Source organism: Vigna umbellata, chromosome 8 (assembly GCF_029865625.1).
Source record: "Vigna umbellata cultivar VRB3 chromosome 8, Vumbellata_1.0, whole genome shotgun sequence".
In the NCBI taxonomy this organism is placed as follows: Eukaryota; Viridiplantae; Streptophyta; class Magnoliopsida; order Fabales; family Fabaceae; genus Vigna; species Vigna umbellata.
The window spans coordinates 44,085,452-44,210,726 of NC_142172.1; the positions used below are offsets into that span (position 1 = coordinate 44,085,452).

General features: G+C 30.3%; 10 protein-coding genes, 1 long non-coding RNA gene and 1 pseudogene across 18 annotated transcripts in view; 6 read left to right on the forward strand and 6 right to left on the reverse strand.

Moving 5' to 3' along the window:
• Window positions 1-2,640, forward strand: part of LOC124846692 (thermospermine synthase ACL5-like) — a 3,632-nt gene extending 992 nt beyond the window's left edge. Inside the window, exons 3-11 of the mRNA XM_047324010.2 lie at window positions 684-750; window positions 852-946; window positions 1,036-1,138; window positions 1,237-1,325; window positions 1,423-1,579; window positions 1,674-1,749; window positions 1,858-1,916; window positions 2,137-2,273; window positions 2,375-2,640. Coding sequence (XP_047179966.1) covers window positions 684-750; window positions 852-946; window positions 1,036-1,138; window positions 1,237-1,325; window positions 1,423-1,579; window positions 1,674-1,749; window positions 1,858-1,916; window positions 2,137-2,273; window positions 2,375-2,447 — 856 coding nt within the window. The 3' untranslated portion in view covers window positions 2,448-2,640. The remainder of the gene's footprint in view (window positions 1-683; window positions 751-851; window positions 947-1,035; window positions 1,139-1,236; window positions 1,326-1,422; window positions 1,580-1,673; window positions 1,750-1,857; window positions 1,917-2,136; window positions 2,274-2,374) is intronic.
• A 17,524-nt stretch (window positions 2,641-20,164) lies between these two features.
• On the forward strand, window positions 20,165-22,165 carry LOC124847338 (Haloacid dehalogenase-like hydrolase (HAD) superfamily protein). Its single transcript, XM_047324806.2, has 7 exons — window positions 20,165-20,322; window positions 20,410-20,573; window positions 20,670-20,707; window positions 20,816-20,903; window positions 20,986-21,195; window positions 21,617-21,682; window positions 21,777-22,165. Exons 1-7 carry the CDS (start codon window positions 20,277-20,279, stop codon window positions 21,948-21,950), a joined length of 786 nt encoding a protein of 261 aa, XP_047180762.1. The 5' UTR covers window positions 20,165-20,276; the 3' UTR covers window positions 21,951-22,165.
• A 5,276-nt stretch (window positions 22,166-27,441) lies between these two features.
• On the reverse strand, window positions 27,442-28,227 carry LOC124847348 (photosystem I reaction center subunit II, chloroplastic-like). The gene has a single exon (XM_047324820.2). The coding sequence runs from the start codon at window positions 28,171-28,173 to the stop codon at window positions 27,547-27,549; it is 627 nt and encodes a 208-aa protein (XP_047180776.1). The 5' UTR covers window positions 28,174-28,227; the 3' UTR covers window positions 27,442-27,546.
• Window positions 28,228-30,967: 2,740 nt separating this feature from the next.
• LOC124847332 (linoleate 9S-lipoxygenase 5-like) lies at window positions 30,968-35,435 on the reverse strand. The gene is made up of 8 exons (XM_047324799.2): window positions 34,956-35,435; window positions 33,823-34,063; window positions 33,302-33,643; window positions 33,128-33,213; window positions 32,776-32,883; window positions 32,377-32,681; window positions 32,020-32,283; window positions 30,968-31,865 (listed from the first exon to the last, which is right to left on the reverse strand). The coding sequence occupies exons 1-8, from the start codon at window positions 35,409-35,411 to the stop codon at window positions 31,097-31,099; spliced, it is 2,571 nt and encodes an 856-aa protein (XP_047180755.2). The 5' UTR covers window positions 35,412-35,435; the 3' UTR covers window positions 30,968-31,096.
• A 7,955-nt stretch (window positions 35,436-43,390) lies between these two features.
• On the reverse strand, window positions 43,391-46,393 carry LOC124847334 (allene oxide synthase 3-like). 2 transcript variants are annotated; one of them, XM_088097003.1, is made up of 2 exons: window positions 45,622-46,393; window positions 43,391-44,497 (listed from the first exon to the last, which is right to left on the reverse strand). In XM_088097003.1, the coding sequence occupies exons 1-2, from the start codon at window positions 46,210-46,212 to the stop codon at window positions 43,640-43,642; spliced, it is 1,449 nt and encodes a 482-aa protein (XP_087953129.1). In that variant the 5' UTR covers window positions 46,213-46,393; the 3' UTR covers window positions 43,391-43,639. The 2 variants fall into 2 exon arrangements, with proteins under 2 accessions (XP_087953129.1, XP_087953130.1); XM_088097004.1 differs by having other exon boundaries at window positions 43,391-44,488; window positions 45,622-46,391.
• A 1,968-nt stretch (window positions 46,394-48,361) lies between these two features.
• Window positions 48,362-54,853, reverse strand: LOC124847333 (linoleate 9S-lipoxygenase 5-like). 3 transcript variants are annotated; one of them, XM_047324801.2, is made up of 10 exons: window positions 54,614-54,853; window positions 54,201-54,422; window positions 53,671-53,966; window positions 51,422-51,659; window positions 50,834-51,172; window positions 50,660-50,745; window positions 50,400-50,507; window positions 50,003-50,307; window positions 49,667-49,930; window positions 48,362-49,356 (listed from the first exon to the last, which is right to left on the reverse strand). In XM_047324801.2, the coding sequence occupies exons 2-10, from the start codon at window positions 54,361-54,363 to the stop codon at window positions 48,588-48,590; spliced, it is 2,568 nt and encodes an 855-aa protein (XP_047180757.1). In that variant the 5' UTR covers window positions 54,364-54,422; window positions 54,614-54,853; the 3' UTR covers window positions 48,362-48,587. The 3 variants fall into 3 exon arrangements, with proteins under 3 accessions (XP_047180757.1, XP_047180758.1, XP_047180756.1); XM_047324802.2 differs by having other exon boundaries at window positions 54,201-54,404; window positions 54,602-54,853; XM_047324800.2 differs by having other exon boundaries at window positions 54,602-54,852.
• Window positions 54,854-71,234: 16,381 nt separating this feature from the next.
• LOC148194788 (uncharacterized) lies at window positions 71,235-72,397 on the forward strand. The gene is made up of 2 exons (XR_015781548.1): window positions 71,235-71,520; window positions 71,737-72,397. It is a non-coding gene; the product is annotated as an uncharacterized LOC148194788 (long non-coding RNA).
• Window positions 72,398-75,472: 3,075 nt separating this feature from the next.
• On the reverse strand, window positions 75,473-82,128 carry TIC (time for coffee). 2 transcript variants are annotated; one of them, XM_047324796.2, is made up of 12 exons: window positions 81,668-82,128; window positions 81,131-81,547; window positions 80,892-81,031; window positions 80,530-80,797; window positions 80,059-80,446; window positions 79,873-79,933; window positions 79,713-79,784; window positions 79,359-79,638; window positions 79,175-79,241; window positions 79,010-79,079; window positions 78,557-78,922; window positions 75,473-78,457 (listed from the first exon to the last, which is right to left on the reverse strand). In XM_047324796.2, exons 1-12 carry the CDS (start codon window positions 81,759-81,761, stop codon window positions 76,127-76,129), a joined length of 4,554 nt encoding a protein of 1,517 aa, XP_047180752.1. In that variant the 5' UTR covers window positions 81,762-82,128; the 3' UTR covers window positions 75,473-76,126. The 2 variants fall into 2 exon arrangements, with proteins under 2 accessions (XP_047180752.1, XP_047180754.1); XM_047324798.2 differs by having other exon boundaries at window positions 79,010-79,076; window positions 81,668-82,126.
• An 11,739-nt stretch (window positions 82,129-93,867) lies between these two features.
• On the forward strand, window positions 93,868-95,815 carry LOC124847344 (sugar transport protein 13-like). Its single transcript, XM_047324816.2, has 5 exons — window positions 93,868-94,003; window positions 94,122-94,444; window positions 94,541-94,665; window positions 94,759-95,050; window positions 95,186-95,815. The coding sequence occupies exons 1-5, from the start codon at window positions 93,868-93,870 to the stop codon at window positions 95,813-95,815; spliced, it is 1,506 nt and encodes a 501-aa protein (XP_047180772.1).
• A 5,699-nt stretch (window positions 95,816-101,514) lies between these two features.
• LOC124847339 (sugar transport protein 13-like) lies at window positions 101,515-108,275 on the forward strand. 2 transcript variants are annotated; one of them, XM_088096711.1, is made up of 6 exons: window positions 101,515-101,641; window positions 101,788-102,113; window positions 103,903-104,027; window positions 105,067-105,358; window positions 105,746-106,421; window positions 108,161-108,275. In XM_088096711.1, exons 1-5 carry the CDS (start codon window positions 101,515-101,517, stop codon window positions 106,409-106,411), a joined length of 1,536 nt encoding a protein of 511 aa, XP_087952837.1. In that variant the 3' UTR covers window positions 106,412-106,421; window positions 108,161-108,275. The 2 variants fall into 2 exon arrangements, with proteins under 2 accessions (XP_087952837.1, XP_047180764.2); XM_047324808.2 differs by lacking the exon at window positions 108,161-108,275 and having other exon boundaries at window positions 105,746-106,753.
• LOC124847340 (chemocyanin-like) lies at window positions 107,637-109,573 on the forward strand (annotated as a pseudogene). Its single transcript, XR_015781614.1, has 2 exons — window positions 107,637-108,275; window positions 109,092-109,573. The product of XR_015781614.1 is annotated as a chemocyanin-like (transcript).
• Window positions 109,574-111,618: 2,045 nt separating this feature from the next.
• LOC124847335 (long chain acyl-CoA synthetase 6, peroxisomal-like) lies at window positions 111,619-119,976 on the reverse strand. Of its 2 annotated transcripts, none has more exons than XM_047324804.2 (23): window positions 119,713-119,976; window positions 118,588-118,648; window positions 118,418-118,495; window positions 118,207-118,278; window positions 118,036-118,117; window positions 117,841-117,946; window positions 117,677-117,753; window positions 117,304-117,348; window positions 117,136-117,222; window positions 116,805-116,894; window positions 116,586-116,665; window positions 116,395-116,488; window positions 115,846-115,934; window positions 115,663-115,751; window positions 115,151-115,280; window positions 114,915-115,033; window positions 114,084-114,207; window positions 113,912-113,998; window positions 113,426-113,529; window positions 113,238-113,323; window positions 112,289-112,375; window positions 112,104-112,190; window positions 111,619-112,017 (listed from the first exon to the last, which is right to left on the reverse strand). In XM_047324804.2, exons 1-23 carry the CDS (start codon window positions 119,831-119,833, stop codon window positions 111,922-111,924), a joined length of 2,091 nt encoding a protein of 696 aa, XP_047180760.2. In that variant the 5' UTR covers window positions 119,834-119,976; the 3' UTR covers window positions 111,619-111,921. The 2 variants fall into 2 exon arrangements, with proteins under 2 accessions (XP_047180760.2, XP_087952566.1); XM_088096440.1 differs by lacking the exon at window positions 119,713-119,976 and adding an exon at window positions 119,447-119,527.
• Between the last annotated feature and the right edge of the window lie 5,299 nt (window positions 119,977-125,275).

Genomic DNA, 125,275 nt, shown 5'->3' on the forward strand with positions numbered 1-125,275 from the left:
AAAATAGCTTCTTATAATACATTAATTACTATTTTGCTTAAGCGTTCAATATGGGAGTTTTGGCTCCACGGGATCGTGCATATTGAAGTTCTGCATATACTTCTTGGAACAATTAAAACAAAATACTGTCTCGTCCGTTTTATGCTTTTCATTTTGAAGTCTCTATTTTCTCACAGAAATAGTTTTGACTGCTCTTTTGGCCTTTTTCATGTTCATTTTAGTTTAGTTATTTCTTTTTGCTAATGATGATTTAAGAAGATTCATAAAAAGCAATAAAGCCACAAAACAAGAACGTAAAAGAAGGAAGAGCTTTTTTATTCGGGTTTGATTTGAGTGAGACAAAAATACAGTACAAGTTGTCTGCTACTAATGTCTGGAGTTTTCTTGGCTGTGCATATCAGACATTTTTATGATTCCAGCTTCTCATGCTAGGAAAAAAGTAAAGGGATTCTAAAAGTCATAAGCTCTTTTTGCCCGTGGCCATGAAAAAGGCAGACAACGCACAAATGAAAATAAGTTAACTTTTTCATAGTTCGGCACTAATGTTACACATCAGAGTTTCGTTTTGTTATGTGGCTGCATTTTTTTCTGTCTTTATTTTTTACAGAGAAAAAACTTCGTAAAATAGTTTGACGTGTCATTCATGTGTTATAATTATTGGTTTATCTTTGGTGCGATTGCAGTATATTGCACACAGGAGCTAGCCAGTACCAAGACATTGCTTTGTTGGACACGAAACCCTTTGGAAAGGTTCACAAGCTTATACAACATAAAGTTTACCTTTATTGATCAAGAACCTAAGTTAAACTAGCCTCTTATTATATGTGCCACTTTCTTGTGCCCTTTTGCAGGCTTTGGTAATTGATGGAAAACTTCAGAGTGCAGAGACAGATGAATTTATCTACCATGAATGTCTTGTTCATCCCGCTCTGCTTCACAATCCTAAGTACCTTTTTTGCACTCTAACAATTTAATATATGCAGAGATAGACACGATTTTTATTTATTTCTTTACTTTTTGTATCCCATGGTTTAGCCCAAAGAATGTTTTTATTATGGGAGGAGGAGAAGGTTCTACTGCAAGAGAATTGCTGAGGCACAAGACCATAGACAAAGTTGTAATGTGTGACATAGATGAGGTAAAATCTCTTTGGTATAAAGCCAGCTCTTCATTGTATATTTATATATCATGGAGCTAATTATTCACTGGTTAAAACTGATGTGCTTGCTGGAGCAGGAGGTGGTAAATTTCTGCAAATCGTACTTAGTTGTGAACAAGGAAGCATTCCGCGATCAAAGACTTGAGGTCGTCATCAATGATGCCAGGTTTGATAATCTAATAGTGAACTGTGATTGCTGTGTCTTTGTTAAATATATACTTATATTTTCCTCTAAGTCGAAGCTATTGTGTATCATGTTACAGAGCTGAGCTAGAAACGAGAAATGAGAGCTATGATGTGATAATTGGCGACTTGGCAGACCCAATTGATGGAGGTCCTTGTTATAAACTCTACACTAAATCCTTTTACGAGTTAATTGTCAAGCCTAGACTGAAGCAAGGTGGCATATTTGTGACACAGGTACACATGAGACACTATATATGTGTCAATACCTATAAACAAAAGAAACATAGTTCATTAACCTTTTGTGTGTTAAATTTTTGTACTTGTTCAGGCAGGACCTGCTGGAATATTTAGTCACACAGAAGTGTTCTCATGTATCTACAACACCTTGAGGAAAGTGTTCAAGTGTAAGTGACAAGAATAGATTTATTTTTCTAAACATATTTTCCCAGTTTTATATAATGCTCTTTTCGCATCAGTTGCATGAAATTAAGCTTATTTCCTTTTATCTGCAGATGTTGTGCCTTATTCAGCTCACATTCCATCCTATGCTGATATTTGGGGATGGGTCATGGTAAATATTGCTTATAATTCATTTCAAGTTGTTTTTAGCTCTTTGTTATCTATGTTAAGAGATGTAAAAAGAAAAGGTTCACAGTATAAGGTTGTTCAACTATTGGATAGAACATCATAAGAAATGTAACTTAAGACAGATTTCGAATACAACAGTTTAGAAACTTAAGGTGCCATGGCATGGACATTATTGCTAAGATCTTGTGTTTGGAATGTAACAGGCTTCAGATTCTCCATTAGACCTGAATGCAGAAGAGCTAGACCTGAGAATGAGACAAAGGATTAAGGGGGAAAACAGATATCTTGATGGGAAAACATTCACATCTGCCTCAACTTTGAGCAAAACTGTTCGCAAGTCGTAAGTGGAAAATTTAGTTCAATAGTTGCATTCCATTCTCTTGCAATTCCAATTGTTTCCCTGTGAAGTGTTCTTGACACACAAGTTGACACTATTGACAGGCTGGACAATGAAACTCATGTATACACAGAGGAAAATGCTAGGTTCATATATGGCCATGGCAAGCAAGCATAAGGAAGCTGGAGAAGTAACATCAAATAGTGACGCTAAAAGAGACAACAGAACGCAAGTGAAAAAGGCTTTGAAGACTTTATTTCATGTTATGCATTTTCCTTTGTTTTTATTTTTATTACTTTTGGTGTGTAGTTCACCTGAAAAGGCTTACATGATATATGGAATGGGCTACAAACGGGTCCTATTTTGTGCTTCTTTATGAGTTTGCCTATATATTCTCAATCTGATCACTTAGTCAAGTGCTTAAACCAAAAACATCATCACCTTTCTACCTCTGTTTGTTTAATACTATTATCATCTTATAATGTTAATCATATATATTCTCTTTAGCCACTTTTTATTTTTACTTTTTCTATTAAGTTTATCTAGCCATTGCCTTTTATATTTCAGATAAGCTATATTCATATTCTTAAAATTTATCAAAATTCGCTTTATATTTACTTTGACTTGTATGTTTTTTACACTAAAATTCAATAAAAATCAATCTCTCCACGTTGTATTAAAGAAAATGATGATCGTTTGAGATGAAACTACCAAATGTTGTCAAATATTTGTAAAGAAAAAAAAAATACTAACAATGAAGATATTCTATTTATTCAACCTGTTATGTTATACCATATAATTATTGTTATTTATTTTTGAAGTTACAATTTGACAAATAAAACATTACAAATTGAATTAGAACAGACACCTGGTGTTTAATAAAAGCTACGAAAATTGAATATTCAGCCTCTTTTAGTACTCATTTAGCTAATTGTTTATAGTAGTAGCTTCTATTGTGCAACCAGTAACTTAAAAAAAAAAGTAATTTATTTTTGAAAGGAAAGGCTGAAGTGAAGTAAAAAATGATGATGGAATTAACATTAAAAACAGGTTGCTTGTTCTGTTTCCCAGTTATAAGGCAGCCTGAAGCATGTATGATTGCAAAAGTGTGGCTTTGGCATAAGGTTATTCCTTTTCATAATAATTTCTCTGTTAGGTTTTTTTATTCCAGTAATAAAGTAGATATTCGATTTTACATGCATGTCTACCAAACAGCTGATATATAATAAATTATTGCCATAATTTAGATACACCTTTCTTTATTTCTTTCTTGATCCATGAAGCTATATCAGCCTTTCCCAATGTAGTCCACTTGGGCTTATTTCAGTATGGCATTTTGTAGAGAGTTGCTCTTTCTACCATCATCAACCGCTCCCTCCACTATCTCATACTTAATCTGTTATTTTATAGAATGGATACCAACATCCGTTTCACCTTCAACGAATGTTGACATCCGTTTACAATTTCATATTTTAGTTTATTATTTTTATTTAAAAAAAAAAACTTCAACGGATGTACCACATCCGTTTAATAGATTTTTAAAAAGTATTTTATTTATTATTTAAATAATAATATATAAATTAAATTAATAATTATTATTTTATTAAATAAAATAAAATTAATTTATAAATAATTAAGTAATAATTTTAAAAAAATTAAATAATATTTATATATTAATTTAAAATATAATAAATTAAAAAACTAAAAATTAAAAAACAAAAAAAAGAAACTCAACGAATGTGACACTGTTGAAGAATTCTTTTCTTCAACGGATATTGACATCTGTTGAAAAAAAGAGGTGGAGTATAGAATGTTTTAAAATATAAAGGATAGTTTTAGAATTTAAAAAAAATGTGGTGGTGTAGGGAGTAATCCTCCATTTTGTATCCTAATAAAAAGGTTAATTTTGTAGGGGTTTCACCTTAAACCTCCAATCCCTTCGGCTGCACCTCCAAAATTTTATATAATTCCCAAATTACCCCTGTTTAAAACTATTTAATATTTGAAAAAATGAAAAAAGAAATAGTCAAAAATTCCTTTGAAGACAGTGTACAAGTGCAAACGTCTAAACACACATGTTTCTTTAAATAAATTAAAATAAGTTATATAATTTATTTTATAACAAAATTAAAAATTAATAAAATAAATTAAACATTTAAAATTAAATTATAAAATCAAAAAATAATCTAATAAAATTAAAAATAAAAACACCAAAAAAATAATAAATTTAATAATATTTTGATGTGAATTTTAAATAAATTTATATTTTTAATAAATTTAAAATATTCATACAAATTATCTATTTAAACATTAAAAATAATATAATTAAATATTTTTAATTAATCTTTTAGATTGAAAATAAACAAACTTTTAAATTTTAAAATAATATAATAAAATATTTTTAAAAAAAACTATGCAAAACAGAAATTTAATATGCGAGAAATTTAAAAAACATGTAATGTAATGTAACGAATCGTTAAATAATACAATATAACAAAACAGTAAATAATATGTAAAAAAATATTTTACAAGCAAGGAACGGCTTTGGAAAAAAACAAATAACATCGAAATCCGAAATTTCTCTGTATTTCCATATTTGATATATACATTTTCATACTTTTACTTTATTTTTTTCATGAATTTTGTTTATTAAATTTAATAAAATCATACAAAATTATATTTTAATATTATAAATTAATTAAGGGGAATTTCTTGAAGATAATCTTTATACGAAAATTAAAATACTTTATGATAAAATATTTTGTTTGAAATTTTTTAAAAAAATATTGAAAACTTATGCATTTATGAGAGAAATTTAATATTTAGAATTAGAGTATTTTATTTTTAAAAAAATATAATTTAAATTTTTTCATAATTTTTCTTTTTCTAAAATTTAGATATCTTTTGTTTGTATTATCTATTGGGTTAGGACTTGAGATGGTTTTAATCATCGAATTAATTAAGAATGGGTGATATAGTTTTGATATTACCTTTTTTTATTGAATTGGTGTTATAATCTTGATATTACTTTTTTTTATTGACGTGGGTAGTCTTTTTCATTTCGAAGCTAAAATTAATTAAAATTTAATTTTAGTCTCATTGTTAAGGTTTTTCTTTATATATAGATTAATATTATTTCTCGAATTAGTTGATAATTTTTTACTAATCCTACTTAATATTCCTTTATTATTATTGTTTAAGATTATTTTCAGCTAATGCTAACTAAAGTTGTTTTTACATTAACGTAGATAAACATAAAAATCATAATATTTATACTATTTGGAATTTTTTTTAATCATTATTGATAAAGTTATTTTTTAATTGATGTTAACTATGATTATTTATAAATGACAATTAGATAATTTTTTTTATTGAAATCCAAGTTTTTTTTAATTTACATTAGTATGAATTATTTCAAATAACAATTTTTAAATTACTTATCTTTTAATTCGAGTCTTTAGTGTTTCTTCATTAATATTTATCAAGATTTTTTCAACTAATATAATCTAAACAATTTTTGGATGAATATTAATTAATCACCTTATTTTATTTGAAGTTTGTTGTAATTATTGTTTTCTTCAATTTCTCGGAGAATAATAATTATATTAGTCTATTTTAAGTCTCGAACGGTTATTTTGTTAATAATGCCTGAACTTTTCTATCAAAAGTAGAAGAATTATTGAGTTGTAATTTATATTCAAATAAAAAATTAAAATTCAATAAACTTAAATGATTTAATCCAAAAAAAAACTAAAAAATAATAAATATTTTGTATTAAAAACAATTAATTAAATATCCAATTTAAATTTTATTTTTCTAAATTTTCAAAGTTTATTTCGAAACATAATTTTAAGATTCACAGAAAGTAGTTTATGTGGTGTATTTATTACAACAAAATTATTTTTGCCAAAAGAAATGGGAAAAGTTAGTGGGTATACAAAGTTAACATTATAGATGTGAGAACAAGAAGTCCTGCTTGCAGAAAAATTAAACAAGGTTATAATTTGACTATGGTGTGACTATTATTTTTTTCTACTAAAACAAAATATTTCTTTCTTGTTTCTATTTGAATTTTGGAGCAAATGTATAGATAAAGAAGGAGCAGAACTTGAGTAATCATGAAAAGACTTGCTATAACAAATAAACCGACAATACCCTGTCTTGTACTGTGACTTATTTGCTTTGATGTATATAAAATATTATATTTTAAAATAAATATAATTGTATAATAATATTTTATAAAATTATTAGTATAACATATAGCTTTACAAAAACTGATATGTTTTTCTGTTTTCATCTATGCATGTTTAAAAAAATATCAAAATATATTTTAGAAATTCTACACAGTAAGAATCTTAAATTCAATTCATATTTAAACTAGTGTGTAAACCCGTGAAAAATGTACTCGATTTTTTAAAATTATAATATATTTATTCTGTTATTTTTATTTTATAAAAATATAATTATAAATTAATATAAGTATTTAAATAAAAATAATTGACTGTTTTAATAATTAGATGGTTTTCAAGTTTTTATATATTTTCTTAATAAAATATATTCTATACAAACAACATTTTATAATTGAATTAATCAAAATAAAAAATGCTAAATTGTATAATATAATATTAAAAATTAAACGACACAATGTCAAATTTAAAATTAAAATTATGAAATAAGTATCTAGCTGTATATTTTTATGGAATTGGATTTATTATAAAAAATGTGAAGTTAAAATGTAGTCTATGAAATACTTTAATGTAAGAATAGATAATTAGGCTATTACATCTAACTTACATAATTTTAGACATTACTCGTCACGTTCCTTAGCATGATTGCGGCTGTGTTCACTTTAAAAGATTGATTTGGAGGATTTGAGAATAAATTAATTGTTATTTGTTTGACTGGATTTGGAGATGAATGAAAGTGAATTTGAAAATAAAATTTCTAAAAATTAGTATAAGATTTGACCGATGTGACAGATAAAAATTTGTTTAATAGGTAGAAATTGAAGATTACCAAAATACCCTTAATAATAAAAATAATATAAAATTGTAATTATTAATATTATATATAATTATAAAAATTATTATAAGAAGAGAAAAAATAAAAATTAATTTTTAGTATGAAAAAATTATATTATTATTATTACTATTATATTATTATTATTATTCTATTATTATTATATTATTATATTATTATTATATTATTATATTATTATATTATTATATTATTATATTATTATATTATTATATTATTATATTATTATTATATTATTATTATTATTATTATTATTATTATTATTATTATTATTATTATTATTATTATTATTATTATTATTATTATTATTATTATTATTATTAGTTGTATATTAGAGATAAAAAAGGAAAGTGATATTTTCTCCAACAAATCTTCTCTCATTAGAGGGAGATGATATTAAGCTCATCCCCAAATTCATTCTTTCATTTCCTTTTAAATATGTGCAAGTGAACATGAAAAATCTTGCAAATCCAACTCTCCACGTCTCTTTAAATAATAAATCTGTGCAAGTGAACACAATATAAGTAAGGTGATGGAATTATATGACAATAGAATTCAACTTTATGAGTTAGCACTAAATAAATTATTTTATTAGCAATCATTTTGTAGCAATTCGAAAAATCGCTAAAAATATTTTCATTTTTATTATTTTTTTTTACTGTCACAAATTTTTCTATATTATTGTAAATTTAATTATTATATTTCAAATTTTATTTTTATCTCTTATATTAAATATTTTTCGTCCTCTTCTTTGTATTTTTTCGTGCTCAGTTCAATGCTCCTTATTCTTCTTTCCTCTAATTGAACATTGAAGGTGGACATTTCTTCACTGGAAGGAAGAAGAACATGATGCACCAATTGGGAATCCTAGATTCGAGCTCATTTTTGTGGTTATAACTGAGGTAACCACAAAAATTGAGTTTAAAAAGAGATTTTACTTTTAATGTAAAATTATTCACCTCAATTAATTCCAAAAGCATATAAGTTGTTAAGTCTAATGTTAGTATTTTATTTTAAATTTCTACTCTTTTAAGTTCAATCACACAGTCTCTTCTTAAGTTGATTTTCTTTTATTTAAGCTCGTTTTAAAACAACAAATTTATAGATCATTGTATATATATATATATATATTTGTTATCAATTCAACTCATTTTTAACTAATATGGTAGTTTGAACAAAGTCAGAAAAGTTCCGTCGTTGAGTTTTAACATCAATTGGTGGTCCTTCTATTTAAAGACACGACTTGTTTCATAACACGCTATTATAATATAATATGTAAGAAATGATAATGAAGAAAAACATGTCGCAATAGCTTATATTACATATATATGTAAGAAATGATAATGAAGAAAAACATGTCGCAATAGCTTATATTACATATATATGTAAGAAAAACATGCTGCAAAATATAAGGTTAAAACAACTTACAATATACCATTATTTCGTGATAATTAACTTCAACAATGAAAAATATAATATAACACAATGAGTTTACAACTAATATGTAATAGGGAAAGACAAAATAATTTATTGAGAGAAATAGTCATTGCACAGTCGCAGTGACATTAACGAGTGTGTTCTGGAACATGTATTCGTATTTAAATTTATTAACTTGAAATATGCATTTTATTACGTAGATAAAAAATAAAAGAGCAAGCAGAATGACATGAACTTTGTATACACTTTTGTGCTAGAATTATGGATGTATAGCCTCACAATTGCAGGGTCCATGATTTGACTCTCTCTGCAGGGAGAAAATAATTTAAGTCTCCTGCAATTGAAGTCTCTACAGGAATCTTATACTTATCTGGAATGCAATAGAATTCAGAATCATAAAAATTCAGCCAAGTTTTTGTTTAACCAAAAAATAAATTTGTAAAAAGAATTAAAAATCTTACGATATGCTCCAATAATGTTATGGCAACACTTTTTTTTTTCTGCAGATAATCTGCATGATGATCACATATGACAAATGTTGCAGAGTCAGATTTATCCATAACTTTGATTTCTATCCAATATCTTTAACACACAAGAACCAGTTGTCAGAAAAATATCTCTTGGGATAAAAAATAGCATACTTGTTGGATTTACACGCTGTGAAAACCTCTCTTCCTCTTCAATTGACGAACTTGAAAAGAAGACGGCCAAGCAGCGAAGACGGCCAAGCAGCGAAAGATTGAGGAGACGAAAGACGAGGCTCGGGAACATGGTACTTAAATTCAAAACCTTATGTTTGAAATTGCAAATGAAATTGTAAGATTAATTTAATGGTAACAGTTGAAAATTCAACTCTTCTCAAAAATAAATTTGAAATATTTTAAAAGGATAAAAGATGTTGTAAATTTAACTCTTTTTACTAACAAACAACTAACCTTAACGATAAAAAAAATTAATAAATAATATCTTTTTATTTGTAAATATGTGTTTTCTTCACTTATATTCTACTTTCTATAGTTTTTGTTGCAATATTAAATGGGGCTATTGAATTTTGAATTCATTAAATTTTGATAGCAAAAAATTCTCCACAAGCATCTTTCAATAATTACAAAGACCTTTAAAACAAGGAATGTCAATGTCATTGGTATGATAACTAAGAAAGAAAGAAAATTAGTGAAAGATTGTTTCGGTTGTTTTTTTCTATTAGGTTTTACAAATTACAGCTCTTAATGATAAAAAGAAATGTCATACAATATATTCATCCGTTTAGTTGTTTTAAATTTGATCATGTTGCGCCCTCCCTTTCCTTCTTCCCATAACCATTGAAAATGGTCCTCCGAACATAGAAAAAGAGCCTTTTCAGTAGTTAGATACTGGCACAAAAACTAGGCTTAAACTTTGTAGCACGAAACCCATGTGTTTATGAAACAAGCGTAAAAATATTCAAACCCATAATTTATTATGTTTCTTCCTTGTAAACGCGTAGCCCCGTTTTCATGAGTAAAACAAACAAAATTGACGAAGCATATTTCTACCATGTGTGCATTTCCGGCACCACTAGTTTACAACCAACGGACCAAGAATTCGAATCATTTAATGATATTTTCTTAGCGTCCTCTGTCTTCTCATAGTGGTTGAGTCATCAATGACAAGCACGTTTGCATAAGAAAGAACGATGTTGTTTTATTAATTCATTTCTTTGCTGTTTCGGACAAAACACGTCCTATCCTTACGTTATCAAACCCGATTATTTTTTTGGTGCTGATCAAACTCGATTATCAAATACCAAAAGAAAAATATATTTTCGCTGTCATGTTTCCTTATATTATTGCCCATCATGTTCTTTGCTACATAATTGAATACAAACTTTCGTCATCACCTAGTGCCCTTGTTAATCTAATCTGTTTTTTTGGCATTTATTCTTTCTAAATAAAATTTCATATTTTTAATTATGAAAACTTGTAAAAACATTATAAGTTCGGATAAACTTTTTCTAAATAACTTTACTTTTTTTAAAATCAGATTAATAATTAATCCAGGGCAAATAGTCTTTCACTGATAAAAAGACTAAATATATTTTTTTTTATCTCAATCTTATTAGTTTTCTAATTAATTTAATTTGCTCGTTGAAGTTAAGTGACTTTGCTATTTGAGATGGATTAAGCATGTTTAATTGTACGATACAATCTTAATCTTGATTATTGCTCAAATCAAGACGAATCTGATCAAGTTGAAACTGTCTGTGAGTAGTATGAAAATGACTGACTTTCAGAAAACCACAAAACATTTTCTTAAGCACTGTTACGCGAAAACTATATTGTGCAATTTCTAGAAATTAACTATTTTTTCTAAATAGCCAATACAATATGTATACGTAATTTCTTGGTATATATTTGTACCAAATAAGTATGATATATAACTGTTATAAAAAAATAAAATAATAAGTGAAGTGAGGGGCGAATTCTTACACGTGTGATACAAATGACCAAAGTTTATGTCAGTGGCTGTCAAATGATTTTTGTCACACGTGGTTAGTTTAACAAACGACACGAATCCCAAACAACAATAAAGAATTAAGTTCAAAGCTGCGTGTACAACAAGGCCACTTAGAGAAGATAACCCTTTTTTTTAATACGTGAGAGTTAAATACAGATTAGAAAAAGTAACAATAACTCAGACCCTCTTTAAAAAAGTAATATTCATAAGATCAATAAATAATTAAGAAAAGAATCATATTGAGAAATTTAGAAAAAAAAACGAGAGCTTAAAATCCGGTCAAACATTTATTATTTGCCATTTATTTCCAATTATAGAATTAATAATAAGTACAGTAAGTTATTTATAATTCAAAAAACTATTATTAATTTTTTATAATAAAATAATAATAAATAACAATAACATTGTTTAAATTTATTACTCATACTGGAATGGCGTTCATCAAAATATAATTTTATTTGTTTTTGAGTTTGAATTTGTTGAAATTTCTTCGTCGATTAAAGATTTGATTAATTTAAAATATATAAGTGGGTGTAAATAATATTATTATAACATATTTTTACATTCATTTGACAGGATAAAATAGTTATAAAAATGTAAATTTTTATATTTTTTTGAGAAAAAGAAAATAAAAAATAAGTAAGAATAGTGTTAAATGAATGTAAAAGTCTTAAGTGTGTCAAAAATCCTTTTTCCAAATATCCCGGTTTTGTGAGATTGATTTACACTTAAAATCTATTTCTTAACATGGTATCAGAGTTAGACTAGAGTCTATCCTATCGAGTTTATTATTATTCATATAAACTAAAATCTATGTTTAGATAGTTTTCACATAAAAATTAAATTATTATTTATTTTTAATAAGTTAAAAGTTGATAATTAATATTAAATTAAATATTTTTTAAAAAAATATAAGCTTTAAATTTGAATTTTTTTTACAAAATAAGTATATTAAAAAGATTACATGAACAAACTTATATTTACTTTAATTATATACGAATTGAGAATTTGATTTCTTAAAATTGAATTTTTAACATGAAATAATCTCCATATTTTTCTTAAATTAAAAATTATATAAAATCTAATAATATAAAGAATTTGATTTTTGAGTAACAAAATTATAATTTATGAAAAATAGATAGATTTTAAAATTAAAGTAGACATAAATTTATTTAAATAATTTTTTAAGTTGGTATATTTTTAGGAAGAAAAATGTCATAATTCATCCCAACGGCCTTAATTGAGTTTAATGTCTCTATCTAATTGATGATTTGTATTGTTAAATTTTGGATGATATAACCGAAGGAGTTACGATGTGCCCGTGAGATTTACAACTTTCGACATGTGAAAAGTGAGAACGATAAATGAAGGGTGAGATTAGAGGCGAAGGAAAGTGGCAGGTGTTGAGGTGTTAATTTATCAAACATGAAACATGCATGGACATGAGTAGTACTTTATGTAGTCCAAATGGTACAACAGCACGATAATCGAGTATTTGTTCTTACCCAAAAACCTTATCCGCTTCAACAATTAAATCTCTGTTTTAAAGCCTTATTTATCGATGTTAGTGGAACAGAGAATGTATTCTACAAACAACACTCTTCATATCCACATGTCATTATTAAATTCTCTTCAAGGTTCATACAGCTTACAACCACGTGGATCCAGTGTGTAATTCCAGCACTGATGGGAACATATGTATCTTATCTTAAACAAAGGATTAGAATCTTGCTTAGCTAGCAAATATATCATCTTTGCTTTGGCTATTAGATAGGGTTTTCCCTGATCAACCTAATAATGCATTTAATAAATTCTAACCTTGCAAAGACGCGTGTATGAAATTTCTTAAAAAAATCTAAAAGTAACTAATTTTTATATTTTACTGTACTATGAATATACTGAAGAAGGACTGGCTATAATAGAAATAAGAAAAAAAAAAATAAGTTTACACTCTGAGAATAAATAAGAAGTAATGAAGTAAAGGAAATGAGTCAGGACTGTATAATGAATGTTTGTGTTGGACTTTTATCACCTAATTTATCTTTTGTTAATTATTATCTATTATTTATTATCTTTTTTTAACTAAATTGTAAAATATATTAAAAAAATATTTTAACACATTATATTATTTATATTATTAACCGATGTTTTTATTAATTATTTTTATAAGATAAAAATTAATTAAGTATAAATGTTAGCACCTACGTGTATAGTAATTTTAAATTTGATATGCAAACATCAAGTTTTCTTTTTTATTTCTAATTCTCTATAATTTGTATCTCTATAATATATATATATATATACATATATATATATATACATATATATATATACATATATATGTATACATATATATATATATATACATATATATATATATATATATATATATATATATATATATACTTTAATCTAAATAGTTTCACATTTTGAAATAAATTACGTATTAATATAAAAAATTAAAATATAAAAGATAACTCAAATAAACAACTAAAATGTTTCGTGATGGCACAATTGAAAAATTCTAAAAAAATGTATTTCTTACCAAATTATTAAAAAAATATAGTATAAAAAAATAATAATATATAGTTTCCTAACACTCAATAATAGGTCTAACATTAGCGGGTTTGACAAACTTTTTCCAGTAAAGATGACTCTGCACACAACATGCATTTCTTCAATAGGGACTCCTTAGTCTCTCGTAAAAGCTTGTGAATAAATGTCGTCAATGACAAAAAATGCAAACAAAATGAACAATCCAAACTCATGCGATAAAACATTATGGTGAAAATGTTTGTTGTACCGGTAGAGGATAACATGTTTGCTTGATTAAATATTAAAAAGGGCTTAATTCCTGACTTGGTTCTTGTTATTTTTGTAAGAAAGTTTTGAATTGGTCATTTATTTTAAAAAAGTTTTAATTACGTTCTAATTTTTGAAAAAATGTTTCAATTGTGTTCTTTGAAAAAAAAATTACTAATGGTGTTCAATGTCATAATATTTTTAGACTTTTCTTTTCTTGTCAAAAAATTTGTTTCCACATGAAAGGTCTCTGGTTTGAAATGTGACACTGTTCATGTTTAGGGTAGTATTATGTTGTCCTTAATTTGAAACCTAACCATATTAATGACATGTAGCAGGACAATATCATGTGTTAGTGTCACTATTAAGTGTCATTATCTTGATTTCAATTTAGTTCATATATATGTCTTTTTGATTTAATTTAGTCTTAAATTTTTTCAATAAGAAGTAATATTCTTCCTGTCCAAATTAAAACTAAATTTATTATTTATAAAATTATTACATTTTTTATTAAAATAACGTTTTAACACATTACATTATTATGTATCACTAAAGGATGTTTTTGTTAACCCTTTTTATAAGATTAAAATTAATTAAATATAAATGTAATCACGTATTTTTAAATTTGATATGTGAACATCAACAACTTTTTTTTATTTCTAATTCTCTATAATTGTATAAATTTTGTCCAAGTCTGTGATGAACTTATGGTATAGTTGATAGTTGATAGTTTAATTTTTATTATGTTATAAATTATGACAAATAATCTTTCAAACAAATGTTTTATGTGATAAACAAATTATTAAAATATATATATATATATATATATATATATATATATATATATATAACCTATCAAAATAATTAATAAACTAAAATTATTGTACAAAGGTTAAAATAAATTGAATTTTTTGAAATTGTATTATTTAACAAAATTTCAAATGAATGAATTTGTAAAATAAACAATATTTGAGTGATTACACCTAAGTTAAGTTGTACTCAATCGTACATGAAATTATATATATAATTAATGGACAAGACAACTATGTTGTAACATTTATGAGTCACACCGCTTAAGAAAAAGATATAAAAGTGAAGTTTTAAAATTAAGGAAACACTGGTAAGTAATGAAAAAAAATTATAAAAATTAGTGAATGATGCAATAAGTTTGATAAATTAAAAAAAAGTTAATTGATAAAAATGGATTATTATTATTTCATCTTTAATCATAAAAATAATTAAAATAAAATGTAACGAGTATAAATTATATTAAAAATAACATGTTAGTAATTATTTAAAATGAAAAAAAAAGTTAAATTAATGAAATTATGTTAAAATAAAAAATAAGATCGGTAGAAATTAAGTTGAAAATAATGTAAATAAAATTAAGTAAGAATTTTTATATTATTATTTATTATTAATAATAATAAGAGCACCACCTCCATAACAACAGCTTTGCCACGACACCACAACTGCCCCCATAAACTCACTTGCAATTTTTTTTCTCTTCTCTTTACTTTTTTCGTTCTCATTCTAATCTAAAGACAATGTAGTTGTTCACAAGCTCGACCAAAAATTTATGCATACAGAGAGAAATTGGTACTCTGGACATACGAATAATAACTATAACAGAATATTTTATAGACGTATAAATTTGGGGAATAAGTTTTTTTAGCTATTTCTATTTTGTCGCATACCAAACAGCGTTATCACCATTTCTGATTGTAAATACTAAAGAAAAAGATAAAGTCTGGATATTAAACATATCAAATTATAATGTAGATGAACATAGACTAATTTTGATCAAGAGTTCAAATATCCATACATGTTTTTTTCTCTTTTTAATATGCAGATATGAGGTGTAACACATAGACGTGACATGATGGGTAAGACAATGCCAATTTCTCAGTTTGTCCCTATTTCTATATCTGACGCGGCGCATTGGAATGACCTATTATTCCTAACTTAGATGGTTAACCACAACTCAATTATAAGAGTTCAATTTTTACATTTACTAGTTTTGGAACTTATATTTATATTTATAATCTAAAGCATGAAAAAGAACACACTATGAACTAAAACATGGAAAATAAATAAACATCTTAATCCTGTCCCTCCAAAATTACTATTTTTCTTATGCGTGCAACACATGGGCAAAGTATAATTTAATAATGAATTAATTTAAAAAGTAAAGATCATCCAAAATACCCTCAACCTAAATGTAATGTTACAAACTAGTAAGACATCAACAATACATAATTAAAATTTTAAAATACGAACTAAATTTTAAAATCAAATAGTTGGTCTTAAGATAGTTCACGGTGCATACGACTTCCAACTTCTATCTGAATTTTTCATAGTGTTGCAATTAAAATTCTTGATATCCCGAATTTGGGTTTCGTCACAAACGCGACAAATTATACTCTCAAGTCCTACACAAAAATCTAGTGCACATAGTAAAATATTGATTTTTTTAATGAAAACTTATGTAACAATATAGCTAAAATGAAATTACAAGATAAATTAAAAGTTCCAATCAATGCGCTTATATTCTACAAATATATGCTCACAATATCATATGGAGCACTTTTATATATTTATGGAGAAATGTGAATAGAATCAACTAAAACAATCTAATGTGAAAGTTGTTTAAAAAATGGTAATATGAAAGATACACCCTAACGTTTTTAAGGGTTTCACATATTCTTGATTAAATATTATTTTGCAGGGATTGTGTTTTTCATTAATGAAAATTCAGTATAGGTCTTTGAACAGGTTTCCTAGATTTTTTTTTTTCCCTCTTACACAGGTCTACTTTTTTATTCAATTTTTCTTTACAGATTATTAAAATCTAATAAAGTGTGTAGAAAAATATACATAGAAATAAATACAAATTACATATTAAAGTTGGTGATCAGAGAGATATCGTCTAAATTTTGCAACATGATCTCTAAAGAAAGAAGAAAAAAATAATATATTTATAAGTATGAGGAATATCGTTTTTATGAGAAGACGTTACATCCATAGTGTTATTGGGAGTATTTTATTGAATAACTTTTTGAAAAGTAGGAAATAAATTATTAAATTTGCATATCTGAGTTGTAACACAAAGCTGTGACATGATTGGTAAGATAATGCGAAGTTCCCATCTCGTCACGATTTCTGTATTCCATGCATGTCGTTTTGGAGTGAATTATGATTCCATAACTCTGTTGTTCGTTTGTGGGTGAAATAGGGAATGGAACAAGAAGTACGATAAAATAATATTAACTTTTTATCATTAATGTGAGAGGGAAAAGAGTATAATAATTTTACACTAAAAATGTTACAATTAAGGAAAAGCATACTGTGTTATATTTATTTTTGCTTTACTTTTTCAAATATAAATCATTTTTATAATATGCAAGAAAAAGAAAAAGAAGAGACTAATATAATAAAATGTTACCTCTTCAATTAAGTCCGTAGAGATTTTCTTTTATAATTTTTTTACACCTTTTCATTGGGTATCTTGATCAATATAATACACGATTTGAATATTATATTTAAACAATTTTTTCACCTCGGTATCACAATCCAACCTTGCATATTATATTACAATAATTGTTTCATGGCTCCCAAACAAAAATATGTTTACTGTAAAATATAATAAACGGTTTTCTCAAGGTATATTCGGCCGAATTTAGACATTATTTTAGCCATTTCCAAATAGATTTATTCTAAAAAATCTATATGACAAATTGGGTTAACTAAAAAATAATCACCGAACTTAATTTAAGTTTTTTTAAGTCTATATAATTTGTGGATTATATGGACTTGTACTGAATCGATTTTAAGATTTATGAAGTGATCTATTTTTAAAATAATAAAAATATTACTTATTAAAACATGTGTTGTGATCCATATATTATATAATTTAATTTAAAAATAACAGACTTTGTTTATTAATATAAAATTTTGTCTTTTTAAGTTTCGAATTTAACATTTTTTAAGTAAATCAAGATAGATAGTTGGTATGGTGATTCAATCTAGATTTAGCTTCACCTAAAAATTATATTCCATTAAAAATAGAACTGAACTGAAAACTTTAAAACCGAGAGAACCCCGTTTTAAAACAATTCGTCAAACGAACATTTTATGTGAGACAACTATAATAATAATAATAATATCCGTTTTATATGAGATGGGTTATGTTAAGATATTGTAAATTGAATATTGTTGAAATTTGATTATTTTTTTAATTTGTGTGCATAAATCAAGGTGATTTAGTTCTGACAAAGAAATATAGTTTGAATAAAAATTAAGGAATATCCTCTATTTAATTTTCGTTCATGAAAGACAATATCATTCAAGCTAAAGATAAAGAAATGCTGTTTCTCTAGTTTTCGTTCAAGCAAGAATATGCATTAGAACTGCATTATTATGATTTGTAAATTTTTTGAGGAAAAATTATATTTATATATAAAGACAGAAATTATATGAATTTTATTTAATAAAGATCTCACGTAGTATAAAGAAAAATTGCACAAATTAAGAATATTATTATATATATATATACGCAAATATGTTGATATCAAATTGCTATAAATTTTTGTGTTATTCTTACATGATATTATGTTGCCTTTTATGGATGTTGTTGACAATTATAAACATTGTTAGCCTTTTATGGGTGTTATGGGGAGTCTCCGCATAAAAATGTTTATGTACATTTCTTAATATTTTTGTACATCTCTAAATTCTTATCGGTATTGCCTTAAGAATTATAATATTAAGTCTCCCGTTTATACACTTCTTAAGGAAAAAATATTATGCACACCTCTTAATTTTTATATTCATTCAACACTTAATTAAAAAAAATAGTTTTTTTTCACCTTGTTAGTTGATTCATTCTAAATCATTTTTTATATTTTAAAATAAAAATATTTTTTATTGGTATTAGATAAATTTTAAATAGATAATAGAGTGTATTATTATCACTCTTCAAAAAAATTAGTTACGAGTTATTACTGTAGCTGGTGTTATTATTACTTTAAAAATTATCTCATTTAATTAAAGTGCATAAATAAAAAAATTAAATTCTAAAGTTACCACTTGGATGAGCGTTGAAAAAGAAAATCTATTACTGAAAATAGAAAGAAGATGTGAAAGTGGGTTGGATTTGTAGAATTAATATATTTTGATTGAATTGTTGGAATTACCTTGTATTAGCTTAATGCAAAATTAATATATTAAAAAACATATAAAAATATTAACACTACTCAGAATCTCTTACCTACACACATATATAAACATATGAATAAGCAATAAAGATGTTAAATAAAATTATAACGTTTTTGACAAAATTAATAATGTCCTCCCTTTGAGAAGTTCTTCTGAATTTTCTTAATCACTAAATTTGTATTTTTTAAACTACTCCCTATCATTAACTTTGTTAAAAATATCAAGTCCAATTAAAAGATAAATACTAACCTTAGAATTTTAATTTAAAAGTAAGCTCAAAATCTAATTAAAAAGTCCTGACTGAAAGTTCAAGTTACTTCATCACCAACATTAACTTTTGTTGCAGAATTAACGGAATTTATCTTTTAGTCTTGTAAAAAAAATAACTTGAAGTGTGTGCTGAAGTTTAAGTTTATGTATGTTTTGATATTTGAAGTCTTGTATATCTATAAAAAATAGAATAAAATTTATTCGAAACAAATATATATTGAACTTGATTAACACGAAATTAATGTGAACAAAGAATCCTTTAATTGTAGAATGAATAAAAAAAGTAAAGAGCATAAACTGATATTTTGGAGCAGCAAGAACTTTGTCTCATCAGTGATAGGAATAAGTTGAGAAAATGAAATAAACTAAAAATATATATAAAGATTATAAATAGACAGGTTGATGGTGTGTGAACGAAGCAGGGTTGTTAGTATTATAATAGTCCTGGCATTATTAATGAAGTGTATGATACTGGGTTGGATTGGGCAGCACCGCGCAGGGGTATTATCGTCCATGGAAAGATTTAGTTAGCAATATGCGCTTATCGTGTGGACCCCGCGTCTACTCGGCTTGCAAATTCGAAACGGTGACGCAGCGATCCTACCATCACCAATGTCTATCCAACCCACATGCTCCACCTCATGTCCTCTCTATAAATTCCTCTTCCCTCCCTGCGTTCCAAGCTCGCTTCCTTCTCTTCATTTCCCATACCGTTTTACTTCTCATTCTTCTTCTACTTCTTCAACTATGGGTATCACCTCCATCGCCTCTCCTTTCGACGCCATCCTCTTTGGTGAGTACAGGCCAACGCATGCTTCCTCTGTTTCTTCTTTCTTCCAAATCACTCTTTCTTAGTTCTTAATTCTTAATAATTAAACAGATTTGGACGACACCTTGTACCCCTCCTCCACCGGAATTGATCCCTGCGTCAAGAGAAACATCGAACTCTTTCTCATAGAGAAATGCGGATTCTCAGAATCCAAAGCGCTCACTCTCCGAGTTGAACTATTCAAAACCTACGGAAGCACCCTCGCCGGTTTGCGAGTCAGTATAACAAAATTTCCATCAATGTCCCTTCCATAACTCACAATAAGTCATAATTATACTCATTACAACAATCTCTCTTTCCTTACTTTACAGGCTCTTGGTTATGATATCACCGCAGATGAATACCACAGGTGAGAATAAAACACAGATAAAAACTACACCGAACAGAATTTTCTTTATTAACACTAAATAAACGTTGGTCTAGAACTAAACTTTTCGTTCTCTTGACATTCAACCAGTTTCGTGCACGGAAGGCTACCTTACGACTCCATCAAGCCTGACGCTCAGTTACGGAACCTCCTCTGCACTATCAAACAAAGAAAAATTGTATGTTACTACTTCTCGGTGGAATTTTTCTTTCCTCTTTTTTTATTACTATTTTATTCTGATTTTCTTATCTTCGTTTAAGGTTTTCACCAATTCGGATAGGATTCACGCGATGAGGGCTTTGGATAGGCTTGGGATCAAGGACTGTTTCGAGCAAATTATTTGCTTCGAGACTATTAACCCGAATCTCCCCAACGCAACCCGACCCGACGAATTTCCCGTCCTCCTCAAACCATCGCCGGACGCCTTCAAGATCGCGCTCCACGCTGCCAACGTGGATCCTCGTCGTACGGTAAGGGCGCCGCGAACTGCCTTTACTGTAAAATCACGTTAAAATACTAATTCAAGAAGCAACAGTAATCAACGGTCCCAGAAACCAAAACCAAGGAGTTCTAAAATAGTTAGTTGATAGCAGGGTTATTTTAGGCATGCGATAAAGTCTTGAATTAGTTATGAGGAAAATCACTTTCTAAATATTGATCGAAATAAATTGAAAATACATAAAAGAAAGGGTGTTTCCACACACAATACAAGGGGACAAAAGTCAAGAAACGAAACGGGTCGTCACTTCTTGTTTCGCGATGTCGTTTTTTGACAGTGAAAAGTTAATGAGATTATTATTTAAGGAAAAGTCAGAATGGGTGAGTTTTATTTTTTATTAGAAATTATTGAGATGAATGAGGAATAATGGTTTGTTAAAATATATATTGCAGCTGTTTCTGGATGACAGCGTTCGGAACATTGCCGCGGGAAAAGAAATGGGTCTGCATACAGTTCTGGTAATTTCGCAGACGACGTCGTATAGCATCTGTATAAGTGCATCATGTTAAATGTTGATAAGTAAGTGGTGGTGTGTTTGGAATGTTTGTATAGGTTGGGAAGACAGTGAAAAGCAAGGAAGCGGACTATGCAGTGGAGTTTGTGAATAACGTGGCGCAAGCGATACCGGAGATATGGGCAAACAAAATGGACGGTGAAGATGAAGCGATGGCACGTACGAAAAGCGAGTTGGAGTCTGCGTTGGCCATTGCCGTGGTTGGAGCTTGAAAACTGACCCTTTGTTTGGATATGGGATAAGGCTTGACGTTGTACATTTCCAACCAACCCAACTATCCAAACAATTAAAATAATAGTAAAATAACAAGGAAGACAATAACAATAAGTTACATGGCCCCCTTGGCAATTATTTGCGTCATGTTAATCGTGTGAATATTGTAACATATTGTCTACGCGTCCTCTCATCAATAAAATCAATTTCTCTCTCTCTTTCTCTCCTACTTTTCATTATCTTTCTTCACCGTGTACCAGAATATTCCAGAACCGTTTCACGTCGTCTGAACAACCATGCCTTCCAAAATGTTTCTTTTCATACTGGAGAACAAATCCCAAACTTACCGTATCAACCGTAACTTTTGCAAAAGCTCGTTGGCTATTTCGCCAAATGCAAGAAACATGTTACATCACTTCACTCAATTAATTAATCGAGAGTTTTGCATTGGACGTGACAACATTGTTGAAATAATTATCTAACTATGCCTATTAGATTAATGTTTTCTTAACACATTTTTTAATACATTTCTTCTCCTAGTTAGTAGAATTTTATGCCTTTTAGTTAATCAATTATATATTAATTTATCCAGTACTAAAAAAATATGTGTTTGGAACACGTCAGAGAGAACAACATTAACGCTTTAAATAAGCGTAAGTCCTTTTCAAGCTTCACAAATTGTCTTTCTAAATTCATTTTTATAAATAAAGGCTCGCCTTTAATACTTTCACCATTTTGTTGGCAATGTACAGTTTTTTGTCTTTACATCCACAGTTTTGAACTTATCCAACATTAGGCAACACAAATTATGCAAAACCATAAACAATTATAACATAGCTTTATTAAATAATTGAAGACAATTATTTCTTCTACATGTAGTGATGTTTAGCTGATGTTATACGTAACTGTAATCTACATTTGTTTGAACGAATTTTTCAATTATGATTTTTAGGAAATGGATGAAATATACCAATAGAAGTCAATGGTCATTTATGGACAATTATCAGGTTATATTAGTTTACATTTTATAAATATACGGTATTAATTATTGATTATTGGGTTTTGATTCCCTAGAATGTACTGATAAATAATCAATGGACTTGACTGTTCCAAACTCTATAAATAATACAACTAATGACCAGGTACAATCATCCTTTTCTATCCTAATAAAATATAGACCTCTCTATGAAACATATCCATTGGAGTGGATCGCGTTTTCGGAGAGGATTGAAGATCAAAAGAGAGCACAGCAAGGAAGGACGACCGAACCTTGGACCAATTAAATCGAAACATTTTGGCGCCCATCGTGGGGCCGAGCGACATCCCCATGAAGTCATGAAGAACCAGATGCGCGCTCGGTCTCGACATCGCTACTTCGGATCAACACCTCAGAATTCGTAATCATTTCTAAAGGCATGTCTTTTGTTTTGAAAACTTTTAGGAAGGTTCATACTTCAACTTGGTCACGTTCTACCAACTCTTAATTTTAAATTATAAATTATAAAATATTATGCACAGGATCTGTTCAGAAATGTGTTCAACCTTGTCACCGACTCTTAGTTTTAAATTATAAATTATAAAATATTATGTGTAGGAAGGTTCAGACCTCAACTTGATCAGGTTTTACCAACTCTTAATTTTAAATTATAAAATATTATGCATAATATGGTTCAGAAATGGGTTCAGGTTCTACCGACTCTTAGATTTAAATTATAAATTATAAAATATTATGTGCAGGAAGGTTTAGACCTCAACTTGGTTAGGTTCTACCAACTCTTAATTTTAAATTATAAAATATTATGCACAGGATGGTTCAGAGCTGCGTTCAACCTTGTCAGGTTCTACCGACTCTTAGTTTTAAATTATAAATTATAAAATATCATGTGCAAAAAGGTTCAGACCTACCTTCAACCGTGTCAGGTTATAATGGCCGCTCGAGGGGAAGTCAGAAAAATGACTTCCTCTCTCAACGCAGGAAATCAGAAAAATGACTCATGCCTCAAGACCGAAAGTCAGAAAAATGACTCATGCCTCAACGCAGGAAGTCAGAAAAATGACTCTTGCTTCAAGACTGCTCTGGGGAAGTCAGAAAAATGACTCATGCCTCAACGCAGGAAGTCAGAAAAATGACTCATGCCTCAACCCAGGAAGTCAGAAAAATGACTCATGCCTCAACCCAGGAAGTCAGAAAAATGACTCATGCCTCAACGCAGGAAGTCAGAAAAATGACTCTTGCTTCAAGACCGCTCGGGGGAAGCCAGAAAAATGACTTCAGAAATCCCCGTTCAACACAGGAAGTTAGAAAAATAACTCCTGCCTCAAGCCGTTCGGGTGAAGTCCGAAAAAGGGCTTCAGAAATCCCCGCTCAACGCAGGAAGTTCGAAAAAGAACTTTTATCAGTCAACTACTCAACAAGTTCAGCTTTGTCAGGTTCCAATGCCTTTTCATTATAAAAATAAATTATAAAATATTGAAGCGTTTACTTTATTTTATTTAAAAGCATTTTCTGTTCAGTGTAGGGAACATATCCAAAGAGAACTCTTAGCATTTTCTGTTTAGTGAGCGACCTCTTTTAAAGCTCATAATAATCCATACGCACCTCTTTCGAATAAAAGAGCTTGCTTGGGCTTGGGGTACTATATGAAATATACCGATCGGAGTTAATGGTCATTCATGGGCAATTATCAGGTATTAATAGGTCAGATTACCTTACACTTTACAAATATACGATATTAAATTATTAGGTTTGATTCCCTAAAATGTACTGATAACTAATCAATGGACTTGACTGCCATAAGTTCTATAAATAATACAATTGATGTCACATACAATCATACTTTTCTATCCTAATAAAATATAGATCTCTTTATGAAACATATCTGACTTGAACATAGGAGTGTCTTCTGCAGGTCAACAACCCATTGGAGTGGATCGCGTTCTCGGAGAGGATTTAAGATCAAAAGAGAGCAGAGAAAGGAAGGACGACCGAACTTCAAATCAATTCAACCGAAACCGGAAACAAAAATATAAAATAATAAAACTAATCTCTTAGTAAAGTAAAATTAGTTTAACACAATAAAAAAGAAAATTTAGACAATTTATGAGAGAATCTCTGCTCATTCCCGTATATATAAATTAATTCTAACTTACAGAGATTTTTTTTTTCTAAAAATTATTTCCAATTTTGTTTTCGTTTGTAAATTCTAAGCCTTTTCTGGTTGAATAGTGATTAAAGCAGGAGAACACAAATTTAACGCAAGAGAAGTGATGGAATAATTTCATTAAGTCTATAATTGAGCTTATAATAAGTAATTAAGCGGTCTAAGGATAATGAGTAGTAACTAACACGAGTCCTACTCATCACGAAGTAACCATGATGACCTTCAGACCATTTACATATATATTCGCAAAGCTATCATGTTAATAAGATTACTAAAAAAATACGGATCTAAATTTTAAATACAAGTAAATTGAGTATATCGACGAAAGAGAGCGATGGTAACCTGTGGCTGATGACAATATTTTCTAAATCACCGGTAAACGCTTGATACAATTAGAGAATAACTCTAAAATATGAAAGCATTTATTTATTTATTTCACGTGTCTTGGTGGTAATTATTTATCCCATAAATCTCATAATGAAATGAATATCTTTCTTTAGCTAAGACTTGAAATCCAAATTGAAAGTTTCAACACACTATGATTTATTTTAATCAATAGTAACCGTGCAACTATTAATAATGATAATAGTTTATCACAGGCTTTATCTTGCTAAGTGAGTTCATTTCAAACTGTTTAGGATGGATTTTGATTTTGGGCTTTTACATTGCATCCTAAAATTTTTCGGGTGCAGTATCTCAAATTTTTAAAATGACCATTTTACTTTTTGGAAAAGTCGTTTCCAGATTACATATTTTAAAAAGTATTTAGAATTTTTGAAACAAAATTTATGGAACAAGTTTTTCACAATGTCATTTTTGGAACGTATGAAATGTATTTTGCAATAAGATTTTCAGAATGCATATAATGTCTTTTGGAATGAATTTTCTGCAACATTCCCACATAAAATATATGTCGAAAAGAACTATTTGGAATATATAAAATATGGTTCAAAAAGAAAATTTCAAACTATATTAAATATGTTTGGAAAAGAGCTTTTCATAATGAGTTTTTTTTTTTTTCATTTTTTCTCTTCTTCTCGTTCTCCCACTCTTGATTCTATGCAGCAGTGGTGATGATGGCAGCAGCGATGCCGACGAGGTAGTGGCATTGGTGGTGTGGTACAGTGCTGAAAAGCGTTTGAATATTTTTCTCTAATTATAGAGCTGCAATTAGTCATTGTTGGAGGTACAGGAAGCTAAGACCTTGATTATGTCCCTAACAAAATAATGGGTCACAAAGAACAATACATATTGGCCCAGTTTTAGATTAAGATAGGTTAGGACAACCTTCGAGTTACTAACCGAACCTCTGACGGATACATATTATTTAATTTCATGAGTGACTTATTTCTAAAGTTTATTTTTATCAGCAAAGATTTATTTTTAAAGTTTAACTTTAATCCTTTGTCGATGTAAAAAATTAACTTTCGACAATAAAATTTATGATAAATATAATTTTTAAGATAATTGTTATGAAACTCAATGAATTTATCATATTGCATATATTAGTGTTGTGACTTTTTTTACGGAAATATTAATCTTATGGTTAAATAACGATATGTTTTTCATTGTCATAGTTAGTGTATAGGTTTTGTTACGTTAGAATAAAAAACAAATCTATCAATAATGTAGAACTTTTTCACACCACAATTATGTTTCTTCGAACTCAAACTTTCTGCAGAGTGAGTCCTGAACATTTGGACTGTCGGGTAGTTATCTTGCTGCCATTTTAAACGGTTAAGTTTTTGTGGAGATGCTTATAAACAAATTTCGTCTCATAGCCTAAATAATGTGATATTTTAAAATGAACCAAAAGCATCATAATTATAATTTTGTATTTCTTTTATTATATACAATTGAACTGTATAGACCAGTGTTATATGAAGCAGTCAAAGTTTAGATCGCATCAAATTTAGATTCAAATAAATGACTCAAGATCAGGACAGCAGTAAACTCTTGCTGCAACTGAAAATTGTAGAGCTACCTATTGGCCAATTATTGAAAAAAAAAATGGTATTTGTCGTTATGTTAGTCATTGACTCATGGTGTCGTGTAGAGTTGCCACCGTTTATAATGAGAAACACACAGAAAAAACAGGTTGTGCTGTACATGTAAGCCTCGTTGAACGTTGAAAGCGATATAGTTGGAAGATCGAGATAAAATGTAAAATCCAATTCACTCATGACTGATGAATTATTATTGATCACAGAATTCTCAAATCAGATATGTCCGGTGTTATTACTTTGTCATAGGTTTGATCAAGTTGAAGCAAATCAATATTCCAAAAGATGTTGACGACAGTAATGATAAAACAATACTAAAGAGAGAATACGAGAAAAATAGCTATAAAATTAAGGCACATGAGTTTAGCATCTGTGGCATAAATTTGACAATATAAGTACAGAGCATATAGGAGGAATGAAGGAGGTGGTGCTTACAAATCATACGGTTGCTTGCCGGTGAACTTGACCTCGATGGGATTAACATTCTTACCAATAGACCTGAAGTTTTGGCCAACCCCTTGGCGTCCCGGGTTGACCTTCTCAGGGTAGACACCATCCTTGGGGTGCAAGTACTGAACTTCTCCGTTGGGGAAGACCCTGTAGAACTGGTAATTGATCTTGTACTTTGACCTCAGTCTAGTTCCAAGAGCCAAACACTGTTCCTTCCTGGCCAACTTCAATAGGTTGGGACCCTCCCTCATGATGGCAGCACCCCCAGTGGGCATTTCAAAGATCTGTTCTTTGGGGGACGTCCATGTGATCACATAGAACTCCTCCACCTGGGCCTTCCTCAAAAGCCCACCAGTGCTGCCTCCGAAGATCGGGGAAGGCGTGTTTGGGTCCAGTTCCGGTGGGGTGAACCCAACGGGTGCCTCTTTTGTTACGGCCTCTGCGGTTTCATCGGCCGCTGCAGCTCTGATTGTCTTGGAGAACTTGAGGGGCTTCGCAGAGGAGAAGGAGAAGGTGGGGGATTGCTTCCATGGCACGGAGACACGGTCGGTGGGTTTGAGAGCAGAGAAGGAAGGGCTGAAGAGGGAGGCTTGGGTTGCCATGGCCATGCTGAGAAGGGTTGGGTTGTTGTTGTGTTGTGAGAGATCAGTGAAAAACAAAAGAAAAGAGATGAAAGAAGTATAGGATGGAGAAGATTTTGGATGGGTTGTGTGGATTTGGATATGGATAAGTGGATATGGTTTCCACCAATTACAATCAAAGATTTTGATTCATCCTCTTACCCACACCTCACACCTCTTATTCCCCGTTGCACGAAAATAAATAAATATATTTTACATTAAAATATATATCTTTATTTGCATATACAGCCAATAAAATAAATATTCAGGTTAAAATAAATTTTCATTGATAGTTGCTAATTACTAATTCAGTTTTTTGTTTTATATTACTTTCTCACTTCAAAACTACTTTGTTATTTAAAGTGACAGTCACATTATCAAGGTGTATTGATCGAACAAATATTATGTTTTATGTATATACAAAGATGTTATCTTAATTAAACAAGAATACGTACATAATTCGAAACAAATCTATCTAATAATATGAATAAATATCAAATGATCATTAAATATATAAATAATAAATGCAAGACAAAAAATTAAGGATAGATATCTTAATTTTAACATATAAGTTATAAATACTTAAGACTACTCCAATATAAAAAAATTATTTAAAATTTGTTTTTAATATAAAAATATTTTTTAAATATTTTAAACAGTATACAATTTAAACTTGATCTTGTAGGCAACACTAGTACAAAAACACCGTATAAGGTTGTTGTTTTTCGGCCTTTCACATCGAATTCGAGGTCGTCGTCATATTGGGAGACGTTAGATTGACGTCGAAAATAGAACAATTCGACGTAAAGCAAATTAAAGTCGAATTTTGTCAATATTCGACGTTAATAATTTTTTTTGTTTTTTTAATTAATTGTGATACTTTTTTATAACTCTACGAGACCTTAAAAGTATAAAAAGAATAAATTCCAGTTTTTTGTATTTTATAAAGCATTAACTATGATCGTGTAGTATCAATAACAAATAACAACAACAAACAAGCACAAAAAAACAAACAAGTTCAACAAATAAGTTTTTCAAAACGAAAACGAAAATTAACCTTCAAAATGTAGGTAATAAAGTGTTGTCACCCGTTAGAGAAAAAGCAAAATGCGCATATGAAGGACAAGAACACGAAAATATATATGATAATTGTCAAATTTCGTTTGGGAAAAGCTTGATCATAGAAGAGGATATCACGCACTAACAGGGAATGAATTTTCAATCTCCAGCTCAAATTTTTATTGAATTCGCTAACCTTTTAGCGTCTAACGCTGGGTCATTTAACGTTTTATATCATTTTGACGTCTGATTTTAAGAAATTCGACATAACAAATTTGATGTCGAATTACCATACTAGTGCAAGGAGAGCAACTGAAATATTTTAGAATATTGGGTATAAACTTTGATCTTCTAGCTTTTTAATTGAAGCATATTTGTTTCAAAATTTTAAAGCTAATGGTGGGAGTTTATCAAAGAAACTGAGATGGAACGTGATCCAATGGATCTTTCTCTGCCAAAACATTTATTCTTGAACGTGAACCACCTCGAATTAATTTTTATAGAACCAGTTATTAAAAAATTAAATATAAATCTAAATAAAAATGAAAACTCATAAAATCATTAACCTATCTTCAATATACTTATGATTTGCAGTTATATTTGACTTCGATCTGCAAGTGAAAATGCAACTCTGTTCATATTCATAACGATGTAGATTTATTTAACCGTACTTTTCTTAGTTAATATTATGTGAAACCAAATTCGATTCATGGGTTGGTAATTCAACCCAACTCATTTATTAGTGAGCTAGAAAATTCGAACCCAGTCCGACCCACCACGAGTTGATGGGTACACGGTCGCTTACTTAATTACAATTTTTTTAAAATAAAAAAATTACAAACTTTCTGTAATTTAAATCTAAACAAATTTTACTTCCAAGAGTGTTTAATTAATTTTGAAAATAAAGAATTTAAATAATTTTTTCAAACAAAAAATAAATAAATATATTTTCATAAAATTAAAATTAAATTTTAATAAAATAAAAATAGGTAAGTGGGTTGGTGGGTCAACCCGACCTATTACAGGTTCAACCTACATGAGTCGGATTTAAATGAGTCAGATTGAAATCTAACCCGCTTAAAATATACAATTTTTTCAAACTTAATCCGGTTCAAACCCGTGATGAGCCGGATTGATCCACAGGTTATGACCATTTTGACAGCTCTAGATATAATAGGTGTTTCTCAATGAAGAGGGAATATAAATTACAAGTAATTAAAGAAGGGAGGAAAAAAAAAGGATTTGAAGTACTCAGAAAAGACAAACAGTTCTCAAATAAAAGAGTATATACAAAAATTAAATGAAAAGAATAAACATCAACTTTCGAGATTTATATATGAAAAATAAAAGGATAAAATTATGATGGTTGGGTAGTCTCACTGACCCAGGCTTTCAAATGAAAGACCAAGCAAATAACAATCACGTGAACAACGTAGGTTATGAGATGAGTTTCAAGCTAAAAACGAAATTAAAATTAAGCTATGAAAATGATTTATTAAAACGGAAAACAAAAGTTATATTAGTTGACACACTGATGAAATTGAACAATTTGCACTACAGTGAATATACTTGGCCCAATTTCATGTGTGGAAGTCCACGTCTATCACTTGTTTGTTTAAATGCCATAAAAAGTATCGTTTATAGTTACCTGAAACCAACTTACAAACCAAACAAGTAGCTCGCTCAAGAGCCTCTTGAAATACTTTAAAAACACAACACAATCATAAATAGTTGCATATGTAATAACAACCGATGCATGGAAAAGTAATCACATAAATTGTTTATTTAATACCCAAACTCTCTGGTTAGTCATAGTGACGTGAGAGGATATATATAAGCTAGAAAAGGAGTTTCAGATGGATATGCTGTTGGGGATTCCCTTGCCAGTAAGCCCACCCTCCTTTGAATGATCCGAAGTGTTGGGATAGAGAAGTGTATAGGGCACCTTCACTGGTCCATTTCGATTTTTCAATCTTTCGTCCTTGTTTCTTTTGGTAATATTACTCTCAATTTCCATTAGTTTCTCTGAGAATCTATCAAATGCTTTCAACGGTTCAACATCCAAAGTCCATTCGGTGTTCTCACTCTGTCCAAGATAAACCTCTTCCGTTGAGTGCCTTGACAAAATTTCAATCAGTGACACGCCAAGGAGTGTTTGGAACTGGGCAGTGATTGTTTTTAGGAATGCCAAGTCAGGGTTTGACTTAAGTTCTTCAAACTCTGGGGTACCTAACTCGGGCATGAACCTACGACTCACTGTTGGACGATTAGGAAGGTACCCAGCATAAGGATATTGTCCAAAATTCACAGCTGCATGGAAAGCAGAAGCTAGCCAAATGATAATGGTGCATGATTGAATGAGTTCCTCTCTAGTTTTCATCTCTCCCCACCATGGTCTGTCTTTTAAATCACCATGACCCTCGTTGCGTATTTCTTTCCACCAATTCTGAAGTTCATCATCTTCCTCAACCATTTCACTCGACGTGTAATAGAAGTTACAATATTCAGTCACCCAAGTTTCAATTGCTTCCCAAATTTCTAACCCATCCACAGCATATGGATAGTCCTCTATCACAAGCTTAAGTCCATGAGGATAACTAGAATCTTGAACTGCCATTCCCCTGATATTCATTCAATCCAAATACAATCGTAGGATGTTATGTTATTATGTAGAGATTGCTAACAACACAAATTCATTAGAAATAACTAATTGTGTGGTGTCATTTCTTACTTAATAAAACCTCACTCTCAAGTCGTTTTTTTGACTGAACTCACCTCTTAAGCAAATCAGCAGGTAGTGCCTGGTCGGGAAAAACCCAACTTTTGTATGTAAAAGCTGACATTTCCATGGAAAATTTGCCGGGGAAAACTGTTTTCTCTAACACCCCTCCAGCACTGATGAGCAAGTGTCGAGCTAAGGCATTTATATGCATTGTGTCCTTGAAGTGTGGCTTCAAGAGCTTGTATATGGGATGAAGAATGCTCAACTGTCTATGTGTGGCTATTACGAATGGTTCAATTACTGCGTGGGAGTGCAACCTACGCAAGAGTCATAATTTTCTTGTCATATATTTAAGATAAGAAATATCATGAAACACTTGAAGTGCTAGATTAGTTTTCTGGAAACCATACCAGTGGCTGACCAATTGATGATATCCTGAATCATTCACAGCTACATAAGCTTTAGCTAGCTGCCAAACTGAAGCTGCTGATCCTTCTTTAGCTGGAACGAAAACTTTGCTTACAGCACCATGTTGTTCACCTTGTGGATGAGGTAAGCTTAGTTCTATAGCTAGTGGCTTTAGTGTACCGTCATCTTGTAGAAACAAGAGTGTTCTACTGGCATAAGTCTTTGTGTTGGTAGAGTTTATTCGACTTATGTATGGCATCAACGCATCATGATGATCTAATATAAATAACTTCTTTTCTTGAATTGCCTGCAATATGAAGATACTTGGTTAGTGACATATAGATTAAATATAACATAATTCATTACGTGTTTCTATGGAAAAGGAGAGTAGTGATTAGTACATCATTTATTGTGAGCCCATCTAAACTATTTTCTATGTCTGTTGCCCTGATGGAGCTAGTTTGGTCACCATAAGCATTGGGGTCTAACTTGCTGACAGGAGGAAAATCCTGCATATTGCATTTAGATTTAACCCGTCAGAACAGAAACATCAAGTTCAAAACAGATGAGATTTCGTAATTTATTTTTTTCTTCTTGTTTTCTTTCAAGAATTGGAGTTTCCCATTAATGATCTAAACTTCTCAAGAATTTATCATTGAAGTAAAATTTTAGTTGCTATAGAAAGTCAACACTTAATCACTTTGTTGTCTATGTATAGTCTAATTATAAATTGGCGTTGTTTTTTTGCTGTACTTGGAGACGTTGGATGATGACAGGGTTAACCCCAGCAAGCATTTCTCTTGCAAATTCCTCGTCTGTCCTCCAAGCCCTTTTACTCTCTGCAATTATACCAATATTAATGTAACTAGAATAATTATTTATGGGATGATCCAAGCTAAAAGAAATAACGGGAAAGCATTAAAACACCTTTGATCACGTCAGGCAACGGAAATTTAAGGAATCTCTCACCATCATTCCTAATAAGTTCTCTCACCAACTCATAGGGAACAAGTTCTCTTAGTTTTTTTACCAGAGAATCACTTGGCAACTTAATACATCCCTTATAAATTCTAAGAACATCTTCAAAGGTGTCAAACTCATTAAAAGTTTTGTCACACAAAGATGTAATCTCTGGAAGCACAACTTGACTAACAGACTTTACTGCGTAAGCCAAAAAATCTGAAAACTTGACGTGCCCAAACTGCTCATCTCTTGGAACATAAATCTTTTTTACACATAGAAGAGGCAATCTTGACTCAGTCTTGGGGTCTGCAATCATGACAGAACCAGAATACTCGTTATCATGAATAATACACCACCAATCCGTTTCTCACACATGTTTATATATCGGATACTTTACTTCTAAACAAATACAAAAAAAAAATTATGACCATTTTATCTTTATAAATGTACGTCATTTTGTTATTATTATGACTTCTGTGGGAAACCTGTTTTGGTGTGTGGCCGACCAGTTCTTCCTCTTCGGGGATACGGTAACTGTGAGCCTCCACCAAGTACAGGGCGTGCGCTGTTAGGACCATTATCGGGAGATCCCAAATCATTATAGAATGCATAGTCGTAAACTCTATCCCACTCTTTAAGCCTTCCAAACCCTTTTCCGCGAAGAACTATTAGTTCTTGTTCCCTGAATCTGCGCAGTGGCTCCGGTGTTTCACATGGAAGATAAGCCTAAACCACAAAGCCAACTCAGTTCAGATTAAAATAAAATAAAATTACAATTATAAATTGAAATAACTACTATTTTATTACGTAATATTATATGTCAATTACACATAATAAAAATTATAAAAAAAATTCATTCTACCCATAATTTAAATTAAAAAAATTAAAATTTAGAAAAGCATATAAAACATTTAATAAGGGTTTAATTATTTTTAAAAAAATCTTAAATTATAATTTTATAACAAATTTTCTTTAGAAACACAAATTTTATTTATATGATAATATATCTGTAGTTGTATATAGTTTTGTATCATTTTACATTTATCAACTAATTTATCCGTTAGTTTATCAAATGTTTCTGCTTCGTTTAACTAGATGATCAAGTTATAATTTATAAGTTAGATATGAATTAACTTATAAACTAATAACTAATTTTAAAGCATATTTGAGGAAGAAACTTAAAAAAAAATACGTAAATTGTTTAAATTATGATCGTTTTTTATGTGACACAATTTACTTCTAATAATTATTTCTCATAAATGGAAAGCTTTAATGTGTTATCGAAAACTATTTACTTTTTTCTGTACTTCATTTTTAAGTGTGATTGAAATTTGTTCTGACAAACTAAGAAATATAATACAAAAAACATATTTTAATAAAATATTTATAATTTTTATTTAATATTGCAATAAATACATATGTTGTACTAAGATAATTACAAGGTCATAAGTGAAAGATAAGACAACAAAATAATCATTAATATTATTTAATATAAGAAGAAAAATAACACAGATTCTTAGAAGGAAGTGGCTTTAAGTTGTTTTATTGTATAAGTTTTTTAGTATAAACATATGACAGTCGAAGAAAAAGTGGTATTAAGTATAAAAAATAAAGTTACCTTGTTGGCAAAGAAGACACGATCATAGGCATAACGATGAACGGGATAGACCCAAGAATTGCAGAGAAATTTGACAGGGCCGTGGCCAGGAATGTGTTCAATGGTGAGTGTTTTTAGGTAGAATTGGCTATGGTGATGGTTCTTGATGATGAATGCTCCAGGAACTCCCATGGTTTCATCCCACTCAAATGTGATGGAGAATTCTACGTCTGTTGCCGGAGTTGTTAGAGAAGAAATGGTTGAAACCCATTTCTCCAAGTATGCAACTTCTCCGACAGGACCTGGGTTAGGAGAAGTAGCACTGATGAGCTGAAGAGAGACACCCCTCCCTAATAACTCATGAATTCGATCAAGAATGTTCGCTTTTATGTCATGGAAATCCAATAACCCCTTCTTCATTAGGGTCACTCTCCCTCTTACCTCTCTCCTTCTCTCCAACTTTTGGATCACCTCCATCTAGCTTCTTCCTGTTTCTCCGCTTCAAACACCCTTTCAGAATATGTTTATAAGACTAACATTGCCTCCTCCTTTATATAACACAAAACAAACTTATTAATATTGTTAAGTTCCATAAATTTGCATTAGTGTATGTTTCTGCTGAATGGGACCGGGGAAAACGCCTGCTACTAAGTTAGAATGGGCTTTTGCAAGTCTATATAATTATCAAAGAACAGAGAGTTTACTTTCTCCTTTGACTGTTATTTATATGATTTTAGAGAATATTACTCATTAATTTACCTCTTAATGGCTTTCAATGCACACCTTAAATACTCGACAATGACCGTTATCTCATTAACTACACATTCATGAGCATTCAACTACGGTCTCCCGTCCACAGTTTTATACATCTGCCCGATCAGATCTCTTGGATCGGACATATTGTGCTTAAGAGATCCGATCGAACATATCAGACTGGGACACCCGATCGGACATATTAGCCTTGCTTCCAGCAGCTCGACATTGTCTAAACCTTCCGGGTCGGTTGTCCGCCCCGGTAGTAACAGTGTAAAACACAGAAACTAATAAAAATATCTCTAATTTTTTTCATTAGTTTAATTTATATAAAATGTACACATTTTCTATATCAAAGTTAGTCGATCTAGATTATACAGGTTACTTATTATATATTCAATTAACAAACGAATCCACTTAGTTCAATTCTCCTTAAGGTAAATTGTAAATTTTGTAATATAATTTAATTTATCTCAAGTTTATGAATGGGTTCACTTAAATATTTTTTATTTTTCTAATTTGTTTTAAATATTTATTGACTCGCCTATTTCTAGTTTTATAATTAAAATGTTCATATATTTTATACTAAACATTAATTACACTTAAGAAGTCATTATAAATATACTAAATAAAAATCAAAGTATCAATTTATATAATTGAGTAAATAAATAAATTGAGTATATCTAAATCGTTCAACGTTATTAAACAAATATTCTAGTTTTATAAAAGATCAAACGGTCAATTTACATAATTAAAAGTATAAAACAATTATAATAAAAAAGTGATAAATAGATAGTCTTTTGTATTTAAAAAATTATATAATTTTTTAATTAAACTCAATTTGAATCTGTAGTAATATGAGTTTAAACTTATTTTCTTATTAATTATCGATAGACGAAAACATAATATGAAGAATGGGTTCTCCTTCACAACTTTTCTCGACTTTGCTCTTCACTGTTTTCACGATAGAGTTAATGATATATCAACTTTAAATGTGAGTCTAAATTTTGAGTTAAATAAAAATTATAAAATTAAATAACATGTAAGAAAATAAAGAAAAAATATAAATTCATTATCTTAATATTTTAGATTGGTAATAATATTGATCTTTTATTAAAGTTGTGTATCTCTAATGAATCCACTCGTTGAACCTATTACATTAATCTATACATGTTAAATTTTTAATTAGGTTATTTGAACTACTTTTTTCTTCAATTCGTTTTCAATTTATTTTTTAACAAGCTTTTTCGCCATAGTTGATTGTTGTAATAGTAGCCTAACTGTTTGAGTTAGTTGTGTGAATTTGCAATAAAGTTGTTACAATTTGAAGTTAAAAGGTGACTGTAAAAAGAATATATGGGTGGACTGAACTCGCAAAAGATTGAGAATATTATCGAAATATTTGGTTAAAAACTGGGTTGAAAACATGAGAGTACTACTGGGCAGAGATTGATTGACACGATGATACTAAAGTAATAGATTAATTATGCATGTAATTAATTTTTTAAAATAAAAGTTAAATGCAAGGATCCAATGATAAAACACATATAAGTCGAGTAAGAAATAGTTCAGAATTTAAATTAAAAACTATCAAATAATTAAAGATGAAGAAGGTAATTTGGTTTATTGTTAATAGTCAACGCATGCAGTTACCTGCATGGAAAATAAAGTGTAAACTATAATAAGTTAAAAAAAAATTACTAAATCACGAAAAATGATAGTATGTATTTGTTGATTACACAGAGGGTGTAATTAATAAGAAACCCAACCCATTAGGTTAGGCCGAATGAGAAAGATGTGGTTTAATGTATTATGATACAGTAAGCATGTTCCAACTCGTTAGGTTTGGAACAAAAGGAAACCACAAGAAAGAGACAGTTGTCCAGAACTTGTTTGGAACCTAGATCAACTTTTCCTTTTTATCTATTTATTATTATCTCTCTTTCTACTACTTTCCGTCTTTATAAATACGGAAACCACAAGAAAGAGACACTTGTCCAGATCTCTCTTTCTACTACCTAGATTAACTTTTTTTTTTTTTTCACTCTTTGTAAGAAAAAATCGTCATCAAGGTACAGGTTTTAATACGGACAATAATGTGAGTAATTCTAATAATATTATTTTGACACACTTAAAATCAAAACAACTTCTATTTTTTTTAGTATTTAACTATTTTAACATATTTGTCATTTTCAATTTTCTAAATATTTATAATCACTTTTTTTTTATGAAACGAATTTTTATCCTATTTCTATTAAAACTAGCATGAATGCTACTCTATAAGTATAAAACTCTATTAATAGGGGTATAAATAGGTAAAACAGCCTGTTAGCAGCCATTCTTAAAAGTACTTTAATGTTTAAGTCCAGTGTATATATATAATTATTTTAATGTTTAACAATAAATGTGGGTACAAACAATAATGATATAATTATTTTAATGTAATTATTTTAATGTTAATTCTACTTTTAAATTGATGGTACGACTATCCCACCTAGCATAATGAAAATGTAAGTTGGTTAACCATCTGACTCTGGGATTAATCAGTATATATTTATATATAATATATGACACATATATTCAATATATTCAATTATATTTATTAATATGAATAACAAATTTTATATTAAAAATAATAATTTAATTTAAAATTAAAAACATTGAATATATGAATTGATCATGCTTTTACCTCTACTTATAAATAATAAAAAAATTATTAAAAATAAGATAATAGCTAGTTATATAGCTAAAAAATCGCAAACTAAAATGAAGTGAAATAAAAAAAATGTAAATTGAATCGACACAGTTTTCTTTAAACTATTTAATTATCAAATATTATTTATTATTTTAAAAAAATTACAATCAAAATTTGATATATTTATTATATACAATGAATAAAATAATTTATATAGTCAATAGATAGTTTGCCACTTTTAATCAAGTTTTTTTTAAGTTTATAGTACTTAAAATGTAATATAGCATTTGTTAACTTAAATTTAGTTTTATTTGAATTAATTTAATTTTATATTTTTGACTAAATAGTTAATTTATTTTTTAAATTAAATTGTTATGTTTGAAAAAGAAACTCATTGACCGAGAATTATTAGGGCAGGGTGAAGTAGCCTTCCTAAACTTTATAATTGTGTGTATTTATAATGAAAAAGTATGATAATTAAATTAGATCAGTTTTTAATTTTTTTTATAAAATATGTTATTTAATATTAATAAATAGTATAAAGAATAAAAAATCTGATTATGATAATTTTTTATTTTTTTGAGTTAGTATATTTTTTTGCACTCTTTTATTCCATTTTACTAAGGGAAAAAAAGTTAAACACAAATTTATTATTTCTATTCTCATTGTTTATTGGTTCTGTTTGTATTGTAAACAAATATTTTTTTCTAACCGTGACTTAATTATTATATATCTTTTTTCAATAATTATTATATTTTGAAATCAATTCAATTATATTAAGAAAATTTTCTTTTAACACGTGTACTCTTCTAAATAGATTTCATTTTTAAATTTTAATGAATAAGAAAATATTAATTTAAAATTTGTTATTTTTATATTTTATTGATGATATTATGTAGATTTGAAAACTCTATCGGTCATACTTTAATTACGTTAATTTTTGAAAAAAAAAAGGAAAAACAATTACATTTTATTTTATTGATCATTTGTCTTTTCTTAGCTCTTTGTTGTTTCTATAAGACAAAAATATATTGTTTTTTGTAATGAATATTATAAAAGCAAGATTGTAAAATAAAATAGATGATTCTATTTTTTGGATAATATAATTATTTACATGGAAAATAAAATACCTAATTGATTTTAGTTATGATTCTATTGATGAGTTTAAAATTTTGAAAAAAGGAAGCATAATCCCTGTATGATTTATTTTACAGTTAGAATCACATTAAATTACGAATTGATTTTTATTCTATTCATGATAATTAATAGATATATAAATTTTGAGTACATTATTTTTACTCTTTTATCATTTTTGGTCACTAAGTAGTATGATAATTCGGCAAAAGAGTTAAACGTTGCATGATTTTAATTAATTTTGTTTAATTTCTTTTAGGATAATAATTTTCTCAGTATTTAATTATTTCTGTAAACAAAAACTCATTTTTGGATTATATCGTAAGACGAGGATATGTGTATATTTTGTTTGTGATATTTTTTATATAATAATGGCTTATCATTTATGGATTTTTTTTTAATTTTACTTTTTAGGAAAAAAAATTTGTGTGATGAATAAAATTCATTTATTTTTTTATGCGTTGTTATAATAAAATTATTAGTTTGTTTATAAGTTTTTGTAAAATAAAGTTAGATCAAAATTTGGGCAAGACTGAATTTTGAAAAGTGAAAGTAAGGCTTATAAGAAATTTTTGTAATCAGGAGATAAATCATATTAATAGTTCCTAATAATCATTTAAATCAAACTCTAGATACCAAAACTTGATTTGCTATGTTTTCATCACTAATTATCAAATATTTCTCTAAGAAAAAGTATTAATTACTCAACTATATACAAATATGTAATAAGAAAAAAATGTACAACTATATATTAAAATTATGAAATAAATCAAACTTTTAAAACGAAAAACTAAAACACCCTCAGTTTTAAAATAGAGACCAATAAGATATGATTTTAGTGTTGTATCACAAATTTTTCCGTACATATTCATCTTGCACAAATAAATCATTCCGTATGATTTAATATTGATATCGTATACATACATACATATATTATGGGAATATTGAGAATATCACTTAATAACATCTACATATGTTTAAAAAGATAGTGACTAAATAATTTAATTTATCTTATTTCTTCATTTATTGGCTATGTTCATTCATTAGATTAGGTGGACAAATTGGAGGGCCAAGTCATCAAACCTATCTCATTACTATTTTTTTTTTGTTAGGTGGACTAAATTACGGGCTCACCCAACACGATTATATTTTATAGATATAATAAATAGTACATATGTTAAATGTTTTATAAATACTTAATTACATTAAACACATTAAATTAGCTATTCAATTCTAGTCTACTTATATGTTAACGAAGAATGAGTTTATGATAATATTGAAAGGTTAGATTAATAACATTAAGTATCACATTAATGTTTAAGTTTAAGCCTTTCTTCTTTTTTATAGGAGCACCAAACTTAGTCCCCACAATATGGCACATGGAGATATAAGGGAAGAAAAGTTAGCATTGTCTTGTACGTGAGGTAGAGAAGGGAAGGACCCCTACGAGAAATGTAAATTTCAGTGTTAGTATATTCCTCACTCGTACAACTTTATAAACATTTTTTTTCCTTATATGCCACATAAAATTTGTTATATCTTTTTTTATTAGATATTAAATATACTCGTATTTACTTAAATGTTTATTTAATATTTTTAAAAAATTAAAACAAATAAAAATATACTAATATTAACATTAAATCAATTAAACGTGACTTAATAATTTAAAATAAAAACATATATAGATATATGAACAATTATATATATGTATATATATATATATATATATATATATATATATATATATACATGTGTGTGTATATATTAGTTTTTAAATTTTAATATAAAATTAAAATTCATTATTATTCCAGATACAGGTTAACTATCAAATTTTAAAAATGATAAATATAATCTTTATTATTAATAGATTTATGTTTTCCATTTTTGAGATTAATGGCTTATTTATGATTAAATAATAAATAAAAAAAAACAGGTCATTTGCTGACCGGTTCTTTAAAGAGGAAGGAGAGTGGGAGCTAAAATCTAGTTCTCATCTTGTTAAGGTAAACTGTTTCATGAATTTAATCATAGTGGTACAGATTCTTTTCTCATTTTTTCATTTATATTGAGGTAATTTATTTCAATTCAATAACACAAAGATATTCACAAATTCAAGATAAAACCTTAACTATTTGTGTTCACACTCTTAATCAAATTGCGTTATTTTTTATGTGTCAAATCATAATTTAAGTTGATATTTTAGTTTTTTATACATTTAAACTTAAATGACATTATGAAAAATCATTTAAGACAGGTTAATACCACTGTATAATTTTTTTAAAAAATCTGAAAACTAATTATATTAAAATTTATGTAAATAACGGATTTCAATTTTTAAATCCAAATTCACGAATTACAAATATATTTAATATATATATATATATATATATATATATATATATATATATATATATATATATATATCATAATAAGTTTATATTACATAGAGTGACTCCAAAATTTGTCTATTATTTATAATTACATAAATAAAATATAAAAGAAATAAGCATAAGAAAAAATACGAAAGATCATATCAAATCCATTAAAAAAACAACATATAAAAAAACCTTCACTACACTAAACATTGACAAATAATAAATAAATTCAAAACTAATAATCGTAGGCAAAATAATAAACTATTTATATTGTTTTCTACCAAAAATAAATAAAATAATTTAGTTGTACAATAATTTTTGTTAAAAAAAGTATATAAATCATATATATATATATATATATATATATATATATATATATGCACACACACTTTTATCAATATTTAGATGAATTTAAACAATATTTATAAATTGAAATGATGATGAAAACACCTATCCTAATGCCTTTCCTTTGCACTTTGGACAAGTATCTTGTTTTACAAATAGACAAAAAACCATTTGGCGTGATATTTTATTTGTGAATTATTTTTAATTTATCAATATTTAAAATTTGTTTTCCCTGCTCATTTTTCATTTTCAATTGTTTTAACTCTCCATGTTAAAAACACACCGAAAAGAAAACATTTTTTATTTTCAATTTTTCTGTTATCTAAAGCATTTTTTTTTTCTAAGTTTCGACCAAACATATAACCTATTTAACTTTATTTATGTATTTATTTGATAGATAAATTATTTTTAATAGTTTTGTTTTATTTCAATAAGCTATTCATATTAGTGTTTCAAAACAATTTATTAGATGTATTTTACTATTTAAAGTAAAGTATTGAAGTCTTATTTATGTTACTAGCTACTTTTTTAAATTATTGTACTTTTTGGATTATTGATTTAATGTTACATTTATTTATTACGTTTTAATTATTCAATCACTTATTTTTAATAAAATATTATCTTTCATTGAGAAATTATAACTGTTTAAAATTATAATAAAAAGTATTATTTAGAAGTTAATTTATATAAAAAAAATAGATTGTAAAAAAGTTAAAATAAATTAAAAAAAATAAAAGTTCATAATAATTAATAATATTTAACTTTAAGATCTGATTCAATAACTAATTTGTCATTGCAACTTTGAGCTAGTTAGTTTAACAAACACTTTTTTATTTTTAACATAGTTTTGAACTAATTTTCCAACTCTTAGATATCCTTTCCAGCTTATTTGATGAAATGTGTATAACCAAAGTAGATGAGGCGCGCAACAGCAAATTAAAATATTAGTGTAAGATGTTAATTAGAATAACGAAATTCAATTTAAGAATCTATTTGGGCTTTAGAATGGAATTAAGTGATACGTTTTAAATGGTAAAACAGTGTTAGTGAAGACAAAATAGGTGAAGAATTGGTATTGAATTTTCATCTTGTTTCTTATGTCTTCTTTGATTAAGATTTAAGTGAATATGTCATGTATAATTAGAAAGGATACGAACAAGTTTTAAAACAAATATATCAAAATTAGATATCATTATAACCATGAAAGCTAGAAAACATTTAAACAATATTTATTTATGAAAGCTAAATTATCTTGGCACAGAAAGTGGAAATAAGATTGTTGAATCACATAATTTCATAACCACCTCATCTAATTCTAATAGAAATACAATATTGTAAAATAAAGTTGTCTTATTAATTAAGATAGAGTAACGTGAGAATTAAGAGGTAGAAAGATGAAGGTGTCAGAAGGTGGAGGCTTTGGTAAGGGAGGTGATGGTAATAGTGGGACCAAAACCAGATTCCTTAAACTCGAATTCAAACGTATCATAACGCAGGAACAACTCTGCCAGAAACAACCTACACAGCAGTACCACCAGATTCTTCCCAGGACACTGTTTATCAGCGGGGGTTGGTTCCTCCGTTTCTCGACCGTTGGACCAAAACACGTGCGCCAACATCTTCTCACCCTCACCCACAAACCTCCCCGGCACGAACACCTCAGCATCCTTGAAGATTCTAGAATCCTTGGTCGCAAAAGGTTGATACCCGAACAACATTTCCCCCTTCTTCACTTTAAACGACGCGTCGTGGCTCTGCACCACCAAGTCCTCCCTCGCTCTCCCGTATTGATAGGGTACCAGAGGCTCTATTCTCATCGTCTCGTAAACCACCGATTTTACCAGACTCATCTTCTCCAATGCCCCCACACTGACCCCACCCTCCTCCTTCACCACCCGCCTTATCTCGCTCCTGAGATCCGCGTGAAGCTTCTCGCCGCACAATCCCACCCACTTCACCAGCATCGGGAACTGGTTCTTCAAGCCGCCGTAGGAGTTAAAGCACGCCATGAAAACCACGTTGTGGCACGCTTCGTCTCGCCCGAGCCCAACTTTCTCTGCCTCGTCTAACAGTGTCGCCGCGGAGGTTCTGAATGCCTCGTAGAGCTTTTGGTAGTTGGATTTGGTGAAGAACGAAGGGAGGGGAAACGTGCGAATGACGAAGTCTTCTACGTAGTTGAAGATTTTCGGAAGGCCAAGAGTCCCAAGTGGCGCCAATTGGAAAAGCAGCCACGTGCTGATCAGCTTCGGTCCCTGTAACAGCTAAAATATCTTTCAACTTGAAAAAAAAATAAAAGAGAAATATTTTTTTAACGATTACTTTTATAAAAATTGATTATGTGATAGCTTTTGATTGGTCGATTTTAATTATACACATCGATAAAAATAGTGCTGCATAATTTATTATCAAAAAAATATAATAATGAAATAAATAGATTCTTATAAACATATTATTAGTAGAGTATAATTCAAATTCAAATTATCTCATAATTATCAAATTTATAAATAAATAAAATTATATCCATTATATATATATATATATATATATATATATATATATATATGTTTTTGTTTTTCAATTTTTAGAAAAAATTGAAATTAGACTAATCCTAAAAATGATCGCGAATTTTTAGCCATTTTAATTAAAATTTGTTATTTGAAGTTTTAAATATGTTTCTTACTAACATTTAAGAAAAAAATGTGTCAATATGAACAACTAAAATATAATCATCAAATGCTTTTGAAATTTCAAATATATATAATAGTTAAAATAACTAAATTTACACATTTTTAAAATTAAAAAACTAAATTAAATCAAAGTTTCAAAAAGAGAAACTAATTTCACTAAAAATTAAGAAACAAAAATATATTTAACCATTAATATATATATATATATATATATTTATAATGTGATTATTTTTATGTAATTTAACAAATATTAATTAAAATGGATAAATTTAAGTTTATATATTATAAACACAATAATAATAATAAATATTATTTAATAAATATGTTAAATTTAAAAGGATTTTTTAATTACTTAAAGATAAATATATAAGTTTCTTTGGATGTGATTTTTCATAAGAATTTTGAAAAGAAAAAAAGAATTATAAATTATAATTAGTTTATCCATAAGTGTATGGAAAAGAAGATAAAAACTTCTTTTTTTTAACCTATACACATAGAGAAGTAATTTTATTTTTAAGTAAAGTTGAAAGCTAATATGAGGCATAATCACTAGAGAATATTTCTCACCCGTTTGAAATGTTACACTCTCTTGTAGAGAAGTGGTTTATAAATTGATACTGCGACGGCACGTGTCAGTGAATCTCAAACTAAAATCACGTTTGGTATGTAGAGAATGGATACTAGAAAACTTGAATTACCTTAGAACCGAGGATGGTGTGTGAAGGGTCCTTGTTATCACAGAGCAACCGGAACAAGAAATTGAAGGAGGCATCGTTGAAGACAGAGTTGAAGTCGGCCTCGTCGTTTTTGTTCAACTGATCCTCTACCTCACAAAAGGACTCGTGGAGGCAGTTACGGAAAAGAGGCACAACGGCGTCTTTCCGGGCGGCGAGAGCGTTTAGGAAGAAGCCCTTGAGGACGCCGTGCTTGGGTTCTCGAGTGTCGAGGTAGGCGCAGACGCGGTGGCCACCGGTGAAGGCGGTGGAAGGCATGAAGGTGCCCTCAAAGACGTTGAGCTTCTCCACCTTGTTGTTGTCGAAGAGGAGCGGGAAGGAGGCGCCGTCTAAGAGCGCTATGACTCTAGGGTCGGAGGAGACGAAAGGACCTGGTGGCATGTTGGTTCGGATGACGGTGGAGTTGTACTTTTGGATTCTTGTGGCGAAGAACTTGTCCCTTCCTTGGTGGTAGAAGAAGTCGTGTCTGTCGCGTATGGCTCCCAAGATGGGAATCCCATAGCTGCCTGGGATTGGTTTCAGTGATGATGATGATGCCTCTGAGGACAATGCCATGTTAACTTTAGGATCTCTCTTTGTTGTCTCAAGAAACCAATGCTAGTATTGTTCAAGAGGACATCGTATGCTTTACTTTCTTAACTTTTTTATACACACTACTCTGTTTTAAATTTATGTACAATAATCTTTTACCTGAAAATTCAAAATTAAGAAATTTAATTTAATTCATTATATTCAATTTAATTTTAAACAATTGAGATTGTTGAAGCTTATTATTATTATTTACTTAGTATTTTTCTTTAATATTATTTAAGAGATATAATTTATTTATTAATAAATTTATAATATCTTTCTCGATAATTATATTTAAAACGATAAATTAATTAAAAAACTATATTAAATCTGTGATTATTTATTCTCATCCTTAATAGTTTATGAAGAATAGTAAACGAACTAATTTAAGAGGATAAAATGGGGATTGTGGTGTTTTTTGTTTTAAGAGATGAAGAGGTGAAAGTGAAAAGATTTGAAAGAAAAATTTATGAAAGTTTGTGGATGATTTGATGAATATGATAGATAAAATTGTTTTAATAGATTAAAGTGTAAGATTATAATTTTATTTGTATGATTAAAATAAAATCTTATTAGTTAAAATTAATTTTAAATAAATTATAGATAATTAGTTTTTAAATAAAACAATTAATAGAGGTGATTGTTATTATTATTATTATTATTTACATGAAGATCAAGTTCTCTGGAAATTACAATCCAAGATGGTAATAGATTCTGGAAAATTTAAAACCGTGAGAGTTATTTCCATAAATACATTCACAACACAATGCTAATCTTCACATCTTAGCGAGGATGTTACTCAGTCTACCACATTCAAATGTATCCGTGTAAATCCAATGTAAACACACTTACTCCCTCATCCGTTATTGTCGACAATCATTTTTCGAAAACAAACACACCCTAAATGACTATATGAATGGTTTTATTATGATTACTTTTTAAAGTGTATTGATTTCCCAAAAACTTGAATAAATCTTTCCCAAAAAAATATAATATCAAGTTTGAGTAAAACTCAACTTTTATTTAATAACCGAATAGGCATCCTACTTTTTTTAAATGTAAGAAAAAAAAAGTGATTTGTATGATGTATAAGAGTGCTAATTTACTAAGCTAATTAGTAGATGAGAAACTTATGCAAAAGGGCAAAAGTAGGGTACTTAAGTATATTTATCATCTATTGGTCCTGTTTTCTCCTATCTAACCAAAAACACTTTTAACCCTTTTATTCTTATTTCTCCACGTATCAACAAATAGGGACCTCTGGAGAGGCTCTATGCCTTATAGATACTCCTACACCTCACATCTAACCCCAAATCTATTAGGGTAGGGTGCGTCCAAGGTTTAACTCTTGACTCTTAGAACAAAATTATAATTACGACTGTCCAAATCCCTAATCTCTACTATTCTAGTAATTAAAACACCAAGACTTTGCTTTTTACATGTACTTTTAAAATCCAAAATAACTTCTTAAGTTAAATAAACTATTATAATTAACTTCTAACTTCTCTTACAAGGGATACCTTTCAATCTCCAATATTTTCATCTATTTAAGAGGGACAGGTTTAAGGTAAGTTTAGATATTTAATGAATATAAATTTTCTACTAAAGTTAGGTCAATATTGAATTATTACTCAAATTCAGTGTAACTATTAATGATCGATTTTTATTTAATAAATTTTATGATGGTTACATTTTCAAACTTAAGATTGTAAATAGTGCGTAATAACTCCTTCAAGCTAAACTGTGCATTCCACTGTAACAGAAAAACTAACCAAGCTTTCACACAGACACACAAAAATTCTAAAAAAGAAAAAATAACTTGAATTGTACCTAATTTTGTCAAACACTATTTACTGATGCCGTAAAATTTCTATCTTAGTAAAATTTTCCTTATTAGCGCACATAAAATGTAAATAAGATAATTTACAACACTGGAAAAAAAAAGTGAACAAATTTTTACTTTTACCATGGGTCTGTTGTAATGTGCGTTAAGAGCAAGAGACCATTGGCGCAAACAGAACACAAAATAAAGAGATAGGAATGGCATTGGTTAGATGTACCCGATTGGATAAACAACTTGATTAATCATTATGTGAATAAAATTTTATAATTTATTAATATAAACTACATAAAGTTATGAATTTTGTGACGCTCCATAAAGATGATATGTTTTTCCAGGTGGAACAAGTTCCAAAGATGTTACACAACAAGCGCGAACCTTTTAAAGCATACAACAAAACATTTATAAGAATACAAACAATATTATAAGTTATACACGTTCTAGTCTTGACATAAAAATGACGATAAACTACGCAAATTATTTACACACGGCTTGAAAGAGATTTAAATAGGAAGGTGTATTAGATGGATATACTGTTGGGGATTCCCTTGCCAGTGAGTCCACCCTCCTTCGAATAATCTGAAGTGTTGGGATAGAGAAGTGTGTAAGGCATCTTCACTGGTCCATTTCTGTTTTTCAATCTATTGTTCTTGTTCCTTTCCATAATATTGCTTTCGATTTTCAACAACTTTTGTCTGAAACTCTCGAATGCTGCCAATGCTTCTGCATCTGAAGTCCATTCAGGGTTTTCACATTGTCCAAGGTAAACCTCTTCAGTAGAGTGTCTGGACAGAACTTCTATCAGTGACACACCAAGGAGGGTTTGGAACTGGGCAGTGATTGTTTTCAAGAATGCCAAGTCAGGGTCTGACTTCAGCTCCTCGTACTCTGGAGTACCTGGCTCAGGCATGAACCGACGACTCACTGTTGGACGGTTGGGGAGGTACCCAGCAAAAGGGTACTGTCCAAAATTCACAGCTGCATGGTAAGCAGAAGCCAACCAGATGATAATGGTGCATGATTGAATCAACTCCTCTTTCGTCTTCATCTCTGACCACCAGTTCCTATCTTTTAAGTCTCCGTGACCCTCATTACGTATTTCTTTCCACCAATTCTGTAGTTCGTAGTCACCCTCAACCTTCTCATTAGATGTGTAATACACGTTACAATACTCAGTCACCCAAGTTTCAATTGCATCCCAAATTTCTAACCCATCCACGGCAAACGGATAATCCTCTATCACAAGCCTGAGTCCGTGACGACAACTTGAATCGGGAACTGCCATTCCCCTGACATTTAATGAGTACAAATTTAGTATGCTGCCATGTTCTTGTGGAGATAAATCCTAACAGATACTAATACATTCTTTGCTACATGCTCAATAATACATTTTCTACTATCAATTAAAATTTATTGAAAAATAATACAAAATCATGAACAAAACTCTTTAAACGATAAGCAAGACCCACACTGCTTTGTAATGTCTAAAGAAATTCAGTCAATAATGAAGAGTGTGTTAGAAAATAATATGGTACTGACATTATCTTAACAAATTAGGCTAAAACCAATACTACTTGAAGTCATTTTCTCTCCACTAACCTCTTAAGAAGATCAGCAGGAAGTGCCTGCTCGGTGAATACCCAACTTTTGTATATAATAGCTGACATTTCCAAGGCAAATTTACCAGGGAAAACTGTTTTCTCAAGCACCCCTCCAGCATTGATGAGTGTGTGTCGAGCTAAGGCATTTATATGCATTGTGTCCCTGAAATGTGGCTTCAAGAGCTTGTGTATTGGATGAAGAATGCTTAGTTGTCTATGTGTGGCTATTATGAATGGTTCAATTACTGCATGAGTGTATAACCTGCCCAATAAGAAACAGAATTAAGTTTGAAACACTTTTGTTACTATTGAGATTTCTTTTGAGATGTCATACCAGTGGCTAACCAATTGATGATATCCTGAATCGTTCACGGCTGCATAAGCTTTTGCCAACTGCCACACTGAAGCCGATACTCCTTCTTGTGCCGGAGTAAAAACTTTGCTTACAGCTCCGTATTGTTCCCCTTGTGGATGAGGTAAACTTAACTCTATAGCCAGTGGCTTTAGTGTACCATCATCTTGTAGAAACGATAGCGTTCTAGAGGCATAGGTCTTTGTGTTGGTAGAGTTTATTCGACTTATGTATGGCATCAATGCATCGTGATGATCTAATATAAATAACCTCATTTTTTGAATTGCCTGCGAAATAAAGATTTTTGGTTGTTTACATATAATTTTGATACATCATATTTCAAAAGGGTTGGCTTAAAAAAGTGATACATAGTTAGTACCTCATTTATTGTGAGACCGTCCAAACTATTTTCTATGTGTGCTTCCCTGATGGAGCTAGTTTGATCTCCATAGAGTTGGGGATCTAATTTGCTGGCTGGGGGAAATTCCTGCATGAGGCATTCATTTAGAATAGAAGTTTCACATAGCAATTTATGCCGGCCTTAAAAACATTGATTTTGCTACAAAGTTTACTAAGACGAAACATGAAATTTTATCGAAAAACAATTCTTAATGAAACTGCAATTGTTGTAAATAGTACTTGGAGACGACGAATAATGACAGGGTTAACCCCTGCAAGCATTTCCCTGCCAAATTCATCATCTGTTCTCCATGCAGTCTTGCTTTCTGCGATTACACAAACATTAATGTGGATAAACATCATACAGGTGAATCCATCCAGGCCAAGTGAAGTAAAAGCAAAGCATTAGCATACCTTTGATCACATCGGGCACAGGGAATTTAAGGAATCTCTCGCCATCATTTCTCATAAGTTCTCTTACTATCTCGTAAGGAACAAGTTCTCGAAGTTTACTCGCAATAGGTCCATTCGGCATCTTAATACTTCCCTCGTAAATACTAAGTACATCTTCAAAAGTGTCAAACTCATTAATAGTTTTGTCACACAAAGATTTAATCTCTGGAAGCAAAACCTGGGCAACTGATTTCAGTGAGTAGGCTAGAAAATCTGAAAACTTGACGTGGCCAAATTGTTCATCCCTCGGCACATAAACATTTAGATTTAGCAGATGCAATCTTGACTCGGTTTTGGGGTCTGTAAAATTGACACATTCATGATACTCATTAGTCATTGAAAATTTTGCTGTGAATGACGCTTAAACAACATGTATCTCAATACTATTTTCTATATATTACTTTTAAGATGGTTATGATAAAAGTAAAAAATGTATTATAATCATGTGGCAGTTTAATATAAAGTCGGTCTGTTTTCTGTAAAATTAAATGAAAGACAAATGAAATGTTATTAATATCGGTCCAGTTCGAAAATGGTTTTGTTGGTAACCTGTTTTGGTATGTGGACGACCAGTCCTCCCTCTGCGTGGATATGGAAACTTCGATCCTCCGAGAACTGGGCGTTCATAGTAAGGACCATCATCTGGAGTTCCCAAATCATTGTAGCATGCATAGTCATATACTCTGTCCCACTCATCAAGCTTTCCCACCCCTTTTCCTCGAAGGACTTTTAGTTCTTGTTCTCTCCACTTACGCAGTGGCCCAGGTGTTTCAGATGGAAGATAAGCCTGAATCACAATGCCAGAATGAATGTTTCAGACATATATAATATCATCAAAATTATGTTACACGAAAGAGTTATATTGACATGTATGTAAACTGAGATTCAAACATTCCATTACTCCTGTAACCACCGACAACAATTTCACGTTCAAGCTACAATCATATTTGCCAACAGTGTCTACTTTTCACTTTCTTATTGCAGTGAATTACTTCATTTCTCTTCCTTCATGAGGTCTAACTGCTAATGTTTTGTTGGATTGCAGAGGTTTCTAACTCCAACCGTAGAAGCAACGCTTTTGTTGCTCACAGGTTTTAATTACAGAAAGATCCAACAAGAGGCTCTCTCTCGTGATGTAACATTCATAATATTTTATTTATTTTAACTATTTCGTATCTTGTACCTGGTCGGTTTTGAAAATAGTCAATGGGGTGCTTTGGGAATATTTAAAATAGCATTTGATTTTTATTATCTACTTCAACTATTTTATCCTTATTAAATAGTATATTCATTGAATACGTACATAATTCTATTTTTAATAAATTGCAAACATAAGATTTGGTTTTTATAAATCACCGAGTCATACACCTTAAATTAAATCAAATAAATTCTCTTTTAAAATATTCAAAACACATGCAAATAAATAATAGTAGGCAATCAACAGATAAATAAAAAAATTACAAAGTTTAGCTTATCTGGATCACGAAATTGGACAAATGTATTTTAATTTTTATGTCAAAAGTTATTATATTTTTTATAATTTGAACTATAATATTGAATAATATCAAACTTTAAAAAATCACTTAAACTAAAGCATTTCTATTGAATGTTTTGACTTTTTATTCTTATACCACTGTTAATAAATATTAAATAAGAGAAAGGTGCGTTCAGAAAACAAATTAATAGCCTTAAAATCTATTTAAGCAAACAGATACAAATTTTAAAAATTAATTAGTTTAGCAAATGATTGAAACGAAGTTGGAAGATTTTAAAGTATTTATATTCCAAAATATATATAAAAAAATCTTCTCAACTTTTTACTATAAAATAATTATTTTAATACCTCTTATCATTAATATTTTATTATTTTATTTCTTACTGACTATACGAATAAATAGTCAAAATAAAATTATCAAAATTGTCTTAATATAAATATAAAACAGACGTACTTTAAAATATATTAAATTTTAGTTGATAAAAATATTCTTATGAATTTTAAATTTTAAGATTAAAAGTATTTAAATAATTTTTTATTTTTTTATTTTAAATTAAAAATAATAATTATTACATAAATTAGCGTACACCTGAATTAAATAACTAAAAATCAAATATTATTTTAAAAAGTTTAATGCAAGATTCACTTTTTAAAGAAGATCAAATTTTAATTTGACCATTATAAAGGGAAAAAGTATAAAACATGAATAAAGTATGACAGACTGTATTCTGTTCCGAGATTTGTCTTCTTGTTCCTAACAACCAACCTCGGAAAATGTCGTGCAGACATGTCAAGAGCAAGTTTCTGCTAACGGTACGGAGAAAAGAAATGTTAGATGGGGATATGATTATCGTAATATTTTTTCAGCACATTATTTCTGATATAATTTTTTTTACAATTTATAATACTGTATTTTCAATATTTTAGATAAAATTTAAAATTTCCATTTTTAACATTATTAAATATTCATCGAAATCATTGTTGAGATCACTACATAAAACTTCGCAAAAAATACATAAACTTTTTTGGGTAAACCATGCATGCATGCATCACATTGTAAATGCTTTTCGCAATGTAAGAGGTAACTCATTTTGAGGAAATAAATAAAAATATAAAAATAAAGAAAATAAATTTATATATAATTAATTAATTAATTTATAAAATATATGTTTTCTTAACCCAATCAACCGATCAATTATCGGGTTCCTATTCTTTTTCTCCCTGGTCTCTATCAAACAAAAACAAATGATGATTTTTCTAACGAAGCACTAGTGGATTGGAACAGAAGATTGAACGAGGTTACCTTATTGGAAAAGAAGACACGATCATGGGTATAACGATGAGCAGGGTAGACCCACGAATTACAGACAAAATTAACAGGACCATGTCCAGGAATTCCTTCGATGCTCACTGTCTTAAGGTAGAACTGATTCTTGTGATGGTTTCTGATTATGAAAGCTCCAGGAACACCCATCTTCTCATGATCCCAATCAAATGTAACCCAAAATTCTGCGTCAGAGGCTGATGTCAGACAAGAAATGGTGGAAACCCACTTCTCTAAATATGCCACCTCCCCCTGCTTCCCCTGCAAACCCTTAGCTACACAACACAAAAAAAAAATAGTGTCAAATCAACAAGTTATACAAGAAGCAAAATCTTGAAAACTTTCCAATTTCTTGGTGTTTCTCTTTTGAAGTTGACTTGACTCATATGCGATGGGTTCAGTTTATCGAGACCCTTTGCTTCATGTGCACTCTTCTACTTGTGGTGATTCAAAAAATAAACTTTTTGCGTGAAAGCATTGTGTTAGAAGAGTTTAATTGCAAAGATGACCTGGATCAGGAGAAGTAGCACTGATGAGCTGAATAGAGACACCCTTGCCCAATAACTCGTGAACTCGATCAAGAACGTTGGCTTTGATGTCATGGAAGTCCAAGAAACCCTTCTTCATCAAAACCACTCTCCCTTTTACCCTCTTGCTCCTCTGCTCCATCATTCTTCTTGCTCTCTCTCAACTCTCAAACTGGGACAAACAATCTTTCTCCATACCAAAAACTACACAATAAGTATAAATAAGAAGCCCAACAAGAACCAGTATTTCTGACAGTAGTAATAAAAATTTACTAAAATAAATTAATATTATTAGTATAGTAATAATATAAATTATACTAGTATTGCATTAATAATGAAGACTTGACTCTACTGTAAAGATAAAAGAAAAAAAGAGACGAAACCTTAGATCTCACTTTTGCCGGCAAACAAGGGTATGAAGGAAGTGTTGCCTAAAATTGGATACGGCAGTCTGGGCCTAGTTTGGTTGAACCTATGAGAAAACTGTGGTATTTACTACAGTTAGGTTATTGAGTTACTGTTTGGAATAGAATCGAGACGAAGAGAATACAAATATAAAGAAGCCTTCTTGGCGGTTGGGCCCGCATGGAGTTTTCATCTTTGTCCCTTGACCAATTCATAATCAAGGCATCTGATTCCACCATGCCAACTATGCCATGAACAAGTTTCTTCCCAAATTCCCTGTTTTATCACTGATTTCTACTCCAAATTAAATTTTGGATTTTAGTTCTTATCAGTGATTTTGGTTTTCTTTTCTATTGTATCTTTTAGTTTTATATAAATAATTTTATTCAGTAAATGTTTAAATTTTATTTTAAATGAATAAACTAAATTTAGGTTCCCCTGTGCAGAAATGAATAATCGAAATAATCTTGAAATTGAAAATCAAACTAAAATTAAGAAAACATAAAGCTAAAGTCATAAATTAAAAAACACAAGATTAAATTTGCGCATGTTTATATTACATCTACGTAAATTAAATTTTATATTACTTTTGTAAAATATTCTAAAAAGCATGTTATTTTTGTTTAACCTAGTTTCTATATTTTAAAATTTATTAGTTTTTAATTTACAGTAATTAAATATAAGTTACTAGTTCTTCAAACAATAATCATACCTAGACAGTCAAGTCACTAATAAAAGTTAAAGGTAGTTAATTAGAAGAAATACCTAAAGCATAATTAGTAGATTAATTACAAGTTAACAAATAATTAGGTTAGATGACTCAAACTCATCCTAATAAGAGTTTATAAACAATAATATACATAATACATTTTATGAGGTATATTAATTATCATTTTTGTTGTCATATTGACTTGAACATTTGAGTGTGTTATTTGAATATGATCTCTGTTGGGCTTAAAAAGAATAAGTAGTTAGACATTTCGATTTGAGAATATGAAATTGAAACTATGAGTGTTTTGAGTTGAAATTTTTACAAAATATATGCACAGCTTTGTAAAAAACAACAACAATTATAATTAAATATAAAACTTAAATATGAAAATAACTAAATTCACATATTTTAAAAATGGAAACACTATTCATTTAAGAATATGAAAATAAAAATTGAAAAAAATATAAAAATTGATTCTTCTTACTATAACTGTTAATTTTTATTTTTATAAACTTAACTATTGCTATGAAATAAAATTGGCATGATATATTATTTTTAGGTTGAATTTTAATACATTTGCCTATGATCAAATACAAACATATATCATTAATTCTTCTAAGAACTAGGTCAATTGTAACACTATTATTAATCAACGTAATCTACACTAAAAAATTAAAACATGTTGTATATTTAACTAAATTTAGATTATTATTGTAGGTGTAGTATGTGATTACTCGATTTTCTCGACTTCTTAACATGAAATCAAACTTATTTGATCATTGCTTGACAACATTCTATACAATTACTCGATCACTTGATATCTCAACGTGATTTATACAATTATGAATTATAAACTATCACTTAGAACCTCAACGTCTAACAATGTACTACAGGATCACTTGAAATATATCCTCTCAGCATATAGACATCCTCAAACATATTATGCTAGCTGAGAAAGTCTCAGGTATAAATACATCCTCAGTCATATGAATATTATTTCTGCGTCTCAATCCACGATGTTTAAAAAACCAACCAATGTTTAACATACTTAAATAAAAATTAGACACAAATCAAAACTTAAATCATTATGGGATCATGATTGGATCTTCTTTAAACACTTGAAAAGTAAAAGAGATGCTATAGATAAGTAAAAACTCAAGGTTAAAAAAGATAAGTTTTCTCTATACTATCCTTACAGAAATAAATTATTAATTCAATATTAACTGAAGCATCAAAAATAACTTTACCGATATTCTCATCACCTAAAATAATCAAGATTTAAAGATAAAAAACGGTTACTAAAATACAAAGATATTTATACTCCTTACTCGAAGATCAAAATTGAAAACAAAAACAATAAAAAAAAATCCATTAATTCTACCAAATTCCGATCTTGTAACAATAATAAAATAATTAATCTCTCTCTATATATATAATTTACAATTTGGTGACGATAACGGGATAATATAATTTTCTTTGATTGTTGTGTGAAAGCAGTATTCTTTTAGTAAAATATTTTTGGCAATAAACTAATTTGTCATATGACGCCATTAGATATGTTAAGATTGCCCTACAAATATTAATATGTACATAAGAAGAAAATCAATCTAAACATAACTGTATTAGATATATTAGTGGAAGATCCTTTCATAATTTAATATTTAATATATTAGTAACAATTGACCAGTTTTGCCTTTACATAACGACAACTGACAATTTTTTAGTGTAAACTAAAAAGTTAACTTTCAGTTTTATTTATATCAAATTTAATTTTATCTCCCTTTTGAAAAAAAATGAGGAATTTAATAAGTTTGAAATAAAATTATAATAGAGAAATATAAAAACAAGCCAATAAATCATTTCTAAAATGTTATATGTCTATTAAAAAAATTATGTCAAGAATATAATCTACGTTTGTTAAATGAATTGTATGTTTATTAAATACCATGTTATGTATTGTCAATGTAAATAGATTACATAGTTAATTAATTAAAAATCACACTATTATAAATTTTTAAAATCATTATAAACATTTTTAAACTTCTAAAATCTTTTATAGTAAATGCGAAGACTATTTTCGAAAAAAACATTTCTTTATTTAAAGCGTGATATTTAACAGACTTCTAATAATAAAAATGTTCAACTAAGACATAACAGCTGAGAGACTTACATTAAATGCACATGTGTTTATCTGTTTGCAAACCTCTTACAAAACTGTTTTCAAATCTCTCAATTATTTTGAAGATAGATTCAATTTGTATTTTATGTTGTAAAAACCTTGCTTTGTTGTACTCATTGTTTTAGCCAATTAAAAATCGTTTTTAGTGAGCTAAAACAGAATCTAAATTCTAAATCCTAAGATATTACTTTAGTATACTGAATCATTTAAATAAGGATTTTTAGTAATTTTAGTCCATCAAATCTGTGTTATTGATGATATCAAATTTTTTTAGAATAGCTTGATTTATTCTTTCGATTTTAACATAGAATAAAGTAGCATAAAATAGACCAAATTAAATCTCTTTGACCAAAATTTTGGTAGTAAGTTTTTTTTTCTTAACATCTTAAGTTTTCTATTTTTCATTCGAAATGTAATTTTTTATAGTAAATATTTGGTTAAGTAGGTTTCCTAAATAAGTTATAACTTCCCAAATTCTTGTTTTTATGTTATTTTGAAATTGTTTAATATTAAAGTTATATTAATGAGATTATTTTATGTGAGAAAGAAAAATATATTTTAAAATTCACCGTGGTTTAAAATATTTAGATTCGATTATTTTATATTAAAAATATTTATATAAATAATATATTTTATAAACTAGTTTTATTATTTTAAAATACATCGTATGTATATAAATTTAATTTCTAGAGTATTTTGACTTTTATATAAAACTTCTTATTTTTTATTTATCTTATTTAAGATTTGAGACGGTACGAATGGTTTAAATTAAGTTGATAATAATAAAGTTATATTTATTATAATTTAATGTCAATTGTTTATACTTGTATTTTGTAATTATGGTTTCACTTACCTGTATGGTTATATATGCTGAGAATAGACATTTATCATGTAGTAGTGAGGATTATCAATGAGCTTGTGATGTTGTAATTAGGAATCGTAGGTATACATTTATGTACTCATGTATTCGATAATGTCTCTTTATTAATAATTAATCTTTGCATTTTAAAATTTGGATTTGAAAATTTAAGGGACTGTGAATATGTAGTATATAAATTTACACTTACATGATATTATTATTTAGTAATGACCTTATTTAGGGCATATTCAAATTAGTGGGTTTAAAGGGTTGTAGCTTCAAATGCCACTTTTTCGGTGATGGTTGTCACTCTATTTTTTTGGTATGCGTCATCTTTGAAAAATAGGATTATTGTTTCGTTAACAGTTGGATCGAACTAAAATTTTTAAGGAAGATCCTAGACACATGAATTATTACTTTGATTGATGGGATCGTTGATTTGAAATCTGTAGTTAGAAAATATAGTCTCTTATGTTTATCCTATTTTAAGTTTCCCTTATATGAAAAATATTTCTTGTTTGTGGTTTTAGTTTGGTCTTGGAATAAAATAAGGTATATTGTTGCTTATGAAATTGTTGATGGACTCATTGATGAATATGCATGTGTATAATGATGTGTGAAACTATGATGATGATGGGCTTTTTAATGGATATAAGCATGTATGAAAATATATTATGGTTGTAATTACTTAGTATAGATAATTACAAATATGTGTGATTGTATGGTATTTGGAATTTGATGTGGAAACATGTTTATGGATGAAAGTATGAGTTTGACATAACTCTAGGAATCTTGTAGGAAGATTCTATGACGACATTCTAAATATGCATTGATGTAAGGATTCAAGCAAGGAGATATCATAATACCCTAATAATCATTCAAACTCATGTAGAGTAGAATGAGTTATGTGGTGAGAGTTACATGAGATCCTATTATGAAGACACGACAATGACCTCAGACATGAAATTGATTAATCTTGTGAGTAGTATGGTGAAACTCATTAATAATGATTTTGTAAAACAAATTGAGTTGGAAAATACTTTGAGAGCATAAGTGATTGATTTTTGTGTAGAATTTTTGTCGATTTAGTGTGATAGTATAAATGTAATATTTTTATAATCTTATATTTTTATAAGACTAAGATACTTTATACTTTAAATTATTTGTTTTAAATATTATTATAAAATATCTATTTTATTAATTTTATAAAGAAATTTTTTTACTCATTTATATTCTATAAATTAAACTTTAATTCTAGTCAATATGGTTGTTATTCTGAATCTTTACCAGTAAATTTCGTTTATATTTAAAAAAAATAACACAGATATATTTATTATGATAAAAATATTAATGATTGAAGAATAATTTTGAATTTAATTATAAATTTTTATATTTTTTATTCAGACATATAATACTGAAATTATCTTTCAGAAGAAATCTTTTTTTTAAAATTTATACATTGATATAATTGATTTAAATTTAGCTTTTAGAAAGATAAATTTATTTACTTTAATGTATCAATTGTAAAAAATTGTTCATACTGTGAATTTAGTATAATAGCAGTCGAACAAGTATGTCTCCTCCTCTATTAATTCGGGACATGTCTTTCAAGAAGACAGCACAGATTCGACTTGATTTTACATCAATAATTTTCAATAAAACTAAAATACATTATTCCTGTTGTGTTGGGTAAATGTCTGAGTAGTTAATATGAATGAACTGTAAATTGGTTGACTATAGTTTTATTTGAGTTGTATTTTAAAAATACTATTTTCATTTATACTTTAAAAACTTATTTTTAAATAATTTAATTTAAAATAAAAAATAAAAAATACTATAAAATATGTATAAATACCCACAAATATAACAAAACAAAAAATTTAGGAACTTTTTTTTTTCTTTTAAGAAAACGGATGACAAGCAAGCAATGTAACGGAGGTTACCAATTTCTATCTAGGCTTGATATACCCTTCTTTTCTTGTTGGGTATGGAAGGTATCAACGTGAAACGAGTGAACGTGAAATGAAAAAAGAAAAAAAAAAAAAACTAAAGTTATATGAACAGAGTAGTTTGGAGGTCAACATCACCATCAATTCTAGCATCCAGGGAGACCACAAGCGTGTCCATTAAAAAAGTTTTGTGTACATATATCTTAGCACATGGATGGCCATTATCATTATGCAAAGAGATAATGATTAAAAAATATAATTGGAAATTATGACAATAATTTTCCAGATAGATACATCATTTGATTATTTTAAAAGATACTTATGTTGTAAATTGAGGACAAGTCGTGCCTGAATGCAGCTGAAATACAGATTTTTTGAAACTGAATTAACCATAAATTATGATGTTTCCCAATAACATTTCTCCAATGGCAGTTATTAAAAATTTGTGGAGACATTTTCTCGCATATTAAGTGAGTATCATCAACCATTGATCTCTACAAGACTTTTCACTGGGTTCCTTTGGTAACTTGTATGTAGTCTCTGTTTTAACAAGTAGAAAAGAAATGGAAGAATGAGCTTTTTGCCTTCTTTTTGTTTTTTAAAAAAAGGAAAGAAATGAAAAGGTGTGTGAAATAATGTGTTTGGTTGCAAGGAATTTACACAAAAGGTATTTATATGGGACCAAGAATTTCTTCTCACAGTGTAGAAAGGCAGAAAAACAAAAAAATAGTTGCATTTCATGACTCCTATTTCTAATTTACGGCTTGCTCAATTCATTGTGGTTGGATTTTGTTCATTCAAAACATAAACATTTGTCTCAATCTAATTATTCCATAATAAATTATTTTAACATGAAATACGAATAAAATAATTTTAAAAGGTAATATGTAAGTTCTAAATAAATAGTTTTAAAAAATTATGAATAAAATTTTTATAAATGATTATAGATCTTTATTTTTATGTCATTAGAAATTTTGTTTTTCTAAATCTCTTTGTTTTTTAAATTTTATCTAAGATTATATGACATTTTTAATATTATGATGTGGATAGAGAATTAGCAATGTGAATATTATATGTTGAGGTGATAATTGATAAGAAACTCGGTCTTTATTAACGATTTACCCTTTTTCCTTATTCTCTATTAATGATTTGTAAAGGAGAGACGCTGTTGATATAGGGTTTGATATTTAAGACTTTCTAAAAACTTAGTGAAACAATTGAGATAGTTAGCACGTCACATATGTCTAAATCAATTGAGAATTAATTCAGATATGTAAATTATATTGATGTGAGATGAGATATGATATCTATATTAGATGTGTAAATAGTTGGATGAGATGTGAATTATTGGTACCAAATTGATACAGGATAATTGAATCTAAAGTATACTATTGTAGGAGATATTTTGTATGAATTCTTTGGATAATTTTTTTGTTTTGGGCTAATATCATTTGATTACAAATATATGTTTATGGTTTAGGCTGTGTTCATTTGATGGATTTGTAGAGAGAAAATTGATGGATTGGAAGAAATTTGAGAGTGAACTGATTGTTATTTTTTGTAAGATATTTAAAATTGAGTAAGAGTGGATTTGAAAATAAAATATCTAAAAATTAGGGTAAGATTTGACTTATAAGATAGATAAAAAAATGATTTAATTGATAAAATTAAAGATTATCAAAATATCTTTAATAATAAAAATAATATAAAAGGACAATTATCAATATTATATATAATTGTAAAAATTATTATAAGGTTAAAATAAAATAAAATTAATTTTTAACATGAAAAAAAAATATTATTATTATTATTATTACTTCGTCTATTATTATTATTACACTTATCATTATTATTACGTTTATTTCCTTTGTCTTCAAACTCCTTCATGTTTAACCTCCACATTCACGAAGATGAAAACGAAAACCTCCTATGACATGGTTTTAGAATGGGGTACACTGTGGTGGAATACATTCCATGTCGATGACCTTGGTTCCTCCTTCGACCTCATGTCGATGTACACCACTATGGACAGCTACCCTGCTACCTCCATCAAACCACCATGTCGATTCATCCCATCTGAAATAGAATACATTCACATACAGTCATGCAATTGTATAAGGACAACATGGATATTTGATGATAAATTGTCTCAAATCCATGCAGATGATCAGAGATTGAAAAAATGGTTTATCACAGAAATATTTGCTTTCAATAGCTCGTAAATTTTTTAAAACGAACATGAAATTAACCCAAAATACATCTTCGTCAATTAACATGAACAGTAATTATACTTCAAAACGAACACACTCTGTCTGATAACTTGTGTTTCGGTGCAGATGTTTTCTGGTGTGTCTTTGTTGCTTCTAGATGTCCGGGACGCTCGCTTCTCCTCAATTGTTGTCGTTCGCGCTCCTTCAACTCTTATTGCTCATCCACTTTCACCATCGGAGGGGAGAGGTACCTGCGAAGATTATGCGACACTCAAGTCAGACGTAAGTTATGGAGCCTCAGCTCTTGATAAAGTGATTTTTAATATCACCCTAGAATATTATCTAGAGTTTGTAGAACGTAGAAGGAACTTCTGTGGACTTTTTTTCTGTTTTTGTATTATAAGTGTAAAAACAATTGGTTAGTTACTCATAACTATCTTAACCGCTTAAAATATTTAAGATATTTTATCCAATAAATATGTTTTATACAACTTGAAACTTAAATAAGTACTTCTCAAACTCTAGGATAGGATGTGTTGTATTATGTTTTGTGGGAAACTAATACGATTTATAAAATTGGGATTATAGACAATAAATGGATAAAAAATATATATTATTTTTCAAAAGTAAACAGTTTTTTGTTTTTGTTATTTTTATTTTAGTTGTCTTTGTGTCTAATTTATTTTATTTTCTCCTTTCTTATCCTCGCGGGGAAATGTCGTACACTATATGGGCTACAAAGATGCTCAGGAATCATTTAGTACGTTTATTATGTTAAGTTGTTTTCTCTTATCGCGACAGATAACTACGTATCCTTGTCCTTATAAAAATACAGACATAATGTGTGACGGAGGAAACTTTCAAATATTAAAAGTTGTCCTTTTGACTTAAGAACACGAAAAATTGTTGACACCTGCCACACACTGTCGTCATATCAAAGAGTGTAAATAAATATCTAAGTGTCTGTATTTAAAACTTAAAATATTATCATATTTTAGAAAAAATATTTTTATTTTTTATTTCTCTCTATATACGTATATGTTAAAATAATTTCTGAACTAATTGAAGTAGTTTATAAATTAGTAGATTGACTTACCAAAAAAAATTATATTAATCGAAACAAAAATTATATTTTGTAATACTTGTGACTTTATTTTCTTTTTCTAATATTAGTGAATATTGTATCCAAATTTTATTATAATAAAAAATAAAATAAAATTATAACTATAAAAGTGAATATAAATAGTTATTATAATAAAAAATAATCTTAATTATTTTATAGATATTTTTTATTATAAATAGTTATTTTAATTTTTTTAAAAATCATTGAATTAAAAAATAGTCAAATAAAAATAAAATTTTTAAAAAATCATCACTAAGAAAGTGAAATTAATAAGATAATCATTTTAATGTAAAAAAAATACCTATTAAGCATATTAAAATAGTGAATCCTTTATGTAACGGTATAAATAGCATTTTATATTCTAACATTTATGTAAACGCTTTTGAAGAAAATATTAAACATACGACATTCTAGATATTTTGTAATCAATTTCATTTTAGTTAATAAATTAATTCCCACGTTGGTAGCTCGTGGAGAATATTCTTGAATTATTTGTCAAATGTGTTGGCTGCATTTACTGCAAGTTGATGGTGCATGTATTTATGAGTAACATCTGAAAGCCATAATTTCTTTTCAAAGAAAATTGGATTTGAAAATCTGATGTGGAACCACTGGTTTAAAAGTTCTTTCATTTTATTAGAAAGTGTTAGAATGTCACCTTTACTACCCAATTATCTACAAAGAAGTCCACTATAAGAAGATATTTGTTTTTTTAATTTAGTCGGATTAATTTTGTACTGATAAAGAAACTGAAAATTTAGAATCTAATGAAAATAGTTCAGCTCAAATAATTATTTTTTTCAAAATTAATACCAAATTACTATTTGAATCAAATTCAATTCCTTTAAGACTAAATTGAACTATTTTTTTCACTAGATACGCGAAAGAGAGATTAAAAGTAAAGGTTTTTTTTATTCTTTTATGTAGAAACTGTCTGGTTTTTTATTCTTTTATGTAGAAACTGTTTGGTTTTTATTATAATTTGGTTCATTTCGGTTCTTAAATAGCCAAGCTAAACTTAAAGGTGTCCAGCTTGGGAGACTTATTCTTTTCACCACCCCCAACTGCTTCCTACACTATTTTTAGTTTTTTTCTTATTCTAAAAATATCTTATAGTTAAATTTTTTTAATTTTATCATTTAACTTTATTTTTCTTTTTTAAACCTTAATTTTGAAGTTTTTATCCTTTTACTTTTCTCATTCTCTGATTACACATAAACTACACTTTTTCTCTTCTTTTCTTTTTCACATAGAGAGTCCTCACCTCCTTTCTTTTCTCTTCGTTTATTCTTTCTTTGCACATCTGTTGAAGGCTCAACGAATTTTCCACATCCGTTCAAGCATTTGCATTTTAACTCTTTTAATTTTTGTTTTGTTTTCAGTTTATTAATTTTTTTGTAAATTTTAATTTCTAAACATTGTAAATGTTTATTTGTATTGATTTTATATAATTTAATAATTTTTGTAATATTTTTTATGTATAAAAAAATTATTAAAAAATAAAACAAATCATTGAAAGAGAAAAGTGAGGGGTGGAGGCTGCAGAATTAAAGTTTTAAAAAAGTGAAAGGGTTGGATCTTGATTTACATCAACTCTACAAAACTTTTAACTATGACAAAATGGGAATGGAGAGCTACAAGGAGCAATTTGCAGCAATATGTGGTGGTGGAGTGAGTAAACCTCCCAGTCTGGTTTGGATACCCGTGACACTTTAGGCCACTAAAACAGAATGTGAGGTTTTTATTCTGCACACACGTTTTTTTCTTCTTGCACTCCCATAAAGCCTGTAAATCCCAAACTATCTCTCTTTAAAATTATAATAAAAACATCTCCACCTCGTATTTTTTGGGATAGAGGGTTTTTAAATATATTTTTAATTTTGAAAATACTTTCTGAAAACTCAATCCGAAATATATAAAAAATATATTTCGAATGAAATGTTTTGAAAGGTATTTTTATATGAAATATTTAAAACACTTAATTCGGAAATACCTTCTCTTCCCAGTAGATGAAAGAAGATGAAGATAATGAAATAGATGGTTGCATCCAAAATATATATTTTTTTTCTTGAATGGTTGTTCTGAAACATATTTTCCAGATATGAAAATGTCTTCCAAAACAATCAATACCAAAAAAAAAAATAGATTTGATATTCCTTCTAAGTAAAGAAATTTCTTTCAGAATATTCAATCTTAGCTTAATATGTCGAATTGAATATATTAGAAGGTAATTTCAGATATAAAAATACATTCTTAAACACTATATTGTACTTTTATACTTTTCAAATTAAATATTTTGAAAAATATTTTATAAATCTATAAACACCTTTCAAAAATATCCAATCTAGAAAATGTTAATAAAAAAGGAGATGCAGATATTTTATTATAATTTTTATGAATATAGAAATTACACATTTTGTAGAAGTGTAGAAAGAAAAAAGTGGGGTACAGAGAATAAACACCCTTCTCCGTTATAAAGTTGGGCTTTGTTTAGTGCTCTGCTCTTACTTTTGGGCTCTTTTGGTGTGGCTTCTTTGTTGTGCAAACCAATATTTTCGAAACAAACGGATTTATATTACTAGGTAGCCCATTCGGCCACAGGTTTTTTCTCAGTTCAAATTCTACCGTCTGTCGTTAGAATAAAGTTGGCGTGTCTTGATAATACTGTATTTTTTATTTTAGTTAAATTTTCTAACTTAAGTTATCAAGTTAATATTTCTATCTCAAACCCCTCTTTTCTTTAAAAAAAAACTTTATTTCTGCCTAAACATAAAAATGGAGTAATCCTTATAAAACCTTTTAAACCTGATGTTTTTATATAATATACAAAGTTTTAACCTTGATCCTGGCGTTGTGTCCTGAATATTAGGATGCTTATTCTTTGTTAATAAGAACAATAGTATTAACGGTGACGTGAAGGTTTGTCGTGAAGTCCGCAAAAGTCCTGGCAGTAAAAAATATTATGTTTGTGGTTACATTACGAGTATCGAAGCATTAGACAATATATTAATATATATTAATGTTGAATAAGATAATGATAGGAAGCAAGGCATATAATTGTTAACAGTAGAGTATATAATTATTCGCCGCAGGTAAATAATACTTAGGAAGCAATCCAAGTCAGCAAAGCATATTGAAATTTGTGTCCACGTGATTCAGATCACATTATGGCTTGTTGATTATATCATAATAATTAAAAACAGTAAATCAATGTTACAATAGTCGTACACTTTGGTTTTATAAGTAGTTTAAATTTCTTGGTCCATAGAGAATTTAAGTATCAGTGGTGGGGATTATTTTCACACCCAAAAAAAAAATATTATCTTTATTGAGTTGTTTGTAAGATTTTGAAAGCACGTGTAGTTCTTGAGTACTGTGTTCAATTGAGACAATGGGCAATTATTAAAGCAAGCCAAGACAAGACCCTCCTCCATTAGTTCATCATAACTGCTCCTATTATTTTAATAAAATAAATGGTTGGCCACTCCCAGGGTGCTCGTGCTTTCAAACTTTGGGCCTTTGGAGCCTGATTTGTTCGCTGCACTATCTCAAGCACACATTATCTACATTATGTCAGGAAACAATTTACAACTCCAAATCTTTCACCATTACAATGTTTCACACAGTAATATATCTAAACAATCTACCATTAGATTAAATCTTTATTATTATTAGCAAGATCCAAGATTTAATGTCTGCCCATAGAACATATGCAGAATAATTATCTTTAAAACATAATATACAAATACATGTATATATTGTGATTAGTAAATTACTCTGCCACTTATAATATTAAATTTTTTGGATTCTGTTAATTGAGCTGATGGTCAAAGTAATGTTGTTAAAATATGTTAGAATTTGTGAGTCAGTTTATTTCACAACAAATTTGGACCGAGTTAAATTGAAAAAAAATTTAAATTTTAATACATGATAATTTTGAATCTAATTCACTAAGAACTTGGTTTATTCAAATTAAATCCGTAATAAGTTAGATTAGTTTATCAATCTATCTAATTTTTTTAATGAATATGTTTTGTTAGGTTAATTATTTTATAAAATATTGAATCTCGCATGATATTATTTTTATATAAAATAATTAAACAATATCAACAATCCACCAATCAATACTTACTAACTCAATTTTTAATTTTTATGTAAAAATAACTTTGAATCATTATAAAACAGTTAAAAAAATTGTAATATTTTTATATGATTGGAATTTTGTGCTTGATTAATTATAGATCTAATTTAATGTCATTTTTATTTATTTATATTTAAATTAAAAAAATTGTTATCTTTTAATTAAAAAAACTTGTAATAAATGAATCAAATTGAATTAATTTTATAAATAATCATCTGTAATAAATCAAACCAGTTCAAGTCGGTAACATTTTGAGAACACTACGTCAAAGTTTACATGTTTACAATGTTTTTACTCAAATACAGAGTAATTAATATATATAATACATTTTATAGTTAGAAGGAGTATTGAGACGGTGTAAAATTTGACACGTAAATATGATTTTAAAGATAGGATACATACCAATTGTTGTTTGATTGATATGAGTGGTTGTCGTTGAGTGAATAGCTGTGTTTTTGTTAAGTATGAAGTGACGATTTTATTACTCCACGGCTACAAAAACATAAGTGGTCAAAAATTTATAAATGATTTTAAAGTTGGTAAATTAAAACTTTTCCCGGGAGTTGCTAAAAACTGTCATATCATATTTGCGGCGGAATAGGGTTTGGTAGAAATTGCGAAGCTTAAGACAAAGGTTTGAGGAGGTGATACTTGTCTCCTTTTTCACACTACCATAATTATTTTAAGTCATGATTAAGACATGTTCCTATGCTAAAACATTAATTCAAATTAAATTGCAAATTATGATCTCAAAATTCATGATTGATGCAAATCATCATTTTTTGTTTTAACCTTATATGACTACACATCGTATCGATCTTTAATTTAAGAAGTGTATTGAAATAGGATTTCGAATATTTTAAAAAATTGATATACAAAATTTGATGATAGGTGGTAGTAAGTCTCCTAATGAACGGTCGGCACCTGCGGAAGGGCTGGGAACACCATTTAATGGTGGGGCAGCGCATCATTGAATATTTGTCCCCACTCCTCTCTTTCCGTCTCTGGTTCCGTCTCTAGCTAATACACTATTTTCATTGTTTTTCTCAATTATTCTCTTCAAATTCATATTTGCTACTTCTTGGAAGTTACTCCTCTTAATTGTTTCCGTTATCATTCTTTGACGTTTACTGCTAACTTCTTTGTATTTCCACCCCTTCTTAATTATGCCAGATTTAAATATTTCACATTAAATAATAAATGATAATTATAGTATTTTTAATAAATTTATTACTTTAATAAATACATTTCTATAAATGATGAAGAAAATAATTAATTTAAGTATACGCTATGAAAAAATAATAATTAATGTTTTATTGGAAGATAAGATATAAAATTCCGTTACATGATTAAATCTTAAAGAAGCTTTAAAAATTAATTAAAAACTCGCTAACCACGTTATCTTAGATATAGTTTTTTAAACGAATAAATCGGTTTGGGTTTTAAATAACCAGACTAAATCACACATTCTGTTTATATATTATACATATGATAATTTATGTTTTTGAGCTAATTAATAAATCATGATCATATACATAAGTGTGGCTTTTAATCTTTTTTAATGAATTGATTGTATCGTACTTACACTTTATTTATATTTAACAACGTATGATTATAACTTTGCAGTACGGTTTTTAATTATGAATTAAATGGTTTGTTTATGAATATAAAACAAAATAAAAAATATATGATAATAATTATACGAAGACACGCGTAATAAAATGCGAGAGGTTGGTGAGCAGAAGTTATTGAGAACTTATTATGTGTCTCGTAGAGATGAGAGAAAAGGACAAAAGAAAGATAATTTATTTTGCATTTTGATGTGAGCAGGAAAATTATCTGTTAAAGAAATTATAAAAAGTAATGAAAATGATGAATGAGATAGTATATAAAAGAAGCAACGGGTAGGTATAAAGTAAAATAATTGAAAAATTGATAGATATTTTAAAATAAGGAAGTATAGAAATGTATTAGCTAAAGTGGGCCCCTTTGCCTTCTTAAAGAAACTATATATAAGACGAAAGCAAGTTTGATATGATCATGTGAAGCAACTATATTTTAATAAAGATTTGAAGTGAAATATAATTAAATGACTTTAATAGAAATCGTTGTCGAAGATGAGTGGATGGCAATGACCACATCCGAAAAATTAAAAAAAATATTAAGATGTGTGTTAATCTGGGAGAATCCTGTGTCTGTACAGAAAAGAAAAAGGAGAGAATGTAGTCTCGTTATCCTCTGGATCGCATCTCATTCCGATCTATTTGTCGACCATATGATTTGTGGAGTAATCTTCAATCACAGCGACCAATAGGATCTTGTGAGAATTAAATTGTAGTGCAAAAGGAAGAACATCATAGCACCCATTTTATGCATACGAATTTACCCAATTTTAAAAGACAAAGAATAAATTTAAGAGAAAATCTCCCAAATAATGCTGAACGAACGAGAACTTTAACAATTGTTTGTACCAATGGAGTTAGATTTGATTGTAGTGGTTATTCTCTCGTGACATGAGACACGAACAATTGCCGTATTTCTCTGTTTGAATGAGAATTATAAGACAAAATACTAAATAAAATAGTAATTATTGATACGAGTGATAATAACTTCACTGCCACAATATTATATAATTCTTATTTAAAAAATTAATTGAGTTTTAAGAATTTCAAAAATTTCAAATATTTAATTATTTTTTTATTAAAATATTTTTATTAAATGTTTTAAGTTTTCTTGATATTATAAGTACCTGATTTTTACTATATATTAACTTTAAACTAGAGTAATTTTATTATCAATATATTACTATTATTAATCAATTAATTAAAATGAATTATCTTATATATATACATATATATATATCATTTATCTCCTAAATTGATGTATTTTTTATGTTAAATAATCTAATAACTCGAGTTCACTAGTTAAAAATTTAATTATTTCTTATTACATTATAGTACCATGTGAAGTAGTTATCATTATTAATTAATGTATTTAATATTAAAGTAATGAAACCTTTTCTCATTTAAATATTATAGTATCTTTTGAAGGTATCATTTTAACTATTAGATCGAAAAAAAAATCAAACTGAAGAAAACAAAAGATTTAACAAGTGAAAAGAGAGAAGTTAAAAGTTTTTAAATTTGATCTTTCGATTATAAATTTTAGTATAAAAGGACTTATTTAAACAATAATAGTTTTTATAGTTAATAATATAATCGGTAGTTGTATCACTACTAAAAGAAACAGCTATACGTGGAATTTGCTCCTCTGTTTGGAGTACACTGAGAATAAAAAATTGAAAAAAAAAATGAAAGTGGAAAGTCAGAGTTAGAAGCTAACAAATGGTAAACAAAGAAGAAGTTAAATTTGAATTTAAGAATTTAAAATAAGTAGAAAATAAACTCTATTTAAAATAACGAAAGCAGATTTGTTGGGACAACATACACATCATATAAAGTATCATAATTTTCCTTAAAAAAATCACAATTGAAATAAAAAATATAAAGAATTAAGAAAAAAACATGTAAGGAATAAAATATAAGGACACATAGAAAAGGTTTTGTTTTTGTTTTAAAAACAGGTCAGCAAGTTATGGATATGGATGGAATTTGTGCCTTTTCTCCCAAATATAAATAAGCAGAGGAGAAGCGAAAAGAGATGTTGCATCAAAATCAAATCATGCGTGTGGCTGTGTGGCTCGTGGGCAAGAAGTGCTCAGAAAGTAACCCATTTCTTTTCTCTTTTCTTCTCTGTTGTGTTGTGTATATGGTGGTGGAGGGCAACCCCATTTTCTGCTCCTAACTCAAACTGACATATTATTTCCACCTTTTCTATTTAATGCTTTCTGTTTTGGTGCTAAAGGGAGAGAGGAAACGCAGGTATGCCACTTTAGAGATATCTTTTTTTAACTCTAACACAATTTTGTCATTCTTTCTAGAGGGAAGGGGCAGATAGATTCATACGCTTCATTTTGGATTTCAAACAGTGACCACGGTGTGTTCAATCTGGTTCCGATTTCACCAATCTTCTGGCAAAGTTTGAAAAACCACTGTCATGGGTTTCGTTTGGTTTGATCTTCAGAATCCAAGCCTCCCTCCGAGCGCTAAAATTATCTACCCATTTCCGCCATACGCTCCAGAACAGAAGTAAAATGTACGGTGTGCATTAAAGGCTTCATCTTTTCCACCGGAAGTGGGTTTTAATGGGTGAAGTTTACACAACTTTGCATTCTCTGAATTTTAAATACCCCGGAGCCATTCTCCCTCTCTGCAACTTCTTCTGCCAGTGACTGTTAGAAAATCTGTCTGTGGTTTCCCTTTTCTCGATCCCTGTCTCAGCACAAGTTCCCATAGTCAAACCCATTTCTTCTAGTTTTAAGGTATAAACATGGAAAAACAGCAAAAATATAAATTAAATGATTTAACAGTTAAAATAGTTAATTTATATATTTTATAAAATTATATTGTCAATATATATTTGTAAAACATATACAAAAGAGCAATGAAACAAATATGGTTCAGCAATAGCTACTTTACATACCTGTTCCCTCCTTGTCTTTGTTGGAAAAAATTGAATAATATGTATGTTTTTTATCCAAAGTCGAGACATACCCGGAAATTGAGGATATTTGTCATTGTAGAGCAGTGGATTCATTTGGTCGATTTCTTTTCAACAGTAGAAGCCAATGGTTTAGATAAGGGAAGGGTCCCCTATGGTCAGTATTCTATGTTGACCATTCTTTCTGGGTGCAAGTTGAGTGTACATAAGGAGAGATTGAAAGGGACTGGCAGAAAATAATTAGTCTGAATTGAAGATTATATTTTGAGTATCTGCCCTCTATTTGTGGTCAACTACAGTTTAGAAATCATTGAATTCAAGGAACTCACTTACCAACACAATTTATGCCACTCCATGAAATCTTGTCAAGAATCTGTTCTGAGTTACGATTACAATTATTAATATTATTATGAGCAATGGAAGTATTAATTAATTTAAGTGAGGATCCCACCAGCATTTTCTCTGTGAAATTGTTATTGAATGAAGGTGAAAAGTCGAACCCCCATGATTAGTTATGGCGACACTTTGTTAAGTATGGTGATAGAGGTGAGATTTTGAGTGTCACAGAGAGACACAGAGAGAGAGAGAGAGAGTGAAACTGTAGAGGCAGCTTGTTCCACTTTCTCAAGTAATGAAAGGACAAGTATTTATCCAAAACACATGTGAATTGCTTCTCTCTTATTTCCTTTTCAGACATTGTTGGGAAAGCTTTACCCCGTTACTTTGTCCCTTCATACTATTAAATATAAAAACTTTTGAAGTTGCCACCAACGCCTAATGGAGACAACGCCTGCGACGTGGACTCACCTCTTTGCCTTAAATGCATGGACCTTCCAATTAGGCCTCGCATCTTTATTATTTATGCTGTGGGCTACCCCACACACATCTTACCCTCACCTTTCTTCATCCATTTAATATCTGCAATCTCCTTCTTTTCACACTCATTCTATATACATTTATTTTCTCCTTTAGCTTCAATCAATAGGGAAAAGAGAAATACAACAGTACTCTTCCTTTTCATTGCGATTACTTTTTCTTCACCATACGTCTATTCTTCCCCCTCACTAATCATGCATTCAATGACTCACCATGGATATGTAACAAATGGAGACAAACACCTTACATCACATAAAAAATACGTACTCCTACAACCAAAAATAGTTAGTGGATACCATTTCTACACAGTACTACTCATTTTTTTTCCTCCTTTTCAAACCTATAACTCTCGTCCAAGGTTAATAATGAAAAGGAAAGTTGGGAATTAATAATGTGATACAGTAAACTGAATTCAACTTTTTTATCCTCTGTAACTCATCAATCAAAAATGGGGAAGCGAAATAGCTTTGTGATGTAATGCAAGTAACTGAGATGATGGATGGATGCATCACAAGTTCCAAAACCAATAACCTTGCAATGAAATGCAAGTCATTATTCATTGTCTGGTAATGTTTCCATGTTTTACCCCTATCCGATGTTACACGTTACAGAATTAATGAAGTAGTGAATGGTGTGTACTTTTTTTTTCAACGAAGGTTCCTAATAATGTAGAAAATTGAACATGTGAAAGTTGTTTTGAAAATTCTGCAAGGCTCCTCCTAGTGAGATAGAGATGAAACCACTAGATATATAGAAATTAATTTATGTTGAACTTGTAGAAAGGCTGAAGCTATTGGAAGTGACATATTTATGAAGATTAATTAAGAAAAGTTATGGATGGTTATGTAGCGAGTAGCCAACTGAGTTGTTATAAAGATGTGTGTGTACAGAGAGAAATGGTAAGTATTTTGAAAAGGGAAAATAGGTGTGAAACGAGAAGAAGGAGGGAGTTTGAAAATGTGAGGGAAGGGAAAAGTTGAATTGTAGGTTGAGTGTGATGAGTTATATATATACTGGGTATGTATGTATGTATGTATGATGCTCAACTAACATAAATAATGATTAAAAAATAGAAAGGAAAAGAGTGTTTGGAGTGGGGACAGGAAGGTGCGATAAGTCATAGTTGATTATAGGTGTGGTGAGATTGAGGCTTATCTTTCAGTGTTCACAAATTGGTAATGGAGAGAGGGGCATGGCATGGGGACTTTGCTTATTCCATTAATTGATTCCTTTCATGGGTCCCTCTCAAACGGAAAAGGACACAAAATATTGTCTTTTTCGGTTTATCAAGAGGGAACCAACTCAAGATCTCTATGCTTTTATCTTTGGCCCCTCAAAATACAAACAGATAAGCGAATAAATGAATCACTCGATAAACCTTTCACTCTCCATTCCTATAATATTATTATCATTATCTAATATTTACCCACTCCACCTTTTTCTATTATTATTTTTTAAAATTAAAAGTTGTTTTCTGCCATTTCAGTACAGGGAAGAAGAAGTAGATCCATTCCCTTTATGGCGATGGAAAAGGGATATTTAAAAAGAAATCCACGTCAGTCTGTACCTAAGTAAATGTTTTGCAATTGTTGAGGGTATTAAAATGTGATTAGGATAAAGAGAATGGAAACACGTGTAGAAGGGTATTGACATTGTGACAGGTGGGAAGTGAGGACCCGCAATAATGTGTTGGTTATAAAGGGCGTAAGCGGTGTGATTGCTGGAGTGGGGACCTGGATGTCATGGAGGGCAAACATGGAAAGCAATTTGCTCTTATTACGTGGAAGGAAAAAGAGCCTACCCTACTACTACCAAGTACTACTACTACTACCACCAACATTTAATCTCATTTTATAATCATAAATTATATTATATGAAAATGATAAAAATATAGATATGATATGATAATACCGAGAGAATAGTTAGACATCTGCTATAAATCCGTCAGCCACGTGTGCGATGTTGACAGTAAAGACCACACATCTCAGCTGAGGAAAGCAGAAGAAATTGTCTAACTCGGTGGAACTTTGTGCCTATCTTTACCACATTACCACATGATCAGGACCACGCCATCCTTGCGCCAATCAACCAACCAACCAACCAACAAACCATCCTTCCTAGTCTTCCCCATTCAATTTCACTCTCCTTGCTAGTGCTTTTCACACTCACTCCTAATCTCTGTCGCCGCCCACTCAATCTTTCACTACAACTCTCGGTCAAAAACATAACCGATGCAGGAATCAGGGAAATCATCTTTTCATCTATAAATTAAACAATAAATTGAGGGTTACTATAATATATGATCAGCCACCCACGTACATATTCATCCTTCCCCATACACTTTGTCAAAAAGATGTTTGCTGCTCTAGTAGCCCTAGTAGACAAATATAAAAAAAAATTAAAAATTAAAAATAAAAAAAGAGAGGAGAAAGAACATGTAAGTAAACTCCATTACATCCCCAAAAGAAGAAAAGGTGGATCTTTCCCTTCCTTTCCTCCATCTTTTTCCCCCACCATATCAACCACATTCTTTTAAAAAACCAATCGAATTTTGATTAGACTTCACCATCAACCTTGTCAGATTATAAACACAAGGGCACAAACAAATTACTAAACACAATTCGGGCACATCAATGGTCTGGTCGATTTCGCCATCCAAAATTTTTACGAATCCAATTCATTCTCTATCTTCGTTGGCCGTCACCAAACTCCAGCCAGCTCCTTCCACATCTGCTCAAAGCTGCATCAGCATAACACTTTCCCCCACCATGGACACGACCCCTTCTTTCAATTCAAAATCATATGCCAATTCACATGATTCCACTCGAGCTACTTTTCTTCTTTGATCCCCGCAAGCACGGGGGTGAGCAACCAAAGGATATATATTTCATTCTCTACTCACCCGCAGGTTGTTTCTGCTCCGCTGGCTTCACTTGAACCGGGGGCACAGAATGAACATGAGCATAAGAAAAGCCAGTAGGAACGAACTGAGGGTGGTTCCCAGAGGGTTGCATTGCAGCAAACTGCGCGGGATGCAAAAGCCCCTGCGTAGGCAAGGCACTGCTGCCTTTCACATTGTTTGCGGCAGGGGAATTTCCGGAAGAACCTGATCGCTGCATCTGCTCAGGGCCACGCCGTGGAAGATAATAATTACTTGGAACGGTGGTGGTGGAAGTGGAGCTGTTGGATTGTGAATGCACGTAAGGATTTGAGAAGTAAAGTTGGGCCTGTGGCAATACTTGCTTTGATATCTGCTGCTGCTGCTGCTTTTGTTGCTGTGGCAATTGGGATTTACTCCCAGTGCTGGAAGAGGGAGTTAGCTGAGGGACATTGAGTATTGACGGCACATTCCTGCCACCAACAGGTGACGATTTTCGAGCAGGCACGGGAGTGTTCTTGGCTTGCTGGGAGGACAAGGAAGAACTTTGGCTTATCTTATTGCTGGCTGTTGAAGCAGAAGTTGTCCTTGGGCTACCAGTGTTTTTGGACATTGAAGAAGTGGTTGGTGAACCAACCATGACTGGGGGAGATGGGGACTGGGTGGAACTTGCAGGTTGCACTTGTGCTGTGGATGATTTGGGATTTGTTGCAAAAGATATTTGGGTATGAGGTTGCTGGGAACGAGCCTGCTGCTGTGGAAGATTTTTGACTGACGACGCTGGTGCAGTTGAAGCCATGGATGGAGGTGACTGCGAAGTGGTTGTTGCCCTTACATTGTTCTTCCACTGAGCGGAATGACCCACGGCGCTGCTGCTCTGAGGAAACGCCGATACAGCATTAGGAAACTTGGTTGCCATTGAAGATGTAGAAGGGAGGTTATCCGAGTACACATTGCCATTGCTTGATGGGGTCTTGGTGCGAGAAGTGGCTGCAGCAGCAGCTGCAAATTGGTTCTGCTTCTGATGCTGCTGAATCATTTGATTTCGCTGCATCTGTTGCGGAGTAGTGGCTGCATTTGTGCTTATCGCAGCAGGCATAACAGAAGCAGAAGCCCGGGAAGAAGCAGAACCGATGTTGAGGTTACGACCAGAGGTATCAACGACATTGTTGCCACCGGATATTGACGTTAGTGAAGGATCAGTTACGTCAGGCCTACCGAATGCGATGGATTGCCCCATTGTTGCTGGAATTTTCCCGGACATTGCTTTTCTCTCTTCGTCTATATTATTAGAAGTATTAACATTTTTCCCTTCCTCCGCGGTATGATAATTTTTCTTCAACTGGGCACTGGCAGCTTGTGCAGCTGCCATTATATGATAATTATGATTGCTCTGCATGATTGAATGATTTTGTGCGATAGATGAGAGGTCAAGACCAGGGGGGGCTGAAGCTCCGTTAATGGGTGCAAATGACATGGCAAACGCAGGAGCTGTTTCACCTCCAGCCTTTTGACCAGGGTGTTGCTGGGCTTGCTTTGTCTCAGTGTGACCACCATTGGAACCTGCACCACTTATTGAGGTAGGTGTCATCAAAGCAAAGTTCGGTGTCTGCATAGGCAATGCAAAATTTGGCCCATAAATGTTCATGGTAGCACGAGTAAGACGACTGTCAGCAGTGGATGGACTGTCTTCACCACCCATCTCATACTCAATTTGGCGAGCTGGATGAGAAGTGTGATGATTCGGCCTCTGCTGAGGTTGCTGTTGCAATTGTAGTGGCTGTGATGGAGGGTTTTTGGAGACAGGAAAGCCTTGCAAGCTTCCAACCCCATTGGATCCAGTAGCAATATTATTAGGCTTCTGTTGCTGATTTTGGGCATGCTGCTTCTGAGAAGAGGAGGATCCACTAGACATACTTGTATTTTGATGGACCTGTTGGTTCTGCTGTGACTGAGCAGGAATTTGCTGCTGCTGAATCTGTGAAGGATGTATCATTTGAGAAGGATAGAATGAGCCATTGAAGAATGGAAAGGCCTGGGCATGGGGAGTCGCACGGTACCCAGGTGGACCACCAACATGTGCTGGAATAGGAAATGAGTAAGCATTATTCTGCAAAATGGCCAGGTACGGAGTTTCATTGCCAGGCATATTTGGATAGCTGAAACTCATTGTTGGGGCAGCCGCAGCAGCAGCACCTGTGCCAGAAGCATTTGGAGGGGCCGAATTGGAGACACTGGATGGTGTTCCATTGCTTGAAACTGGCAATGATTTCACAGAACCAGGCCTAACAGATGCGGCGGCCGCCGCTTGCTGCTGATTCAGTGGGAATATGAAAGTAGGGCCATGCTGAAATTTGCGACAAAGCACAAAAAAAAATTAAAAAATTTACAAGACAGAAGGGGGGAGACAAAAAGGGTTTACAGTTTTTGAAGACAGAAATCATACCAAGATATTACTAGGTGCGCCTGGGGGTAGAGCTTGCTGTAGCAAAATTTGCTTTCTTGATGAATTATCCACGTTGGCAGGTTGAGAGGCTTTATCCTTCCCCATATGTCCTGAAAACATGGAAACACCGTGTCCTTTGTCCTGAGAAGAGTTTGCAGCCCTGCCGGACACATTGCCGTGCAACTCTGTGGGGGGCACAACATTAAGATTGCTAGGCTTGGCGCCATACAGCGATGCAGAACCTGCTGCTGCTGGCCAGAATGGATTCATCCTCGCAATTTGCTGGTGATACAATATATTCCGAGCAATGTAGCAGTGGGTTGCACACCTTTTCGGCCGAGGCTGATTAAAAAGAAGATGAGGAGGCTGCAAATTTAAGACAAATTATTATTAAGAGTTCAATTCACATCGTTTGATAAAGAGTTTTTTAAGAAGGAACAAAAAAACACATACAGGTATAGCTGCAGATGTCACGGTAGTCCCATCCATGGATACAACTCCTTGCAGAGGGGTCATATATCTGCTAATAATGAGATGGGAAGAGGATCACATCAAATTTCCACAACAGTACAAATATCTGAAACAACAGTAAACACAATAATTGATCTCTCGCCGTACCCCATGGGAGGAAGCCCGCCAGGCCAGCTGGGAACAGACAACGGTAGAGGTAGAGAATTGGGTTGAACTGGAAATAGAGAGAAGAGAGAAACCAAGTAAGGCACCCAAAAAAACAAGAACAAAAGAGGGAAGTGAAGAAAGCCAGAAGAAGAACAGGCATTGTTAGCTTCAAAATTGAAAGTACCATTTTTCTCTGAATTTGTTTGCTGCTGCTGCTGCCTCTGAACGTTCTGATGTTGCTGCTTCTTGTTAACCATGCTACCAACATTACCAATAGGATCCCCCCTATCAGCTTTCTCCAAATCAAGCTGCAAGTCAATTCCTCTTTCTTTCTGCACAAGACCCGCTTTCTGAGAATCATTTTCTTCGGCCTTTGCTTTCACTCTCTCCATTTCAATAGCCATTGCTTCTTCCTTGTTCATTCTCAGTGCTTTTTCGTCCTCCTTCACCACAGGCTTCGCTTCCTGAACAAACCCAAACTCCTTAAGTACTGATTCTTATACGAAAAGATTCCATAGCTAATACATGGCCCACTTACCTTTTCTGCGTCAACCACCAAATTATTCTCCACATCCCTTTCCGGGGAAGACCTCAAGGGAGGAGGTGGTGCCTGGAAAAAAAAAATATCCCACCGATGAAAATCAATCATAAAAATACGGGGAATATCAGAGACAGATTAGGAAGAAAACGATAAGCACCATCAGATCTATCGGGAACTTCTCCTCCCAGTGATTTTCACTCTCGGATATAGATGGATTCCTGAAGAACCAAAAAATCAATAAAGAAAGATCAGGATTCACATTCAGCGCGAACTCAACACAAAAGGCTGAATGATTAAAGAAAAAAACGAAAAAGAAAGAGTAATAAAAGTCGATGCTGCTCACGCTTTAGTCGCTTTCACATCTTCACGGTCATCATCTGCTACTTGTCGTATAGGAGATTCCTTCTTGGGCGACTGAGGCACCACCACCTCACTCGACCCCACGTCTTTCTGCTTCTCCGCTTCCTCCGTCGCCTGCTTAGACTCCAACGAAGCGTTGCTCTCTGGCTTCACCGGCTCCGACGAAGCCTGAACCGTTTGAGAATTCACCAGATTGATCGCCTCTGTAACCGACCCAACGTTCTTATCTAAATTAGAAGAAAAGGTTTCAATCTTTGAGGGCTGATCGCTCTCGGCCTTCATCGTTGACGAAATGGGACTGCTACGGACGCTCAAGCTCGACGGATTCTCATCCTCGTGCTTCACCGGTCGCGGTCGTTTTCTCTTCGGAGCTGCAGAGTTAAATCCGAAAGGACTGTCAATACGAAACCAAAAAAGCAAAAAAAAAAAAAAAATTGCCGAGAGAAAGTCGCACCAACAGCAGACATGGGCGTGGCAGAAGAGCTCGAATTTTGGGGGTTGGAGATCGGTGACTTTGCATCGGTGGAAGATTTATTGGGTTCTCGGGAATCAAACTTAGAGGATTCGTTGGCGATGATTTCTTGTTTCGACGGTCCCTGAGGTTGTCTCATCATGCCGTACAACACTTCCGCGATCTCTATTTCGATCTCTTCCTGCGCCGAAGAAGACGGCTTCGAGGTCGTCGTTTTGGGTGGTCGAAACTTGGCTCCTCCATTCTGCTTCTACACTCATCAAAACAACACTGTTAGCACACTTACATCAATACCAACACATCACACCACAGTGAGATTCTCACACCCGGATACCGAAACTCACTATCTTCTTTCTAACCGAGGCGTTAGATGACGAAGGCGAGGCCGCCCTCACAGGGGAGGTCGACGGCTGTCGGTGATTTTGCTCCGCCACGATTCCGCTGCCGCTCGAAGCCCAGCATTCGTGCGACCTCTTCGTAGACGCTGCGAACAGAAACAGAAAAACAAGAAGAAAGATGAGCGCATCGGAACGCGGCGAATTCAGTGAGCGTTTGTGAATTGAGGTGGTTTTGCGGTTTTTACCGGAGCGTGCTTTCCGGGGGACGGAGACTCCGATCATCTCATCGGCGGCCTTCCACGTCGACGGCGGCGTTGGTCTAAAAACTTTCGCCGGAGGGAAGCTCTTCCGATGGTGGTTGGAGAGCGAGGAGGGGTTGAGCGGAAGCATTCTGACTGAGGCGCTACCACTGCCGCCGCCGCCATCCTCGTCGTCATCGTCGTCTTCGTCGTTGATACTCTCTTCCGAAGTGTCTTCTACGCCATCTTCTCTGCTGCTATGCATCAACCTATCTCCTCTTCTCTTCTTGCTGCGACCCAATCGATCTCTCTCCCTCTCCCTGTCCCTGTCCCTGTCCCTCTCGCGATCTCGATCCTTTTTCCCAGTCCCTCCTCGATCTCGCAACCTCGATGGCTCTTGCAGCTCCATCGTTCCATCTTCCTCTGCACAAAACAAAAAAAAAATAGAAAAGAAAAGCGAACAGCGAAACATGGTTAGAATCAAGGAAGAGGAAGCGAGGGAAGGGTAGGAAGGCTATTGAGATCTGAGAGAGAATTGCGAACCTGGTGAGTCTCTGAGACTGTTAGTTCTGTGCCTTCTTCTGGTTAAACCATTAGCGGCCATAGTGCTTCTTCTGGCTTCTCTAATCCTGTCCATTCCACAACAAAAATCCTCTCTTTCCGCCGAATCAGCTACACCCTCTCATCAACAACCATAATCACCTGCACCCCAAATTCGCAGACACGGAGAGAGAAATTTGATATTTGATATTTTCAACCCTCAAATTTGATTCTCTCCACAAAAGATCCTCTTTTCCTGTTATCAAAATTATCAGAGAGATCTTAGGGGGGGACTGCTATGTTATGCTTTGCTTATCTCTTTGTTTTCCCTTCTTCTTCTCTTCCTCTAGCTGCTGAGGCTGCACCACTCTTTCTTTCCCTTCTTGTGCTCCAATCTCATCTCTTTCCGCTATTTCACTCTCTGCCAAACCCACTCCAAAGACTCCTGGACGGTCACGATTCTCCACCGCGTCACCTGTTACAATCCCCACCTTTCATTTCTCCACCAATCCAACGGATCCCCTTTCCTCATGACATCATGGCACCACCTCAACCGTCCATCTCACCACTCATGCATTACACCTTTTAACCTTTTCAGCGCATCACCTCCACCTGTCCATTTCTCTCTCTAACTTTCCCATCTTTACTCACTGCCAATTTGGTATAATATCTTTTTGTTTAATTATTCAATTAATGCAACAAATTAATGTCTCATACTTTGAATTTTATTTTGCCGTTATTAACAGAGAATTATTTTTTTAGAAAAAAAACCTCCAATGGTCACCTGATATAACCGGTTGCCATGACTTTGGTAAAAGCAAACATGAGACACCACCATCACAAGGAATCTAGGTGACCGCAGAAAATATCGTTTCCACCGGTCAAATTCTTTGATTTGCTTCCATTATTACCCTTTCCAGTTTCTCTAATTTTTTAATTGATTGTATATATATTTTATATTTATATTTGTAATTTGAGAATAGACTACACTAGAGGGCCCACGTTGAAATAAATAAAAACCAAAAAAACATTTGTGTTCTACGGGCCGATCTGGGTTATCAGCACCACATGATTTTTCCATCGTTGGATGGGTCCGACGTGGCACTAGGTATTCAATGAAAAAACAAGCAGATTCCAACGAACCAGCGAGTCCGACATGGCACCTAAACCAAGAGGTTCGGGCGCGTCCATCGTCAAACCCAATCTCCACCGTCGAAGGTCTCTGATTGGACGGTTTGGATGAGCGCCGAAGCGAGAGTAACTCAGAGTCACGGTCACGGAACTTCCAAGGAGCGTGGGCCCACCAATAGCTGCCGATCTAGAAATTATTTTCTCTCCTTTGGCCTAATTGTCACGTTCGCGAGATGTGGTAGCTTCATGACATGTACATGGGTCCCACAATTAAACAATTCACAAATATTATGAAACTTATCTAATAGTAGTATCTAGTTGTTGAAAATTACACCGCAGTTAAAAACTAAATAAAAAATTAATTAAAAACCAAATGTGTTTAGTAATTAAATAAAACAGAGAAGAGATGGAGACAGCAAAACCAAACATGGTTTTTGTTTTGATGCACGCGCTCGTCAAGATTAAGTCCGTGCAATTGAATGAATTCCTTAAAATAATATGTACACGTTCTCTTGTTAAAAAACAAAAATTGATCGAGATGAAATTAAAGCTATATTTGAGGGAAGTTTATCGGTAAGAATAATTTAAAATGAAATTGAATAAAAGGATTTGGTTGGAGGAACGTGGCAGAGAAATTATGCAACATGTGGAGGTTGTGAGGAGGGTCGTTGGTAGGCTTGGATGTTGGTATTGGTTACACTTGGTTCCGGTTTTGATGAAGTAAATATCTATCTTGATTGTGAACAAACAAATGAAGGAAAAGATAGCGTCACCGGGGGAGACTCTGCTTCTCTGCTTTTAACTCCAAAAGGCAATACTAATTTTTATTTCAGGTCTTAAAAAACAGGTCTAATATCAGCGTGGAATGCGGAGAAAGTGTTACAAAGGAAAATGTTAAATAATAAAACCAGATTTAATTTTATAAGCCACAAGTCAGTGGAGGTATCCGACCTTTTCATTATAAAATATTATATTTTCAATTAAGCGTGCCACGTCAGAATGGACCCACTTCACACGTTGTCGTTTTGCGGGTGCTTTCATACTCTCTCTCTCACTGTCGTCAAATCCCATAGTTCTGCCATGTGTTCACCGGAAGTGCTACCTCAGATAGCCAACGTGGCTTCGTTTATGCCGTAGACACTATAAAGAAAACCCTAGCCGTCACAGCAGCGTCACTCTTCTCTCTTCGTTTCTCCCTTCCCCTTTCCTTTTCTAATCTTATTATTACTATTTATATTCATCTTTATTACTCCAATTTAATAAGTCACTTACTTTTTCAATTAATTATTAATTTACATATTTAAAAATATTTAATCCATACACCACTTCTTCTGAGTCCGTGTTTTCACAATTCTCCGATTTGCCCTAACCTCAATCTTTGGATTAGAGTGTGTTTTTACACTTATCTTGTGTTCCTTGCCAGTCGAAAAGGATTTCACAAAAGCCATGCCGCTATCAGTAAATACTTTGAAGCCCGCAATTTATTTTCTTGTGGAATTGCCCCTTTCGTTATATTAAAAAAATTAAATATATCGGTTCCCATAATTTATCTATCTGAAATGAAGAATGGAATTCTTGCACGGATTCTTTTCTATGATTCTTATAGAAACAAAAAATATGAAATCAAGTATGGGATACGATGAAAAAATAGTAAGAAACCCATGAAGTATTATATAAATATTATAAGTATGTCCATGCTCTTGTTTATAAAAAGTTAATTTGTAATATTTCTAGATTCTAAAATATTTATTAAAAAATTAAGACTTCTCGTATTGTTTAGTGATATCGATAATTAGGGTTACGACATTTCATTCTTGTTTATTTCTTACCAGATAGTAGGGTTACCCTGTTTCACATTAACATATTTTATGAGAAAAAAAAAACCTTAACTATATACCTCCTTACCATGTACTATTTTGCTTTATATAAACGTGGGAAGATTGTGGTGATAGATTTTGCTTATATAAAATGTAATAATAACTATTAAAATGATAGATAAATAAAATTAAAATACTTCAAAATTTAAATTAAATTTACATGTAGCAATTAATTTATTAAAAAAAAATACTAAACAACAAATAAAAGCCATTAAAGATTAAAATGGACAAAACTACAAATAAAAATATCTAATCAGCATTTCATTGTTGATATTGTCCGAATAATTTTACCTTTACTGTATAGTTGAGGTTTTCAGTATCGGTGATAATTATAATATGATAATCATAGAAGTGATAATAGCGTAGCATATGAGCATCAGAAGTTGGGTTAGATTCAGATCCCATTTGATTTAAGTATAATTCAATTTTAATATTTTAAAATTTATATATAACACCGTTTAGTTTATCAAAAGGATGAGTTTTTTGAACTGCAAGTTAATTACGTGGAATTATTCAAATTGCGAGTTCATGTTAAGTCACTTTTTTGTTGAGAATTTTTTTTAAATAAATAAAATACGTGTAGGTTTAACCCTACAACATAATATATGTGATTTTAATGGACTATGATTTGTAAAGTTTATTGTTAAATATTTTAACAGAAATATCACAGCAAAAAGAAAAATATATCTACAAATTTGTAAACATTAAAATATAAATTCATATTGGATTAGATATCCATATAATTCTAAACCACATCTCCATTGTAATTATATATTTTACTTGATTTTATTTATCTAATATTAGTGTAACATGTGTATGCATTTTTTAAATATTTATATTATACTATAAGAAAAAATCAATGAGAATAATAAGAAATATCCGTTGTTACCAGTGAAACCACACATATAATGTAAAAAAAAATACGTAACAGTTTTATACAAAACATTTTAAAATAGCAGTTACTTTTAAAAGAATTAATTAACAATTATATTTTCATAAACATCAATTAATAATTATATGCTCACATGACCTGATCCTTTGATTAAATTTATCTTTGAATTCATTTATAGCAAATACTTTACTAAGACCTAGCATCGCACATGCATATACATATTTAATAAAAAAAAATAATTATTACAATAAAATTTGTGATACTTGTTATAATTTTTTATTTGCTAAAAAAAATTAATATTTATCAACTCTATTTAAAAAATTATGATTATGTGAAATTGAATATATTTTTTACATAATTTAATCCTAATCTTATATTACTAATAATATTAATAGTTACATAATTAATTATTTTACACAATGAATTAATTAGTTTATAACGTTCAGAGAGACAAATGAGTTCACACATAAATATAGCTCCGTCCAAAATTAAAATCATCATTAATATGGTTTTAATTGTAACGCGCCTGTTTTTCCTTAAAAAAAAAAAAAAAAACTAAAACCCTTACTCACCTCTCTCATTCCTCTCAATCATTTCTCTTTCATCTCTCTCACTCCAACATTTTCTCTCTCATATCTACTGTAACCCCAATTGAAAAAAATCAGAAACATTTGCCTTTAAACCATTTGCCTTTGTAAAGAATTGAGTCATTGACGTTTTCACCTTCAGACAAAAGTTCATTCAAGATCTTTTCAATTTCACCATCTTCACTAATCTCTCTAATTTCATCATCTGCATATGTTGAATCATCATCTCTAAAAAAACCCTCCAGGCCAATTACCAATTCTTTCGAATGTCATTATGCTTGTGAAAATTAGATAAAATTATATACGACAAAAATTATAAAATGAAAACTCATTATAAAGTCATTTTTTGTAAGAAATTGTTTAACAACGAGTGTTTCTGATTTTTTCCAGGTCAATTACCAATTTCTTTGATGTCATTATGCTTGTGAAAATTAGATAAGACAAAAATTATAAAATAAAAACTCATTATAAAATCATTTTTTGTAAGAAATCGTTTAACAACAAGTATTTCTAATTTTTTCCAGGTCAATTACCAATTCGTTTATGCCTGTGAAAATTGGATAAAATTATATAAGACAAAAATTATAAGATCAAAACTCATTATAAAATCATTTTTTTTAAGATTGTTTAACGACAAGTGTTTATGATTTTTTTCAATTGGGCTACAGTAGGGATGACAGAGAAAAGATTGAAGTGAGAAAGATGAAAGAGAAAGGGTTGAGAGGAATCAGAGAGGTGAGTAAGGGTTTGGGGGGTTTCTATGAAAATTATTAAAATATATATATATAAGTTTGCGTGTATGTTTTTTTAGTTGGTATATTTTAGCAACGTGTATTGGGTTTTAATAGACAAAAATATTCTCATATATTATGATATATTATGGATTCTAAGTTTTAAAGTGAAGGGTATTTGAATAATTTTTATTCTCAAAACTTCAAAAAAATAATAATAAAATAAGAAATTCTTTCATTCTTACAGTAGCCCAGACTGAAAAAAAAAATCAAAAACACTCGCCTAACCTTAATCCACATTTCTTACTTATCCAATTTATTTTTCTCTCATCTCCATACTCTCTCACATCCATACACAACAACCCACAATTTGTTACTCTTGTTCTATTTGTTCATTTATTTTCCACTTTAATAACAAAATAATTGATGATGTTGATTTTTATTGGATGGTTGTGTTATATCTTTTTCCTTCGCATTGTTATTAAATTTCGTTTTTAAATTTTAGAATTAGTAGTTTATCTTTAAAGAGATTTGATATTTTGACTCTTAAGTTGTGCAAAAATATTTTTCCAAAAAAGAAAAACCTTTATGTGAAAAGAGGATTTCGGAAGGGGTAAGTCATTATCCAAAAAATAGAATATACTTTTCATCTTTCTCCATATAACCAACATCAAACCAAAGAAAAAAATGAAGCTCATGCACATCGTACTAAATGATTTAACCGGAACAAATTATTAAAGAGAGTTATGAACAGAGAAAATTGTTGTTGTGAGCACTAGTGTAGTAAGAGGAAATGACACCGGTTATTATTGCTTATAAGCACTGGTTCTACGACCGAGACATATACGGACGAGGTAAAAAGGGGTAGGTTTTATGCCTCGGTTATGAACCGAGCCGTAAAGGGATATGATTACGTCTCGAGTCATTGTAACCGATGCAATAAGGTTTTGGTTTTTTTGATTAATCCCCTGCTACACTCTCCACCGTTTCGAAGAGTCCATTAAAGAGTCCCCATTATTGAAAAATTGAACAACAAAAATGTCTCTAGATTAAGAACAAAACCAAGAACAAGATTGACAGTGGAGGGTTTTATTTGAAAATGATGTTTCCAATGTCTTTGGATCCAAAAAGAAGACCAAGAACAAGATCCAAAAACCCAGGACAACGCGACATGGCGGCAACAGAGACAACGCGGCATGGCAGTGCAGCAAGAACCCAAGAAGACCACGCGACGATGGCGGCAATGCGGCGGCAACACTGTCTTCACCACGCGAAGGCAAAGCAGCATCGAGGAGGCAGCGGCGGTGACGTACTAGACGCAGCGGGGAGGCAGCAACGGTGATGTTGTGGACGTAGTGGGGAGGCAGCGACGGTGACGTTGTGGATGCAGCGAGAAGGCAGCGACGGTGACGTTGTGGACGCAGCGGAGAGGCAACGGCGGTGACGTTGTGGACGCAGCGGGGAGACAACGGCGGTGACGTTGTGGAGCAAATCTGGAGCGAATCTGGAGCGGCTTGACATCTGGAGCGGTGGATCAAGAGCAGCGGATCTGGAGCGGTGGATGAAGATGAAGATACAAAGGGGAAGAATGGTGGAGGTAGCAATGCGGAGGTAGTGGCGGACGCTACAGCAGCGAGAGAGGGGAAGAATGAGAGAGCACAAAGGGGAAGAATGGGAGAGCACAGAGGGGAAGAATAGGAGAGCACAGAGGGGAAGAAGGGAGAGCACGAGAAAGAAGAAGTTGTTGGGTTGTGCAAATGAAAAAATGAAACGAGTGTATAGGCAGCGGTCGTTTGGGAACCCGAGGCAATAGGGTCTTTTTAAAAAGCTGTCAGACAAAAAGCAAAACTATAGGTCTCGGGTCTTCTTCTAACCGAGCCAATATCATCATTCTACCTCGAGTCAAGATGTAACCGAGATATATAGCCTTTTATTCTTCGGGTTTTGCGTAACTGGAGCGTATACGGCGCGTTAGATACCACATTTTTTACTAGTGGAGAGATGAAAAAGAAATGATTGAAAGGAATGAGGAAGATAAATATGGGTTTGGGTTTTTTTTTTTTTTTTAGAATGAAAAATTATTCAAATATATATATATATATATATATAACATTCGCATGAGAAGTTTGACATTTTTCTAAGCTATATTATTATCTATTTGTAAGAGATATGTTCATATTATGTAATATATATCGTTATTTTTCTTTATTTATTTTATTTAATATTTCAATGAGATACAAATATTCGCCAATATAATTATTTATACAATGTATTTTTGTACTTACATTTGCTTATATAGTAATGTGTTATTACATTAAGTAAATGTTTAATCTGTTTATGATCTATAAAAGAACATTAATATCTAATTTCTATAAAAGTCGAACAATGTTTTCATTTTATTATATATATCTAAAATATTTGAACAAACAAATTCAGATCAACCATATAGAAAAAGAAACATGGTTAAAGATGAAACTTTGGTAAAGATATAATTCAAAGGCATTTAAAAAGGTCATGATAAAACACGGCATCAAATATGCATATTGGATGGAAATGTATAACTGTAATTTATTTTTATAAACAATTTGAAATTCTAAAAGGTAAATCATATTATATAGATAATAAGTTAAAAACTATTTTTTTATAAAATTTTGATTGTCAAAAAGATAAGAATTAAAGAACGTATGATATTTTTTATTTTTCATATTAATTGTTTTTATACCTTTTACTCATATTGGCTTAAATTGAGATTGCCAAGTCATTTTGTATTTGTCTGTATTTTTGTTCTTTTAGTTTTGTTCGATATATTAGAAAATCATAAACTGACTTAGTTTAAATTATTGTCAATTTTACCTTTTTGTTGTCACACGAGAGTTATTCATCTATTAATATAAATAGTGATATTTATCATATAACATTAATTACAAAATTGTATCATGTAAGCAATGTTATTCAATTAATTCCAAACACAGTATTTTTTAGATTATTTATATTTAATGTCAATGAAGTTGTTTTTATGGAGGACAACTAAATTATTTCATAACCTATATTGAAATTAGTTTTTAGTTAACATTAACCAACACAAATATTTTTTTTGAACATAAATTAGGATTTTTAATTAATATCTATAATATAATTGACATCACGTTTATATTATTATAGATAATAATTATTTTCTCCATCATTATTAAAGTTTTATTTTTTAATTGTATAATAATAACACAATTCACTTCATAATGAAACTTTACTTAATTATCATGCATATTTATGAGAGAAAAAAAGGTTTCACTTTTTTTTATGTTCACTAATTTTATATGAATAATATTTATATTTTTGTATTTTAATTTATTTTTTCTACTCCTTTGCCATGATTTCTCACTAACCAAACATATCCCAAAAGTATTTCTTTGTACGATTCTATAGTGTTCTTGATGTCAATTTTTTTTCCGTTCCAAGTATGTTTTTTGTTTATAATTAAGCTCATAAAAAAGCATACATGATAACCTTGATTATTGTTGAAATCCGAAATAAAAAGCGTGTAAACATTTATTATACAGTAAATATAGTTTAATACATACAGGTTTATACCAACACGTGAGATAAGTGGGGTTGGTGAAGAGGTGTAGGTATCCAAAGTAACCAATAAGAAGAGTGCATGTGGCAGCCCAAATCCTAGTCAGCATCAATCCTTAAGGATGTGTCTGCTACAAGTACATATTTTGCAGTTTATAAACAAATATTCACCTTTTTCATCCCAACCTTTATTTAATTCTTCCGTTTTATAATTTTAATGTAAATTTTGGACGGCCGACTGCACTCCTTACATTTTATCTTTAATATTTAGAAAAAATATATTATTATTGAATAATTTAAATGGAAATAACTCATAACAAAGATCGAGAAAATTTTCAAAATTTAAAAAATAGTGTATGGAGGCATTTACAACTGACCCACCAATAAAATCTTCACAATCAGCCACCAGACTGAAACACGCACCTTAAATGTGTCCGTTCCTCACTGAAATCACCAATTTGTAATTCTTTATTCGAAAAACATTTACACTAAAATCAACGATGGAATTTTTTTAGTGGGTAATCCATGTATAAAATTTAAATTAAATGTGTAAGTAAGAGTGATAAATTGTTCAATCAAAATTAAAGTTTTACTTTAGATAAAAAAATATAAAATATTTTTATGTATTGTTAATGTACATAGATTGACCCGGATATTGATATGTTTATATTGCAATATTTTATAAGTTTATAGTTATAAATGAAAGGCGAATTTATTAATTTTTATTATATTTTCTATTGTTTTATTGACATTTATCTTATATTCAGAGGCTAAAGATATATATAAAAGAATGTTTGTAAGATTTATGAGATCACTTATATTATCTCTTTATTAATGTTTTTTTTAGTAATGTAAGTATTATGTAGTCTTTATAACTGTTTTTTTTACCTTATTTTCAAGAAGTTCGTAATTAGACGCAAAGGTTTCTTATCCTTCAAGCGTTCGTATAGAAATGTTTCACATTTTTAGTAAGAATATCATTTTTATATTTTAGATAATTTAGTTGGTCTATTCGTCGTAAGTGAATTAAGATAAAAAAAATAGACAAAAGAATTAAAAGATCATTATTTAAGTGACAATTCATTATTGTATATGTAATGATTTTTAATAATTTAACTTTGAGATTAAATTAGAAATTAAATAAAAATAAATAATTGAATAATATATGAAAAAATGTCAAATATATTATTTTAAGATCTTATTTATTAAAAATAATTTTACAATCTTTTACTTATGACTTATTTGTAAAAACCTAAAATATGATAGTTTAAAAGTGATAATAATTTAAAAATAGTAAAACTAAATTATTTTAATATTAAATGAACTTTACTATAAATAGTTTTTTTTACAAAGAGTTTCATAATTAAAACTAATTATTTTTGTAAAAACTATTTCTACAAAGTTGTTTAACTTTTCTTTAAGAGCTAATTTTTTCTATACTTGTCTGATTGAATAGTTAATATTATAAAATTTATCATTGTGACGAATTTTTCAATTTAGATCGATTAGTTTTTCTCGTATAAATTAAATTTTAACATGTTTTTTCTAATTTTTTTTATGATCTATTATATGTGAGTTTTTTTTTTCACTTATTTATATAATATATATATATATATATATATATATATATATATATATATATATATATATGAGTCTATGTTAACAGTAATCATAATAATATGTCATGACCATACTTATGATATTTTTATGATGTCAAACCATATAAAAAATAATTTCATTATATTAAAATTCAGTTTAGAATATAATAATAAATGTTTTACAAATATGGTCTCTATATTTCTCTATTTTCTACATGTTTTATATGTTCTTGGTTTTATTTGACATATTAATCACAAAACATTTATCAATTATCTAGTTAACAGAAAATTCAATAAAATAAAGTTAGAGCGTGGAGAAAAAAGTGAATGGAGAGTTAAGAAAGTGTACTATAACACTATGTAATCTAACTCTAAATTATTCGTAAATCTCTCTTTACAATGTGTTTAGTAAGCTGAACTTAAATGAGATATTAAATAATAAATATTAAAATATTGATATTATTATCACGCATTTATGCTCATAATTTTTTATTCAAATACATATTAACAGTGTGTTTTCCAAATTTTATTTTAGTTCACGTATAAGTACTTGTGATAAATAGTTAATACAAGTATTTTTAATTTGATATTTGTAAAATGGTTTTATTTATACATAAAGTATTTATTTATTTATTTTTAATTTGGCTCCTTATTTCTAACTGATTACGCATATAAGTAGTAAATTGAAAATGTATAATGTCTATAAGGATTAGATTCAAAATACATAAAAGACTAACAATGTGAAGGATTATACGCGTAACTATTTGCCTTTGTAAAAACTGATTTACAAGTGCTTATAGTAGTAATGATATTTTTTTAGAACTGTAATTAGTAAAAATATTATTATGTTATACAAATTACTTTTGTAAACCAAATGAAATTCAACCCTAAACCAGATGTCAATCCCTATCTCCAACAATCTCTCGTTTACAACTTTAAATTTATTTTCAAAATATTCAATTATACAAAGAGAGTGGAGTAAAATTAATAGAAGAAATGTTTAATTATTAAGATTCTACATAAAAATTTAAAATTAGCTTAGTGGACTAAAATAATGACATTACATAAAAAGAAGTGTACGATTTATGATATTAATATCATATGTTTATTTCGACATAACTTAAAATCAAGTACTTTTTATTTTTTCTTAATTTTTAACATTTTTTTTATTAACAGTGGAAATGAATGAAAAATATTTTGGTATTAGAAATTTTGGAGAGCATGAAAAGTTTCTTGACAACAACAGTTTAATTTTTGAGTATTTTTTTATTCTATTGTTTGTGATGGGGAGTATTGGTGTTTTGAGTGGAATACTTGTTACTGTAGGGAGATTTTCTGCATTTTTATTCATCTATTTTTTCTAGTTGGGGATGAACTTCATCCTTATCAAGGGATTTTCACTTCAAAATCGTTGTATTTCTTGAGTTTTTGTTATCTATTTTTGTGACATATTTGTTAGTCGTTCTTTTATTTGTAGATTCTGACATGACTAGAAAAATTAGTTTGGGAGCATTATTATTTGATTCTTTTTACAGTGTCTGTTAATATAGATATAGTTAGCAATAGACATGCGTAAAGATTTAATGGTGTTTGATCTACCTGTATCCATGTATGTACTGTGCCATCAATGTTAATGCTGTAAAGCGCTTAATTTGAAACGTCGTTAATAAAATTTCCGCAAAGCCCGAAAAAACAGAGAGGCCATACATAGAACCTAGGTAGCTACATTCTCACATACATACATATATATACAGCCATACACACACCAAGAAAATCAATTGAAAATTATCTGTTAATTTCAATAGTTAATTATCATGGCTGGGGGAGGGTTTGCATCAGGTTCAGGGGATGATGTCCAATTTGAGGCAAAGATCACTTATGCTGTCATAATATCCTGTATTATGGCTGCCACCGGTGGTCTGATGTTTGGTTATGACATTGGAATTTCAGGTACGTATGATGCATAGTGGTTGGTTAGTAATGCAGCTATTTACTAACGAGTTATTGTTTTAGGTTTGATTTCAAGCAATTTCATTACTAATGCTTTGTGAAATGCATATGAATGCAGGTGGTGTCACATCCATGCCCAGTTTTCTAGAACATTTTTTTCCAGAGGTATACAAAAGGATACAGGAGCATGGAGTGGACAGTAACTACTGCAAATATGACAATCAAAGTCTTCAACTGTTCACATCCTCTCTCTACCTCGCTGCACTGGTAGCTACCTTGTTTGCCTCCAGTGTCACCAGAAAGCTAGGCCGCAAATGCACTATGTTGATTGCAGGGCTTTTCTTTATTGTTGGAACTGTCTTCAACTCTGTAGCAAATACCTTGCTGCTGTTGATATTTGGGAGGCTATTGCTTGGTTGTGGTGTTGGTTTCGCCAATCAGGTCCTTAATTATATATGTATTCCTTTCCGTGCAATGTAAGTGTTTTGGAGTATAGTAATGTTCCTGATTCTTGACTGATTTTGGGTTTCACAACAGGCAGTGCCGGTGTTTCTTTCTGAGATTGCTCCCACAAGAATCCGTGGAGCGCTCAACATCCTGTTCCAGCTTGATATCACCATTGGGATTCTCATAGCAAACATTGTCAACTACTTTACTGCACAGTAACTTCAATGATCCTTATTACTGATCTGAAGAATTGCAACTTTATTTATTCATTTATTTGACTGACTAATGTATTTAACTGGGAAATGCAGGATTAAAGGCGGGTATGGGTGGAGGATATCGTTGGCTTTGGCAGGGGTTCCAGCACTGATGCTAACGTTTGGGTCCCTGCTGGTGCATGACACTCCCAACAGTCTTATTGAGAGGGGTTTGGAGGATGAAGGGAAGGCTGTGCTGAAGAAGATTCGTGGTGTGGAAAATGTTGAGCCAGAGTTTCAGGAGATCCTTAAAGCCAGTAAAGTGGCTAAAACGGTGAAGAATCCTTTGAAGAGCCTCCTCAAGCGTCACAACCGTCCTCCGTTGATCATTGCCGTTATGTTGCAGGTCACACAGCTAACTTATTTGTTTATATGCGTCAAAGAATTAATACACAAGAATCATAGACCAAACTTTCATTAATGTCATGTGGTTTGTTAATTAATATTTTGATTTTTGCATTTAACATTTTGTCGTGTGCAGGTGTTCCAACAATTCACGGGCATCAATGCGATCATGTTCTATGCTCCAGTGTTGTTCAGCACCTTGGGGTTTAAAAGTGGGGCTTCCCTATACTCAGCTGTGATCACAGGAGCCGTGAATGTGTTGTCGACCTTAGTGTCTGTGTACTTGGTGGACAAAGTTGGTCGGAGGATATTGTTGTTGGAAGCATGTGTGCAAATGTTTGTTTCTCAGGTGGTGATTGGGATAGTTCTAGGGTTGAAGGTCCAAGATTTCTCAGATAGCTTGAACGAAGGGCTTGGGGTGTTGGTGGTAGTGATGGTGTGCATATTTGTGTCATCTTTTGCATGGTCTTGGGGTCCACTTGGATGGCTGATTCCTAGTGAAACGTTCCCCCTAGAGGCTAGATCGGCAGGGCAAAGTGTGACAGTGTTTGTGAATATGCTCTTCACATTCATCATTGCACAGGCTTTCTTGTCCATGATGTGCCACTTCAAGTTCGGCATCTTCTTCTTCTTCTCCGCTTGGGTGCTTCTCATGTCATTATTCACACTCTTTCTAGTTCCCGAGACCAAGAATATACCCATTGAAGAGATGACAGACAAAGTTTGGAGAAACCATTGGTTCTGGAAGAGTTTTATGGAAGATTGATTCCAGGGCCATTATTTATATATATATATATATATATATACACACACACAAGCACACCAATACTTCATAACCTAAGTCAAGACTGAGAGAATCAAAATTAAATGAAAAATAGAGGAGTTATCACAATTGTATAGTGAAGAAAAACTATGGAAGAAAAAAAAACTTAATTACTTACAAAATTGACTTTGTACTAAAGTTGAGTTTGAGTTATTTATATGGAAAAGAGTGTTAACGTTCGAAAAATGGCTATTATTTTTATATTTTATGTTTTATTATGAACTACTGGATATCAAATAAACGCGAACGAATATATCTAACATGCTGAGTAAAAAACATGCAAATTAATATTATATATTTTCAAGCATTTCTAAAAACAAATTCATTATTATTAACTCAAGGTTAAATTTCTAAATCTAAAGACTTACCCTAATCACAGGTTAAATTTATCAAACTGATGATTCGAAATAAGTTTGTTTACATGAATCACTTGTTACTCTAAAAACGTTCACTCATTTTACTTTTAAATGTCTAAGAAAGAAAATACCACTTTTGGGATTAATATAAGTCTTTCGATTTAAAGGGATTCTAACAAAAAAAGATGAATAGTAAAATTAAGTAATAACTATGAGATGAAATATAACTCACATAAATCCTGACATCCAATAATATTATATTCCTTAGGAGTAGAGCCCAATTGTACAATAAAATAATTTAGATTCCTCGAGGATTCACGGGAGACTCTGTGATTGACAAAATGAAGGGAGCAAAAGGTGGCATTGACCCACTGGATAAAATTTATAGCCTCATTTTCACCGGAGAAGCATTACTACTCTTATTTCTTTTTCTTTTTTTCCATTTCAATTATCTTATTTACTTTAATTAAGATCAATCATAACAAAATTTTGCATAAATAATTATGTTAACATCTCCATCACTGTCGTTTAAATTTATAATGATTTTTTATATTAATTTATATTCATATTGACATAATGATCAATGTATTTTTATTATCTAAACAAACAATATTTTATTATATGAAGATTTTATTAAAAAAAATTGGAAACTGTATTAAACTTATGATAAAATTATATCAATCAAAAAAATATTTATTATGAAAAAGTTTATAATTTCTTTTACAAAAATTATTTTATATCTTTGAATTCCATAAACCAGAAAAAAAATCATCATATTAAAAAATTGGTTTAATAGCCAATTTAGTCCCCACTTTGGTTGAAAAATCTCAATTTAGTCCCTCGTTATAAAAGTGTTTTACATTAGTCCTAACTTTTAAAATAGTGGGTCAGATTGGTCCCTTTCGTTAAATATAAGTTAACGAAATTAATGGATGATGATGTGACACAGCTTAAAGCTGATGTGTTAGATTGGTCCCTCGTTAGCTTTAAGTTGTGTCACATCATCATCCATTAATTTTGTTAACTTAACCTAAAAAATTTATGAATGATACATAAGTAATTAGGATAAAATTAGAAAAAAAATGATAATTATCAATGAAATATTGCAATAATGAAATGTTTACACATAATTATTTAAAATTATTTTATCTATCTAAATATATATGCATGTAAAATTATTTCTTTAATAAAATATATTTGTTTTGTTCTTCTATTTGCTTGAGCTGAATTTTGTTCTATTTTAATTAGGTAGGTAAATTATATACAATTAAGTGTAATAATCAGTTTATAGTGTCACAGATAAATAAGAATAAAAATTATATATATATATATATATATATATATATATATATATATATTATATTTGTCATATTTTGATCAATTAATTTTGGGGTCAAAATAAAATATTTAAAACTACGTATAATTTTAATGTCTAATCTTCGTACGAGTCCATTATAATAGTAAGATAACATAATTGAATTTATCTTAGTGCATGATTTTTACTCTGAATAAATATTAGGAAACATTCACTCCTCTTTTCTTACAAACAAAACTTCTGAAATGGTATATATGACTATAGAGTTACTACAATATATAACAAGAAAAACTATCTATTTTTAAAATATTGATTATAATCCATATTTTAAACATTACCATCTTATTGGATTTTGGATCTGATCTAATATTTTTTCTATTTAAGTTTTTTTTTCTATTTTTTATCCGATGTATATACAAAATAAATGTAAAAATTATATGATATGAAAATGATATGATATAAAATTATTATTTATACAAAATAAATGTAAAAATTATATGATATAAAATTATTCATTTAAATCCAATTTATTGAAAGAGAGTAGTATAATAACATTCTAAGAATGGAATAGATGAATTGAATCCAGCAAACCTGATATTTGATTTGATGGACCGTTGGAACCCTAGAAAAGGGGAAAAACATAAAATGAACCGATTAATCGGTGTGAAATGGAGATTGAACGGTGAGAATGGCGCTAATCGAAGAATCAATCGGTAGAATGGTGTTTAATCGATAGAAAAGGTGGAAAATGGATTTTAATCAGTGAAAACAAAGGAAAAGGCGAAATGGAAGAGAAGCCCTAACAGAGTATGAGGTTTGGTGTTGGAGGAGACGCGCAAGATAACGAAGACGATGATGATTCGGAGAAGAAGAAGAAATACCTTGAGGTGCGAGATGTGGTTGAAGAGAAATGAAGTTCTCCCAAGAAAGAATGTGACGAATTGAGAGAAATGAGATGAGTTTGGGTGGGCTTCGGTTCGTAAAGCAATAGGACTTTGTCGGAGAGGGTTATGCTTCGGTTTCGTAAATAAGAGAAATAGTAGAGTCTATAGGCTTCGATTCCCACTGAACCAAGGCGTATAAGTTGATTTTAATTATAAAATTGTCACCGCGTTTTAATATGCTTCGGTTTTTGTAAAAACTGAAGCATATTAAACGCGTTAAACCATTTGTATTAAAATTTGATTCTAAACACCGAGACAAGGCTCCAACTACTCGATCTAACCTTTTATGAAAGAAAGAAAATAAAATGTTATAAAAGGGTTGAAATAATAAAAATATGAAGCATTCTCTAAACGTAAGCTACATTGCGGGAGAAAGGTGACTGCCAATCGTCAACAAGATTCTCTTCTTGTGAACCATCAAGCCATGCTATTTCAATATTCAATAATTTTATTTTTTCCTTATAAACTGTTCATTCCAATATCTTAATTTTTCTGAATTGAATAATGATAAGAGGACAGTGCCCAATCGTCATGTCCAACCAATGTCTAAGCTTTGTAAATACAACCTCATGCATGCATCTTTCATGCCTTTCCACATATTCTTTTGGAGCTAGGGATCCTTTATTTCTTCTTCTTCTATTTCCCTTATAACTAACAAAAATATAAATGCTAAATGATAATAGATTAACAACTACAATTTCTTCCATTACTTAACTATCACTCATTTTCACACCATAACTACAACTTATTTTTTCAACATAATACTTCTCATTTTATTTCATATTTATACTTCATTAAAATGTAATTAATATGTCAAATCATCCGCTACAAAATGAAAGCATTTTGTAGTTTTTTTATACACCATGTTGAAATTTTAATTTCGATCATGAATATATCTTTGAGCATGTAGAGAAGTTATTGTGAATAAATTATGTTGGTGGGTGAGGCTGTGCAAGTGCACTGTGCACCCCTTCGATTTAAAGAAAATGTTAAGTATTTTTTTTTAATAACAAGCTTATTTTGTTCTTTAACTTTATATTTAAACTCAATGCTTTTTCGTTTTATAATTTGTTCCCACTTACTTAAGGTCCTCGATAGACCATATTCACTATGTTAAATTACATGTTTTATTGTTTATTTGCTTAAAATCTCTCATGATATGATGTTACTACAATTTTATAGTTGACATTGGATTGAATATAGAATTGATTGATGAGATGTATCTAAAATTTAATAAATGACATTGTCTTGAATCTAAAATTGATTTGATGAGATTTTGAAATATATTAATTCTTAAGTTACAAGTTCATATAAGAAATTAGTGAATCAGAAAATTAATTATGATCTTTAAATATATGTTAAATGTTCAATACATGTGAAATAGAATAATTTAAAATTATTATTGTTAGTTAGACTCCATAACGTTTGGTGACAGCCCGGTCTTATACATGTATTCGTTCGGTCATGTTCATATATTGTGTTTGCTTTTCTGTTTGGCTGTCTACTACTTTGTGTCGTTCCGTCTTTTACTGTTGCTTTTAGTTTTCTATCTTAATCTGTCTGTTACAGTTGTTTTACTTGACTATATATTGTAACTCGTCTTTGTATTTCGTTAACTGAGAATCAATTGAAATATTTATTCAGATCTCTCTTTTTTTTTCTAGTTAATTGCATTTCATTCTTTCAGCTTTTCTTTAATTCTGGGTTCCTTGTATCCTCTTCACTCGAACCAACAATTATATAAAAAAGATTTTTAGAAGTTATTGTATTTGTATAATTTGAAAGTATAAAAAAAAAGTAAATCTCCATATTACCTTTCCATGCATGCAGAAGGAAGTTAAGCAACATGGCACATTGCTAATCTATAGTTTATGTAATTATTTTTTCTATAAATTTGATGATCAAACGGTAAAGTCTCATGTGAAACATCCATGAAAACTCTTGTACACTTACAACATCTACTATGACAATACAATTTTATGAAATATTGTATGTTTTTACCATTTATAACTCTTCTTGTAATGACATAATTTTTTATATAAATATATTGTTAACTTTTTATTAAGATAAAATGGAAAGATCGATCACTTTTAAAGTATTAGTAGTCCATATGAGGACACCACTTCCAATATACTCAATGTTTATGACTTTTTATTTTTTTTATATGATTTCCACATAAACTTCTAACTTGTAGTTATATTCTTAATAATTGAGACGAAAGAGTTATTAAAATTTAAATAAAATAACTCTTAAAATCCAAAATTTTAAAAATCTTATTTGTTGGTAAAATAGTTTCAAATAAATTAGTTAGCATTTCAAAGTAATTATCAAAAATCTATTTCGAATTAGTTTATTTTGAAATTACAATGGTAAACTTTAATTATCTTTCAAACTAGTTATGTCGAACATTATTGCTTAATTTCGAATTAATTGTTAAAATCCACTTTTCAAGTAGTTATGTTTGAAACTGGTGGGGACATTTTTGAAAGGTAAAAACTCTTAACCAATACTTCATTACAATTTGAGAATACTTTGGAAATCATTATATCAAATATATATGAAATAACTGTTTTTTGTTAATTTTTTTCGGTGAAGAAAATACTCTCCAAGTGATAAAAAATAACAAGTTTTATGTTTTTTCAAAATAAGATTATTAATTGCTGTTCTTTTTATGAATTATTAAGTTTATTTGGTGCTATATAAAAGAGTGAAATAAAAAACTAACGAATACAGTATAACCCACAGTGGACAAACAAAAGAAGCTTTAAGTATTTGTTTGTTATGAGACATTTGATGGATCAAAGAGAGTAAACTATATTTGGAAGGCTATGATATCATTCCGACAAAAATCACGGAAACACAGAATGATTATTCTGTGTATGGGATGTGGATAAAAATTAAAGAAAGAAAAGGCAAAGTGAAACTCTTTCTCAGTGGTTATATAAATCAAAGTGCATGGAAGTGAAAATAAAAACATTGAAGTGCTGAAGTGAAAACCAGCTTCTTAATTAATCATCTGAAATAATTATGACTGGTGGAGGCTTCACAGCAAGTGCCAATGATTTTGAGGCAAAGGTAACTCCAATCGTCATCCTTTCCTGCATAATGGCTGCTACCGGAGGTCTTATGTTTGGATACGACGTTGGTGTTTCCGGTAATAATCTTCACTCAAATAAAACCTTTGCATGTTTTCTTCACTTCCCACTATCTACCTACATTTTCTTCTTACGTTTGTAAATAATGTTTTGATGTTGGTTGACTTTGGAGATGTTAACAAGATATAAAACCAATGAATATCAGGTGGTGTGACATCGATGGGAGCGTTCCTGAAAGAGTTTTTTCCAGAGGTGTATATAAGGACAGTGGAAGAGAAAGAGTTGGAGAGCAACTACTGCAAATACGACAATGAAAAGTTGCAACTATTCACGTCGTGTCTGTACCTAGCGGGTTTAACGGCGACGTTTTTGGCCTCACATATAACTCGGAAGCAGGGAAGAAGAGCCACCATGTTGATTGCAGGTTTCATCTTCATTGCTGGAGTTGCCTTCAATGCTGCTGCTCAGAACCTGCTCATGCTCATCATTGGCAGGCTCTTACTTGGCTGTGGTGTTGGTTTTGCTAACCAGGTTCATTTTTCTCACAAATCATCATTTGCTTCAATAATTTCTTCACTAACTATCTACACATTCAATTAATGTTCTTTAGTTTTTTTTTTAAATTACTCCTTAATTTTAGAGATTAATTTGATCACTCATTCAAAAATTTATTCAATAACAATATAATTTAAAGAGTAAAAGTTATTAATTTTTAAAATAATTACTAATTCACTCTATTTTTTTCTCTCTCTCTATATATTATATTCTATTTAATAAATTTATTATAATAATTTCTCTATTAAACAGTATATTCCATGTATTGACTAGACCAAAAAAGAGAGAGTTAAGGATTTAAGACCATTGCCAGAAAATTTATTTTCTCTTCTCAGTGAATTGACATATTTTGGTAAAAAATAATTAATAATAGAAATAAACAATGTAAATTTTAATAAGATTAAAAAATACAGGTACTTAATATCGTATTCAACTATTTAAACTTTAAATATAATAAGAATAATTGTACAATAATAATAATATAATTTTTTAAATAATTTAACTGATTTGATTAAAAAGTGTATGAATTAATTGAAATATTCTTCTAAATGGGAAATCTTTATTTACAATTTAAAAAAATTGTTCCTTTGGTATCTATCCAATTGATACATCACGAATCATGGTATCCCATGTGTAGGATATTCGTATTTGGTTCAGGTTCGTGTCTGTAGTATTGAACAGAGCTATGGTTTCGTTTTCCAGTGGACTTTAAAATCATACACTGACACAAGTATACGTCTTTTTCATATACGTGTATAAAATTAATTCAATATAAGTATTTCAGAAAAATGAACAGTAACACTTATATTTAAAACAAGTTGATAAGCCTATCTCGGAATGTGTGGCTGTTATTTATGTTGATATTGACTTTCACAGTTATTTTACAATAAAAGTAACATGTAAAAGATGTTACGAAACGTTACACTTTTTTTTTTAATAAGATATTTATAAGTTAATTAGGTGAAAGATATAAGCATATGTAAAGGGAAAAAAAGGGATAATTGATGTTCTCGTTAATTTTGAAAATGATACAACAAAAGTATTTAAGTATTACACTGAGACACATAAAAAAAAAAAAGCTTGAACATATAATTAAACCCGTCCTCAAAATAATTAAAAAAAATCAAATATTCAATGTAAGTCAACATAAACTAAAATTAAACATCAACAGCATATTTTAACGTAAAAATATCATTGTTATTTTATGAGGAAAGCTGACGTGAGATATTGCCATATAGATCGTGTCCCTCGTTAAAGACAAAAATAGGTTCTGTAGTTTTTACTAGGCGTGTATCTGTATTTTATTAACCAGAGATAGAGGTGGCCGACATATCTGACCAACCCAAAGGATTAAAATTTATAAAGATAATGACAAAAATAAAAAAATGCAGAAAGGGCATTGTGATGTAGCAGACAAGAATGTCCCAGTCCCCACAATGATATGAAAGACTTTCTTGGCATTCACTCCCATAGTTTTTCTACTCTCTCTTCAAATTCCAACCCTCCTTTCAGGCTTTAAATGTTCTTTCCATTTCACCTTTACTACCCTTGATGGAAATCACTTGCTATTTTCTCTCATTTAATTATATGAAATCACTTCAATTTTATGGCCAAGAATCTCTCTTCTTTACATTGAAAGTGCCACAAAACTTGAACTTGTGCTGCTACTTTTTTGCAGCTCACACATCCTATTTACATCGAAAGCTAATTCAATTTATCGTGAACAAAATAAATAATTTGCTTTAATTTGATTTGATGATGGCAGGCCGTGCCAGTTTTCCTTTCAGAGATCGCACCTTCAAGAATGCGAGGAGCACTGAATATAATGTTCCAGCTGAATATCACCCTTGGCATTCTTTTTTCCAACCTTGTCAACTATGCCACCAACAAGTAAGTTTCTTGTGTTCGTGCTCCCAATTCCATAACTTTTGTCGAATGGTTCATATGATTCGTGTTAAGAAAACATTAAAATTATTGCTATAGAACAAATGATAGCCATTAAATATAACCTTTAACTAATCCCCATGTGTTATTACTCATGCCCAAATGAAAGCATCGTTAGTACTAGTGAGTGGTGGTGGTCAAAATTTTGAAAATTGATGGTTTAATTGGAGTAGTTCTCCCAAGAGATTCTGGTGCATAGAAAACCAGCAGAATTAACCATTTATATTACACCTCTCAGCATACCAAAAAGTCAAGCACATGCTTGCCCACTTTGCTTAGGGTTTTGGACTTTCATAAATGGTTCAAAGGAGAAGCTTCTCAAGCAAAGCAAGTCTATCTGCTAACGTTGCAATTGCCTGTTTCTTACCATACAAATAAAATCCCTTCTCTAAGAAACATGTCACGGATATTCTTTTTCATGGTATTTTAGATGGAAAAGAAACAACAATTTTTCATTCATGATTTCATCAATTGCTTCCTTCCCATGGGTCTTGTTTGGGAAAGGCCTGCTTGCTTGGTCCAGGCCCAGAGATGATAGCTTTCATAACGGTTGGTTGGTGTGAAAATTTGTACTGACCCAAAACTTAGAAAAATATTAAATATATTTTATAATGAAAATATTAAAAAAATAACATTTAATATTTTTAAATCTAAGAAAAGTTAAAGATTTATAGTATAAAGATTAATAGAAAGATTTTCTTTAATAAAAATATCTTTAGCTAAGATTTAGAATTATCCGGGTAAATAAGCTTTGGATTATTTAATGCTAATATAGCAAGAACTCAAAATGTAATTAGGATTCAATGATGAAAATACAAAATCAGGGAGGTGGAATTTTCACTCAGTGCAAACCTCACTTTAGAAAAAGGTTTTGAGACTGAGTCAAACTTATAAGTTATAATCTATTTTATAAGTCAATGCTAGAGAAAGTGTGGTTGGTTTATTTATGATGTTGTTGATGCTGACTATGGTTGAGAAACAACAGAATCAAAGGTGGTTGGGGTTGGAGGTTATCTCTGGGTTTGGGAGGTTTGCCAGCACTGTTTCTGACCTTGGGAGCTTTTGTGGTGGTGGACACCCCAAACAGTCTCATTGAGCGTGGTCACTTAGAAGAAGGAAAAACTGTGTTGAGAAAGATTCGTGGCATTGAAAACATTGAGCCTGAGTTCTTGGCGCTTGTTGATGCATGTACTGTGGCTAAAGAGATCAAACACCCTTTCAGGAATATCCTCGAGCGCAGGAACCGACCGCAACTCCTCATTTCCATTGCCCTCCATGTCAGTGCTGTCTTCTCAAATACTTTCTTATCAACTTTGTCTGTTTAGTTTTTTCTTATATGATTAAATAGTATATATGACTGGAGAACTCCTACGTTCTAAGTTTTAAAATCAAATTCTAAGATAGAACCTATTTCAAATTTTCAAGAGAAGTCTAGTATTACAAACATCATGCTTCATGTAATCAATTATAGCCTTAGCTCTCGAACCTGTTGTAGAAATGACACTTTAGAGACTAAATTGTTGAAACTTTTGGGTAAAAAATTGTACATTCACTCTTTTCCTAACATATTTGAAACAATGTTATTCTTAGGTGTATGGGTATGATCAATTAAATTTACTAACTTATCTGATTCTTATTCCGTTTTGAGTATTTTCCAAAACCAGGTTTTCCAACAGTTTACTGGCATCAATGCCATTATGTTTTATGGCCCGGTTCTGTTCAACACATTGGGATTCACGAAAGATGCTTCACTCTACTGTACTGTGATTATTGGTGCCGTTAATGTGATCTCCACTGTTGTCTCAATCTATTCGGTGGACAGACTCGGACGGAGAATGCTGTTATTCGAAGCTGGAGTTCAGATGTTCTTGTCTCAATTTGTTATTGCAGTTATAATAGGAATAAAGGTGAGGGACCACTACGACGACCTATCAAAGGGTTTTGCGGTTTTGGTGGTTGTGATGGTGTGCGTTTTTGTGTCTGCATTTGCATGGTCATGGGGCCCTCTTACTTGGCTTATCCCAAGTGAGATCTTCCCTCTGGAGACTCGCTCAGCGGGGCAGAGTATTGCTGTATGTGTCAACTTGCTCTGCACATTTCTCATTGCACAGGCCTTTCTCTCAATGCTCTGCTTCTTCAAGTTTGGAATCTTCTTGTTCTTCTCTGGATGTATCTTGATCATGTCTGCTTTCGTGCTTTTCCTGCTTCCGGAGACAAAAAATGTCCCTATTGAAGAGATGACAGAGAGAGTGTGGAAGCACCATTGGCTGTGGAAGAGGTTTGCCCAAGATGATTCGGTTAAAGAAGAGAAAGTAGTCACTGCCGATTGATCAAGTACAAGTAAGATTCTTCAGGGATTTAATCTGCTTCTCATATATAAGTTAGACAAATTCTGCCAACAGTTTGGTTTCTCAAATGAGTATATTAGACTGTATGCAGTGTTTGGCCAAATTTGGTTGTTACAGTTTACCATGTTAGTACTCCCACTTTGTGAGTGGCATGTGTATGTAACACTGTAATGCCACTTAATTGTCCTGTTATGCAAGTCATATAACGTGTACTATGTTTGTATTTTTGTTCTCCTATGTTGGCTTTTTTTCAAAAAAACAAAAAGCCTAGTCCTGGCATATTATTTGTCTTTTGCTTAAATTGATTTTGCATGTTTTGTCTTTTTTTCCTGCAACAGCCAATAGTACATGTCAACAGTAATTTTGATGCAATTAGAAGTGGAAAAATTTAGTCTTAAACAATTAACAAGCATTATTAACTTTGACGCATGGTTGGTGAGATGTGGTAGGAGTCACGATGTTATTTTATTACATAGCACCAAAAATGAATTAGTAGTAGTTCTTGATGAAGCCATTTGGTAGAAAAAATACACTAAAATAGGTTATACCAACCGCAAGGAAGACAACATAGACTAAGGGGACTGCATAATACCAACACTACGAAACCTTAACTATGTTATTACTTGTGAATTCCACACATTTGGTGTTAATGTAGCTTTCAGTTGGAGGTTGTGTAAAGTGAGTGTCTTGCGCTTAATGCTTCTCTGATGTGCAAAGTAATGAGATCATCAAAAGAAAACAATACATGGTGGTTGCCAGTCTATAATGACAGTCACCAAATTATTTGTTACCAATTAGAATACCATTTCTCAAAATTTGATCAAATGAGCGTTTTTTTCATTATGCTATTTATATTTAGTTGTTTGCTCTTCTGCAGTGTTATACAACTGTCAAAAAGGATGAAAGAGTTAACTGTGTCAGATAACTTGTAAAAGAAAACGAGTAAAGAAACTTTACTATATTGTCAACATTTTAAGGATTTCAGCTTGTAAAATAACTAGCTGAATCACCCTGACTCAGTATGCAAGTTTGGTGTTTCTCCCTTCTCCAATTTATTAAAAAATGTTCCTGCTTTTGAATATTATATTTATAAGGAATATAATATTAAGACTCTTTACATGCTTCATATACTATTTTTTAAAGAATAATAATAAAAGAGTAATAATAAGATAATGTACATTTACGTTCATTTCACATATATTTCAAAAGTAAAATGATTATAAAAAAAATAAATTTTTAAAAATAAGACTAAACACTAAAAACAAAATATTAAATAAATGTAAACAAATTTATTTATGATAGTCAAAATATAAAAAAGCTAACTACTTCTTTGTAACTACTTATGGTAAGTGTTTTTTTTTGAATGCAATGTAACTAAAAGTCAAGAAAAGTACTTGTTAGATTAGGAAGGTTAGAAGAATCCACAGACTTAGTCCATCATAGTTTGGTATTGAACGGTAGACAGACATAAAGCAAAATGGGAGAAGTGAGTGGAGCACTTATTACTCAGACCCACGTTTCCCTTTTCATCAAACATAAACCATTTAATTAAAGAAAAAATAGTGGGACCTGTTCATCCACTTTGTCATTCTTCAAGTTCCAACATCTTCAATGGCAGTTAGTAGTAGTCAAAAGGATATAAAGACCCCAACCTCAAAACAACAAGGGCTTCAAACCATGGCTTTGGTAGAGAGATTTATGGCTTTGTTCATAGTCATGGAAATTCTGCAGGTTTCAGATGCAGCTGTGTACAAGGTTGGGGACTCCGCTGGTTGGACTACCCTTGGCAAAATAGACTACAAGAAGTGGGCTGCTACCAAGAACTTCCAAATTGGTGACACTATCAGTAAGTTTCTTCCCTCCAAATCCAATTGCATGCTTTGTCTGTGGTATTGTGTTGGTTTTTCTTCATTGTTAGCTGATGGAGATCAAATCATATTCTGTGATACTTCTGCATTTTGTTCTAATGATGATGAGAATGCAAACAAACAATACAGAAGTTAGGTGATACCCTTTCTTTCTTTTTTTTCCAAAGAGGAGGACTAAGAACATAATCTTTATTACATTTCCCCAAACACAGTTTGAATTGTTACCTCGAAATTGGAAAATCATGCATGAAAGTCAGTAAACAAGAGTAGAAACACAGAGAAGTTTGTGATTTTAAAAATTTCAGTGCATTATATAGAAAAATGTGCAAGAAAAATACACTGCTACTGTATCTCTTTCTAGCAATGCGGAGTTGGGTGTCGAAAACTTACGATTACTTGTTTTTTGGTGAAGTACCCAACCATTTGCACTTCCAAGGAAAACGATTGTATTGTTAAGAAAATAAAGTATGTGTTCAGGGAGGGCCCCTACATAAAAACTCTTGTTTTTACACTCTGTACACATTTTTTTTCGTATGTAAGAGCCTATTATACATCTGTTTCATGATTATATTGTTGTAAAACAGCGTGACCCACCACTTCAACTTGCGTTAACCTTTTGGATGAAAAGACAAAACATGCAATGAGATTGTTGGTCTCACAGCAGACATTTACATTGTACATTTCATAAACATTCAGCTCAAGAAGATCATAACAGACCATAGACTTTACTTAATTATGATAATTAGTAGCAACATAACTACATAACTGAAATTGTCCGTGATTTGTATTTGTAGTATTTGAATACTATAACAAATTCCACAATGTGATGCGAGTGACACATGGCATGTACAAGTCATGCAATGCATCATCCCCTATTGCAACATTCACCACCGGCAATGACTCTATCCATATAACCACTCACGGCCACCACTTCTTCTTCTGCGGCGTCCCTGGTCACTGCGAAGCGGGACAGAAGGTTGATATAAACGTGCTCAAGGTTTCTGCTGAAGCACCTACTCCATCAGCTTTGGCCTCTCCAATCGTGCAAGCTTCCAATGTACCAGCACCTTCTCCTAGCAATGCTAACTCATTGATTGTTCTAAAGGGACCTTTTTCTATGGTGAGTTTGGCCATGGCAATAGTCCTATTACTTTGCTTTCTCTAGCTATGTTTAATAACAAAGTGTTATGCTTAGTTTGCTTTATGGACTTTCTGTTTTCTTCTTGTATTGAAACTGATCGATGGAATTTCTGCAACTCCTTTTGCCTAGATCATAGCCATGTTTGTAAACCATTTTGAATGACAAGAAGAATGCATATTAGATATACTATAAGGTGTTTTTCCTATAATTTTACATGTTAAACATCTGGATAGGACTTTGATTCTTAAGTCTATCTGTAATGAAAAATTGTTGAAAAAAAATCAATTTCTTGAATAAATTTCAGTTTGAAATAAATAAAAAAATGATTGTATTGTTGTTGAAAAAGAAAAAGGTAAAGTGAGGATATGAATGCATGCATCCATAATCTCGAGAGAGCTTTAATTGTTGCAACAAAGCGTGCTCTGCGAATAATGGTTGATTTCATCATAATTGGTTTTGTTAGGCACCACTTGAAACCAAGAAGTAAAAAAAAAAAGTCAATTACTTTTGTCACTCAATTTAAGGTTTTTGCTTAATGAATTACCATTTACAATGTCAGATACAAGAATTTAATCGCCTGAGATAGTAAGATGTAATTGTGTCATTGGACGGCAAATTTTAAACTCTTACAATTGAACATAAGAAAGTTATTTAAATACCAAAATTTGACCATTATCCTATCATCGCTTCTTGTTTCTTATTGTGAAATTTACTCTTCTCTAGTGGAGAAACAGATTCCACACCTACATTATACCATCTAATAAACTCAGCACATCAAACCCCGATTGAATTTTTTTATTTTTCTATTTACCAAACGGCATATGGAAGTGTTCACTCAATGAATGAATATGTTTCTTTTAAAGATAATTTGAAAAATAAAATCCACAAATGCATAAGGATACTTTTATGCAGGTAAGGTCTAACAATATTGACATGAAACCGTTCTGAAAAATCATTTAATCAAATTGGTTAAATAACAAACAAATCCTAAAGATAAATTGAAAAAAGAGGAATGGCTTTTGACTGAAACCTTCATATTCATGCTTTAAATTTCTTTTAGATCAAATAACCTTATAAATAATTTGTTTTAGAATAAATAATCTTCTAAAACAAAAAAGACTTAATCAGGTTTAGTCATATTATTTATAAATTTAAGTATTTTCAATTGAGTTTTTATTATTAGTACCAACACTTTTTTATATATTTTTTAATTATTCTTATTGTTTAATTGTTGTGTTAACTAAGTTACGTGGATGTTATCGTCATTTTACTTTTTTTATTAAGAAACATGAAATTTGTAATTAACATAAAACAACGATGTCAATATAAAATAATAAACAACTTTTATTACTTTAATTAAAAATATTGGTATCATGATGATTTCCAATCACTTTTATATCATCATTTACAACAAAATAATTAAATAATTATTATCATTTTTACTGTTGACGTATACTGCTACAATGATCTCTTATTCTTATTACATGTATTTTGTTATTTAACATGTTTTTCATTAAATAAAAGTCATTTTAACAGTATCATTTAATTTTATATGAATTTTAGAACTTCACATTTCTTTTCTTAACACATAAGCATGATAGCCGCATTACTCAATTATAAAAAAAATAACAAAAATTCAATTAAAAATATAAAATTTGAATACTCAATAAAAAATAATTAAAAATACATATATTTATAAAGAACTTAAAATTTAATAAAGTCAATAAAGATAGAATTTAACTAGTTAAAAAAATATTTCATTTAAAAAAGTAAAAAAAAAAAAGAAACTCTGAATTTAATATGTAGCAATAGAAATGCATTTCGTGATTATATATTTAATATTTTAAGGATACTGCTAACATATATTTCAAGAATACAAGTTAATCAGAATTATTCTATTTTCTTAAATGATTTATACGTTTTCAGTATAAACAATAATTTTCTTTTTTATTGAATACCTATTACTTTTGTTCCCCTGATTATTACCCTAAAGACAGTAAGAGACGTAATGTTAGCATTTTCTAAATTTAACAAAGAATCAAGATCCTTTTTAAAAAATTGGATAATGTCACGAAAGTATTATTTCGTCTCCATTTCATTCACAAAAATCATAATAACAGTCATTACCATAAAACCTAGGTGCATAATATTAGTTAGCAAAGTCCCACCAAAAGAAAAAATAAAAATAAAATCAAAATGCTACTGAATAGGTATTGATTGATTCACAACAACAACAATAATAATAATAATGAATATATTAAAAATTATAGTAATATGACTCAAAAAAATAAATATGTAAAAATAACGTAAGGCAACTAGAACTAAATAAAGCAACGAATCTTGTTGGGTTCTAACACAACTCTTGTCATGACAAAACAAGTTGCCAGATCGTACCCATTGGATCCTTCTGCTATCGCCTTACGATGGTATGAATCACGTTTCTTTATTTATCTGTTGAGGGGAGTGAAGGGAGACCCTCAATTTCACAACGTTTTCTGAGAATTATCAGTTCTTGAGAGCTCACTGTACATATCAGATATTGCTTTTGCGAAATATTCCTTCGCTTGAGGCCTCTTAATCTGAAAAGTTGCACGCAATACACAGCTTGATTTAGCGCCACATCAGGTTAAAATGAAAAAAAATAAATTTATGACTCAAAGCTTGCCTTGAATGTTGGAGTAAGCAGACCATTTTCCAATGTAAAGGGTTCGGTCACCAAAGTGACAGCTTTTACAAATTCAAAACCTCTAAGCTACAATCACATAAAGTTACAGATATTTAATATTATTAATTAAATACAAGGCCAAATTGTAAGGTAAACGTAAGTGTAACATAAAATGAATAACCTACCTGAGCATCTCGTCCAGCAGCATCCATCTCAGTCAAGACAACTGCCTTTGCTCTTGAATCATTGCAAAGTTGTGCTAAATCATTATACTACACTCATGCCCACAGAACATAAGAGTATCAGTTAATATTGCAAACTGCTTCCATAAATTAACACCACCTCATTAAAGAAAAATAGGATGATTGGAATAAATTTCTTGAACTTCTCTTGAATTTAATATAAAACACAGGACTCTACTTTCTTGATGTCAAAATTAATCGGACCACTCTGATTTTAAGAGTCACATAAAAGCATCCCTTGTTTTAAACGGTATGATTTTGCCAAGCCTCAAAGGATGAATATTAATATACTAAATCTAATCATAGAAGAGCTATCATACAAATAAAGAGCCACTGCCACATGTGCTAAAATAGATGCAAAGATTGAAAAAACCACAAAAGCATTGTTACTTAAAATCATGCTAAAAGAAAAAAGTTGCAAAAATAGACTGATAAAAGCACTTTTTTAATTAAAAGAATAGAGTTGAGCAGACTAAAAATAAAATATACAGCACCAACGGCGAAAAAGTAAACAGAGATGGAAACACGCGAAGTGTAACACTAGAGAAAGGTAACCATAGGATAAAAATGCAATTCCATATATATAGTTATTATTCAATTGTATGATCACCAATCAAAGAAAAGTTAGTTCACTTGCATGACGAAGTCATAGAAAAGCCGGTTCAACTCAACTGAAAATGTTCACTTTAGATCAGGTATCCGACAATTTTGTTTTTTATCATATCACATTTATTTTCCAAAATATATTGTAGACTTATAGTAATATGAATCAAAAATACATTTCAAGATTTCAAGCACAAAGTAAAACAAACTTTTAAGCACTGTCTAGATGGACTTTCAGTACATGATATATGGGAACAGATATTAAAACACTCTTAAAAGTTTATACTACCATTATGCCTTCTGAAGCGGCCCATGCTTTCAAGACATCATGATCCACGGAGACAACAGCTACCAAAGAAGCATTTAGGCTATCACCTAAAAATGAAAAAAGAAGCATCAGCAAACTAGCAAGGAGTAAATTAAGAGAGAGGATACAAAGATCACACACCAAATTTGTGTGTTGATTTATTTCCTTACCGTATACAAAGCATTGCGCCACAAACTTGCATTTGGCATATACATTTTCAATCTTCTCAGGAGCAATATACTCGCCTTGAGCCAACTTAAATATATTTTTCTTCCTGTAACAAAATTTAAGCTTTCATTCATATGCTTGACAATTTCAATCAATGTTGTAAAAACTGGGTCGGGTAAGTAGACAGGAATCTAGGGGTGTCAAGACTCAAAGCCCATCCTACAGAAGTTAAATATATAAATTATAAAAGTTAAATAGAGGCAGTATGCAGTTATAAGTCTCATAGAAACAGAACTCATTGACAAAATACAATGGCACATAGCAAGTTCACTCTGTAAAGTGCCATTCAAGTCTACTCATTGAACAGAGCATACTTGCAGCGTAAGGTTAAACAAAGATTCAATCTAATGCCAGGTGGTATGTTAAGAAGCCGTGTGTATCATATTAATTATGGATTATAACTAGTAATTAGAATGATTCTATCTCACCTGTCAATAATTTTTAGTCTACCACCAGGTAACCACGTTCCAATATCTCCAGTATGAAGCCATCCATCTTCATCAATGACTTCTCTCCTGCACAATTGGATTGAAAATCAAGTAGTTTCAAATATGACAAGATAAATTTCATTCAAAAGCACATAGCATGAAAGGTAGTTACGTCTGAGTTTCATCTTTGTGATAACCTCGAAAAACAATGGGACCCCTGACACAAATTTCACCACGGGGATTGGGCTGATCATCAGATGTATAGTTCATTTCTGGAACATCCACAAGTTTTATCTCTGAAACAAAGAACAAAACTCTTGGCACTAGGCATAACAAAGCTTCAGCTGACATAAATTAAATATAATTTCATCTTTTAAGTTCTTCCATATAAGGAAAGCTAAGTAGAAGACGTTTTTAGGATTATTAGACACAATGTCACTGCAAGAGAAAAATAAAATAATTAAAACAGTAAACCCCATTGCAACTAAATTTAAAAAAGAAAAAAAAAAGAAGAAGCGGAGAATCATTATTTGTGGGAGAGAATTGGCTCAAAACTCAAGACGTGTACTCTTTCTGGGCAGATTTGATATATACTGAGGTTATTAACTTCCACAGTGAGATTGAATTTCACTGAGAGTCCAAGTGAAATCCTATAAAAAGAACACCCTTCAGCCCCAATAACACACTGATAAACCTACTCATTCATCAGGTGAATCAAAATCAATCAAGAATTTAACTTTGATGTTTACAAAACTACACACCATATAAAGAAAACAACCCATCCCTAAAATTCAGTACCAAGGAAAATAACATTTTGAATAACTACAAATGATGAGAAGTTGCAACTACTTAATTTTTTAAATAGAAAAAAAATTAACCAATTCATGAACAAGTTGATTGGTACGTCACATACTACCTAAAATATAATACCAAACAGGTTTTGAATCACGAATGTACTGCAAGCTATTAGCTATATGATGCAGAATGCATACTTAGTACTCACCACAGGCAGGATTAGGAGAGCCAACATGACCACCAAGTGGGTCACCCTCATCTATGCAGCTTATAACACAAGTACTCTCTGTCATTCCATATCCTTCAGTCACCCGACCACCAAAGCAACTGCAGAATAAATGCACATATTATTCAGCATGAGAAAATTGATCAAAAATAATAATAATATTAATAAGTGAAATGTCCTCTTTAGTATTGTATACAGTAATATTATGCAAAACTTACATCTTTAAAAATTCCATGATATCAGGGGATAAAGGCGAGGCACCTGATGCCATTAACCGAACTCGTCCTCCAAGCTTTTCCTTTATCTTGTTGAAAACTAATCTGTCCCACATTGGAGAAGGGTTCTTCCCTGAGACAAATGGAAATATGGTGTCAAAAGTAAGTTTTCTTTCAAATGATAATAAAACTTTAAAGCCAAAATGATAAGTTACACCTTTTTAGCCATATCTATCTTTCTAAGAAAACTTTCCCAGCTATTTAAAAGACTACAAGTTTCAGAAAACAAACAAGATACTATTGTGGTAAATAAGATTCACCCACTACAAGAATCTTGCATATAAACAAGGTGTCTAAAACCATCAATAAACAAAGGATAGGGGAAAACCAAGGTACAAGTACAATTTGATTCAATATTTAGGGCAGAATAGTGATCCACCACCATAAATAAATCTGGCAAAACAGGTATTTAAATGTATGCTGCACAAAGATAGATCATTGTGAATATGCTTTACCATGCAATAAAGCCTGTCTTTTAGCATTGTAGGCAGCATTAAATAGTCTCTCCTTCAGACCACCAGATGTTTTAACAGCATTAGTGATACTGTAAAAAAATTCGAATTGAATGATACAATGAGTACACAAGAAGCGAAAAAGAGAGTTCTAAGAAATACAGCATAAATGTAAAAATAATCTACCCAGCATATATTCTGTTATATAGTCGAGGAACACTACAGAAGATAGTAGGCCTTAGGACGGCCAAGTCATCCATTAATTTCATACTATCCTGCATACGAATGTTAAAAAAAAAAATTATGCTAATCTGAGAATATTGCAAAATAAAGTGAAACAAAATTTAGTAAATCTACCTTCAACACATCACATAAGGCAAAGCTGTAAAGTATATTACATGACCAGAAAAAACTAACAATTGAGCAGAAAAGGCTGCTATTATTTACACATTCTACACTTTAGGTTGCATTATAATTTTTAATCCATGCATGCATACACGTGTATATATGGAACACAAGAATACTATAATAAAAAACTGCTACTTGACAGAAATCTCTTATGGGTCAATGCAGCATTTCATGAAATCGAAAATATTCACAAAATATCATATGGGCTCCCTATGCCATAGAACTTGTATATAAAATTTTAATTTTTCATAAAAGTATAAGCTCATTCAAAATGAGTAGACATAAATCAAATGAAAGAAAAAGAAGTTTAATTAGTCAGAGGCATACCCCCTGGTAGAATCCCACAGCAATGCCAAAATGAACTACCATGACCTGGTTTGCTCGCTCATAAATGTGAGCCAAAGGGAGATAGGATATATAACTGAAAATGAAAAAAAAAAATTAAGGTAAAGAAGTTAGAATAAACTGTCACAGCAAAAAATGGAAATGAACATTGTATGCATTAAAAAATTACTCACACATCAGAAGGGCCAAATTTCTCATCCATAGTACCCCCAGCAATACTTGCAATAAAGTTTCCATGGGTCAAGACAGCACCCTGACCATAATTTGTTCAGCAGAAAGATTAAAATAAGTGCTTCATAGAGCTAATATAAGCAAAGTAAACATTTTATGGGAATAGTACATAATATTAATAAGAAAAGGGGTAAACCATAATTCTACTGAAACCTACGCACTTTTGGGGTTCCAGTTGTTCCACTTGTATAGCAAATGGTTGCAATGTCATCAGGTTTGGGTGGACAAAAGGGCTGGAGATTGCTGCGTCCCTAAACCAAACCACATGAACAGTGAGGTAACAGGTATAATATATAGCAGCAGATCAAATTAGTAGCAACACCATTTACAAAAGGATCTTAAGACTGATACACCACAATATATAATTAGAAAGAGAACAGAACAGAAATGGAATTTCCTTACTAATTCAAGGAAGCAATATAATATAATGATAACACACTATCTATTCTACACAAAATCAACATTTGTTTACACAGACAACAACAAGATTACCACATTGAGTAGCTTTGAATATGTAACAATTTGAACTCCGGTTGATGATGGAACTGATGGAATTTGATCATCCATACCTCCAACTACCTGTACACTAACCAAAAATCAGTATGACTTACTTTGGAAATGAACATTTAATTTCAAACGTAAGCCATAATTCACACATACCACGATTAGCCGCACAGTTGGAATATCAGATAAGTAGCTCAGCAACTGCAAGGGCAGGTTATATGATACATAAGTTTTTGCAAAACAAGAACGTAAGTTATATTAAACAAAAGTAGATATGCACAAGGTCCTTAACCCTTTGTTTTAGCGTAACTGAATGATCTACAGAATTTAATCACCCTAGTGTGTGTTGGATTAGCTTAATTACACACATTTTCCAGAAGCCATGGAAAGTATACCCAATGCAGAGTATTTGCATGGGGAAATCCATCATTACACCAAGTTACCAAAATGGGTACTCGTGATTCTACAATATTCATTACGAAGGAACAGAAGGGATATGCAAATTATGAAAAACCTCACATATACTTACTACATTTAATGTTTCAGGTACACAAAATATAACTTGCACGACAGCATGACTAACAATATACTTGACAGCATCGGGACCTGCAGAGCAAGCAGTTTCTTGCATGTTAAATCTGAAAGGTAGATAGGAATGACAAATAACTTTCTGATAAGTTGTAAAAAACATACCAAGAGTATCATACAGAGGTACTGATATAAATGAGTATGCAGAGCAGGCATGATCAAGAATGAGCCACTCCGGTCTATTAATAAAATACAATCCAATACTGGAACCCTAAACAAGAATGCATAAACCAATGGTTACATGATACTTCGTAAAACAAAAAATAATAATCAACCATAAAACTATAATCTAGCATTCACCTTTGGGACTCCATAATAAATCAAACCAGAACCTATTGCTGACCGGGCTGTACCTGCTTCTCCATAAGTCATCCATTTGTACCTTAAAAAGTGAAGGGATAGTGGAAATGATGAGAAGGATGTTAGGTGAATTTGAATGAAAAGCAAAGAAGCCCCAGAAAGCGTTATTACTCCCCAACAGTTCCATCAACGCGGACACGTGTTCCCAGATATTTGTAGTCTCGAAAGGTGTCAACTGAGCGCCTATTATTAGCAGAGTTTGAAAGAACACATCAATTTATTAGGCATGAAAATTATTTTTTTATTAAAATACATTTGATTGAGATTATCAATCTTCTGAAGTTCAGTGCTAATTTTACATAGAAAAAGGAGGGATGCTCACACGAAATTGTCATGCAGGGTACCAATTTCAGGATGATTAGGAAACTTGCTCACTAGCTGCAGAGGAGATCGCATAGATCTTCCAGAAAGAATTGAGTATCATATGAGCCTCGGACTTGGCTCCAGAATGATGTATACAAATCAAGATCAAGAACAATGGAAGGGGTATACCTGTAAACGTTCCACTTTCCAGTTTGTAACTTCTCTGGGAGTACAACACTATACCCTTGTTCTGTTCAGAAGTAACGATGTCAACAAAAAGAAATTGCCAAAAAGTAATGTAGTAATAACAAAAAGCATGGCATATGAAAATATCCATTCGTCGAGAGATAGAAAAATTCCTAAGTTGTGGGAAAATTTGAACAAATGTGACATTATGAATATCACCTGAGTAATATGATTGACAAAGAACAAATGACAGTTTTATGAATATGGTCACCTTTCAGAAACAGAATGTGTTATGACAAACGTCATTGTGATTTGAGTCCTAGCTCCTACTATTGTCTCCAAAAAATGTAAAATGATTCTAAATAAAATTAATAGAACACTAGACGAGTGACGTCATTAAATTAATACGTAATTATCACAGCTAATTAACAATTAAGTACTAAAATTAGTGATGTGATTGCCCAGACCACAAAACTTGAAGGCAGGAAGTCAACACTCATAATACATGAAGAGTATTGGCACATCAGGAACTAAAACTTTTGCACTACAGGGTTCAACCTTCACCTAGCTTCTGATAAATAGCTAAATAAAATTAAAAATAAATAAAGAAACCCGGTGATGATGAATTGGAGAGTTGGAACCGGTACATGAACCATTCAGATTTATCAAATTAATAGTCTCTACACCAAAACATTTATAACAACCAAATACTCCCCCATACCAGATATTTCTACCTCCGTTGAATTTTAATTCCAAAAGAAATGGCTACACCCTATGCCCTTTATTTCTATAAACATGAAAGAAGGAAACACGTCCGAATGCTCCCCAAATGCACACAAATCGAAGATAACAATAAAGATACCTGATTATATTCATTCATAAAACTCAATCAGCTATAAGTACCCTTAGCACAATATAGGAATCCTCTCCTCCAATCCTTTTTTTTTTCTTTTTTCTCCAATCTCAAATTCGAAAGCGACAACTCACTACTAATCAAAGACCAAAAAAGATATACACAGAACATGATCCTAGAGAGAGAGAGAAATCGAACGTCACTATCAGTATCCTGGCTTCGTTCAAGTGAGGTACGACAAGTGCAATAAGAGCAGTCATGAGAGAAGGAAGTACCTGAGAAAAACTCGCCGGCGGTGGGGTTAGATCGGAGGTGGGAGGGAGATTCATCGGCGGTGGGGGAGAGGTGGTCTTGAACAGCTCGAAGACGACGTTGCGCAGCAGGCGTGTGATCCATGGGGTCGAAACGACAATGGACAAGTGGCGTTTTGATAAGAGAAATACTGAGCTTTTGTGTCGTGTTTATCTGAAAGGATGAGAGAAAAATAACTGAGGATATCGATGATGAATCGGATTACCTGAGACAAACGCCAGGCACAATAAGGTTAAGACAACCTTCTCACTAAATATATTAATTTTTTTTATTTCTTAATTAAAATATACTAGATCTTTTCCATGTTTTCAATTTCAAAAATTTAAATATTCATTATAGAATTGACTGATTAGTGATTACTATACAAGCCATATAATTTATTCACAGTATCTATTTTTTAAATGATAACTCATAGTTACTAATCTTTAAAATTAAATCAAATACGTGAATAACATAATTTTGATATTTTTATACAAAATGAATGCAATACCTCGTAAGTTTAACTAGTATGATACTTTTTGTTCAGCATTATTAAGTTTATAAAAAATGTATAAAGTTTATGATAATATATTAGTTTTTAATGAAAATTACATTAGTTAAAATCTTTGATTTTTTTAAGGGCAACAGCTAAAAGAAAACGATTGGATAGACGATTGATCCATCCATGTATCTGTCAATATTGGGTAAAGGATAAGAAACGGAATCTTTCAAAATTCTATCATTTTCTGGTTCTCAAACTCACTTTTTGTAAAATTAATTAATTAAATATGTCTTTATCATTAAATAAGAGAAACATCCATTGTTTTTTATTGGTGAACATTAATTTAAAAATGGGCATCTTTTAATATTAACGGACTGTTAAAATTGATTTATTTTGCTTTACTTAGAATAAAATAAGAATGTTAATTAAAGAATCCTGCGGTAATGATTGAAAAGCACAGGAATTAGTAGTATTTAGATTCAGGGAATAAATAATGAAGATAAGTCAACTTCGTCTCCTTTTTATGACTTTCCTTTTACATTAAAACCATCTTTTAAGCACTTAAGACCTTTTAATCATCACTTTACAAGAATGAAAGATACTGATATATGATAGTATCAGATTTCTTGATTATTTATACAATTTTTAATATTATTTCTTTAAACTATTAAAATTTCATTTTCTATGCATATGCTATCAAATCAAACCATCAGCTATTTTTCTGTCCATGTAGAAAACAGGATCAAATCAACCATCAGATATTTTTTATGCATTTTCCTTTTAATTATTTATAAAAAAACTCATTTAGTTAATTATTTATTTTCTAAACCTCTACAAAAGTTATCCTTTTTAATATTTATGCTTAAAAGTTATTCAATTCACCTTTACAAACACATTTCTAAGTTTCTTTTAATTTTTACATTTTATTGTCTAAATTCATAAAAATTAAAAAAAATTGTATTATAAGAATTAAAAATTAAAAAGTATTCAACTACTACATATGAACTTTAATAAAATTTTCCAATCACTTTAAAAAATAAAAAGTTTAAAAAACATGATAAATTGTATTAATTTTTTAATAATTCCATACATATATAACATTCATAGACCTTAATACATTATATTTAATATCATATATTTGAATAACATTCAACGCAATCCTCACATCATATATCATCTCATCTTTTTTCATTATATTGTATCACAGTTCGAAAATAACTCATAAAGTATAAATGAATTTGTCACCGATATTAAAAATAATAAGTCATATTGAATTTTGCTCATCCAATCATATTGAAATATAAATCATAAAAAAGTTAAGAGAATGAGCAACAATTCTTACAAAACATAAAGTTTAAAAAACAATTATTTATTTAGCTTAAAACTAAAAAATTGTAATAACTTTAACTAATATTGACCATTGACCTTTACTTACAAGAAGAAGTATAATTGGAGTTGTAGAGCTCCTTTTTCGTTTACAGACCTGATTTGAAAATCATTGATTGGCTTAACGCCTCAAACTCGCCAATGCCATATGAATTTAACAAAAAAGTTTCTTCCTTTACAGTCAAAGTTTGTTTAACGAAATTTATACATAAAATCAATTTTCGATCTACTATTAATAGCAACCATTTTTCACTTACACCAATATTTCAAATCCAATTGAAACAAGGAGGTTTCTTATATATCTCTAAACTCACAGTTTTATCGTAAAAATTTATATATAAAAAATTAAGTGATATTTACGTTTACCAAAACATATTTACTTTGTTCTCTATATTTATTGAACCATGTATCTTAAGTTTTCACGTATTTTATTTTTTTTCTAGTTTATTTTTTTATATGTATAGGATTTCAAAATTTAATTTAAGAAATTCATTGAATTTCAAAATTTAATTTAGAAAACTCATTAAATTTCGAAATTCAATTTTCAATTTTGAAATTTGGTTTAAAATTTATTGGATTTTAAAATCCGTTTAAGAAATTTATTGAATTTCAAAATCTAGAGTTTCTAAATTTTAAAATACCGTACTTATTCTTCTTGAATTCAAAATTTGATATTTATTTTTTTCGAATTTTAAAATATAGTCGACCCTGGTATACTTACGTATTTTAATTCATAAACGATATTGATAGTAATACTATTAATAATATTATAATTGATATATTAATATTAATGATATTATAACTTATTATAGTATAATAATATTAATCATAATTTTTTTTATCATTGATTAATGTAGTAATAATATATCAATTTTTACTATTTTTTATTTATTATAACCAAATTCATAAGCGAAAACAATTTGTATTCTTTAAATAATTAATTTAATTTATGATTTTTATTTTCATATTTACTCTTTAATAATAAGTTATCTATTCTCAAAATAATAATAATTTTTCACATGGTAGTATGATACCACAAGGCTTCCAACAACTTATAACAAGTTTACATGATAATATAAAAAAGTTTCGTGTAATTAATGGTTCAATTTTTCTAACTTGTTTCATTTTTTATAAATACTAATTAAATTTATTTTGATAAAATTTATTAGGTCTCAAAATTTTTCTACATAAAATACATACACTAATATGTTTATAATTCAATATTATTGTTTAAATAATGGATTATATTGGAGTCATGTGATCCCTCTTCTATTTTATGTATAGAATCCATTTAAAAATTTTATATTTAATAAGTTCAAATTTTAATTACTAAGTTTAATAAATATTAAATTTAATAGTATAATAATCAAAATTAAATACAAATAATTATTGCTATATTTATTTAATATTAACTATTTTTATTTTTCCGAAAATAAAGCATGGATAAATATTTTCATGAAAATAAAACACTAATGGATATACAATATATTTTGAAATTTGGTTAAAAACTTTATTGGATTTCAAAATTCAATTAAAAAATTCGATAAAAATTTTAATTGGATTTCAAAATTTAATGAAACTCTTAAATCAAATTTTAAAATTCGATGAAGAATTTCGCCCTATCTTTCCAACATGTAACTTCCTAGATCAACCATTCCTACCTCCATCATTTGCAAATAAATAGAACCAGACAAAACAATTTATTGAGAAAGAGAGGAATAAGAGAAAATCTGATAGAGGAGGAGTGGGGTGGAGATGAACAAAAACAAAGGAGGTAAGGAAGAAAGATACTACTACCGTCTACAAGATATAATCCAATCTTAAGATATAATTGATGTCAAAATTTTAGAAAAAAAATATAAGCTAAAAAGAATGAAAAGAAACGAAAACATATGGGTGGCTAATTTTTTTATTTTTTTTATTTTACATAAAATAAAGGAAACTAAGAGGAAAATGAATTAAAATCTCAAAATACAAAGTTTAAAAATTAAATTAAAATTAATTAAGTGTTAGCTGGCCATAGCTAATTAATTATTTAGTTTTAATGTTTAATACCAAAGTCATGGAGAATAAAGTTTATCTTTAATGCCATTAGTGAAATGACTTACATTAAAAATAAATTTCTCCAGTTAATATTTATCTTTCATAGGAGAAAAATATTTGTTTCTTATATTCTTACTTTTACAATATATCTTTAAAAACATTTACACGAATAATTGTTTAGAAATTGTCAATTGATTTTTATAATAACTATAGTTTATCAATTAGTCTTTTTGTTTGGAAATAATTATAAAGATAATTTGGGGAACAACCTCCATTTAGGTAACAACCATTTATCATATTAATAATTGTTTAGGTCTTAAACATGATATATTTTATAGGATAGCGATTTTGTTATATTTTATTATTATACTTATTGAGTTATAAACGAGCTTAAAACTGATGAGCATCCCTTATGAGCATCCCTTATGCTAAATATATTATATACAAAATGGAAGATCCATTTGAACGAACTATTGTCCTTCAGTTACCAATACATTCTCTAATGGACACTTTTTGGATATATCTATAAATATAGATACCTTTATTATAAACTCCTTACATAAGAAGACTTTCTTACAAAATTATACCCCTATAACGATAAAGAGCTTTAATCTAAGTTATGTTATTCACTACTCATATTACGTAGATATTTTCTTTGTGATTTTTCTTTGTATATTCTTCAATTATTCTATACGAGCGTGCATAGTCCCTAGACTTAAATACTTACTTCATTCCCATGTTAAGAGGTGAATTTTTGTTTAGTATTCGATTTTAAAAATGAAGACATTGGATCCCTATGTTATGAAAAATATATGAATAAGGTCCACAAAGAAAAAACAAGTTCAACAAATCATCAAAGAAAAAGCTAAACAAAAGATAGAAAAAGTTAAACAGCATAAGAGAAAAGAGAAAAGGTACGATAACATCAGCATGGACTTAACGTTGTCAACTTAACGAACATAACCTTATTCATATATTTTTCATAACGTAGGGACCTAATGTCTTCATTTTTAAAACCGAATACTAAAATAATTGTTTATTCTATCAGACATTTTTATTTAAACTATGTTTGTTACCACCACTAAAATATTCTTAGCTGTGACTCTGGGGAGCTATCAATAAGACTATTAGAGCCTTCTAATTCATATCAATAAGACTCTTAGAGCTCTCTAATTCATATATGGTTTCTGGTTGTGTTTGTGAAGATTTCTTTGTAAACATGTATGGTCTGTTAGAGTTTAAATTATGTTAATCTACATGAATTTTGATTTGTTTTTTCCAACACTTATATATATATATATATATATATATATATATATATATATATATATATATATATATATCTTGATTTATTGTTTCTATATGAAGACATATTGTTGAGTTTTGAGATGTTAATTTGAAAACTTTAATTTTCTACTGATGTTTTCGGATGGATAGTATTTATATAAAAGAAAATTATAAAGGACAATTTTTTTTTATCTAAATTAAGATTTTGGTCTCTTGATTTTGCATGTGAATATATTTAAATTTGAGAATAATAGTAAAAGGATAAATTATTAGTCTTGACTTTAAAAAGAAATGCTAGAATATCTAAATTTAAAGAGAAAAAAATAGAT

Excerpts from the sequence above, each read along its gene's own strand:
- LOC124847338 (XM_047324806.2), top strand. The coding sequence starts at position 20,277 with ATGGGTATCACCTCCATCGCCTCTCCTTTCGACGCCATCCTCTTTG. Across the intron at positions 20,323-20,409 it reads TTTCGACGCCATCCTCTTTG|ATTTGGACGACACCTTGTAC; the intron begins GTGAGTACAGGC and ends ATAATTAAACAG. Across the intron at positions 20,904-20,985 it reads CTATCAAACAAAGAAAAATT|GTTTTCACCAATTCGGATAG; the intron begins GTATGTTACTAC and ends TCTTCGTTTAAG.
- LOC124847348 (XM_047324820.2), bottom strand. The coding sequence starts at position 28,173 with ATGGCCATGGCAACCCAAGCCTCCCTCTTCAGCCCTTCCTTCTCTGCT.
- LOC124847332 (XM_047324799.2), bottom strand. The coding sequence starts at position 35,411 with ATGGAGGTGATCCAAAAGTTGGAGAGAAGGAGAGAGGTAAGAGGGAGA. Across the intron at positions 32,884-33,127 it reads TCATCATCCAACGTCTCCAA|GATTTTCCTCCTGTCAGCAA; the intron begins GTACAGCAAAAA and ends TGCAATATGCAG. Across the intron at positions 31,866-32,019 it reads CCTGCTGATTTGCTTAAGAG|GGGAATGGCAGTTCAAGATT; the intron begins GTGAGTTCAGTC and ends AATGAATATCAG.
- LOC124847334 (XM_088097003.1), bottom strand. The coding sequence starts at position 46,212 with ATGGCATTGTCCTCAGAGGCATCATCATCATCACTGAAACCAATCCCA. Across the intron at positions 44,498-45,621 it reads ACACCATCCTCGGTTCTAAG|CTGTTACAGGGACCGAAGCT; the intron begins GTAATTCAAGTT and ends AAGATATTTTAG.
- LOC124847333 (XM_047324801.2), bottom strand. The coding sequence starts at position 54,363 with ATGATGGAGCAGAGGAGCAAGAGGGTAAAAGGGAGAGTGGTTTTGATG. Across the intron at positions 50,508-50,659 it reads TCATTATTCGTCGTCTCCAA|GAATTTCCCCCAGCCAGCAA; the intron begins GTACTATTTACA and ends TGCCTCATGCAG. Across the intron at positions 50,308-50,399 it reads ACGGTCTCACAATAAATGAG|GCAATTCAAAAAATGAGGTT; the intron begins GTACTAACTATG and ends TTTATTTCGCAG.
- TIC (XM_047324796.2), bottom strand. The coding sequence starts at position 81,761 with ATGGACAGGATTAGAGAAGCCAGAAGAAGCACTATGGCCGCTAATGGT. Across the intron at positions 80,798-80,891 it reads CCTCGGTTAGAAAGAAGATA|AAGCAGAATGGAGGAGCCAA; the intron begins GTGAGTTTCGGT and ends TGATGAGTGTAG. Across the intron at positions 79,639-79,712 it reads TGGTGGTTGACGCAGAAAAG|GAAGCGAAGCCTGTGGTGAA; the intron begins GTAAGTGGGCCA and ends GGGTTTGTTCAG.
- LOC124847344 (XM_047324816.2), top strand. The coding sequence starts at position 93,868 with ATGGCTGGGGGAGGGTTTGCATCAGGTTCAGGGGATGATGTCCAATTT. Across the intron at positions 94,445-94,540 it reads GTGTTGGTTTCGCCAATCAG|GCAGTGCCGGTGTTTCTTTC; the intron begins GTCCTTAATTAT and ends GTTTCACAACAG. Across the intron at positions 94,666-94,758 it reads GTCAACTACTTTACTGCACA|GATTAAAGGCGGGTATGGGT; the intron begins GTAACTTCAATG and ends TGGGAAATGCAG.
- LOC124847339 (XM_088096711.1), top strand. The coding sequence starts at position 101,515 with ATGACTGGTGGAGGCTTCACAGCAAGTGCCAATGATTTTGAGGCAAAG. Across the intron at positions 101,642-101,787 it reads ATACGACGTTGGTGTTTCCG|GTGGTGTGACATCGATGGGA; the intron begins GTAATAATCTTC and ends AATGAATATCAG. Across the intron at positions 104,028-105,066 it reads GTCAACTATGCCACCAACAA|AATCAAAGGTGGTTGGGGTT; the intron begins GTAAGTTTCTTG and ends GAGAAACAACAG.
- LOC124847335 (XM_047324804.2), bottom strand. The coding sequence starts at position 119,833 with ATGGATCACACGCCTGCTGCGCAACGTCGTCTTCGAGCTGTTCAAGAC. Across the intron at positions 115,935-116,394 it reads CTGTGGGATTCTACCAGGGG|GATAGTATGAAATTAATGGA; the intron begins GTATGCCTCTGA and ends ATTCGTATGCAG. Across the intron at positions 115,281-115,662 it reads AAGACAGGCTTTATTGCATG|GGAAGAACCCTTCTCCAATG; the intron begins GTAAAGCATATT and ends CATTTGTCTCAG.